We start from the raw sequence: 107,093 nt of genomic DNA on the forward strand, positions 1-107,093 counted from the left end.
CCTGTCCTTAATCCTTCGTGGACTCCAGTTTCCACAGGATCCAGTTATAATTAATAAGTATTGTTGATCTCTTTATAAGCTGGAGGCATATGACTTCTCTCTAAGCCTGGCATTCCCACTCCAGCCAGGTTCATTTGCCATCGTTCCTATTCCCTGGAAGGTCATGCCCTTTCCCCTACCTGTTCACATTCTATGCCGGTCAACATGCAGTCCCAATGAGAGTTGTCCTGTGGCTGGAATAGGCCAACCTCCCTTCTCCTTTCCTGTCCTTTCTTCTCCTCCTTCCCCTCCTCTCTGTGTCTCTGTCTCTGTATCTCTGCCTCTGTCTCTCTCTCCTCAGATTATACTGCATTTGCTTATTTATCTAAAAGTAAGTGGAAGGAAGCTTCATGAAAGCAAGGACTGTTTTTCTTTTTGTGTTTGTGTCTCCCCCAGTGCCCAGCCCAGAGAAGGCCCCCAGTTAGTGGTAGATGAATGGGGGAAGGGAATAAGCAACTACTATGCGCTAGACACTGTGCTTAGTGCTTTACAAATATCATCCCGTTTGATCTTCACAACAGCTCCGCAAGGCAAATACTGTTATTAGCTCCATTTTACAGTTGAGGAAACTGAGGCAGGGAAAAGTTAACTGACCTGCCCAAGGTCACACAGCTAGATAGTGTCTGAGGCTGGATTTGAACTCAAGTCTTCCTCACTCTAGGCCTAATGCTCTATCCACTGTGCCACCTAGCTCTCTGAATTGACATAATTATGCTTTAAGAGGATCTACAGATGCAAAAAGGGATTTTAGAAAAGGCTACTTTTCAAGTAGGTGTGGGTCAAGGGACCCAACCCAGGTGCCTCAGTGCCCAGGAAAGAAGGTTAATTCAAAGAAGTTCTGTGGGCAGACTCCAGGGATGCCACTGAGTTGGACATTCATTTGGTTGAAGAGAGAGCAATTCTGGCCCGGGACAGAGAAACTTGGCACCAGAAGGGAGACAGGGCTCTGTTTTCTCAGTGATCAGAGGAGATAAGAGCAATAGTTCTAGCTTGAATGGAGGTAGAAATCAGGGCAGAGTAGGAAGGGAATTGTAGATGACAATAAAAGCTGGCTTTGTGGGTGAACTGTGCACGCCATGGAGGTTCTCTGAACTCTGACTGGAAACACGAGAGGCTTCATCCACCCGTTGGCTTGTATGAAAACATAAACTGCAGTTTATCGGACTGAAAGGTGTCCTCCCTTCCCCTCTGAATATAGAAGAGATCTGTCTTGGCATCGATCGAGAGGAAGGATGGAGGTTAACTGACTTGCTGAGGGTAACATATCTGCTAAGTGTCTGAGGCTAGATTTGAACTCAGGACTTCCTAACTCCAGGGCTGGTGCTCTATCCACTGTGCCACCTAGTAGCTGTGCGACTCCATGCCTGTGTGACCTCCAGAAATGCCCCTCTTTGAACTTCATTTTCCTCATTTGCAAAATGAGCATGATAAGACTTGTCTACCTGGCTCACAGGGCTCTGAGAGTTTAGAGCTAGAAGAGATTTTAGAGGCTCTCTAGTCCCCCTGGGCAGGATTTGAACACAGGTCTTTGGAACTTTCATGAGCCAGCATGATTTCCCTGTATCCTGCTTTAGGGTTTTGGTTCAGGGTGGCTCACTATGAACAGAGCGACTGAAGAGGAGGCAGGAAAAGATAGAATTAGGGAGGCCTGGAAGAGAGGCCATTGAAGAGGGAGGTGGCAAATTTTGGTTGCTTAGGAGTATTTCAGGGTAGGACGTATTGGAGAGAAATTAGACCCTTTTAGCTCCTGTGGACTTTTCCTTCCACAGTAACTCTTTCCTGGTCTTCTCTACTATCATGGTCACTTCCCCAGTTCAGTTCTCTCAACTGGTCTCCTTTATCCAAGCCCTTTCCATACTTATTTCTCATTCTCCCTTCTCTCACCTCCCTCTAGGCATTCTATGTTCTGGCCAAACTGGACAGTTAACTATTGCCCATTTCATGGGCATGCAGACAATATATATGGAAGCATACTCCTTTTTTTTTTCTTCTTGTTAATGTGCTTCTCTCTGTTTCCAATGCCCAGCTCACATGCTACTCCTTGAAACGTTCCTTGATTTCTGTCTTCCCTCACCCCCAGCAGAAACTGCTCTCTCTTCTTCTCAAATGGCCTTAAACACATTGGCTGGCTCTGTGCTTAGCTCCCATCACATACCAACTCAGCTGTGGTGTTCATAGTTCCCCCTTAAAATGATAATATCCTTGAGGGCAATGGAAAAAGGGAGGGAACAAGCATTTATTAAGTGCCTACTATGTGTCAGGCACTCTGCCAAGTGCTTTATAGATATTATCTCCTTATAATTTTTAACTCTTGTATCTCCAGTGTCTAACTAAGGGCCTGGGATATAGTTAGGTGTTTAATAGATGTTTGATGAATTTGACTGGGGTTAGGAGATTTGGGTTCTAAGACTGGAAGTTCCAGTCAGACTCTCCATCTGACATTGGGTAAATCACTAACTTTTTTAGAGCAGAGTCAAGAAGACTCAAGTTCAAATCCAGTCTCAGAAACTCTGTAGCTGTGTGACCCTGGACACATCGCTTAACTTGTACTTGCCTCAGATTCCTCACCTATAAAATGGAGATGATAACAGGACCTACCTCAAAGAGTTGTTGTGAAGATCAGCTGAGTCAATATTTAAAAGCATTCAGTATGATGACTGGTATGTAGTAGGCACTATATAAAAGCTGATTACTGCTACTATTACTACTACTACAACTATGACTATGACTACTGTCGTCATCGTCATCGTCATCATCATCGTCATCATCTCCATCTCTTCAGGCCTCTTTGATGATATCTTTACCATAACTTCTGGCTGGGCAACGTCAAGGAGCTGTCCAGGGTATAGACTCTGGTATCAGAGCTTAATCAGTGGTTGGGATGAGGTCTGAAATGGACATGATATGGCTCAGACAGTGAGTTGCCCAGCCCTACCTACTACCTCCATAACACCTCTCTGTTCCAGCTCCTGCCCTTCATCTTCTAACCAAGACTTTCATCTTTTCTTGCTTAGACTATCATAATAGCCCCTAGAGGGGGCTATTACCCCGGTGTCTCCCCTTTACAATCCACTTTGTATACATTGTATACATACTTCGTAGACACTGAATACTCTTATTATTGCTTCTCTAAGATCATGTAACTTTTCTACTCAGAAAACTTTAGTGTATCTGCCTTGCCAACTGAACAAAATGTAAGCGGCTTATCTGGTTCCTGGAGCCTGGCAGAAGCTGATTTTCCATTACCTTTTCATCCTTATCTCATATGACTTCTTGCCAAACAAGACCACTCTTCACCCGCTGTTCTCATCCCACCCTGTCCCATCTTCATGTCTTTGCTCATGTGATTTCTCCATACCTGGAATGAACTCCCCCTTTCCCACCTTGCCCTGATAGCTCAACCTGCTGAAGTTCCTTTCTTCCAGTCCAGTTCAAGTGTGATTTCCCTCATGAAGACTTCTCTGGTGACTCTCCAGCTGGTAATCTCTCACTCATTAATATGTTGTCATAGCATGTTGCCCACACCCCTCTTGTGCACTTACTGCTCTATCCCTTCTATTATAGTTATTGTATATGTGCCTTTCCCTGCTTTGAGAACAGAAGTAGCAAGGTGTAGAATATGCATGAGACTTGGAGTTGGGAAAGTGATGGATTCAACCCCCTCCTCTTTTTATTGTCTGTGTGATGTGGGGTAAGGGAGCCCCTCTGAATCTTAATCTCCTTATCTGTAAAATGAAGCTAGGGAAGTCCCACATTACTGTGTAGTTATGAGGTAAAAGCTCTGTAAATGTTAAAATGCTCTCGAAATGTGTACCATTGGTTATTTCTGCATCCCCAGTGCCTTAACGTGTGGTAGGCATTTAATACTCTTTTGTCAAATTGAATTCAATCAGCATAAAATGGATTATGCCACCCCTGAGCTCATGAAAGATGCAAAAATGAGGATATGTTGGATACTGTCTGGGGAATCAATGTTTCCTGTGGATTGGCAATTATTATGAACTTCCCTCTGGAACAAGCTCAGGTCTTCTTCAGGTCTTCTCCCCCAATGTCTCCCAGATCTAATGAGGGACCTGCAGGTTGATATTTTTGGAGACTAGACCTCTCTCTTTAGCTTCTGTCACCAGTGGTCAAGGTGTCACCCCTGAGGATCTCTTCCAGCCCTCCCAGAATAGCTTTCTCCCCCTACTGTGTCCTGACTTGGGTCACATAATGATCCGTCCACAAGATGCCCCTTCCCCCATCACTTAGCTCAAAACAAACACATAGCCACTCCAATCCTTTTTTCTTTTCCTTTCTTTCCTTTTTTTTCTTTTTTTTCTTCTTGGTATTTTTTCTCCCTGACCTCCACAGCTTCCCCTCCCCTCAATGGAGTGTCTGTCCATTCCCCAGGTGGCCCCAGCTCCATTCCTGGTCCTGAGAAGGCAGCCATGGCCCCTTGAGCCTGTGTACTGACCAGGCCTGGGAGTATCTCCTCGACCCCAGGCTCAGTCAGAGGGACTCTGGTTTGGCTTGCACTTGGGAATGTGGGGTCCCCAGGGCCCTTGGGGGGGCCTGGCCTGAGTACAAAGGTGGGGGCAGGCCTCAGAGTTCAGGTTCAAGCCCAGGGTCTCTGCCCCCTGGATAGGTGGGGGGTATAGGTCACATGACTGTTTCCCTCTCCTCCTCCAAAAGTGGAGGGGGCTGTTCCCCAACCATTGGCTCATAGATTCCAGAGCCGTTGAGATACCCGTCATCCTTGGTGCCAGGCTCTGGGCCAGATGAAGGCAATGAGTTCTCAGAAATAGAGCCATGCTTCACATAGCCGGGCAACTGGTGATGGCCATTGGCACTGGCTCCAGCCCCAGGAGCTAGTCGAGGGCTGAGGGACAAGGCCAGCCCCCCTCGGGGTCCCACATTGGTGACACTTGTGTGTGACACCATGGGGCCATAGCTGTAGGTGCTGCTGCCACTCCGGGCCTTCCGCTTGAAGTCCAAGGCCAGGGTCCATCGGCTCCATGACTTCTTGATCTCTGCTTGTACCTTGTGGGGAAGGAAGAGAGACAGCAAGATCAACCTTAGTGACCCTCCATTCTCAGTGTATGGAGAAAAGTTGGCGTGGGGATCAGGAGAGGCCTGAGTCTGAGCTCTGCCTCAGGAATTCACTAGCTAGGTGACCATGGGCAAAAGATTTAACTTCTCATAGGGTTAATAATACCTATACCTCCTACTCCACAGTCTAGTGGCAAGGGTCAAAGGAGGTCACATTCTTTAAGTCACTCTATAAAGTTTAAAATTGGGTGCCTTGCCTGGATCTCTGCTTTGCAACTAGGTGGCTCAGTGTATATGGGGCTGGGACTGGAGTCAGGAAGACCTGAGTTCAAATCTGGCCTAAATCATTTAGTAGCTGTGTGACCCTTAACTGTTGACTGCCTCAGCTTCCTCAACTGTAAAATATGGATAATAATAGCACCTACCTCCTGGATTGCTGAGAGGACCAAATGAGATATGGCACATGGTAGGTGATTAATAAATGTTTGTTTCTTTCCCCCTTCCTTGCCATTCTTCCTCATATCATATTTGGTACACATATTGCATCCCCCTGACCGGTCTCTAAGCTCCCTGAGGGCAAGGGACGTGGTTCCATTATCTGATATCATCTTTATGTCCAGTGGCCAAGCAGAGGGCACATTCCAGGGATGGGGAAGGATTTACACTCACCTCTCCATTGCAGAAACAGTATATTATGGCAACAAAAAATCCCTGGGGAAAGAGATAGACAAGACAGGAAGGTCAAGCAGCGGGAAATTCTCTCCCTGTCTCCAACAGTAGAGCGGGACAGATGTAATTACTAATATTTGTCATATTGAGTTAGATTTATTCCTCAACTACTTACCGCCCCTTTCCCCTCCTCTGAAAATGAAATTACACATCTTGACCACTAGGGGGAATTATATGTAGTTTAATTATCTGCGAAACCAAGATTCTAAAAGCCGGAGGTGGAGTGGTGTGGGGTTGGTTGGATGGACATTTTCATGGGTGCAAATCATTATAAAACGATGGATAATGGCTTGCAAATTTCAAAGATGACAACAACTAGTTTAACTGGCTCTATGAATCTTTGACAGGTTTCTGGCACTTGTGAAAGACTCAGCTTTGCTACTGCAGAATAGAAGGGTATCAGATTCTTTTTCTTTCTGGGGGTAGTGCAGGACTGAGTACCCTGGGGAAAACTCCATCCTTGCAGGGCCTTCCAGCTGGTCTCCCTGCCCCACGTCTCTTCCCACTCCAGTCCACCCTCCCCTCTCCTGTCAGAATGATCATCATAAAGTTCAGGTCTGACCGTGTCACCTCAGCCCCACCCCCCAACTTAATAAACTCCAATGGCTCCTTCCTACCTCTAGGATCAAATATAAAATCCTCTATTTGGTGTTCAAAGCCCTTTGTAAACTGATTCTTTCCTCCTTTCCAGTCTTCTTATGTCTTATTCTCACTGAGGTACTCTGCAATCCAGCGACACTAGCCTCTTTTGCTATTCTGGGCACAAGATATTCCATCTGCTGTCTCTGGGCACTTAACCAACTGTTTCAATGCCTGGAATGCTCTCCCTCCTCATTTATGACTCCTGGCTTCCTTGGCTTCCTTCAAATCCAGCTAAAATGACCTTTTGCAAGAAACCTTTCCCAATTCCCCTTAACTCTAGTGCCTTCCCTCTGTGATTATCTTCAATTAATCCTGAATAGATCTTGTTTGTACATAGTTGCTTTTATGTGGTCACCCTCATTAGACTGTGAGCTCCTTTGAGAGCAGAAACTGGTTTTTGCCTTTCTTTGTATCCCCAGGGCTTAGCACAGGGCATAGCATATAGTAGGTAGTTAATAAATGCTTGTTGACTTGTCCCAACTTTATTCTTGTGCATGAGGATGTGTGTTTCTCATGAGGGCAGCACCTCAGGCACTGGTCCAGTTTCCTACCTATGCAGGTAAGTTTCAGCTTGTGTCACTGCCGAGGGCATCACCATCCTTCCAAGTTACCCAGGTTTGCAATTATTTACAGAATCTTGTTGATTCTATTTCCACAACATCTCCCATGTATCTTTTTTTTGTTCTTTCCACAAAAGTCCCAACCCTTTTTCAGGCCTTCATCACCTGGGCCAATTGTTCTCCCTGCTCTGTTCTCCTCTCCAATCCAGCCTCCACGTAAAATCATCTCCCTAAAGCGGATCTGACCATCTTACCTTCCCTGTTCAAAAAAGACGTTAGTGACTCTTTATTTTCTTAAGGGTAAAATATAAAATTCTCATCATCTTGGCATTGAAAACCTTCACAATCTGATTCTAGCCTACCTTTCCAGACTTAGATGGAGTAATATTCCCCTTGGAGGGTTTGAGCAAACTGGGTTTCCCCCAGGTTCCACTTTGTGCTTTTGCACCGGCTGCCTCCCCACTCTCCCCATTCCTGGAACATTCTCCTTCCTTACCTCCTCTCTTAGAACCCCCAGCCCCCTTAAGCCTCAGCTTGGGTGCCAGCCTTTCCTCAAGGCCTCTGATGACCCTGCCGGTGGAATGTAAACTCCTTGAGGGCAGTTTAATTTAATTTAAAATTTTATGTTCCCAGGGCTTAGCAAGGTGCCTTGCACAAAGTAGGTAATGAGTTATTGAGTGTTTTGTGGCTGAGAATATGATTCTAATACACCTCTCCTCCACCATTTCCCGTCCCCCTCAGCTCCCAATTGCTTCTGTGAGCTTTCGGGGAAGGCTACAGCTAAGCTGGCCTAGGTGTCTTAGGTCTATCGGCTTGCCCCTAGGATCCCCTTTTCTCTAGTTAAAAGAAAAAGCTGTTTACTCCTGTTTATATCTCTGTACCCCCTCTGCCCAAGTTTTCTTATGGAGGTGCTGTGGGAGGTGTGGAGGTTGTGGGCCACCTGTTACCCCCAGATTCCCTTTGGCCCCTCGGTTCGGTAGTGGACCTCAGGCCCTGTCTGATTAACTACATTTCTGCTATAAGGGGAATGAAGGTTTAAGGAAACAGGAATGGCAAATCAAAAGTTCTGGCTGATGTGCTTGCAGGGATGTGCTACAACCCATTGTTAAATTGTGGCTCTATTCACCTCTAGGAGACTGGCAAATGCCACAAATCAGGGCTTGATTTATTGTTTTGCTGATTGGCAGACTTAAGAAAGTGGTGTAGAAAATGTTGCTGCTGAAGATTAAACTTTAAGGGGTCACACATTTTCTAGGAAGACAATCGCTAAACTTTCACCAACTTGTCCCTACCCCGCAATAGGCTAGTGATCTGCCCTTAGGTCAGTGATCTGCGGCGCCCGGAGGGTCTGATGGCCACACCTACCTGGAATGAATTGAAGAGCATTTCATAGTGCATTTGGACGTGCCAAAGAATCCCTGATACGTCTGTGTACGGCATGGCCATGAAGACTATGTAGTGCACCCCAAACAGCGGCATGAGCACTAGTGTGGACTTCAGCAGCTTTCTGCAAGAGAAGGCGACTGGTCAAGGTCAAGGTCAAGATCAATCCTTCCTCCCTCTCCATCTGAAACTTTGCTAGTCTTTCAAGACCCGGTTCAAGTGCATTTTCCTCCAGGAAGTTTGCAGTTTATCAAATGAAGGGCTGGGAGTTGGAAGAGGGTCCTGATTAGGGCCACGAAGGGAGATGAGACATGGGGCAAAGAGAAGGCTCACCTGTACTGTTGCCTTGTGTCACATCTACCTGCATTGGTCTCCCGGAGTTTAGTAGCCAGTACTCTGATTATATTGATAAAAAGAATAAAGTTCACCTGTGGGAGAGAAAAAATGGAATATTATAATTTAAGGAGAAAGGATTTCAGAATTCTCTGTAGCTGGGGGAAGAAGGTGAAAGGACAGCCCTGTGGACCCTTTTCCCGGGGTAGAAAGTAGCAGGAGTCTGATTTCAGTGTAGAATAGAATAGAATAGAAGGAATGCTGGTCTCGATAGTAACAAGTTCAATTTCAAGTTTGACACGTAGGAGCTGTGCGACCTTGGGAAAATCACTTAATTTCTCTGGGTTTCAATTCCTTTATCTATAAAATGGCGAGTTTGGACAAAATGCCTAGATTCCTTTCCAGACATTCCGTGATGCCGTGGGACAAGTGGAATTCCTGGGGAAGAACATTATCTCCTGCCCTTCCTCCTCCTTATTCCACCTCCCAAACATTGTCTTTTTCTGGGTCCAAACAGTCAGATCTCCCATGAAACCTTTCCAGAATATGCCAATATATCAAAGACCTGTGATTTAGTTTATATATGTATAAGCAAAGACCTGTGATTCAGTTTATACACATATATGTCTGTGTGTGTGTGTGTGTGTGTGTGTGTGTGTGTATATATACACACACACACACACACACATACACACATATATACGTATGTATATATTCAGTCATTTTCAGTTGTGTCTGACTCTTTGTGACCCCATTTGGGGTTTTCTTGGCAAACATACTGGAGTGGTTTTGCCATTTCCTTTCCCAGCTCATTTTACAGATGAGGAAACTGAAGCAAATGGGGTTAAGTGACTTGCCCAGGGTCACATAGTTAGTAAGTATCTGAGGTCAGATTTGAACTCAGGAAGATGAGTCTTCCTGACTCCAGGCCCAGTGTTCTATTCACTGTGCCACCTAGTTGCCCATAGTTGGACAGATAGACCTAGATGTCTGGTTGGCATGAGGATGGTCAGGTCCTTTCTAGGCAGCTAGGCTGTTGCAAGAGCTTTCAAACCGAATCTCTTGGACTCAATGGCCTAGCACGTTCAGCACATCCCACCAGGATGCTCTTAAGTGAGATAATGTATATAAATTTCTCTGGAAACTTTAAAGCACTCTATAAACATCAGCTGTTAACAATCACTGTTAACAATTATCTTTAACAAGCAGATGGCGTAAACTAGATGGTCCCTAAGAGCCTACACCATAGCTCTTGCCCTGCTACGATTTCATCTTTTTCTTTTTTTTTTTTTTTTGGAGAGGTGGAGGCAGGGCAATTGGGGTTAAGTGACTTGCCCAAGGTCACACATCTAGGAAGTATGTCAAGTGTCCGAGGCTGCATTTGAACTCAGGTCCTCCTGACTCCAGGGCCAGTGCTCTACTCACTGTGCCACCTAGTTGCCCCTGATTTTATCTTTTTCAAAGATTCCCCTTTGTCCCTCCTGCCATTCCCGCCCCCCCCGCCCCCCCCATCTCTGCCTAGCATTCAAGGCCCTACATCAGGGGTGTGCTGGTAAATGTTTAATAATTCTCAAAAACAATCTGCAGGCCATTCTTTTAAGTTTAATCTGCATCATTAACATCTATTCCGGCACTTTATTAAGTCAGCACAGTCAACAAAGCAATAAATCAAGCCCTGATGTGTAGTTTGCTCATTTCTAAGGTGTAAATAAATGTTCACACTGAAAATTTAACAACTGGCTGGCTCCAGCACACCCCTGGTGACCTCAGGCTTCATCTTCCTTATATCACATGACTCTTCTCTTGGGCTCTTAAATCAGGCCAGACTCCTCATTATCAGTCTCCCCACTGCCAGCCCAGCCCCTATCCTCCAAAGGCCCATTCTTTGCCTCTCTCCTGCCTAAGGCTCAATCTGTCGAAACCTTACTTGTCCTTCAAGGGTCCTCTCAAGAGAGAGTAGCTCCCACAAGACCTACCCTCTACAGTCCTCACTTGGCTTTAGACACAAATGAACTAGAATTGCAATGATTTTTCCCTGAATGTGAGTGTGGTCTCCCCATCTAACACGGAAATACCCTGAAGGAGGGAACATGTGTTTCAAATAATCACAGAATATCAGAGTTAGAAGGCACTCCAGACCTGTATCTGGTCCAATTTGTACCTGAGTAGAAATTTCCTTTGCAACATCCCTGACAAATGGTCCATCCAGACTCTGGGGTCTTTCTTGTGTTTATCACATCCCAGTTATCCTCTATACAGCTTGTTTGTACATAGCTGTTTGTCTGTTGTTCCCCTCACTAGAATTAGCTATTGTCTTTGACCTTTCTTTGCATTCCCAGTGTTTGACACAGCCTGGCATGCAGTAGGTCCTTCATAAAGGTTTACTGATGGACAAATACAGAGAATACAGGGTATTTGTGGGCAAGAATATGTGTGTGTGTGTGTGTGGGGGGGGGTAGAATCGAAGATTTCATTCAGCACTTAGCACTTAGTGCCTGGCACATAGTAGGCACTTAATAAATGTTCATTCATTGATGGATTAGAAGTTTAGGTGAATCAGCTTCCTAATAAGACCTCAGGGCTAGATGGCAGTTTGAAAAAGGATTTGGGGTTCTTAGTGGCAGACAAGCTTGATATGAATCAATAGTGTTATATGGCCACCAGAAAAGGTAACATGACCTGGAGCTTCCACAAACGATGAGGTGCTAGTCCTGTTGTCTTTTACCATAACCAGGTCATATCCCAGAGTACTCTGTTCTCTGGGCACCACATTTTATTTTATTTTTTTTTTTACTGGATATATCTCTATATATTTTCACACAATCAGGGAGCAAGGCACATTATGAAATAAGTGCATACAGTTATGGAAAAGACAAAACAAAAATATTGAATTTAACTACATCCTTATTGAATTATGGATATTCTTTTGTATATTGGGTACTTTATAATGCAGTTCCCTTTGTCCTCTCTCCTATGCTTAAAAAAGTATATTTATCACTAGCCCTGGAGTCAGGAGGACCTGAGTTCAAATGTGACCTCAGACACTTGACACACTTACTAGCTGCGTGACCTTGGCCAAGTCACTTAACCCCAATTGCCCTGCCTTACCGCCTCCAAAAAAAAAGTATATTTTTACATACATATATATTTATATGTGGCCAAGCTCTCCTTAACTGTATATGTCAGAGTTTCTAAGAGCCTCCTCCCCTTCCCTCAAATATGGGTTAAGGGGTTGCAGTGAGGGAAGAGTAGGAAATAGGGGGGGCAATCCCATTCAAAGATAATAGTGGGTGCCACATTTTATAAAGGACATTTATGAGCTGGAGGGCAACTAGATTGGTCAAGGACTTTGAATCCATTTGTAGAGAATGGATTGGAATAGCAGAGATGTTTGCCCCAAGAAGAGAAAACTCAGCGAGGGTGGGACAATATGATATATATTTTGAAAGGCCTCCATGTTGAAAAGGGATTTCATTTGTCTTGTTCAAACCCAGAGTTAGGAGCCATGAGTGAAAGTTGCAAAAATTCAAGTTCAACTCTGTTCTCAGGAAAAACCTGGTGACTATTATTAGAGTTCTCCCGAAGCAGAGTGGACAGCCTCAGAGGTAGCATGCTCCCCCTCTCTGGTGACTTCAAGAAGAGGCTGGATGACTACTTGTTGGGTGGGTTTGTAGAAGGGATGCTTTCCCCACAATGGGCTTGACTAGTTGGCTGCTTCTGTGGTTCAGTTCTCCTGAGGGCATGACCTGTTTTTCCCCATCAGACCAAGGCAGTTTGGTCCCTCCATCCAAAATGGAAGCTCCTTGAGGGAGGGTCCATGAGATTCATACACATCTGAAACTAGCAGAGGTGAAAAGGATCCCATACCCTGTCAGGTCCAACCAATGTCTCCAACAGCCTTGGAAGGCGGGGAGCACATTTCCCACACAGGTTGGGGCTCCTTGAAGGCAGGGGCCGTACGTCCTCCTCAGACCTCCCTCCCCATCCCCCAGGCCTTGCTCACCACAATAGCTGCCAGGATGGGCACCTGTATAATCCATTTCTTATTCCCCGAACTCAGGTCCCAGCACCTAGGGAGACACAGGTTCACCATGATCAATGACCGCCCCCCCCACCCCGTGGCATTCCTGATGGGCTCCCCCAACCCAGGGCACAGCTTTTCCTTAGACCACTGCTCTAGGCTCTCATGCTTAAAGTAGCTTGTGCAGAGTACCTGGAAGCTCCCTAATTTGGGGTCTATAGAAATCCCACACCCTATTAAACCACCCTCTGAAGTGTCTTTCATAAGGGATATAATTGTGTTTCCTGATGCTAGTGTCATAGGTCATAGATGAACCTTGGACATCCTAAGGAAGCCCTGCTTTGAGGCTCCCCCCAAAACTCCAGGGCCCAAAAGGCCCCAGAGGAGGCCCCGGACTTACTCAGTGTTGGCCAGTGTGGCCCTCACGGTCACCCACACAGCGACAAACACGGCAGGGAGGCCTGGGGAGGAGAGTAAAGGAGAAATAAAGAGAAGAGGAAAGAAGGGAGAGGAGGAGGTGAGGAGACATATAGAAGAGATGAGAGATGCAAAAGAAGTAGAGAAGAGGGACAAAGGAAAGAAGAGACAGAGGAGAGGAGAGGAGGCATGAGGCCCCAGCTCTCCTACCCTCCTACCCTTCAACAGTGAGTCAGCATATGGTAAGACCCCACTCCTCCCCTCCCTCCCCACTCCCTCTTTCCCTTTCCCTGGCCTCTGAGCCTTGATTTACCTCTCTGAGTATAGATGGAAGGCACAGGAATGTCTGGAGAGGGAAGAGGGCTGGGAGGAGGAGAGCGTATATATCAGAGAGGAAAGATGATGGTCAAGAGAAGAGATGCTGATGGTGAGATTTGAGGAGAGGTAGAAGAGATGTGAGAAAGGGCCAGATTAGGGAGAGTGAGGTAAAGAAGAGGATGGGAGATGGAAAGGAGTCATTGAATTGTAGAGTCGGGAGGGGACATGGTGACTCTCTAGTCCAAGGTGGCACAGATGAGACAAGGGAGGGAAAAAAAAAATTAGAATGGGTGGTGAAAGTAGGGAAGAACACAGTGTTGGAAGGGAATGAGAGTGAAGATCTGGCATAGGCTGAGACTGATGGTCACTGGTGGGAGCGGGGGGGGGGGGGGTGGGGGGGGGGGCGGGGGGGCGGGGATCCTTCAAGGTGTGAACTCTTTGGGTTGTGGCTGCTTTCCAGTCTTAAAATGTGGGGTTCTAGGAGCTGTGGTCTCCAGGATCAGGACCATTTTGATGACTAATCAGAGAATGTCCAACCTCCTTAAACTAACACTTGGTATTTTGTCTCCAGCCACCATGTCCTTCCATCCTTGGAATGCCCTCCCCCTTACTGCCACCTCCCAGAGTCTCTGGCTTCCTTCAAGGCTAGGTTCATGTGCCATCTCCCCAAGGCAGTCTTTTCTGATTCCCCTACTTGTTACAGTTGTCTCCCTCTTCCTATGAGCATGACTCTATGTATTTTTTTATATGATGCATCCTCTCAGTAGACTGGAAGCTCCCTGGGGGTAGCAGTCATTTTATCTTTGTATCCTGAGGGCCACCTTAAACATAGCAGGTGCTCAGTAAATGCTTGCTGGATTCCATTGGATGGGAGACCTGCCTACTTTCTGGCTCCTTCCCCTCTTCTTTGCTTTCCTTTCTCCTCTGCTTTCCCCTCCCCTCTTCCTCTTCATTCCCACTGTGTCTGATGGTGTATGTGGGCACACATTCCATCAGGTTTAAAGAATCCACCTGTCTCTTCCAGGATTTCCTTGTTTCAGTTCCTCTTCCAATTACTGGCTGTGACCCTTGAGAGTTACTGTCCTTGCTAGCATAACCCTCCTTCACCCGGAGGCCCAGGTTATGCTCTCTTTCCTGATCTCAGCTTCATTGGTCCCTCAAAGAGTTAGGGAGGGGCCTTTTCTGTCTGGCCTTCCAGGTCCCCTCCTTGGCTTCAGATAGAAGCCATATCCATCTGAACTCCAGCTCAATAGGCTCTCTTTTTGATGACCCACTCGGCTGTCCTGTTGTACTTGCCTCTCTGACTCAGGAATGTGGCTCTCTGCTCAGTTCTCCTTATCTTTGGGTCTTTCTTTCTCCCAGACTCTTCATCCTCTTCCCAACTTCTGAACCCCTCAGTTTTTCTAAAAGCTATCATCTCAGCACAAACAACCACATTATTGAACTGCCTCCCTTATCCTACCTCCAGCACCAGCAGCCCAGATGGTTGGCCCAGAGGTCATCTCTGCCAGGTTCATATAAGTAGGGGAAAAAAATCCTAATTTAGCACTTAGGGAGCTAAATTGGCCTGGTGGGAAGAGCCATGAGAAGGAATCAGCCCTACATACTATCTGTATGGCCATGGGCAAGGTATTTCCCCTTCTGGGCCTCAGTTTCCTCATCTGTAAAATGAGAGGTTTGGATCTCGTGGCCTACCTATGGACCCACACAACCTGTCCCAGCGCTTTTGTTTCCCAGCCCCATAGCAGTGTTAATTTCCCTGACAGCCTGATCTCCACCATCAATTCATAATCATCTCATTGGGGAATGTAGCTACTTGAAAATTCACACATAAACTCACACAGCTACATGCATACAAATATAAATGTGCACATAGCTATAAAAATGCATGCTTACATACCACATGATATGAACACACCCATGCACACAGATACACCTAGTCCACATGGGCATGCATGAGACTCCACGTACATACGTATACGGACTCACATGCACACCCAGACACTCTCTTGGCTACAAATGTACACAGAGATACAGACACATGCGTGCGCACATAGATTCAGATCCTTATATACATCCATATGCATCCATACACATCCATAAGCACACACACAATTGCTCCCCTGTGGGCACAGAAAGGGTTCCCTGGGTGGGCACCGATGCTGTCAGTGACTCTTATAGTATCCACATTGTATGCGCTGTGCATAGTAGTGAAAACACACAGTGTGTACAATGCAGGTTCTATAAAGTCAGGTGTGTCCCCGCTCAGGGCTCACCCCTGTGAGCTCATTCAATCAAGTGAGGCCCATACCCGGGTCTAGCTTGGCTCAGTCAATAGTACACATCACAGCCAGCACCCTCCCCAAACAAACACTGGTGGCCTCCTCTCAGATCTCAGCTCGAGAACCTTTCCTGGCTCCCTGTGGCCCATCGGGTCTCAGGCAAACTCCCTGGTCTGAACTGTAAGGCTACTGCTGTTAGCTCCCCAGTATGGTCAAAGGATATACTTCACTGGGCTGGCCACAGTCCTGGCCAGAAGATCACACCTTTATATGTCCTATGATGGGCAAGGGCTAGGCTCTGTCCTAAGATCTAGGTGTGAGTGAAGGTAGTGGGGGATGAGCTTTCTGGAGACATCTGTTTTGGGGGAAATAGAAACATTCAGCCAAAGCCACCACCCTACCATAAGTATCCATCTGCTAGGTGTAGCAATAGTGGTGGGGAGGGAGGAAGAGAGGGAGGGCATCCTTGGCTCAGCCACCTCACCAGATGACAGAATAAAGAATTTTTAAGGCAGGAAATGGCTTTGGAGATAGAGTAGTCTGAATCTCACAGGTGGGGAAACCAAGCCCCAGAGAGAAGAAGCAACATGCCCAATATGTAACAGAGATGAGTTCTGAACCCAGGTCTTGTACCTTCCAATTTAGATTCTGTCTCCACATCCATTGTTGGGGCTGCCTGCTCATAATGAGCTGGTCCAGGGTGTAGTGGGCAAAGTGGGGCACGCATTTTGTAGAGGGGCCACTCAAATCTGTTTATTCCTATGAAGATGGGGGCTATTGGGTCTCCTCTAGGAATTCCAGTGGCCTTGATCACAGGCTGTCAGATGGATGGGTGGGGAGAAAGGTTAACATCCCAAATTCCAGGAATATTTTCTGCCTGAGACAGGACAAGAGAGCTACTAGGCAATCGTGGGCCCAACCCAGGGCTAAACAGGTGTCTCTGGTCACCATCTGCTGACCCCTGTTTTGTGGTTACAGACTGAGTTCTGACCCTAGTCACAGATTAAGCTCCAGAGCTGACCACTGACATTAAATCATTGGAGGTCAGAGCTAGAAGAGACTTGGCAGTCCAACCCTCTCATTTTACAGATGAGAAAATGGGTTCAGAGTAGAAGGGTGCACCTAAGGTTGCACAGAGAGCTAGGGGCAGAGCTGGGCCTGACTCCAGTCTCAGTCCTCAAACCCTGAAACACAGCCTGCCTCTCCCTGAGCTTTGGTCCATTCTGTGGCAGTGACCAGGTCTTAGCCCTTGGTCCCAAACTCATTTTCTGTCACTGATACCATTTCATTTCCATAAGCACCAATGCTGACTAGGAATAGCCAACTGATTCTAGGTCTATGTGGGTGATTGCCTGAGGTTCCTCTTGTATGTGGAGGCCGGACAGACAGTGCATGTGTGTGTAAGGGGAATTTCCCAGTGTAGGAACAGAATTATGAGGCAGCTACAAGACAGGCACACAGGGCAGATATAATGTAATCCATCCATGCACTGAGAGTTCTCATGTTGTGATTATGTAGTCACACACTTGCACAGAGACATACCCAGACACATGCAGACACAATGTATACATTAATCCGTGGAGCTGCAGAATGTATGTATGCTCCCATGCAGATACACATGAATGTACACACAGGTCCACACACACCAAAACAAAAATATACACATGCCTTCCATCACAGACACAGACCACAAATATGCACATACACATACACACACTTGCACACAGCCACAAGCAGGCATAAATTGCACATGGGTAGCTGTATTAGGTCACTCCCAAGGGCAAGATGGGACAAATAGGAAGGTGGGCCTTTAGCATCCCAGTGGACGTACCCCAGCCGAATAATGTGAAACCCCAGAGATACTTTTTCTCAGAGAAAAAAGCCATGAAGATGAGGCTGTGAAGGTATAGGCCTTCCACCAGAATCCAGTAGTAGTTGGTGGTCAGGAAGTAAAGGAAGACGGTTACTGCCACTCTGCAGCCCACCTGGATTGAGAGGAGACAACGGGCAGGGAGTTAGATGGAGTTGGCAATGCTCCCAGGGCTACCCTGTCTTAATCCACGCCCCAGGTGGAGAAGCATTCTGTTAGCACTGGAGTTAGTTCTCCATGGACAATCCAAGATGGGAATAGGCATGGGGTGCTCTTCCATATTTCACTTCCACTCCTAGAAGACTGAGCCACTTGCTTATGTCTGATTATGTTCAGGCTGGTGAATAAATTACTTTGCACTTTCCTGTGGTTTGTGTGTTGGGAGTAAAGTTGGTGCTTGGGCTTCTGAGAAGCCTTCTGGGGTATACTCTTCTGTGGGAGGGACCAGTAATGGGGAGGGACACTGAAAGGAGGAAAACATAGAGAGGGAATGTCCAAAGGGGCAGCGGATGAAGATCTGAGGGGTACAGAGTAGTTGGGCTGGGCAAGAAGGGACAGGACATAGGCTGGGGCCTGGGACACTCACTAAACCCGCCTTATCAGCATGGGGAGGCTCCGTGAAGGCCCTCAGCTCCTCCTCCGTGATGCGCTCTATTTCATCTGGGGAAGCCCCTGAGTAGAGCACGGCATCCTTGATGAAGATGCTTATGGCCCGGAGCATGAAGGACACGAAGAGGTGCATGTGAATGTAGTTTCGGGTGCAATGCAGCCTCCTGGAGGGGGCACAAGGAACAGGGCATCAGGTTAGCGGATGCTCTCAGTGATCTGTAAGTCACAGGTGTAGCCAGAATGGACTTTGTTTTCTTTGAATGACTCAGCTTGCCTCGTTGAGCTTCCCTGGAAGCTCTGGTCCTGCCCCGGAAGAGCAAGCCCCAGCATCCAGGGAAGCTCAACAAGGCAAGCTGAGTCATTCAAAGAAAACAAAGTCCATTCTGGCTACACTAGGAAGCGCTGACCCCTTCCCTGCTCTGCTGTCGTCTCCTCATGCTCCCAGTCCCCAGGTCTTGGATGAGCTTGGGGAGAATAAACTTTAGAGGTCACCTAGTCTACTGCCCTCATTTTATATATGGTGAAACTGAGACCTAAAGAGGTAAAGTGATCAGCATACATTCAAACAGGGAGCAAGTAGCAGAACAGGGAATCAAAGCTATATCCAGATAAGAAGACAGATTAATCTACCACGGGACATGATGGCAAGCATTCCAGAATAAAAAAAAAAACCACACTGGTTCTGGATCATGTGTGCATTGCACAGATAACGGAAAGGAGACTACATAGTCTATCTTATTTGTCTTCCAAAAGTCCCTGCCCTTATTCCTCATCAAGTCCAACATTGTTAAAGTCGTTTGCTTCAAGCTGATGAAGTTGCTCTCAAGTCCTGAGTTGTTGAAGTCTGAGCCAGCAGGGCACAAGCACGGCTAATTCCTACCCATTTGGAAAGGCTTCAAGGACAGGCCTGGGGATAGAGTGTGAGTCTGTCATCTGAGGACCAGACTAGCTAAATTTGGGAAGGGTAATCACCGCAGGGAAAGATTTATTTTGGTCATAGGAAATGAATAATTGTCTAATGAGATGTCCTCTTTGATCCCATGACACTGGCCTCCTGGCCCTGAGAGACCCTCCGTGCCTCAGCTCTGGGCATTTTCTTTGGCTGTCCCCCAGTCTTGGAATGCTCTTCCTCCTCCACCCTGACTACTGAGCTTCTTGGTTTCCTATAAGTCACATCTTTTGCTGGAAGCCTTACTCAATCCCTCTTAATTCCAGTGTCTTCCCTCTGTTAATTATTTCCTATTTATCTTGCACATAGCTCACTCTGTATAGATTTATTTGCTTGTTGTCTCCCCCATTAGATTATAAGCTCCTTGAGGGCAGGGCCTGTCTTTTGCCTCTTTTTGTGTCCCCACCACTTAGCACAGTGCCTGTTATATAAGAGGCACTTAACAGATGTGCATTGGGAGGTACAGTACAGATTCACAGGATTATTAGAGTTGTCAGGGACCTTAGAGTTCCTCTGGACTTAGAGACAAGAAGATCCGGGTTTGACTCCCACCTTGGATTACTAGCTGTGTGCTAATCTCTCTGTGATTCAGTTTCTCCATCTATGAAATGAAGTCAGATTAGATCACCTCTAAGGTCACTTTCAGGACTAACTCAATGATCCAATGAAGCCCCCTCACTTTATAGATGAAGAAATGGAGGTCTAGAAGGTTTGGGTGACTTGCTCAAGGTCATACAAGGAAAGCCTAGGAAATTCTGTGAATTCTGAGAGAGAACTGAGATTCAAACCAAGGTCCTCTGTTTCTCAATCCAAAGCTCTTTTCACCATGCCACACTGTGTTGGCCGAGGAAATGACTCCTGATGAAATCCCAGATCTTTGGAAATACTGTGGTATTGAAGTAATTCTATTAATAACAGTGATAATAATAGTAACAACTGGAAATTATAAAGCACTTCAGTAACAAAGCACTTAACATCCATTATGTAGATGAATTCGTGGGTCTAAATGTACCAATCACATTCACCCACTGAGCACAGAAAACAATGCGCGGGAATCAGAATTCAGTTGAGTTTTACCTTCTTTCCCTTTTCTGAATCTCATCTCATTGTGGTGTCCCACTGGCCTTTTCATCCCCAAATGCCCCAAACCGGGCTTCTTATGGGATCACAGATCAGAGAATGTCACAGCTAGAAGGGACTGAATTAAATTGAGATTGTACTATATGTAAAAGGCATCCACAGCTTTGCCTTACTCATGATTTCTTTCTTTCTTTTTTTTTTTAGAAGGTGGAGACTGACTGCTAGTCTGCGCCTGATTCTGACCAATAAGGGGAAACTTGTTGCCAAAAAAAGAAATTATGGGACCCTCAGGAGGAAGTGACCTCTCCATCTGAGAGTCTGTGATAGATGAGGGGAAAACCAGGCGGTTTCTGATGGGAACTTTACATTTTTGGAGTACAGTTTTCAGAGATCAGAGAATGGGAAGTTAGCATCCCAGGGCCCAAAATTCTACAGGGCAAACCTACCTAGGAGACAAGGGGAGCTCAGAAGAATGCCCATACATGCTTCCAGAGGGACCACTCTCGCCCAGAATATGTACTCTATGATTTGTCTACAACCTGCCTGGCAGCGACGGGGATACTTACTTCCTAAGCATTTTCCTTGATTGTGTTCTCAGGCCATGCCCCATAATACTCCCTGCTCTGGGCTCCTGGCTCCCTGGTTTCCTTGTGTCATTATCCAATTGGGTTTCAAACATTTGGGAGTGGGAAATGGGGACCTCTCAGATCTCAGCAGCCAGGGCTTCGGTGCCTTACCTAAAGTAACCTAGGATCAGCACAGCCACGGTGAGGGAGCCCAGAGACATGGAGTAGCCCACAGTGTAGATCATTCCAAGGCGATCGAAGACTTCCTGAAGGCCAAACAGAAAAGAGTCAGCAGTGGGGGGGATAACCAGGGCCTCTGCCAGTCCATTTTTAGGGTCACTGTGGGGGAACTGTGCTGCCCCATCAGGGTCAGCATCGAGGAAGCAAAGAGATAAGAATTCTATCCTCAGGGAACCTTTTGGCTGAGGAGGGGAAGGCATAAATCTTGCCCTCAAGGGGCCTCTTATCTAAGGGAGGAGGTAGGGGAACTGACACAGAAATTGTAGGCATATAGCAGTATATTTATAACACATATATTTATATGTATATAAATATACGTGTGTATATGTGTGTATATATATTCCTATACATATATATTCTTACACATATGTAGATGTATATATATGTATGTGTATATATGTAGGTGTGTATATATGTATAGACATACACACACACACACACATATATAAGATTATCTTCAGCAAGAAGGAGATGGGGGTATAGGCTGGATGCTGAATGGCGTGGGGAGATGAGAGACAGGAGGGATTAATCAGGAAACCGTTCCTGGAGGAGAATTTTGAACAGAGCTTTTGTTCTATGTTATTTTTCTTATGTTCCCCTCAGACAAGGGGCTCCCTGAAGGCAATACCCTCAATTGCCCTTTCATACTGGGGACTAGTGTTTCCCCAATACCTCCAAGAGCCAAAGACCAACTGCTTACCAAGGTAGGAGCTAGAGCTTGGGGGTTATCCCTATTCCCTAGCCTTGTTGGGTTCAGTTGCCCCCTCAGAGGCTGGCCTGATGCCTAGAGCTGAGGAGGAGGTGGCTGATGTCACTGGGCAGGGATCCCAATGCTTCGTCTTGATCTCAGGTTCTGGACCACATGTGAGCCAGGGCTCTCCCCACCTCCCTGCCCAGTGGTAGCTGAGCAGCCCTTCCTGGAAATCTCGCCACCGGCCAGGCCAGTGCCAACACAAGGGGCTGGGAAAGAGGGAATGGGAGTCTGTCCAGGTAGTACTGGGGCACTGGGGGAAATTTCATCAGGGAAGATGGAGTCTATAAACCAGAAGGCAGAAAGGGCAGATGGGGTAACCCAGCTCAGTAGAGGCTCTCCATAGTAGAGTTTCTTGGTTTAGTGTCCTTGATCTGGGGATGGGGAAGACCTGGTTCCCCTCTAAAGGAGAGGTTTGGAGGGGGAGAGAGAGAGAGAGAGAGAGAGAGAGAGAGAGAGAGAGAGAGAGAGAGAGAGAGAGAGAGAGAGAGAGGGAGAGACAGAGAGACAGAGAGACAGAGAGACAAAGAGACAGAGACAGAGACAGCAACAGAGATAGCCCTCTCTTCTGCCCACCCCTCTGCTGAGATTTGCTCCCATGCTTAGAATGCATGACCCCGCCCTCTCCCACCTCTCTCCCTTCTTTCAACCTAGGTGCTGTCTCTTTCCTGAAACTTTCCTTGACACAGGTCCCCTTGAAGCCTCCTGTCCATCCTGGCCCCCCCTCCCCCTTGCTGGTGGTGATCTGTCCTCATATTTCCCCCTGGGCTTTGCCCAGACCTTTCAGTTTCACTTATTTCTGCTTCCCTCCTTCCCTCTTGTTACCCTTGGAGCAGGATCTCTGTCAAGCTTATGTTTCGTGTCCCTAGCACCAAGCACAGCACAGCCATATGATAAATGTTTACTGAATAGTTAGATTCTAAGATGGAAAGACTGGGAGAGGGACAGGAAGAGAGAAAGGGAGAGACACACAGAGACAGTGGCAGGGACAGAAAGAAGCAGAGAACGACAGAGATGGAACATCGATGAAGAGACAGAGAGAGACTAGGAGAGGCAGAGACAAGGATATACACCCAAAGAAATGGAGATAAAGTAAATAAAAGGGAGAGATATGCAGAGGGAGATAGAGCTCAAGAAATGTAGAGTTTGAGAGGGGGAAAGTGAGGGATGGAGAGGGGGAGGGGAGGGGCCAAAGGGCTGGCAGGGAAAAGCTGGGGAGGTGGGGCAGGCCAGGGCCACGCCAGCGGCTGGTAGCTGTGTGATGCTCATTAAGGACGACGCAGCCCGAATGCTGAGCGGAGGGAAAACCAAGCTGTTGTTGTTGGCCACTTGCCCTGCCCCAAGCCCTCGGAAATAAATCAGAGGCAGGAGGCCCAGCCCCGCCTGCTCGCCTGGCCACCAGGGCCTTCCCGTCAGGGAGAGAAGAGGGGGGCTGAAGCCCAGCCACAGACTGGGAGGAGAGGAACGAATCTGTTGTCCTGGTCCCCAAAGCAGGCTGGGGAGGCCCCATATCCTCCTCTTCCCTTCCTATTTCATTTCAGTCACTTTTCCCTGGCCTCTCCACAAGAGACATGAAAATCCCCACTGTGTGTTCCTTGGCAGGCGATAGGGCCCTGCAGACTGGGGTAGTGAGGGGTGTCAGCGAGGGGTTGGAGTATACATCCCCTAGGCTTCTCCCATGAGTGCAGGTGTTGATTATATTGGCTAGTTATCACCTTGGAAGTACCTTAGAGCAGGTCCCCCCCCCTACATCTGGCACTTAGGGTGGGTTCCAGGCTCAGCTCTGATGTTTACTGGTTCTGTGATCCTGGGTTGGCTGATTAGCCTCTCATCTGGGAGTCGGGGATAATGACACTTCTTATCTCACAAGGACTGTTGTAAGGAAGACACTATAAATCTGAAAGTGCTAAAGGAAATGTGAGTTATTATTAAGGACAGAAAGAGAGGGAAGGAAGAAGAAAAGGGCAAAGGATTAAGTCTTGGGCTGCCCTGTACACATATATTCACACACACATACATATACACGTACACATGTACATACACACATATGTATATGCATGTATCTGTATGTACATATATCCATATATCTTTCACCTTTCCAAAAGATTGAACAAGAGGAAGTGTAGCTCTGGCTAGAGCTGGTGGGATTGAGGTCAGACATCAGGAAGAACACTGGGGAATGCTATGCATCATAGTTATCTGTGTTTCTATCTTATCCCCCTACCAGACTAAGTTCCACGAAGGCAACGATGTTTTCACTTTCTGTCTCCCTCAGTGACTAGAACAGTGCTGGGCCTTAATGTTCAGAGAATGTATGGCTAGGCAGGGAGATACATGATGGGAATTCACCCTTTCTGGGAGAGCTTGAAGAATAGACGAGACCTGACCCTGCTCCCTAGCACTGACCCACCCCAGCTGATTTGTGGCTGTACAAGTCATGATGGGAAAACAGAGAAATGAATGAGATGGCCACTCGTCAGTCCAGGGAAGGAAAAGTGGAGGAATGAGGCAGGACCTTGGGGCCAGCTCTTAGGGTTCAAGGGGGGCAGTGCCAAGCCCAGAAGACAGGGCAGAAACCTTGGCCCAGGAAGTTGGAGCTCTGAGAACTATCTCCCAGGGGCCTTTGGAGAAGATGTCACCTCCTCCCTTAAAAAGTAGATGTGTGGCATCATTATCTTTTTCTGATGCAGAGGGATAGAGTTGACACTTCTGTTCCCCACAATCTTTATGTCATCTCACTTTGGCCTCTATTCTGCTGGCATGAAGAAATAGAGGGACAAAGCAGTCCTTTGGTTTTCTAGGCAAACTTCAATGTCCCTAGGGGTGCCCCTTTACCAAATACTCTGACCCTTTGTAGGGCTGGGAATAGCTTTGAGAGGGATCCTGGGGAGGTAGGGACAGGGGATTAGAACTAGGTGTCTGGGATGCTTTAAGCCTCTAAATAGCCCCTCACCCGACTGTCTCCAACTTTTATTTAGCTCATTCCCTGCCCAAGAACCTTCAATAGCTTCCTCCTGGAGGATTAAAACCCCCATCCTTAAGTCCAGCATTTGAAGCCCTCCATAATCTGGCCCCAGTCCTCCCATCCAAGCTTCTCTCTCTTTCTCTGCTTCCCTTTACTTCTGCTCAGCTGCTGCTCTCTTCACTTGCCCCATGCATAGGTCAAACTCATCTCTCTCTCTGTACTTTTGATTCTTCCTCCTCCCCCTCCCATCCCCCTCCCCATAGGTCCCTCCCAGCCCTGATGTTCAATAAGGCCCCTTCTTACCCTGACATGTTCCGAGGGCCCTCCCAGCTCTGACATTCTGGGATTTGTTTAGCTTTCTTCAATTACTCTGACCCTCACTGAGCTCCCTCCTTCAAATTCCTGTTGCTTTTCTATTTAGAACCACACAATTTCCTAGTTGTTCATACATTGTCTTGTGTGTTTAACATGCATGAGTTCTAGACTGTAAGTTCCTGGAGGACAGTGCTATGTCTCCCCCTTGGGTTAGGGGCTCCATCAGGGCAGGTCCTGTGTCTCTCCTTTAGACTAGAGGCTCCCTGAGGTCAAGAGCTGCACCTTTCTGCTCTGTCCCTGAGTTCAGAGCTGTCCATCCTTGACTCTGGATCTTAAGTGACCTTTGGGAAGCTTAGTTCATAGTTGGTGAGGGACAGAGGAACAAGACATGGTTGTCAGAACCCTGGAGGGGGAAGGGTTGGTGAGGGGTTGGGGGAGTCCCCCAATCAAGAGCTAAGTTCCCCATTGGGCATGGAAGGAAGATATCCTACACTTGGGTCAGAGTTTAGAGCAGGGGATGAAGACATAAACACGTACCCGTTCCCGGGTCTCGTTGGTCAGAAACTTGACACACTCGCTGTAATTCGCCCATGTCCGGTTGTTCCCAGGCACCAGCTCCCAGCTGCCATTGCTGTCACAGCGCCGATAGGCTCGGCCTGGCCAAGGAAGGGAGAAGGGACAGGAGGCCCTGTGGGTGAGGGGTTGGGCCAGCAGGCAGCTGGGACCCTTCCTCCCCATTCCTGGGGAATACTCTTCCACCAGAAAGCCTTCCCCTACTATCATTGCCTCCTCAGCTCCCCACTCTCCCCTCCTTGGTGCGACACGAGAGCGAGCAGAGTATGGCCAGCCCAGTAACTCTGAGGGATTCCAGAAACTGCCTCAGTTATAGGGACAGGTGATCTGGGGAGTACTCCGGAACGACAACAAGGAAAGGCTGAAGGAGAATTCAGGTGCGAGAGGAGACAGGAAAGAGAACAGAGAGGTGGGAGATGAGATGGAAGAGAACAGAGAGAGGAGAGAATCAGGAGGTCTCAGAAAGAATCAAAGTCAAAGAGAAGAGAGGAAAGAGAAGGGAAGAGAGCTGAAAAGAGAGGAAAGGGGATACAAGAGAAGCTGAAGAGGAAGGGACAGAAGGATGAGATAAGGGGAAAGAAGACAGAAGAGAGAGGTGAAGGGACGAGGAGAAAGAGGAAAAGAAGAAAGAGAGGACAGAGGAGAGAGGATAAAGAAGAAAAAGGAGGGAGAGAAGAGAGAACAGAGAAGACAGGAGAGAAAGGGAAAGAACAGAGAGAGGGGAAGAGGGGAGAGAAGGATGAGAAGAGCAGGGAGAAAGAAAGAGGAGAAGGAAGGGAAAGGGAGAAAAGTCACTGAAGAAGCGGGTTCCAGATAAGGTCACTGTGCACTTGTGACAAGGAACAGTTTCACACCTAGACCTCTTAAGCTCCCTTCTGGCAGAGGTGAAAGCTGGTAGCAGGGCTGAGATGGGTGTACCTTTGTGGTTGAAGTCGTAGATGTAGTCAGGGCAGGGCACGGCCACCACCTTGCCTGGCACTCCGGCAGGCCAGCACAGAATGTTGTCCCACTCAGGTAGGCAGAAGCCATCTGTGGGGGGCACAGATCCTGTTGGAGACCCACATGGCCAGACACATTGACTAATGTCCAGAGGCGCCTCAGTGGGGGAGAGAGAACTGGTGGCATGCCTGGCCCAAAGCCAAATGGAGTAGTTTGGTCCTCACCCCTCCCTACCCTCACCCCACCCCTCACCCGTGGCTTGACTCAGAATCTCAGAATGTCAGAGCTGGAAAGGTCCTAAGGACATAGAACGTTGGAGTTGCAATGGATCTTAGAACATAAAATGCCACAGCTGAAAGGGCCCTCAGAACAAAAGACTGTTAGGACAGGGAGGGACCTGAAAACATAGTATATAGATTGTCAGAGCCAGAAAGGACCTCAATAGCCAATGCTTTAAGGTTTGCAAAGCAATTTACAGATATCTCTGGGAGGGAGATGCTTGTACTATCCCCATTTTACAGATGTAGAAACTGTCACACAGAGAGTAACTTGCCCAGGGTTACACAGTGAGTAAGAGGCTGGGTCTGAACTCTGGTCTTTCTGAATTCAAGTCCAGTGCTCTATTCACTATGCCACCTAGCTAAGAGCAGAGACTATCAGGATAATTAGGGACATTAGAATCTAGAACCCAGAGTGCTGCAGCTGAAAGGAGCCTTAAAACCCAGAACATTAGAATAGAAAAGAGCCTCAGGGATTATGAAGTTCAACCCTCCCATTTTGCAGATCAAGAGACTGAGATCACAGAGATATGAAGTGATTGCAAGGTCACATAGCTAGTTTTTTGTAGATCTGGGACTAGAATCCATTTCTCCTGACTTCTAGCCCAGGGCTCATTTCCCCAATATAAACACCCCCCAAGCCGTCTAGGGACCCCAGTGGTAGCCAGCCCCTCAAGACCAGGCCTTCCTCTTCCACCCTGCCTTGGCGGCTCTTCTGTCCCTTGCCAGCCTAGCCCTCAGGGAGCTACCATCCCAGAACTTGACGCGCACTTGTGTTTGCTAGCTGAGAACTGCTTCAAGTGAGTGAGACTTTCCCCCTGTGTAGCTAGAATAACGACTCCTATTTCTAATAGCACATTAAGGACTTACAAAGTACTTCATTCACCACCACTCAGTAAGGTATGGAGGGCAGATACTAGAATTCCCACTTTATAGATGGAGTCGATACCCTGAGGAAGTAACATTCTCAGAGTCCCACTGTCGGTAAGTAAAGCCTCCTTATTCTGGATCATCCGGCTGCTCTGTCTCTACAGGAAGTGACCTGGCTTCGAGTCAGAAGTCTAGGCTCCATGGAGCCTGGGGTTAAGTCCTTTACCTTCTCCGGGACTCCTCAGTTTCTTTCAATTAGTAATGAAGGCCTTCCCAAGGAAGTCGTGATAAACTGAGGCAGTGAATAGGAAAGTACCCAGGACTTGTAATGAGCCAGTGCTCTTTTGTTCATGGAGGACCCTAGAGAGGAGGATGCCTTAACCCAAAAGAAAGAAATGCTAATGGTGGACACTCAGGCAGTAGGCTAGGCTAATAGGGGAGATTTCATTGGACCAGAGGCCTCCCTGGAGAACTTCCCACTCACTATACAGGGTAGAGAGTTGCCTCCCTCCCTACCTGTAGTCAAGGCTGATCAGGTTACAAAACTGTTATGTGACCTCAGGTGGCTCAGGAACACATCATCTTGCTTTCTCCATTTCTTTTGGGGGGAGTCCTCCCAGCCCAGGAAATGCCTCTGACCCCTCTTCTAGCCTTTTCCAACTTTCCCTTCTCCTTCTCACCACAGGATACTAACCACTGGATTGTTCCCCACCCCACCCCCCACCCCCCAACCTGGAAAGAGGCCTTCACAGCCGGCCCCCATGAAAAGGGACTCTGTCCCAGGCCTGGTCCATCCTCTTGGCCACATCCCTTCCCAAGGCTCCCCCCAACTCCTGCTTCTCAAATACCTCACCCCACAATACCCCCTTGTCTCCTTGATACCCCCCCAAACCTTGGCCTTCTCAGGGGAGTGTGTGAGGGATCCTGTGGCCTGGGGAGGGGGCCAGGAGGATGGGAAGCCACCCCAGGTAACCACTGCTCCACAGATGTGGCTGCAGCTGGAATCTAGCTGTAGAAGGCCACTGGGCACCAAACGATCTTGAGTTTGCTTTCTCTATGTGTCATCTCTCCCTCACCTGTCTGTCTTGCTCTTTGCCTTTCTTCTATTTTCTCTCTTTTTCACTCTTTTTTCCTTCCTTCCTCCCTTCCTCCCTTCCTTCTTTCCTTCCTTCCTTCCTTTTTAGCTTGATTCTTTCTTTTTTCTCTCCCCCATTTCTTGCTCTCTTACCTGTTTTTTCTCATTTTCTCATTCTCCCCCTTATACTTCTCTTTTCCTTAGCCTCTCTCTCCTCATTTCTTTGTATCAACTTCTTTCTCCCTCTTCTCTCTGCCTTTTTCTCCCACATCTCTTGCTTTCTTCAATTTTTCTTCAATTTCAGATCTGCATTTTTTTAGGGTTCCTGGCTAAGATCTCCCCCTTCTCCCAGCCTGTTTTCTTTGGATTGTGGATAGGAGGGAGGGAACTGCCTCGGCTAGGAACAGGGCTTCCTCAGCCCTTTCCCACTCTCCTCCCCCTGGAACTATGTCCCCGTTCTGGGCCTTTTCTCTTTTCTAACCTAGGCCAAAATTTTCCCAGCTGTCCTTCTAGGTTCCAATGCTGTTCTTTCTAACTTGAGATCTCTTCTAGGGAGGCTTTCAGGATTAATCCCAATTGGGAGTGGCCTCTTCTAGCTTCTGAAGGTTGGCTCTCTCTTCCTCCTCCCCACTCCCAAATGTCCAGATCCTTGAAATGTATTTAAAACCAATGCTTCCACTGAATATTTGTGTTTCTATATTATCCAGACAAACCTGTTTATCTGGTCTATAACTGCTCCCCTTCTCCCCCTCCCCCAAATAGTGTGGGGACTAAATCTGGGCCCCCTACTTGCCCAGTTACTTAGACCGAGGCCTGGCTCTAACACTGTGTGACCTTGAACAAGGTATTTTCCATCTTTGGGACTCAGTTTCCCCATCTATAAAATGACGGGGTTGTAGTCAATGAGCTCCACGGTCCCTTACATCTCTAACAATCTGCAGATCTATGAAGCTTTCCCACCCTTTGCCCTCTCTGCTTCCTTAACTCTTCTCCATCCTTCCTATTCCAGCCCAGGGATCATCTCTTCCAGGAAGCCTTCCCTGCAGACTTCTGGGAGTCCCCATTCTGATCCCTTCTTATCCCATGGAGCCTGATTGCTTCCACCAATGCCTTAAGCCTCCTTTACTTTGCACATGCTTATTCACCTATTTTAAGCAAACTCAGGAAAATACTAAGTTATCCATCTTGGGATTTTGGATTTGTGAGGGACCTTAAAAGGTCATGTATTCCCAATCCCTCATTTTACAAAAGGAGACATGAAGGTCCAAAGGAGGGAAGTGACCTGTCCAAGGTCACAAAACAATGCCATAGCTGAACCATTACTAAAAGCCAGCTGCTCTGACTCAGTCCAGAGCTCTCTCTATTACTCCATATTGTCTCCATTATTTTATGTCTTTGCTTCCTCCCGTCACGGATCAGGTTACAATTAGATACACAGAGGTCAATAAAGAGGCAAGGTGGCAGGATGGGAAGAGTCAGGACCTGGGTGCCCCTATGTGAAGCCTTCCTGAGGCCTCCCTGACCACCTGCCCCCCGGGAGACAGTGACCTGTGGAGTTGGTACCTACCCTGGAGCCGGCTCCCTTCAGAAACTTCCCCAGCCTCCTCTGCCTGGGAATAAAGTTTTTCTGCAGGTTTCTCCTTCTTTGCCTTTCCGGACCTTGACATCCAGTCTTTGGCTGATTCAGCAAGTTCTGGCAGATAAACAGGGGGTTGGGGTGCATGTGTGATTATTCTGCACAAAGGTTCTAACTGGCCTCCTTGCCTCCCCTCACCCCAAACTCTACCACCCCCTCATCTGATCCATATGGGACTATCTTCCCAGAGGCAGGAGGTTGAACAAAATGGCCCCAAAGCGCCCGCTGGGTGTGGGTCTACCGATGCCCTCCCAGGAGTGGGGTGGGGGTCACTAAGCATTAGAGTTGTAGAAGGCCTTCTGATTAGTCGCAAGGGGGTAGGGAAGGATTGAGAAAGCAAAAGTAAACAGAGGCAATGGTGAGGTCAGCCAAACTCCTGTGTCAATTACAGCGTTGAAGTTCTGTGTCGTTAAAAGAAAATGTTTAAGATCGATCATTGAATTAAACCGAATTCCTACACCAAGGAAGTAAAGGGAGGGAGGGCAAGGTGAAGGAGAAAAGTGAAGTCAGAGGTTGTGTGCCTGTCGTCAAGGACTGAGGGGGCTTGAGTGGAGATGAGGAGGACAAAGAGGATGCCAGGGATGGGCTCTAGGCACAGAATTGAAGAGTGGAGGTGCTCTGTAAGCTCCTTTCTCTACTCCAGCTGCCAGACCCTCAGTTGGGAGGGCCTGGGGATGCGAGGCAGTCTGTTTCAGGCCTCACCCTAACCCCAGCTCTAATCTCAGCTAAGCATTGCTCTTAGGTGCTTGGCCTTGTACCTACTGGGGAAGGGGCTCCTTATCTGAGACTTCTCCTGCTCCTGGGGGAGGCGGTCTGTACACGGGGATGCCCGAAGTTCTCCTTCCCCACCCCTCTGCATGGAAGATTCCCAGCTTCTCTCCTAGTTGGAAAGGACTTCCTCACATCTGACTCAAATCCTTCTCACTGCAGCGTCAAGTCTGGTTCTTCTTGCTGGGCCTCCAATATCTGGAAACCATTGGGATGGCTGGGATGCTGTTGGATTGGCTGAGGCCTGGCCACAAAGGGGAGGGGGAGAGAGAGAGGGAGCAAAAGAGGAAGAGAGAAGGGAGAAGGGGAGAAAGAGAAGGGGGGAAAGGGAGGAAAGGAGGGAGGGGGAGAGAGACTGAAAGAGGAGGAGGGAGGGGGAAGAGAGATGGGGGGGAGAGAGAGAGAGAGAGAGAGAGAGAGAGAGAGAGAGAGAGAGAGAGAGAGAGAGAGAGAGAGGCACATAGGGAGAGTCTGTCTAGACTGGCCTGTAGTATTTTTAAGCTGCTATTCTTGTTCCTTCCCTTTTGCCTTGGGCCAGGTGGGGAACACATTAAAAGGAGGGGGGTGTTTCAGGGAATCCCTGAGTAGTTTATGTTGGGGGAGGGACAAAAGAAAGTTGAGGAGGGCATTCGGGAGGGGAAGGAGATGGGTGAAAAGTTTGGCAGTGGGCAGGCTGGCTGGGGCAGGAATGAGAGGGGGAGGGTCTTTGGATGGAAATTGTGTTTGTAGAAGAGCTGAGGAAACTGGAGTGGGTGGGGGAGGAGGAAAATGGGGGAGGAGTGTGTGAGGTAAGAAAGAGACAGAAACAGAGAGACAAAAACAAATAGCAAGGAAGAGACGCAAAGAGACACTCAGAGACAGAGAGAAAGAGAGAAAGGGACCAAAAGGGAGATCTGTCCGTGTGTAGGGCTTGTGTGTGTAGGGATGCATAGAGCTGTGGGTTTGTATGTTCAGTCCAGATGGTGGCCCACTGCTGAGGAGTCAGAGTAAAAGAGGGGAAAGTCAAGGCTCCATCCCTTACTGACAAGTTACCCCGCCCCAGGCTGAGCCCTGGCCCTGGTCACAAACAGAGCCCAGGCTGAGCCCTGGCCCTGGTCACAGACATAGCCCCGACTCCAGCCTCAGGCTGAGCCCTGGCCCTGGTCACAGACATAGCCCCGACTCCAGCCTCAGGCTGAGCCCTGGCCCTGGTCACAGACAGAGCCCCGACTCCAGCCTCAGGCTGAGCCCTGGCCCTGGTCACAGACAGAGCCCAGGCTGAGCCCTGGCCCTGGTCACAGACAGAGCCCCGACTCCAGCCCCAGGCTGAGCCCTGGCCCTGGTCACAGACAGAGCCCCAACTCCAGCCCCAGGCTGAGCCCTGGCCCTGGTTACAGACAGAGCCCCGACTCCAGCCTCAGGCTGAGTCCTGACCTCTGTCAAAGACCGCACTGACTGACAGCTCCCTGAGCCCCCAGACCTCTCTCCTTGTAGATTCTTGGAGCTGGATCTCTTTCTCAGAGAACTCTCCTTTTCTCACAACTCAACTTACACATCCCTCCCACACCTATAGGATACTTAGTGGAGATGGGGACCGAGGGGAAGGAGCAGGAGAGGTAGGTAGGGAACGAATCTAGGTCTGCTGGAGCCTAGCCCAGCCATGTGATCATGTGATGCGAGCTTCATCTCAGGACTACCTTTAATCTACCTAAGCCATGTACAGAACAGGTCATAGGCTGTACTCTAGGAAAGGAGAATCCTTGAACTTGCCCTATTCTCTCAGGTTAGGGGGTGCCCTGAAGGCAGAGGCTGGGGCTGTCTCCTCCCATACCATGGAGCTCCCTTAGGGCAAAGACTGCATTCCCTTCAGACCCAGGATTCACTGCCCGCAGAGGTTGTCTTCCCCTCAGACGAGAGGCTCCCAGAGGACAATGGGTGCGCCTCCCCCTCTGCCTAGGGGCTCCCTGTGCATTCCAAAAACGTGAAGGAGTGATTAACACTTGATTTGGCGGCCAAGACTCGAAAGAGAAAAACCCTGGGGCTTGAGTGACCCACAAGCCCTCCTGATAACGGAAAGTGGATTCTTGCTGTGGAAGTCCCTCACCTTCAGGTTACAGGGACATTGGCCTTTCTCCCCTCTCCTCATATTGGGCACTATGGATTTCCTTACTGCCCCCATCACCTTCTAATACCCCCTCCCCAATCAGTCCCTGGGGGGCTGGGAACGGAAGGGAGGAAATAGCTGTGTCTGTCTTCTGTTTGGCGGCCTGGCCACCACTAATAATATTAGACAGACAAGAATTGGTGGTTTTAATGGTGTCTAATTAGCTCCAATCACTGCTTCCTGGAATTGTAGTCTGGGCCCCTTAGAGAGCCGAGAAAGGGGAGGGGAGCAGGAGATAAATGGGCTGGAGGGAGTGAGGGGAGCAGCCACTCAGGGAGTCCTCAGTCTGAGGGGAGAGACAAAGTCCTTTCTCCAGCGGAGCCGCTGCACTGAAGGGCTTCTGCCCTCAGGGAGCCCTTACTGAGCTACGGAGATAAGGACCCTGGCCTCAGGAAGTCATTGGTATGAGTCGAGCAAAGTTATGGGCCCATCTAGGGTAGGGGATGTTTGTACTAAAGTTAATGAAGAAGGAGGCTTCCAAATCTCAGAAGGAGTTCGCTGAGTGTGAAAACAGTAGAACAATCTTATTACGCTCATTTGGAGGCTCTCCAGAGGACAAACCTAGGGCTAAGTAGGTAGAAGTTACAAGGGGGGCCAATTTCGGCTGGGTGTACACCCAGCTGCCTAAAGATGTGACAAGAGTCTACTGAGCTTCTTTGGGGGGTGGTAAGTTCCCTGTCAGGGGAAGGGTCCAAGTTAAAGATGAAGGAGCCTTCCGTCAGGGAAGTTACAAAGGTGATTCCCACACAGGGTTGGCTTAAACCTCTAAGATTCGTTCCAGTTCAGAGATTTGGTGATTCTGTTATTCCAAGATTAGAATCTTTTCAGACGCCAAGTTTATGATTCTAAGAACCCACTGTCCAGGGATAGGCTTAATTGGCCGCAGGAAAGGGTCCCGGCAGCAGTACCAAGTACAAACAGCTTTGCCGGGTGTTTGGGGATCTTTTCGTGGGACTGGATTCCAGTGCCATCCTCCCCCAGCCTTGTATAGTAGAAAGACCCCTGGGCTTGCTGCCAGAAGAACTAAATGTGAGCTCCTCTCTGATATCCATGAGTTGTGCAACTCTGGGCAAAGTACTTGGCATTCCTGTACCTCAGTTTTCCCAACTGTAATATGGGGAAAATAATATTCTGTGCCTTCTCCATCAACCATTGAAAGTATGGGAAAAATAATATTCTATGCCTCCTCCATCAACCATTGATAGTATGTAGTGGCGTCTTGGGGAAACTGATGCTCTGTTAGTGAGAGACATTTTGTGAGCAGCAGGGGTCTGAGCCCCTTGGACATGCATGCCCTTTGCACAGCCTACTTGGGGACACCACGCGCGCGCACACACACACACTGGCCTTTCTCCTCTTTCCTCACATCAAACACAATAGATTCTTTTACTGGTCTCCTCCTTATTCCCCTCCCTTCTAGGAGGTTATATTCACATATACCTACCCAACAACAGACGAAACAATCACATCCACATACAAACACTCACACATAACCACGTGCACACACGGACATACATACAACCAGACACAATACGGCAAATGTATGCACACACTTACATGCAACTCTCCCCACCTATCACTAATATGCATCCACACTGAAGAAGACTGAGGGGGAGATGCCCTGGACAGGACTTCAAGTGCCGTCCCATCCCAGTAAAGGCAGGTGTCTGGAGACCGACTGAAGACAGAAAGCCTGGTCTGGGAAGGGGTTTCTCAGCTGCTCCTCCTTCCCCCTCGGGGAGCCTCGGAAGTGTGGCATACAAGGAAAGAGCTAATCTTGTAGCGAGTGTACATAAATGAAGTCTGTTGTCATGCTGCATGCTGGGAAACTCCTAACTCACCAGAGACTCTGAGGACCTCCTTGACCCGCTGCTCACACTGGGCATGGGCATTGCGCAGAAGGATGATCTGCTCCTCCTTGGTTATGACATCATCGGCATCCACCTGCGGCGAGGAAGGAGGAAGAAGGGTGGGTAGGTTAGATCGCAGGCAGGACCTCCCGAGTAGACAAGGAGCTGGACCCTTCCTCTGGTGTTCAGTGATGACTTCCCGCTCCCTCCCTTCCTCTCTGTCTTCAGCAGACAGCTCCTGCTGGGAATTCATAGCCTCTATGGTCTGGAAGGTTTGTTATAATGGAATTGGTTTTGGGCTGGGAGTCAGGAAACCAGGCTTCAGGTCCTAGCTTTGATGCGTCACTGTATGAACTTGGCAATCCCTGTTACCTCTCAGAGGCTCAGTTACCTTGTCTGTAAAATAAGGAGGAGAGTGGGTGATCCCCAAGATCCCTTCCGGTTCTGTTCATCATGTTTCGTTTTCTTAATTCTTTCTCTATCTATCATTCGGTGTTGTCACAGAAAGAATATTAAATTTGGAATAAGAAGGGAATGCACATTGATATAATACTTACTATGTACCAGATGCTGTGCTAAATGCTTTACAAATATTATTTCACTCGATTGTCACAATAACTCTGGGAGGTAGGTAATGGTGCTACTCTCATTTTACAGCTGAGAGAATGGAAGCAAACTGAAGTTAAATGACTTACCTAGGGTCATAGAGCTAGTACATGTCTGAGGCTAGACTTGATTTCAGGTCTTCCTGACTGCAGGCCCGACCCTTTACCCACTGGTCCACCTAGGTTTAAATTCTGACTTTGCCACCTATTACCTGTGGGGCCTTAAGCCAATAATTTTTCCTTTCTGAGCTTCAATTTCCTTCTCTGCAAAATGAAGGGGGGTTGGATTTAGGGGTTCTTGACCTGAGGTCCATGCAATTGTTCTTTTTAATTGAAAATTATTTTGACAGTTTTCAATTTCAATAATATATCAATCTGATGTATTATTTTATGCATTTAACAACATTATTCAGAGAAGCGTTCCCTAACTGTCACCAGACTGCCTAAGGGTTCCAGGATACAAAAGAGGTTAAGAACCTCTGGTTTAGATTGTCTCTAGAGTCCTTTTATTTTCAATAACTAGGTGACATTGACACTCTAAGGTTTACTGGGTAAGGTGGCTAGTGCAAAGACGATTATCCTCATTTTCTAGGGGAACCTGAGGCTTAGAAAAAGATAATGTGAACCAGATTGCCTCTAAACTCCTTTGCTATCCAATGATTCTAAGACTTGTCCAAGGTCATACACAGCTGCCATCTTGGTCTTCAGACTCCTAAGCTGGCATTTCCCCACTACCTCATGACACCCCTACTGTCTGTTAAATGTGCCATAGGGAGTGGGGGAGGGAGGAAGAGGAGGAAAGGTCCTTCTGGTCCGTTACTGCCAATCAATCCTGAAGGACTCTTCTCTGGATATCCTTCATATTCTTCCAGCCCACTTCCCCAGGAGGCATCAAGGTGGTGCAATGGACAGAGTTTTAGATTTGGAGTCAGAAAGACTTGAGTTTGGAATCCTGCTTCAGACACTTACTAGCTGTGTGACTTTGGTCAAGTCACTAGCCAGTTTCAGTTTCTCCACTTTTGGGGATAAAAATAGCACCTTAAAGGGCTATCTAGATGCCAGCTATTATTATTAGGACAGACCTGGCCATACTGCCTTGAACCTCAGCAGCTTCCAATGACTGGCCTTTCTACCTTAAACAAACAAAATAAAAAAATCTTAATTGATGCCTTTAAAAAATACCACAGTCATTTCCTGATATCCACCCTCCCTCCACCCCACTATGCTATTAAACTCTTCCTGGAAAAAAGAAAAGAAAAGAAAAACATTTCAGGAAAATTGAGCCACAAACCAACCTTGGCTGATAGCGTATGTAACATTCAGAGCCATAGACCCCCACCTCTCTGCATTTTGCAATTTCCCTCTCATTTCTAGGGCTTTCTAGTGGAGAGGCCAATTCCCCTCCTTTGCCCTAATCCATAAGGTTTGATTCTTAGAAATTGTTCCTCATTGGATTAAATGTTTAGATTGGGAAGAAACCTTAAACAATAATATTAATGCCAACAGAACAAATGGCTGGGTCTAACAGATTCGTTTGCAGAAAGAGAGGGGTTCATGAGGGGGATATGAGATCAGATCATTGCTACGGGAAACTACAGAAAGCTCATTGGCGATGCAGACTTTGCAAGGAAATAGCAGAAACTTTTCAACCTATCATGGCTGGTTTCAAAAGTGCAGTGCCTACCCACTAGCTAGCAAGACTCTCAAGGTCCCAGAATTTATATAATTCACCAGGGGCTCTACTTTCTTTTCTTCCTGAAAACTCTACTACAAGGGCCAATCTCAAAGTAGCCTTGAGAATTCTACAAATAAACTACTGAGATTGGAGACCAAATGATCTCTCCCATCCCTCCCAAATATGACGCTGACCCACAGAAATTTCAGAGCTAGCCGAAATCTTTTATTAGATGCTGTTATACAGAAAACGGGTAACCTCCAGACTACGTGAAATGAAGAGTTCTCAAAATACAGAGACCTAGTGAAAGTCTTCAGGTCCACGAGGGACTGGGATGAGATGGATATCAAAAATGCACATGGTCCTGTCTGCTGCTGGAGTGATCCCAAGGATGCTTCCAGCTTCCCTAGTACTCCATTCTAGTATTTTTATTCAGTTATTAAAAAATCAATCATTTTATCCACCTGTGCAATAGTACTATAATGCTAAATGATGATAGGTAATATTTATATAGCATGCTAAGGTTTGTAAAGCACCTTGCAAACATTTCATTTGATCCCCCCAACAACCCTGGAAGGTAGCTGGTATTATTATTTCCATTTTACAGATGGGGAAATGGAGGCAGGCCGAGGTTAAGTAACTTGCCCAGGGTCACACACTTATTGAGTGTCCGAGGTCACATTTGAGCTTAGGTCTTCCTGGGGTCCTCCAGCACTCTATCCACTTCACCGTAGCAACAAAAGAATGGCGGCTCATCCCAGGATCATTTCTATCTGAGCTTCGTTGTACACAAAGATGAGACTGAAACCGTAGCGTTAGCTGCCGTTTGTGAACTTTAAAGTTTACAAAGCACTTTGTATAGCCACCTCACCGAATCCTCACAACAACTCTGTAAGATGGGTTTTCTAGGTATTGTTTGGTCTCGTCTGACTCTTCCTGACCCCATTTCAGGTTTTCTTGGCAGAGATGCTGGAGCGGATTGCCATTTTTTTCTCCTCATTTTACACTGAGGCAGACAGGTTAAGTGACTTGCCCAGGGTCACACAGCCCATAAGTGTCTGAGGCTGGGTTTGAACTTGGGAAGACGAGTCTTCCTGACTCCAGGCCCAGCGCTCTATGCACAACGGTGCCACTTCACTGTCCTACTCTAGGTATTATCCTATTATTACAAATGAAGAAACTGACTCAGAGAGGACCATAGGTTATGGTCCATAAAGGTGATCCAGCCCAACCCTCTCATTTTTATGAATGAGAAACCTGGGCACCAGGGAGGTTAATCGATGTGCTTGAAGCCCTATATCCCTTGTCCATGTTCATTCACAACGCTACTAATTCTCATAAAACACTTTAATAGACAGAACCTTAGAACACAGAATAGAATTTCAGAGCTAGAAGGAGACTCCAAGATCACCTACCTCAAACTCTTCATTTTACAGGCAGGGAAACTGAGGCCCAAGTCATGAGGTGATTTAGCTAAGTTCAAACAGCAGAGCTGGGATTAGAACCCAGGCTACCTGATTCTAAGACTATATTTTAAAGTCTTTCCAAGTTTCATGTTCTAAGGTGTCTAAAGAATACTGATTTAGAGTCAGGGGACCTGGGCTTGAATCCTAGCTTTGCTACTTCTCTGGGTAAATGGGAACCTGGGTAAGTAACTTCTTCTCTCTATACCTCCCCTTATACAGGGTGTCCCTAAAGTCTGGACACATAGGAAATCTCATTAGCATCTCATTAACTGTTTCACCGAAGACTCTGTGTTGTTCAGCGACTTCTTTTTCTGGGGTATGCTAAAGGAGAAGGTATACTCAATGAAAATCACAGATGCTCATAAAGAGTGAATGTACTAAAATTGATGGCAATGTGGAGTTATTGCATCAAGTTCACCGGAATCTTGCAAAGCGCATCAACCTTTGCATCACAAATGATGGGACTCATATTGAAGATGTTATTTGTTAATATTCCAATTAAATAAAATATTGTTGACAATTTCATTCATTTCATTTCTTGAAAACATGAATTTTTGCCTATGTGTCCAGACTTTAGGAACGCCCTGTAGAATAAGGATGTGAGACCAGAGGAGCTCTAAACTCTTTTTTAGGCTTAAGTCCTATGACCTCCAGCTCTGGCTTTCTATGAATCTATGAGGAAGCCCAAGGTCCTGCCAGGTTTTGCCTCTGGCCTCAAGGCTCAGTGTCTCCTCCCACATTCTCCCTGCCATCATTCCCTGGAGGAATCCAGTTCCTGCTCAGTCCCACCAGGCATCCAATGAGCAGGGAAAACTCTTTCAGCCCAAGGGGATCTGATCCCTGAAGCCTGGGGACATTCCATTTCTCCAGCCTTCTCCTGAGAAACTGGGGACAGTCACTATGGTTCCAGAAGAACCCGGGAGACCAGGGACAAAGTGCTACGCATATGTCTTTGTTGTTGGTTAGTTGTTTCGGCTGTGTCCAACTCTTAGTGACCCCATTTGGGGTTTTCTTGGCAGAGATAATGGAACGGTTTGCCATTTCCTTCTCCGGCTCATTTTACAGATTAGGAAAGTGAGGTAAATAGGGTTAAGTGACTTGCCCCGGGTCACACAGCTAGTAAGGTCTGAGGACCAGATTTGAACTCAGTCTTCCTGACTCCAGGCCTGGTGCTCCATCCACTGCACCACCTAGCCTTCAGTAAAGGGTCATGGGGGACTCAAAGCTGTCCTGAGGAGTGAATGAATAGGGATAGTCTGAGGTTCAGCTGTTTTTGTCTGTCTTTGTATCTTCCTTGTCCTGCTTCCCCCCAGTAATTTATTGGTCTTGAAGACAGAAGACTGACACTTTTAGGTGTATGATCCTGAAACCCTCCCTTTTTTCTTCTCTGGGACTCAGGTTTCCTATCTATAAAATGAGGAGACTAATAATGGTACCTCAGAGAGTTATGGTGAGGAAAGTACTTTGTAAACTACTCTGAGGTGAAGGGGTGGCCGAGGTTAGATATTTCAACACCAGTTGGGTTGGATATTTAAATATATTTAATTTAACTTAAATAGTGGATATTTAAAAACCAGCTGGGTTGAATATTTAAATTTAAACCCAGGGGTTGGATATTTAAAGACCAGTTGGAATAGATGGTTTCTTGTCAGCTTTAACAATCTACGTTCTATGTCTGTTGTAAGGCTCCTTCTGCATTCTAAAGGTCGTCCCAAGTTAACACTCTATGTTCTATTAAGCACTTCCTATCTGTGAAGCACAAAGTACCTGGGGTACAAATACAAGCCAAAAGAAAGTTCCTGCCCTCAAAGAACTTCTGTTCTAATGGACAAAGACTACAGCTCTAACGTTCTGTGAATCTGAGAAGGCTGTCATTTCAGAGAGCATGAGAAACCAGTGAAGGAGATATTTGTGGGGAGCATTTCTGGTGCCTCCACATTTTACCCGCCTCTCTGCTTGTGTCTTTCCATATAAAAAAAAAGGAAGCCATCTGGCTGTGGGAACAGGCGCTAGTGATAACGTTCAGTGCATCTTCTCTGGTTTAGAATCTCAAATGTAAATATGTGCCAATAATCATGCAAATAAAACGATATAATTTCTCTTTCCCGCCCCTCTTCCTGGGCAAATCAGTGTCCCCCTCCTGAGTGGGGACAGTGTATCATCCCATATGAGATTCGGAGAACCACATCATCTAAAAAGTTGGAAGGAAAGCCACGTCGTCGGACCTGAGTAATCCTCCCCTGGGAGAGGGTTGTGTTTAGGTTACGGCTGGGGCTCTGGAAACCTCCCTTCATTCATTTCTGACTCACAACCTTGGGGCCCAAAGGGTTAACACTGCTGCCTTTTAAGAGTATCCCAGAGCTTCCTCACACCAAGGCTCCAGATCTCACACCTACCCAGAAACCTCTTTCTCTGGGCCTCCAGATGACCTGGGGGCATGGGAAAGGGAGGCCTAGAATGTGAGGGAGAGGGCTAGCCAGAAGTCTGGACTCAAAATCTCCAGGGTGGCCACTGATAATGACACAATTAATAGTAGCTCCCATTTCTAGAGCCGTTTCAGTGCTACAATTGATATATGAATTAAATTATGAATACTATTATTAATAAACCACTAACATTTCAATCGCAATTGATGGCTAACAAGAGACTGTCCCAGAACCACAGCATCTCAGAATTAGAAGAAGCTTCAAAGACCATTTGGCTTAACCCCAACCTGAACAAAAATGATCCCTGATGGCTCACCAGCTTTTGCCTGAAAAGTCTCAAAAGAGGTCTTGCCTCACTCATTCTTCCTTGTTAGGCAGCCGAGGTGGTTCGAATTGTTAGGAAATGTTTCCCCACAGCAAGCCTAACTTTACTTCTTTGCCATGTCTACCCTTTCCTCCTAATTCTGCCCTCTGGGGCCATCCATCAATAGATCCCTCTTTCACAAGATTGTCCTTCAATTAGTTAAAGAGCGGCATCAATGAGTCTTCCTCAGTTTACTTCTCTAGACCTCAGGTTCTTCATTTCTAAAATGAGGGAGTTGAGCAACATAGCCTGTGAAAGGTTCCTTCCAGTTCCAAATCTGTGATCATATGATTCCCAAGCACAGGGGTCTGTCAGTCCCTCACGAGTGCTGGACATTGAGTCAGAAGAGCTGGTTTCTCATACTAGCTGTGTGTCCCTGGGCAAGTCATTTAATCTGCCTAAGCCTGTTTTCTTATCTATAAAATGGAGAATATGATAACCTCTACTTTACAGGATTGCAAGGATCCAATGTGATAATGTATGACGAGGGCTTTGCAAACCTCAAAGCATTAAATGTGAATCGTTGCTGTTATTAGGCAGCTAGGTGGCCCAGTGGATGGAGTGCCCGGCCTGGAGTTAGGAAGATCTGAATTTTAAATTTGATCTCAGATACTTACTGTGTGACCCTGGGCAAATCACTTAACCCTGTCTACCTCAGTTTCCTAATCTGTAAAATGAGCTGGAGAAGGAAATGGCAAACCACTCCAGTATCTTCGCTAAGAAAACCCCAAATGAGGTCACGAAGAGTCAGACATCACTGAAATGATTGAATACCAATGACAACCACATTATGATTACTAAGGCATAGAGGAGCCTTGATCTGGATGGTCAGAAGGGGCAACGACACTGACGAACTGGGATATCCCTGAGGTATTGGAGATGTGGCCACTGTCTTCTTCTCCTTCCTCTTCTTCATATAAAATCATTCTTCTCATCTTGTTTGATGAAGTTCAGGTAGAAGCTTCTATCCTGCTATTATTCATTCCTTTTCACTCAGCGTTTTGAAGACTATTGCATAGGTGAATAAAATAACTGCTTTTTGTAGCCGAATAAGAATATTTGGGTGTCAGATCATCCTTGCTGAAAATATCCTTAGTAAAACTCCAGTAGCAGACAGTATGATGAGAATGATATGTACCTCATCCTGTTCCCACAAGATTTTGATTTCTTACACCTTGTCTCTATATTTTGAAAACATTTTATTCCATGCTGTTAGAAGATTACGTGTATTTGGGATGGAGACGTCTATCAAAAATATTCTTAAAATTTATTAGTCTAGGCAACAATGCTGTCAGTGATAACGGGTTGGTTTCAATACAGTTTGTTGGTTAATTTGGATAATTTTGGTTAGAATTTGGATAATTGGTTAAATTGGATAATTTGAGATCTGTATTTCTAGAATGGAGATTAGTCATCCCAGTCAATGATTCTGTAATTCCAGCTACCAGGTCATTTTGCTAGGTACATGGCAGGCCCTCATTTTTTTTTTTTACAATCTGCAATGAGGTTGCAGAGATTCTGCTATTTCTTGGAATCATCTTCATTGATCACTAAGTGTATACTCCTTAAGCATAATCCTTCTGCAGTTGCTGATGGCAATGACCCGGTCCTGAATTACCAGCCTAAACCCCTGTTTCCATAAACAAATTTGCAGGACTCAGCCACTGGTTATACACTTCACGTCAACCTGTTGTTGGCTTAGTTCATGTGAATATTACCCTTTTGATTCCACTCTTGGATCTCAGCCATTTCATAGGCTTCCTCCTGAGGCAAACCACTTCTGGTTACAAATCTCGTGGTGTGCACCTGTTATTGGCATTTATTGCCTGGTGAATTGATAACTGCTTGTTCCAAAAGTATTTCTGTAAGTTTTTAACCTGTTTGCAATGTGCTCTAAGAATGGCTCTCAATCTTCTTCCTTTTCACAAGGAAGTGTTAAGAAAATCATAGCTATGCAGTTTTGGATTGCAAATTCAATTCAGTCCAATCCAAGTTAATTCAAACATTTTACTGAGCACCTACTGGGTGCAGAGGATTGAAGAGTAATGGGCATCAGCTTACATAGGACTCTGAATGCCAGGAAAAGGAGGCTGACATTTACTCAGAAGGCAGTTGGGAGCCACTGAACATTTTTGAGCAGAGTGCGACACCCAGCTAGATATATAGATAAAGAAGATGTCTGGTAGCACGTGAAAGATGGATAGGAAGAGATGAAGGGTGGAGGCAAGAGACCTCTTAAGAGATGGCCTGTTGTATTGAAATAAAAACCCATTGATCTTAAAGTCACCTGCATATGAATATTGGTTTTTCCTCTCACTAATTATATAATCTTGGGCAAATCTCTTCCATGCCTTGGGCTTCTCTTTCCTCTCTCTAATATGAGGGGACTGGATAAGATGATCTTTATAGCCTCTTCCAGGTCTGATACTCTATAATTTAGGGAGGCTATTGCGGTAGTCCAGGCAGATAGTAACGCCCTCACCCAAGGTGGTCTAAGTGGGTCTTACTTGACCCTATATCTGAGAATTCCCAGACTTGATAAAAAGGTGATCAAGAAGCAGAGACTCAGCAAACAGTATAAAGTTTGGAAGTTTTCCTCAACTACCCTTTCTCCCTCTTTTGCTCTCTTCCCTTCTCCCCGGATCATCCAGGGTACAGACAGCATCTCTTCTCAGAGAGCTGTGGAACCCTGAATGGAGAAGAGCCACCTAAAGTTGCTTACACATTCTCTGTATTTGAAGAAGAAATGGGATGTTTGGATTCTAAGGCCTTCTACCGGACTGCACAGCTGATGGGAGACAACAAGAGATGGAGAAACAGCATCAAGAAAGGCTACCCAACCAAGGGATCCTTTGAGAGGGAGGAGGACAAGTGAAGTAGGAGTGAGAGACAAGAGCTGTGAGGGAGGGTTGAGGAGGAGAAGGGGGAGTCAGAGGCTGGAGGGAGAAGTGAATTGACCACATCTCTCTGGCACTAAAGGCTTCCAGGGCCAATGATGATTTAATCAGCTCTGAAGAGAGCTGATTTCTCCTGGTTTCAGTTAGCAGTGAGTGTGTATGTATGAGTTCTCTATGTGTGTCTCTGCATATCTGTTCACATCATCGATATGGGTTCATGTGTCTTTGTATGTATATACCTGTGCAGGTGAATGTATTTGTGGGCAAATGCCTATGAGAGCATGCTTATATGGATATACATTTGTGGCTAGGGTGCCAGTACAGGTATATTTATCATATCTGTGAAATTTCCTGTGTGTCTTTTATGTGGCCATTGTGGTACTTAAACATCTGGGTATATAGGAGCTTGTGTGTATATGTCTGCTTTGTTCTGGATGTAAATACATAGATTTGTCTAAATGTGTTTGTTTCTCTGTTTCTGAGTTCATAACTATCGCTGTGTGTGCCTGTCTATATGCATCTTTATATGTGCCCAAGTGTTTGTCTATGACTCTGTGTGTGTGTGTGTGTGTGTGTGTGTGTGTGTTCATATGCTGCGAGAGGAAGAGAGGGCCTGGGTGGGGGGGCTCCCTCACAGCAGGCTTGGCTCCAGACTTCCCTCAATTGGAACCAAATGCCTGTTCCCCGCCTTCTCCTCCCGGCTTTCCCGAGGGCTTAGGGCCCAACCACAAGCTCCCCGAGCCCCGCCACTCGCCTTGGCTCTTGCCCAGCCAACATGGCGTGACACATCTACCCACAGCATTCCTTAGCACCCCTAGGGATTGAATCTACTCTTATTTCTTTTCAATTCCCCCTTCCCAAGCTACCAGCAGGGACTAAGGGTCGGGAGAGATAGGGAGAAGGTGGCAGAAAAAGGCAGCTAGTTGGTGAGCCAGGAGACGTGGAACTGGGGAGGTGATGAAGGCTGAGCATTGAGGACCATGGGGAGGGGCAGTGGCTGGCTGGGAGAAGCTGCTGAAAATATGTTTATGGGAAAAGGAGAGGGAAAGAGGACATGATCTCTGGACTCACTCACTGGCTATTTGGGGTTTCCAGTTCTAGAATGTTTTTTTTCCAGTCTTCTCCATGAAGCCTTTTCTGTTTAACTCCATTCTGATCATTTCTTTAGTTGGCATCTACACACCATGAAGGTCTCCATTTGCACCATAATTATTTGCATTTGCTGAGATATTTGTTGTTGTTGTGTTTTGTGTCTGTTTTCAGTGTATTTTCTCCACTGAGCCCGGACCTCTTTGAGGGTAAGGGCCGTATCTCCTAAAATCACCACCATCATTACTACAATCACCATATGTACATTTACCATTACCACTACCACCATCATCACCATCACCACTGACATTATCACCACCACCATCATCACCATCACCATCACCATAATCCAAGTGCTATCTGGCCTTTCGGATTGATGTGAACAGAACACGAATATGAATCATCCTTTACATGTTGTCTTTCCCAATTAGAATGGGAACTCCATGAGAAATTTTCTATTTGCATCCCCAAGACTTAGTGGAGTGCTTGACACATAGTAAGCACTTAATAAAGACATGCTTTTCCATTCCACCTCCATCATTGCCATTTTCACCGTTCTCATCTCTGACCTGATCACCATCACCATTACCATCTTCGATGCCATCACCCCCATCATCACCACCATCATTAGATCTTCATCACTACTACCACCACTACCATCGCCATTTCCACCATCATTATCATCCCCATCCTCATGCCTGTCACCCCTCATCACCACCTCATTCAATCTTCATCATTACTACCACCATTACCATCACCATATCCACCATCATTATCAACACTACCATTATTATCCCCATCCTCAATGCCATCACCCCCATCATCACCACCTCATTCAATCTGCGTCACTACTACTACCATCACCATCACCATATCCACCATCATTATCAACACTATCATTATTATCCCCATCCTCATGCCTGTCGCCCCTCATCACCATCATAATTCTTATCATCTTTATCCTCTTTCACTCCATCACCAAGGTGGGATGTTTGCACCTTGCTGTGCACTTATAATATTCAAGATTGGCTTGGAGAGACCTTACCCCTATGCCCTCTGGACTCCAATTTCCTTGGAAAAATTTAATAGCAGAGTTGGGGATGGGGCTCTGCTCCTTGTCATTTATGTAGTACAAAGGTGAAGGAGTGGGTCTTCCCTCCCTGGAGTTCCCCACTCAAAACCTAGGGTACATATCCTTTTGATGTGACTGGGCAGCTGAACGATCACTTTAGCAATGGATAAGCTGATTGATGAACAGAATGACTGATTGATTGAATAGCTATATAGATGGCCGATCAGGTGACTGATGGCTTGAATGACGGATTGATAGGCCAACCAATGATTGAATGACTCACTGCTTGTATAATCGAATGACAAATCCATAATTGGACATTCTAGCTGACTTGATGGCTTCCATGCCGATCAATTAACCAAAAATCTGGTTGACCAAGTGACAAACTCAATAATATTTGGGGGTTTCCAGTCTCTTTTTTGCCACCCTGCCAGAGAGCTGGGACCAGAGCCAAGGCTGAGCATTCTGAGAGGAGACATATCCTAGCTCAGACTGTAGCTATCTGTCCCCAGAGCACCCTGCCTTTTCCATGTGCTCTGCACGCATATGATGATAATGCTTAGTTATACAATTGTATTTTGTTGTGAAATTTGAGATTAAGAGTTAAACTATTTCTGTATTGCTTATTTGGCCAACACGTAGGGGGATTCTTGTTCAGGTTGGACTAGATGGTCTCTGGGGCCCCTTCCAGCTCTGAGATTTGGTGATTCTGAGTAACAACACATGTTTAAGGAGCATGTTAGATCATCCACATAGCAGTCTTTCTATTCCGAACATATGCAAAACCTGCATTCACAAGCATCTGATTAGACCTAAATGTGTCTGTATGTCTCTGAATGCTTACTATCTGCCTGGGTGACCTTGGACAAGTCACTTAATCTCAACTAGATCTCAGTTTTCTCATCTGTATTATGAGGAGATTGGACTATATGACCTCTGAAGTTTCTTCCCAAGGGAGATCTGTGTGTTTGGGGTGAATTTGTACAGGGCGTTTGTGAGTGTGTCGTCATCAGTCTTTACTGTTAATGAGGTCAGGATGTCCAAACTGAGCCCTAACTCTGGTCACAGATGAGCCCCGAATCTTGACTGTATTTGTATGTCTGTGCGTTTTGTCTCTGTGTTGTGTATTTCTCCGTATTGTCTAAATCTCTGTGTGTCACGTGTTTGTACTGGGTGCATCTTTATGGATTTGCATGTGTGGTAGGTTTCTCTGTGTGTGTCTTCCTGGCCTTATGTTCTCTCCCTGAGTCAGGCCTTTTGCTTTTCTCATTCCCTAGCCTGGATGGCTCCAGATGTCTCCAGCCAGCTGTTGTCCCTTCCCCCTTCACTTGGCTCCCAGCCTAGCCTGCCCCCCTTGTTCAGAGGATTTCATGTCACCCACCTTTCCTTTTGGAGTCACATTTCTGAGGTCAGAGTGGGGGAGCAGGGGTGGGAGAGTCTGTTCGAGAATCTGTTACTGCTCTGCAGTAAGGGCCTGTTTAAACCCCATTCTCTGCTGCCTCAACCTGCTGTTCAAGGAAGAGGGATTCAGGCTAGACCCAAAGAGACACTGTTCTTTGGAAGGAACAGCAGCATGGCACCAGGGTCTGGGAGACCCTCCGTAAGACCTAACAGCTGGACAACTGACCCTACTCTCTAGCCCTCCAATTCCCACTGTAGCTCCTTTGGTTCCACGTACTCAGGCAACAGATGCATCTGAAACCCACCAAGGATCGGGACCCTGCCCACTGAGGTTGGAATGAAAAAGCGACTGTAGAACTATAGCCAGAGGAATAGGGGTTAGACCAGAAGCAGATACAACTCCAGCATTCCTTCACGGGCCACTGTCTTTCCTGCCTCTGCATTTGCCCAGGCAACCCCCCTTGGCTGGAGAGCTCAACCTCTTTCTTTCAACCTCTTCAGATTCTCCCTAGTTCTTCAAAGACCAACTCAAGTCTTGTCTCCTCCAACAAGTCTTCCTTGACCATGCATAGTGATCTCTTGCTCTTCTGCGTTTCCACAACCCTATCTGCAGCATCCTAGCATTTAGTATGGCCTACTTTGTATTGTCTCTAATTAATTCCTGTTTTTAAGTATATTACCCTGGATCAAACTAGTGACCGACTGAGGGCAGATTATGCGACTTCTACTCCTTTCTTCCCCTAATAATCTCTAGCACTGGATTGAATACAGAGGAGCTTAATAAGAATTTACTGGGTAAATGGTTGTGCATGAGTGAATGGATGAGTGAATGAATAGGTGAATTGTGGTGAATGAATGAATGAACCAGTGAATAGTGAGTAAATGAATAAGTAGTGAATGAATGAATGAACCAATGAGTAAATGAATGAATGATTAGTGAGTTAGTAAATGCATTTTTCCCTCCAGGTCTTTAATAGGACTATTGGTCCTCTTCTGACTGTATGGTATTAAGAGGGCTGGAGGAGATGACCTCTGGAAATATCTTGAAATACCTTGGGAGGTAGGCTAGCATCCTATAGGAGAAGAGGTATCCAGAAACTGTGCTACCGCCAACTGGTCCCTGGCTTAGGAGATCATAGATAAAGCCAGAATCAACATAAGGGCAAAATCTTAGGCAGGGAGAACATGTGCCTGCCCTCAGGAGGCTCTCTGCCTGGGGAGCTCTCTCCTTACCCTGGGTGGCCATCATGGCCCTGGGAGTATAGATGTAGGTTTCAACAACTGAGTATGACCATCACCCTTCTTCCTACATGCAGCATTATGCCTCTGTTGTCTGGCTGGGAGCAGTATTGAGGGGTCACCATCACCCACAATATATGGCTCTTTGGCCTTCTTAGTGAGTGATCTTTATAATACAAAAGAACAAAATAGCAAGATACCAGCCAATTGGTGAAGATGCCTAAACAGCTAGTGATCCCAGGTGGTAGAATTATCCTAGACCAGAGGTTCTTAACTGCTTGTATTATGGGCCCCTTTCAATAATCTGTCGAAACCTATGAGCCCCTTCTCAGAATAATGGCTTAAGATGCATAAAATTAAAGACATAGTATTGTAAAGGAAATGATTTATATTGAAATATAGTTATCAAAATCTATTTTAAAACAATTGAGTTCACGTACTCCAAGTTAAGAACCCCCTGGGTCAGAGAGAGGGTTATGAATTCCTTGATTTTAGAGTCCTTCCCTCCTTCCTTCTCTCTATCCTTCCCCCTTCCCCATCCCCCTGGCTTATTTCTGGTTCAGACTGGCCCAGGGCCAAGGGTTTGTTGTCCATTCCTCTGGTGGTCGATCCTGCTTATTGGACTCTTTCTGGTCTTTCCCTCTACACTTTCCACAAGGAAGAGTCTTATTTTCTGGGAAGGAAGCAGAAAAAATGCTGACAGATTCAGAAAGGACAGATATCAACATCCTTCCCTCACTGCCTTACTCCCATGGCCTGGCTCAACACTCCCCTTCACAAATCCCCCTCCTGCCTGAAACTAGTAGAGAAGAGGGTCCTGGGGGTCCAAGGCCTCTTAGTGGTGAGAGTCCTGGATTTGGAGGACCTAGGCTTGAATCCCAGCTCTGCTATGGGAAGGTTGCTGGGCATGGAGTCAGGAGAGATAGCGGCTTTGACGTTTATTAACTACATGACCCTGGGCAAGTCCCCTTGACTTTCTAATCTTAAGTTTCCTCCTCTATAAAATGGAAATAATATTTGTTGATAACAGGACTGTTTTTCAAGAAGGGCGTCGTAGAGCTTAAAGTTTGCATTTTAAGTAATATGGGTTATTTTAGTTGTTACCTGTGTGTCTTAGGAGAAGTAATTTCCCTTCTCTGGGCCTGTTTCCTCTTCTATAAAAAGAAGGGGTTGGACTATGTAATGTCTAAGGTCTACTAGCTATGATTTTATCTCCCGTCCACCCTTTGGGATAAGATTTGGGGAGAGAGAAGAAGGGCAAGGTTTCTCTGGGTCATCTGCCTGAAGGTCACGGCATCCAATCCCTACCTTTGTGCACAGTGGTCACTGCTCTCCTCTCCTGATTGGAAGGAGAAGATACAGAATTGAGTGATACGAAGGTGAAAATATTGCAGCCCCTGTGGGCTGGCAGGACTTCTGGGGTTCATCTCTTTAGAGCCCCTTGTCTTAGTGGGGTGACGTGGCTTCCACCCTCTTGGAACTGCACAGAGGGACCTAACGAAAGGGATAGCCATTTACAAGTTTGTAAAGTATCTTCTTTACAATCAAATAGCCCTGGAGGGTAGGTAGCACAGATGCTATTATCCCAATTTGGAAATAAAGAAACAAGTCCACAAGAAATAGAGACTTGTTTAAGGTCACACAGCTAATGAGCATCAGAGGTTAAGTTTTAAGCTCAGATGTCTCCTGACTCCAGACCCAAAGATCTTTCCATCCTACTGGATAATCTCCAGCTATGGAGGATAGAAGGGTGGAGGTAGCAGTGTGATGATGGCGGTAGAAAGGGTGGTGGGTGTGAGTGAGGGGAAATGGCTCTGATCTCTCCTTCCCAGCAAGATGATCTAAGCCCTCAGCTGCCCACCACACTCTCCCCCCTTGCCGGAGGCCAAGCTCTTTGTTCCAGCTCCGTCCCCCCCCCTCTGAGGAGTGGGAAGGTTGGTGTTTGGGAAAGGTCCTGCCACCCAAGACAAACAAACAACCCTCTCTAACTACTTGCTCTGCAGACTCATCTGCTTTGCCCGACTTCTCTTTTCTTCCTGCCTGAGGCCCTCGAGAGTTGAAGGAGGTGAGGGTGAGGAGGGAAGAGGGAAAGAGAAAAGGAGGAGGGAAGGAGGGGGTAGGAAGTGGAACCAGCTATTCACCATGTCAGGAGAGGCCTGTCCAAGGGAGATGCAGATCTGCAGCTAGGAGGCCCAGGGCCAGTGCCAGCACCAGGCCTCCTGAATACTGGAGAGAGGAAAGGATGAACAAAACACCAGCTCATTTGCCTCTGCTCCCAGAGCTTGGAGAGGTAAGCCGCTGCTGAGGACGGAGTGGGATGACAGCAGTAACGGTCTTGATGGTAGAAGAGAATGCTAAGCGGGGGCTGCAGGTTGATAGTGAGTGGTGATAACAGCTACCACAGCCCTTTCAGGTTTGTAAAGTGCTTTATACACATCTTCACTTAGTCCTCACGACAACCCTGGGAGGTAGGTGCTTTTAGTATTTTCATTTAAAAGAGAAGGAAACTGAGGCTGACACTTACTCTGGGTCACATGGCAGATAAGTGACTGAGGCAGGATTTGAACTCTGGTCTATACTGAACCACCGTGATTCAGGGGAGTACTTATTCCTCTAGCTTTGGAGGAGGAGAACTCGGTCTTGGGGTGTATGCTGGAGCCAGTTCATTGAGAATCCAATTGTTAAATTTTTTAGTGTTAGCATTTATACCTGGGAAATCAGTAAACACCATAGATCGGGGCTTGATTTATTGTTTCATTGATTGTCTAGACTCTAGACTTAGGAAAGTGATGGAGAAAAACATGAATCATGCAGCTTCAACATTCAAGTGTGTACATCATTCCCCCTGGAGAGCCAGTTGTTAAACGTTTGTTAGCACACCCCTTGGCTAGGTTCAAATCTTGCCCTCCTAGACAGCCAGCTTCTCAGCATCAGGCTGCTCATTGGTAAAACGAGCTTAATAAATCATTATTGAGCAATTGACTTGTGCTACTACTTTTCATAATGGTTGTGAGGAAGCAGCTTTGTAAACCTTTAAGTAGTGTAGAAATAGAAACTATTTGGGGGCACGGTGGCAGGGGACAATGGTGAGAATGACAGTAGCTGACATCTCAGGAGGGCTTTGATGTTCATCTGAGCCTCCTAACAATGCCGTGACCTAGGACCTACTGGTATTATTTACTTAGCAGGTAAGGAAACTGAGGCATGAGTAGGAGAAGTAGCTATCTCATGACCTTACCACTGGGAAATGTTGAAAGAAAAGTTTTGAACCAGGTGTCCTCTGGCATCCCCGGTACTGATGATTGCAGGTGACGATGGTGATGAGGGAAGGAAACAGGCGATGGTGGTGGTGGTATTGTCATGGTAGGTGGTATTGGTGTTAAACGATAAGGAGGGATGGTGTTGTGGGTAAAGGATGATGGCAGAAGGGAATGCTGGCAGCTGGGGTGTTGGAAAAGCACTGGGATCTTGGAGAAGGAAGGCTGGCTTTCCCTAACCTCCCTTTCTCTTGAGCCCCACTGCCAAATTCCACATTGTGCCTGTTTCAGCTCTCAGGAAGGCACTAAATTCTCATCCTCTAGAGAAAACCTCAGAGGTAATGAAAGGGCTCCCTTTCTCAGCTTCCTCACACTTCCTACTTGCCCCCCACTCTGGGGATCTGGGCCCTGGGAATTCATTTCTTGAAGTTATCACACCTACCCCCTCCCTTGCCTCCAGGGAGATCAGCCTCCTCTGGGGAATATAGTAATTGATGCTCAATTCTAGGTCTGGGGGAGGGGGAGAAAGGAACTCAGTGACTTTCCTCATACAGGAGTATGGGCCCTGGACAGTTCTTCCTGAGGTCTATCCTAAATCCTCGCTGAAAGCTCTTGAGTTATTTCTCTCTCTAATCTGCCCCTAGGGGGAGTGCCATGCACATCCAGTAAAGGACTGACAGATGGATAGCCCTATTTCTAAACAGATTGGAATTTCACAGGATGGAAGGATTGGGAGCTGGAAAGGACTCCAGAGACAACTGAGTCCAACCCCTCATTTTTGCAGAGGAAGAAACTGAGGCTGAGGGAGATAGAGACAGCACAGTGCAATAAAACTGGAGTTAAATCTCACCCCTGTCACTATCTTTGTGACCTTGGGTAAGTTGTTGAACCTCCATGGTCCACAATCTCTTTGAAAAAAAAAGAAAGGGGATTAGATGACCTCTAAGCTCCCTTCTGGCTCTAAACCTATATAATCTTGAGGAAGTAACTTGCTCATGGTCACATGGCTATTAAGAGATAGTTCCATGATTTGAACCCAAGCCCTCTGACTAATTTCAGTGGGTATTTTTTCACCCTTTTCTCTGAGTTGTGACAGTGATGAGGAAACACAGACACCAAGAGAGACAAGTTTCACTTTTCTGATCTTCCCTTTCTTTCTTCCCCCCTCTGCCTAGATCCTTTCCATATGGAAAGACTTTCTGAAAACAACAGAGTTTGATGAAAAGAGCATTGGAACTAGCATTGGGAAACCTTCCTGGGTATGAGTCCTGGCTCTCTGACTTACTTTCTATGTAATGTTGGTATGCCTCCTTCTCTGAGTCTCAGTTTTCTCATCTGTAAAATGGGGAAAATACACTGTCCAACTTATAGGTCTGGAAGAAAAGTCCTTCGTAAGCTTCAAATTTTTATAGAAATGAAAGTTATTACTATGATTATTGAAGGAGAAAGAAAGAAAACATGGAATCTGGCAGATGGAGATTCTGCTCCCAAACTTCGCAGAGGCCATCTGCTTTCTTTCGTGCCTCCTACACAAAGTTCTTGAACTTCAAACTCTTTTCCTCCAATCTCCCCTCCTGTGTTGGGTAATTTACTCCTGCTCTCTCTGTCACAGCAGCCTAAGCCTGGATACCTTTCCTTACCTGCCAATAAGCCAAACTCCAAAATGGTCCTCATCACTTGACCCTGCTTCCATAGAAAACTATCCCAGGTCAAAAGACTGTCCATCCCTGGGAATAGTCTTATTCCCTCAACCAAGTGAGAGACTCAGACTATAAAGTCATCTTGGCACAATGGGTAAAGAGGATCTTAATAAAGGTTTAGTGATGGTGACAGAGATGGTTGATGGTGATAGAGAGTGGTGAAAGGGATAAAGAAGGTGAGGATGGGCATGATGGTTGATAGTTTTAGGGTAATGATAGTGATAGTGATGATGAAAGCAAGCGTGCTACATGATAGTGACAGTGATAGAGAAGGTGGTCATGGTGATGGCTATGATAGTGGATAGTGTTAGAGAGGGTAATGAGGGTGATGGTGATGGTGGTGATGACGCTATAGAAGGTGAGGGTGGTGATGGTGAGGGTGGTGATGATGCTATAGAAGGTGAGGGTGGTGATAGTGATGGTAATGACAGGATGGTGATTGTGATATATGTGATAACATCTTAGTGGAACTCCACTTTCCCTGATATCATTTCCCAAGCAAGAGCCTAGGGGCCACATCCAGAGTAGCAGTAGCTTCACTGCCACGATTATTGCTTCGCAATGTGTTCTGTAGCTGTTGAAGGAAGAGAGACGTTGCTTGCTTGGGCTCAGAGCCTGGCCCGGATTCAGGGAGTAAGGAGATCAATAGTTATTGAAAAGGCAGACAGCAAGAAATACACACTTGTGGATCATCAGCATGGAGGCAGGCGCCTTCATATATCTCAGTGTGAAAGCTGAGCCCCGTGGCCAAGTCACGGGACAAAGTGGGGTGGGTGGGGAATCTGATGCAAACATCTCTCATGCTTTCCTTCTTCTTTGACCTCCTTTTCTGCCTGCACCCTTCCTGCCTTTTCATTCTGGACAGCGGTTAACTATGAGGAGCTAAGTCCCTTGGGGAATGGGCCCAGTCAGTCTGAGAGACCCTACCCCATACACTACATTAGTGCTTCTGCCCCTATATCAGCTGATCCTTCTTCCCCAGCCTTAGGAAAGGTGCAGGTATTCACCGAGAAACCAACAGCCCAAGGATCCTGCTGGTGGTGAGAGCTCTGAGCTAGGAGTTGGCTTCATCTCACAAGCAGTATGACCTTCACAAATCACTTAACCTCTCGTGGCTCCAAGCTCCCCATTTGTAAAATGACCCAGGTAGAGTGGATGATCTCTCATATCTTTTTAGCTCTAACAGTTTATAAAGCTGTGGGGCAGGAGACAGAGGTGCCCCATTCCCATTCCCTATGCTGACCCACTGAAGTGGATAAATACGGAGTTGTTTTCTTCCCTCGTGGGACCTTCCTAATAGGTAGTCTAGCTTTTATACTGTGGAGAAGGCTTGAACATAACAGCTCATTGTCTTATGTATGTGGTTTTGGGCCCTACATCCTAATTTTCCCAGAATGGGATAGGATCTCCCAACACCCTTAGGACCACCTCTACCCTTAATCTAAGCCGCTCCTTCTCAGAGCTTTTGACTGGGACCAGGAGCTGTCTTTAAACAGGCAACCAATCAATCAATAAACATTTATTAAGCACCTACTATGTGCCAGACATAATACTAGAAACTGAGGATACAAATACAAAGAATGACCCTGAGAAAATACTTAACCTAGGGGAAGGGGAGGGAAATACAACAAGTCCTGAGAATTCATTCACAGCTTCATTAAAAAAAAATCCTAATGAAATTACATTCTCCCCTACAGCTCTGTCCCCCATCAATCCCCGAATTCCAGAGAAAGAGATATTTAAAGGGATGACCTTCTTTTCCACCAATGTCTACCACCCAAACCTGTTGCTGTCCCTTTAAGGGAGAGTAAAAAGTTGAGCTCTCCACAAATAGTATTATTAGTAATATTGGCAGAGTTATCTCGTTACAGTGGGAAAAATTATAATCTTAGAGAAAGAAGAGCTGGATTCAAGTTCCGGTTTTGCCACCCATCAGCTATATGACCTTGGCCAAGTCAGTTCTGATTTTCTCTGAGAATCAGTTTCCACATCTGTAAAATGAGGATAATATTTACATGATGTACCCCATAGGGCTGAAAGAGCTTTGTAAGCCTCCTGTCTAACTGGGACTGCTTCCCCATAAATTCTCTCTTCTATTCTTTAAAATTGCCCACTATGGTCATTCCTGCATTAAACAGAACTCCTGCCCAAAATAACTTCTGTCTTCCTCTTCTCCTCACCCTTAAGGTCCAGCTTTAGCCTCACCTTCTCCAGGAAGCCTTCCTGGACCCCCCCCTCCACCCTCATCACCAGTTTACACTAACCCATCTCTTCTCTGAACTTCTGCAGCTCTGGTGCTGAGTAGACGCTCTGAGCACTGAACACATGGGAACCTGGGATTAGGAGCTATTTTGGCATCTGTGTGAATCTGGTATTTCTAGCCAGACTGGGAGCTCCCCAAGGGCAGGCTTTTCTTTTCACTGTCTGCTCCCCCACCTCTCCCCACCCAAATAACAACAACAACAAACATAAACAAACCTGTGTGTGAGGCTGGGTATATAATAAGGATTCACTGAATAAATATATATCGATTGAACAGAGGTTTTTTTAAAAAAATACCATAAATTATTCAGCTGTCTATGAAGATATGCCCTTTGTGCATTGAGTTGCTTGGGACAGAGTATGAGAGGCTGTTTGGTGTAGGGCAGGGACACCAAACTCAAATAGAATGGGGGAAGGGCACTGAACCTTACATCCTGTGGGCAGCATATTGACTTAGTTTTAAAATGTAATATTATCTATGTTTTATTGTATTTTTATTATGTTAAATTTTCCCAATTACATTTTAATCTGGTTCTGGCACACTAGGGAGAGTTGCGGACTGAGTCTTAACACTATGGCTAAAGAGGAGAAAGCCTTGGACTTGGCATCAGGAGACCTGGGTTTCATTCCCAGATGTGGTACAAGTTGTGTGACAATACTGGGACTGGCGTCCAGGGTTGTTGGGAGGAAAGGACTTTGAAACCTTTCAAACTCTATAGAAATGGGACTTTTAAAAAAAGTGAACTACAGAAAGATATCATTCTGTCTAGCTTCTCCAGGCCAGAAAATCATACAGCAAGTTAGGAGCAGGGTTAAGACTAGAACCCAGGTCTCCTGACTCCCAGATCAGTACTATTTCTACTATGATGCCCCATATTAACTAGGGAAGCATCAAGTGGCTTCCCTGAGAAATAAATAGGATGGGAAGAACTCCATCCCCTCACTTCTCAACCTCCCTCACTCCATATTGATTCTCTGACCTAGGAGAGAAAACGTGACCCTTCAATCTTCCCTCCGATCTCACCACAAGTTGCTACTCTTACACTATCTAATATGACCTTTTCATCCTTTGAGAGCTCGAAGTCATCTCACAGAACACTCCCCCCAGGAAGACTTTGTTAATGGAAGCCACCAAACTCTGCCCCCTCTTAGCACAGGGATACCCTGGGTGGCAAACAACTCCTTTACACCAGATGGGAGGTTGGATTGAAAATAGTTTTATTTTTGTGTCCAAGATGCCTGGCTTGCTCTCCTAGTCAGATCGGGAACTTCCTGAGAGTAGGAGCTGTTTTTCACAATTGCCCTCTCTCCCTGACCTACTCAGAATGAGCTCTAACCCAGGCACAAACCAAGCCTTCATCCCAGTCATGGATTGTGTCCTAACCTCACCAGTTATCTCCAAAAACTCAGGGAGTGAGCGAACTGCAAGGGAGACCAGAGTGAAAGTATGGATGACTCTGTGACCCGCCCTTATTCCTAGAGCCAAGTCCCACTGATGGGAAGGGGAGACAAGGCAGAGTGGCGTCTAGCGGCAAGTTTTTGTATCTTCTCTGTCTCCACTCTGCCCCTGCTGATGTTCAGCCCTAGTCTTGGCTGGAGGGCTAAATAATCCATCAGTGTTTGGGACTTGTACAAAGCTGATGGGTCCATTGTAGAGAAAATATCTTGATTGATCCCTGACATGGGAAGGATGGTACAGACTGAGCTCAGCAAGAGGAAAGTTGGACATTGGCCAGACTCTCACTCAGGGCTCAGACCCCTGGTAGAGGGCCAGAAATGGATGAGGTGATAGCTGGTGAAGTAGGAGAAAGAAGGAGGAAAGGATATCTCTGTGCACAGAAAACCAACAACAGTGTGACAGACAGTATCTCCTAATCCTTACACTGAATTCTTCATTGATGGAGCCCCTGTTCCTTTACTGAGCCCCTCATCCTTTCATGGAATTGCATTCTTCTCACTAAGCACTCATCTCTTCATCCCCATCACTGAGCCCCTTATAGAAATTCAAGCTCTTTTCACAGACTCTCCAACCAAATCCTTGAGCCTCTTCCTCTCATTAAGCTTTCATCTCCCTCACTGAACCTTCAACCCACTCACTGAGTCTCATCACAAAGCCCTGAGCCCCCAAATTAAGCCCTTGTCACTTAGAATTGGAGAATCTCGTCTCCTTCCCTCATTTGTAAAATGGTGACAATAAATGTAGTATGGATCTCAGATGAGATAATGTATGGAAAGCATTGCATAAAAGTCAGTTATTATTATTGGTGATTTGGAAGGGCTCATAGAACACGAACCTTAAAGTGGTACTCTAAGGCCAGAGGGAACTTAGAATCCCTTCCTTAGACTGGAAGGGACCTTAGAGAAAACATAGCCCAAACCCTTCCTTCTATAAATGAGGAAACTGAGACCAAATAGGTTAAGTGACTTGCGTGAAGTAACAGATACTAAGTGGGAAAGTTTTCATTTGAACCCAGGTCAGACAGCTCCAAACCCAGGGTCCGGTTCCTATTTCCTATGAATCTTTCCTGCATCCCAACTCTCTGAACACACTATATTTGATGCCTCTTAGACTCTCACCTATGCAACTGGGGATATTTTAAAACTGTTCTCTTGAATCATTTTCGTCTAAATACAAGTTCTCATTGACATTAAAACCCACTGACCCCAGGATTCATATTTTTTTCCTCCATTTATTCCTAAATACCATACTATGTGCTCCTGTAACTTTGTCCAGACACTGCATATTGATCCTTCCAAATTTCTTTCTCTCTCTGTCTCTCTCCATTCTCTCTTCACCCCACTTCCATCTCTCTCTCTCATAGACTCACACATAGGAGCACATATTCTCATACTTGGACACACATATACATGCACGCTCACACATACATATGAATTTTGACATACCATATTCTCTAACAGACAACTGAAGACACATATGCCAACACAGTCATTCATACTCATGTATAGAGACAGATACATTTCCATTGTCGGTGATATATACATATACAAACATAGGCATACAATACCTACTCATACTTACATACATGCACATGGCACATATATGTATGTGTGTATATGTAATATACACATACATTTATACACCCTCATACCGACACATCTGACACATTCTCAGGATCCTCACTTCAGACAGACTCAACAATGCTCTTCTTCCCACTGGCCCCAGTGAACCTAGCTTCCCTCTGAAGGTGTGAAATCCAGTGTACTTTAGACGTCAGTCTCTTGGGACTGAGGGGAAAACCAGGTAGGATACGGCTCGAACTCTAGGGCCAGATGAGATGGTCTGGAACCCAGAAATGGCTCGACTATTCTCTTATCTCAACCTGGCACTGGGCTTATTTGTCAGGGGGACAGACAGACTGGGGCTAGGGCCCTATCCTTCCCGATGAGAATCTGACTTCCACCTCCTCTAGCCAGCCCAAGGAGCACTAGAAGACCACACCCCAGGCTTTAAGTCCAGATGCTCTCCGGGGGCTAGCTGTGCTTCTGGCTCACAAGCAGAGTAAGGGAGAGCAATTTAAATGTAGGCTATTATTACAGATAAATCACAGAGCTGGAAGTATTTTGATATATGCATAATTGCACATTTAATATGAAATTATATCTGTATCCTTTGAAACAGAAGAGGGAAAAAAGGTCACTGTCATTGAAATTATATAATGATAGAACCTCCTAACTGGGGTGTACCTGCAGAATTATCTTATCATTCAACCTCATTTTTTCAGATGAAGAAGGAGGTAACTTTCCTATGATGAGACTAGTTATTGGCAGAGTTGGCATCTGAGGCCCTCGAACCCAGGTCTTTTGGCTCAAATCTAGCAATCCTCCTATTACAGGAAATGTTTTCTCAGAAGCCCCATTCACAGATGATGATTAAAGTTCCCAAATTCTAACAGTCTATGAATTATTACAATTATGATTATTATTAGCAAAAGGCTAATCAGAAATTAGCTGGGTCAGAGAACAGCATCCTGAGAGGGTGGAATGCAGGACAGTACATTGTTGATGCGGTGGGGTGGGGAGCATGGAGGGAAACTGAGGTAGGAGGAAGAAGAGGAAGAATTACTTGGGTGGAGTGTAGTCCTGAAGTAGGAAGAAGGTGGACCACTAGGAACCCTTGATGGAGGAGGTATTGGGTGAGGCAGTCCCTGCTCTGAGACTTCCTGTGTGGTCTTCGGACACTGATTTCCCTTCTCTTGGCCTCAGCTTCCTCATATGTGAAATGATGGGGTTCAGCTAGGCGCCGAGGTTTCTCCCAGCTCTAAATCCTGTAATATCTGTGATCCCATGAAATGGGAAGTGTATGGTATAAAAAACTAGCCATATGGTTCTCGTGGCATCTCACCATGCGGACTAAGCATTGGGATCGTTGGCTCACAGAATTTTAGAATCTCTAAGCTGGAAAGGGACCTTCCATAGGATTATAGGATTTAACGCTGGAAGGGTCCTATCTCTTCTCTTCTAGATCATACGCTACCTCAGCAGGGATCCTTTTTACAAATTTCCTCCCAGCTTTTCTTCTAGGAAGACTTAGAGGTAGGTCTGTGATCTAGTTTAAAAAAAAAGGTGCTCTCTCTCTCTCTCTCTCTCTCTCTCTCTCTCTCTCTCTCCCTTTCTATTTTCTCCCTTTTTCTCTCTGCCACTCTCCCTCTGTCTCTCCCCCACTGTATTGATCTCCTCTGTCTCTTTCTCTTTCTTCTTCAATCTTTCTCCTTCTCCCTTTTTTTCACTCTACCCCAGGCTTTCTCTGTTTAGTTCTATCTCCATTTCTTTCTTCTCCATTCCTCTACCTCCTTCTATTTCAATCTATCTCTTTTTCTCTCTCGAATTATTTTCTCTGCCCATAGACTAGGCACTAATCCTCCCCTTGAGATTTGTTGCCTCATTTAGAGCAAGCAGCCCCTGTGAACCAGAAGATATATCCTTAAGGGAGCTTGGAGATGGGATCCTGCTCCTTCTGAGGGATACCCTCTCCCAAGTCATTTACGGACCTATTGATACCAAGCATAGCCAACCTTTCTGAGTACTAGGAGGGTTGACATGTGCCATGAAGGAGAAGCAATCTCCCTAGCCTGAGATACCCCAACATTCTTGCCGGCTGCTTGGTCGGAGAGCCTAAAGCTGACCTCCTGGAGATTTCAAGGAACCCCTATATAACAAAGCTGCCAAGAATCCTCAAAAGTGCTAGTAAGTACAGAACAATCAGAGAACTGGGATGGGGGGGATGCTTAAATACAATGTGACCAGGGACCAGTTAAAGAGAACCTCCAACACAGGACTCCTAGGAGGGGGAGCCTTTGACATAGATCTGCCAACTGTCTTTAGGGAGAAGATCTAGACACATTGATGCCAAGAAGCCCTGGGGAGGACCCTTTAGACACTGGAGACCCCAAAGGACTTCTGGAAGGGGGGTTTCTAAACAGCAACCAAGGATTCCTGAGGGAACTGCTAAACACAGCATACCTAAGGACTACTATGGTCCACCTCCAAATACAGAACTGCCAAAAACTCCTGGAGAGATTTAGACAGTTACCCAGGAATGCTAGAAGGGGGACCCTTAAATGCAGAGAGCACAAACTCCTTTGGGGAGGGAAACCTGAACACAGATCTACCAAAGAACTTTAGGGAAGAGGTCTTAATGCAGAACTTCCTAGAACCCTTGAGGAGACCCCTTAGACATGGAGCTAACAAGAATGCCTGGGAATGGGAACCCTAAACATAGAATGACCAAGGGTTCCTGGGACAATTCATCAAGGATTCCTGGGGTGGGTCCCTAAACACTGTTATACTAAGGATACCTAGGAGAATGTCTAAAAACAAGGCCACCAAGAACCCCTGGGAGGGACCCCTTAGGCACAGACCCGTCAAGGACTCCCTGGGGAAGCCCTAAAAAGAGACTAACAGCTTCTGAGAGGAACCCACAAATGCATAGTCAGCAATATCCATGGAGCTTAAATAGGACCTTTTGGGGACCCTTAAATATTTAGCTGCCAAGGGAGACGGGGGTCTTAAAAGCAAAGCCATCAAATTCCCCTGAAGGAACCCTTCGACTTTGACCTCGCCAACTCTAAAGAACTCTAGCTCTCCTCCATCTCCCTATCTAGTCCAGCTCCTTTTCCTAGGAGTTGACCTCTTCACCCTAGAATACCCCCCTCCCACCCCCTCCAGGTTTGCCTCAGGCTCTTCGTTCCAGCCTCGAAGTCTGCCTTTGGGTAAGGATGAAGGTATCTGCAAATCCCAGGACAGTGGAGAAACCGGAGACCCCTTCTCTAGAAGAGTCTGCTCCCCTCCTGCACCCCGCAACCCCCGCCCACGGAAGGAGAAAACGGTCGGAAGGTCTGAGGGAGCTTCAGAGGGACTTACCAGTGCGTAGACGGAGCTGAGCACCGAGCAGCAGAGGAGCAAGGCAAGGCTGTGCGAGATCCGGGGCGCTCCCATCGCCGCCGTTCCCTAGGGCCGAGTCCAGCGGGGCTGCGGACAGAATGGGTCGGGCCGGGACAGGCGGGCCGGGCCGGGAGGGAGGGGTGGTGGTGATGGCGAGGAGAGAAGGGAAGGGCTGCGGGTTAGCTGAGGGGGCGCAGGAGGCGTCTTCGACCCCCTCGCCCCCCTCTCTCCCTTTGCCCTCCTTCTGGCTCTCCGGGGGTTCGTTCCCCGACCTAGGCTGCAAGAAAGAGGCGGAGGCAGAGGCTACCGCCCCGGGGCTCTGGACGTCCCCTCCCGAGGCTCTGGGCAGCCCTAGAGCCCGGCACTGGCTCCATGTGCTGGGCGAGCGCGACCGAGTCAGAGAGCAAGAGGAGAGGGCGAGAAGAGCGCAGTGCGCTCGGTTAGCTCGCTGGGTATCTGCCTCGGAGCAGGGAAATCACATCCATATGTCAGAGCCGCTCTTCTCTCCCTCCCAGCCCCGCCCCCAACTCCCCCCTCCTCTTAATGGGAAGTTCGAGTCGTGGTTTTGTCCGACGCTCTGGGGGTGGGGTGGGGGGTAGCAAAGACGGGGGTGTGGCCTGGGGGGGGGTGCAGAGGCTGCAGGGGGTTGGAATCCTGGGGGGCTACGTGGGAGAGAGGCCTGGGGCGATGTGGGCTAAGGAGGCTGGGGGGGTGGTGTGGATGCCGGTCTCCTTGTGTGTGGAGGGGAGGAAGCTAGGAGGTGTGGGAGCCGGCACGTGGGGGTGTAGAGGGGGTGAAAAGGGAGCTGGGGTAGCAGTGGGATGGAGAGTGGTAATGAGGTGGGGATGAGAATGGAGAGGAGAGATGGGGGTGGGTGGGATGGGATTAAGGAGTGGATTGGAAAAGGGGCTAGTAGGAGGATGAGATGGGATGGGGAAGGGGAGTGGTCAGGCGGGGGTTGGGGAGGAGGAGTGGTTTGGACTGGGGGAAAAGGAGGGGGGGGTGGGCTGGGGAAGGGGAGTGGTCCGGGCCCAGAGGGGGAGTGGGCGGGGCTGGGTGAGGGGTGGTCGCCGAAGTCCGGGTATATTTTTAGATCTGGTAATTTTATCTTTTCCAGGTTTCTAGGGAAGGGGGGAAGGAAAGCGCCGAAGGAGACAGTGAAGGGGAGGGGAAGGATGGGGGTTGTGGGGACGCGTCTTTCTGCAACTTAAACAGCGCCTAGCCGTGGGGGGAGAAAGTCTTGTTTAACTTTGCAAAAACATTCAAACCTACAGTAGTCGGAGGCTGGCCGCAGCCAGCTCCCGTCCCCAGCCCCGGCCCCTTCTCCTCCCATCCCTTCCCTCCTTTCCCTCCCTTCCCTCCCCTCCCAGGCCTGGCCCGCCGGGCCGGCGGCTTCCCTCTCATTCCCTCATTTTCAGTCTTTGGGCCCAGGATCTGCTTCCTCTCCTTCCCCCAGCCCCCTCGCACTGTCTGCTTGTCCAGCTTAGTCTCTGTCTCTCCCTCTTTCTTTTTCCTTCCGTCTCAGTCTGCCGGTCTTTCGGATTCCCTTTCAGTCTGTTTCCCTCTAGGTCTTTTTTTCCTCAGGCTTTTTCTGCCTTCCTCCAGGGGTTCCCCCCCCCCCCCCCCCCACCTTTGGGTCTCTCTCAGTGTCTCTCTCCTTACCTCCCCTCTCCCTTTCCCTTTCTGTAGCTGTCTCTCTCCATCTGTCTCTTCTCAGTCTCTGCCTCCACTTCTGCTCTTTCAATCTCTGGCTCTGATGTCTGTCTCCCTCTTCTCTCTGTCCCTCCCCCACCCCCATCCCCCGAAAATATTTCCAAGTTTCCAAAAAAGCCCCGAAGCGGAGCGGGAGAAGGGCGGGTTCTGGGCCCTGGGGCTGCTACACTAGCAGGCTGCCCCAAGACGGCGTCATAGGAAGGGAAAGGTACAGGACCCCCGGCCTGCTCGGCTCCCCATCTGTCCTAACTCCAAGCTCCCAGCACATTCACTCCACCCTCACATAACATGCACACTACACACAAGCACACACACTAACACTTACTCTGAGCCGGTAGCCTCGGGCCCCGCTTTGCCATGGATGTCGGGGACCCCCCGACGGCCCCCCGAGGACAGCGCCCCGTCCGCGATCCCGGGGGGACTTCATCGGGCGCCGGGGCCCCTTCCTACCCCCCCTCCCTGCCTCCGCCCTCCTCCTGCTCCTCCCCACCTCGTCTACCCCACTCCCCGGGTCCTCGGCCTCCTTTCTCTCTTTCCAGGCTGTCTCTCTCCCTAATTCTGTATCCACGTCTGTTTTTGCTGCCTGCCTCTTTCCCTGTCCCTTTCTCGTTGTCTTTCCCTCTGGTTCCCTCCTTCGCTACCCAGCCACTCCGGCCCGGAACACTACACTGACAGTGTTTACAGGGAGGGGAGGGGGAAGAGGAGGAGGAGGGTGGGGAGGAGGAGGAGGAGGAGGAGGAGGGATGAATTGGGGGAGGAGTCCTGAAGTCCCAGGTTATAGGGCAGAGAGGGGGATACCGTGAGCCCCCCACCCCCACCCCAATAAACTCCGAACCCAGACCGAGAGTCCTTTCCAAAGTTTGTGTGTCCTGGATGCTGGTGGGGTACAGGGTATTTGCCCCACCACCCCTGCTGGACCGGTTCATTCATATCCCGTGGCGGCGCAGGGATTGGCTTTGGGGAGAGGGAGCTGATTTTTTTCTTTTCTTTTCCCCACCCCCAAGCTCCCCACTTCAGGTTTTGGGTCCTTGAGAAGAAGAGAATGACTGGGAAGGGGAAAGTTAGGCAGAACACAAAGGGATGACGCCCCGATTCCAGGTACTACGTGGCCCTAGAGAATGGGGCTGCCCATCTGCAGTCCTTAGTGTGTCCATCAGTCCGTTCCTCAGTCTTTCCTTTAGTCCTTCCCCAGTTCACCCCTTCGGGGCTCCCGACGACCCACTTTATTATTTTTTTCTCGTGAAATTGCTATTGGGTTAATTTTTTTTTCCCTTCTAATTGCAACAGCCCCTCAGCGTCTGAATAGGTGCCTTCAGTTCCTTCATGAAAAGGCCCCTCTTTCCAGGGCCGAGCAAGGTTTCCTGGTAAAGCCAGAAACCTCCCTCTCTCTGGATTCTCTCTCTCTCTCTCTCTCTCTCTCTCTCTCTCTCTCTCTCTCTCTCTCTCTCTCTCTCTCTCTCTCACTGGTCTGCCCTTTCTGTATCCCTTTCCCTTTTTTCTCTCTTCACCCTCTGAAACCTTTTTCTCCCTCTTCTTTGTCTCTTCCTCTTGCTTTTCTTTATCTGCTTCTCTCCCTCATTTCACTGTCTTCTTCCCACCCACCCTCTTCTTCTCTTTCCCTGTCTCTCACTGTCTTCTCTCCCTATATCCTTCTCTTTTTTCCTTTGTCTACAAGCCCAGCTTGGGTAGCTTATTTGGGTAGAGGGGCTGTGGGATCTGAGAGGCAGGTATATAGCAGGACAAAGTCACCCTGGCTCCTCTCTCTCCTTTTTCAGTTCCAGGTCCTCAGACACAGACCATTGAAAAGGTAGGAAACTGGAGGGCCGTGTCCTTGAGTGGAGGGAGCTCAGTTGTATTATTTGAAGGCCCTCTTTCCTCATTTCCATCCACTGAGATACTTCTGGTAGTTAGAAAAAGAGGAAAGATCCAGAGGAGGGGAGGCCTCCTGTGGATTTTTTGGGTAAAGACAGGGATGATAAGGTTCTAGTCTTGGGTTACAAGGTGAGAAAGGAGAGGAGAGTATTTGAGACCTTCAGAGCTGGCTTAGAGGTGAGCTGGAGCAATCTCCTGACACTCCTCCCTCCCTCCCCATTCATTTAAGAATTAGGACATATCAGGACATAGCTGCTCAAGAGCATAGTAAACACCCCATTCCCCAGGGATGATAGAATTTCCATTTTCCTCTCTGAGGGATTTGGTCATCACATACTCGAAAGTGAAATGAACTCTTTTCCCCACTACTTTCATTGTTTTCATTTAAGCGACCAGTGAAAGTATCAGGGGGAAAGAGTCCATTTCACTTTCGAGTATGTGATGGTCAAATCCCTCGTAGCCATTTTTATTCTCTCTTTTTTAGTCTGAAGATTATTCTCCTTGATAGAGATAAGAGAAGCAAGATAGGTGTTGAGTGGTGTTGTGTATAATGGAAAGTGCACTGAACTGGAAGTCAGAAGACCTGGATTTGAGGCTTAATTTGTTTGGGAGACAGGGGCCAATTGGGAGTCAACTAGCACTCCTGGGAGATAAATAGGGGTTACAGTCATTTTGTAATGAATGTCAAAAGGGTTTAATAGCTGATTTAATTTCTTATTTCTTTATATTGTTTCATAAGCTACCTTTTTTTTTTTTTGAATTCCTGTGTTGTCTGGCTTGGTTTGATAACAAAGAAGTAAATTTATGTGTACACCAAGCTATGAATTTGAATAGATGACTACTCCAATAATACCATATAGCTGAGTGCAACTAAGAGGGAAGCCACAATGGGGGCGGGCAGCACACATTTGGAAAAGATCTGAATTTGGGGGAAGGATTGTAAGTTCATTATAAGTATGACATGGTAGCAAAAAGGCTATTGCTGTTACAAGCTGCATTGAGAAGACTAGTATCTAAGACGATAGTTCTCCCATCCTAGACCACACCTAAGAAGGGCATTGAAAAACTGGAGGTTGCCAGTTAGAACTTTTTAAAAGTAAAATGGCTGTCTTAAGAGTTAGGGAATCCCTAGATGTTTTTAATTGGAGGCTGGATGATCATTTATTGATGATGTTGTAGAAGTGTTTTGTGTTCAGTGACCAGTTGGGCAAGATAGCCTCTGGGGTCCCTAACTCTCAAATTCTGTAATCCTGTGAGTTCTGGCCCGGGCCCAGAAGAATTATACCCCATGGATGGTGCTGAAAAAATGTAAAAATGTGATTCTGAAACTGTTGTTAATAATACCTGAGAAATCATGGAGAGGTATCAGAAGACTATAGGTAGGTAAATGTTAGCTTGATTTTCTTATAGAAGAGGAATGGGGATGAGGAGAGAGAGATTCTGGAAACTATAGGGTTGTGATTTAACCTTGATCGCCAATAAAATTCTAGAAGGAATTATTAAGTAAATTATTTTGAACACTTAGAAAAGAAACAGGTGATCACTAGAAGCCAGCCAAGGTTCAGTAAGAGCAAGTCATGCCAGACTAATTTTTTTTTTTCACATAAAGTTACTAGAGTAGTAGATTGGAGGAATGCACTGAGAAATCATATTGATTTTAACAAAGAATTTTACCAAGTCTCTCATGATATATTTGTGGATAAGGTAAAGAAATACTGGATTAGTTGCAGTACAATTAAGTAGATATATGGCTGGTAGAACATTTATATCTCCAAGCTGTTGATCTTTTTCAATCAATGTCCACCTGGAGAGAGGTATGCCACAGTCCACTCCAAGGCTGTCATTGGTTTTGCTTTGTTAAGTGTTTTGGTCAATATCTTAGATGAAACTCATTCACTTGAGTCCTTTTCTGATGTCTAATCATGGCGCAGAGGTGACCCTGAATCCTGGAAAGATATGTTGGAAAGGTTCCAACTCTGTCATGTTCTACCAAGCTGGAAAGACTTTAAGGACAGCTTGAAGACTGGCTGTGTATCTGTCATTCAAGGACCAGCCTGACTAAGTTCAGAGAGATTCATTGACAGAAGGTTGCCCAAAAGAGGATGATTTTTTTTCCAACCATGGCCATTTATTGGGGTGAGGAAGGGTGGTGATCTGTGTCAATGGAGGGAATACCTACACAAAGTAAATAAGAAGCATTGGATAAGGACCTGTTTGGCAAGTTTATTACAATGTGCAGATGACAAGAGGCTAGGAAGGATAACTTGGAAAACAAGAGTAGGATGGAGTGAGACAGGCTGAAATGAATCCTTGGGTGGGTGACTGGGATGGCAAAGGGCCTGGAAGCCATTCCATATGAGAAGCAGTTGAAGGAATTGGGATTTTTTAACTTGGAAAAAAAAGACTTCAGGGGCAGGGAGAGACCACAAATTTAAAATATCTGAAGACTTGTCATATAAAGAGACTTAGTCTGCTTGGTCCCAGAAGTAAGAACTAGGAGTAATGGTAGAAGTGACAGAGAAGTAGATTTTGGCTCAATAAAGTTCAATTGCACAAACATTTATTAAGTGTCTACTTTGTTCAAGGCACTGTGGTAGGAGTGTCAGGTCAAATTTCCTAAAAATTATAGCTGTCCCGAAAAGGAGCAGTAGTGAGCCCCACATCACTGGAATCCTTCCAACAGAACCTGGATGGCTATTGGTCAAAGATGTTGTGGAAGGGTTCCTGTTTTAGCAGGTGTTAATCTTGCTGATCCCTTGAGGTCCCTTCCAACTCTGAGAGTCTATGATTTTATGAAACAATTAGAGAACAGTGTAACAGTGAGGAATTAAAAGCTCAGACATATTACTGATAATAATTGCTACGGAAATTCTGAGAAGAATTGCAGAATGATTAGAGGAAAAAAAAATTGCATGGCTTGAAGTGGTCGAGGAAGGCTTCCTGGAGGAGGACTTTGCTTTGGTACGTTCAGATGATAGGGTATGCAGGATGGATTCTCAGGGGAAAGATTAGACAATGGGTCTTGAGCTGCATCAGGAAGAATGAGTAAGATTTGGATAAATGGAAATGAGCAGATAAGACATGGTACATGGAGGGATGATGGAGAGTAGACTATTCTGGTTTGACAAGAGAAGGCTAAAAAGGTGGGCGGGGCTGAAAAGTGGGTCTGTGACCAGAGTTAGGGTTTAGCCAGTGACTAAGTTAGGGATCAGCCAGTTACCAGGGCCAAGGGTCAGTCAATGACCAGGGTTAGGGTTCAGCCTGTGACTGGTATTAGGTTTTTGTCTGTGACCAAAATTAGGAGCCAATTGCTGACTTGGGCTGGGGCTCATGCTGGAGCAAGGGAACAAGTTTTCTCTTCTTGAGACACGGTAGAGGCACGGTCAATTTATGAATTTGACTTATGACTTCTTTGTTGTTTCTCTTTGGTTCTCTATTTCTATCCTGGTGCCCTGACCACATCCTCACATCCTGTGACCTGGGAGGAAGGCTAGTTCCCACCCTGAGTTAGGATCTGGTTTGGGGGCTCTGAGCAACTTGGACCTTGGGATAGGGACACTGGGATGTTTGAGACGGAGAGGATGGGGATGGGGGAGGGTCATGGTTAGTGGACTACAAAGAGAACTCCATTTATTAGGTAGGATCTTTGAATTGGAAGGAACCTCAGTGGGCATCTAGTTCAACTTGTACCTAGCCAGGAATCCCCTTTATAACACTCCTGGCAAATTCTCATTTAGCCTTTATTTGAAGAACTTCAGTGATGGGGAACTCATTACCTATGAAGGCACTTCATTTTTTTTTTTCCCTTTTCTCGTCTTCCGTCTCCTCATCTGCAAAGTAAAGGTTTTGGACTCAGGACTTCTGAGGTCCCATCCAGTATTCATATTCTGTCTTATGATTCTCTTGCAGTGACTATGCATGGGGGTGGGGTGGGGGTGGGAAGGGATAATATACAGGGCCTTGTTAGTCCTTTTTTCGTGGGGAGGAGAAAACTTGGAGAACGGAGGAGTCAGCAAGTGGAGTAAAATATGACCTATAGTCAGTCTGTTTCTTAGCCCTAAAACCTGGAAGCCCTGGCTGGATTTGGAAACAGGCAGGCTTCTGTCTACGAATATATAAATACTTGAGGGTTAAGCAAATATATCCAGACATTCAACGGGACCCCAGAGAAGAAGGTCCCTGCCAAGGCTTGTCCCAGTTCCAAATAACTCTCTAGAGCTGAGGACTTGCATAGTTAGGCTCTGGTTGGAGTGAGTCAGTTAGTCAACATTTATTAAGTGCCTACTACGTACCAGGTACTGTACTAAACCCTGGGGATACAAAGAAAGGCAAAATATGGTCAGAGGGGGACGTGGGCTTATCCAGGCAGACTCTGTGCGAGCCTTGGTGGATGAAGTCCCTAGAGGAATGGAGTCTGAATTCAAGATGTCTCTAGTTGGCTAGAGTCAGCACAGTTAGTGGAAAGAGCCAGGATCCTTTCCAATTATAGGATTTCAAGCGATTCATTCCCCTTCTCTCTCAATTTCCTCTTCTGTTAAATGGGGATGATGGCATGGATTTCTTCCCTCCCAGAGGTACTGTGAGGAAAGTGGGTTGTAGAAATGTGGGTTACCATTATGATAATGAATGATTATGAATACGATTAGCTACATATGTCCTGTTTGAAAATCTTGGTTACATCACTTTGCTGGGAGAATGGAATGAGTGCTGCTGGGTTTGGACTCCAAGGACCTGGGTTTGAATCCTAACTGTTACTACTTGTGTGACGTTGGACAAGTAAGTTTCTTGGCCTCCTTTGCTGTGAAACAAGAGAGCTTAAGCGCAATGACCTCTAAGCCTTTTCAGCTGTCCATCCACAATCCTAGTGAACTTTCGCCTGAGTATTCTTTGACACAATCCCCCATTAGACAAAGAATATTCTCCCCTCCTGTCGCTGACTCTCAAGACTCAGCTGAGGGGTGAGAAGGCGCTTCCTCCGATTGCACCCGGGGCCGATTCCCTTCCCGATTTACCTCACCTTCTTTTAAATGAGTCTCATCCCAGAGTAGAATGTCAGCACCTTGAGGACAGGCACTGTAACCTTTCTGTTTCTGTCTAGGCTTTGTACGCATGGGGGATGGAGTGACTCGACCTTTAGAAGGGCCTAATCAATGTTGGACGAACTGAATTCCCTCTCCGGGCCTCAGTTATTTTCCTTGTAAAACAAGGATCTGGCTGACAGGATGATCCACGGTCCCTTCCTGTTCAAAAGTTCTAACGTGGGTTCTAAAATTCTATTTTTGTCGTGAGGGTCCGTCCGCTGGAAAATAAACCAACACACCTCTCCACCCCCCCACCTTCCGTTTCCATCCTGAAATTCCATCATTAGATGTTTATTGCTTTTGCTTGAGGCAGACTCTTCTCTCCCACCCCCTAGCCCCAGGGTTCCTGTAAAGATGCAATTACGTTACCTTGAGAGTGATACATTAACCTGTTAGCACCCGCTGATCCATTAGCAGGAATTAGTTAACCAAATTAGGTGAGTACAGAGCCCGGAGGCGATGAAATGCAAGGCAGGCCAGCTTCAGAGAAAGGGGGGGGGATGTGTTAATAATAATAATTGCAGTTCACGCGTCTGTAAGCTTCTAAGGAACACACTTTCCTCACCACAACCCTGTAAAGGATACAATTATCCCCATCTTACAGATAGAGAAACTGAGGTTGAGGGCAATGACTTGCTTAAGGTCACGCAGCTGGTAACTGCTAGAATCAGGATTGGAGCCCAGGTACCCTGACAGGTTTTTTAGGCAGGGAACTCCTAAAAGAAATGGTAAACTGAGGTAAGGCAGGTATTCGATAGATAGAAGCTTATGTCCATTAATGGGCCTGATGATCCTAAAAGATCTGTCTTTGGGTAACCATTACAAGCATGACCATGTGTCCCTGGGCTGGGGCCCTTGAGTTGAAATGAACTGAATGGAATTGCATTTTTAATGGAATGGGGTTGAATTGCTCTGTCTACCTCTGACAGTAAACTATCCACTCCCCTCCCCCACTTCTCCCACTACCCTCCTCCTTCTAGGGCTCATAGCCAGGGCTTTGGGGATTAGAGAATGGAGGCCGAGGGAGGCCGGGGCCGCCGGCTTGGAGCCAGTATGGGAGAATGGAGCGGAGGTAGTTTGGCTCTGTCCCCTTGCTGGCTCCACCGCCCTCAGCCCCTGTGTGTAAGGCACCAGCCAAGGTACACAGGGCTGCCCTGAGCCAGGACCCAGCGTGAGTAGCAAACAGGAAAACCACTGGCTTTGCTCGCTGGACTCTGCAGTTGTGTGCCCACCGACCCAAGCTGCTCACCTGCCCTTCTCCTTTTCTCCAGGGATTTTGCTTCTCCACCCCTTCCTGGAGGGAGAAAGCAATTCCCTCATTCTGGAAGGGACCCATTGTGTACTGAGCTCTGACTCTGGTCACAGACTGGTCCCTAATTCCAGTCCCAGACTGAACCCTAACCCTGGTTACAGACTGAGCTTTAATCTTGGACACAGACTGAGCACTGACCCCAGTTATAGAATGAGCCCTAAACCCTAATCACATGCTTCATATTCCCTGGAAGGATGGTATTTGCTGAGTGAGGAGTGAGCAGGGGATTGGGGGTGGGAGAGGGCTAGAAGCTCCCACTCCTCCTTCTCTCTCTACTGCCGCCTCTGAAGCTCCTTCAGTGTAGCTGAGACAGAGGCGAGCCTTCCCTGTGACACACACAGACCATATCCTGAATCTCACTTCAACGAAGGGAGGTGAAAACAGAAGTAGAGGAAGAGACAGAGAGGCAGAGATGAGCTAGAGCTAGAAACATCTTTGAGGATTATCTAGTCAACCCTCTCCTTTTACAGATCAGGAAACTGAGGCCTGGAGAGATATGACTTTACACAGGGAGTCAGTGGCAGAGCCAAGACTTGAACCCAGAGCTCTTCCCACTATTCAGTTTTCTAAATTCCCATCATTTCTGCCCCATCTCTAGCTCAAGGTCAAATGCACCTTCCCTGAAACATGACAGTCAATTTTCTATTACCAGTATCAGCACAAGGGAAATGAGACCCCGGATCATTTAAAACTGGGTGTAATCACCCCCAGAGTGAAGAATCCAAAGCACCAAATTTACTCTCACCCACCCAACAAACATTAGACAGTCCCCACACAACATTTAATAAGTAGAATGTTCTCATTGGTTTTGAAATGTAGAGTTACCCCCCTAGCTCCACATGCTCACAGATAAACTGAGACATTTCCATAGGATGACCCCTGTCCATCCCCTTTGTCTTGTTCTAGCCATGCCAGAAGGAAGGTGAAACAATCTCCCTTGGGACATCGGGCTCTGGCCCCAGAAAGCCTGGTCAGAGGCCCTTTGCCTATGACTTTCTCAACAACATTCAAGGCTTAAATAGATCCCGGCTCCCCAGACTCACCCACAAGCTGATGTGCCAGCTCAGTGAGCTGGCCCCTGGACTACCAACAGAATGGCTGTGCCCAGATTGGGGGGCACCAGGAGTTAACGATAAGCAGCAGCCTCTGAGGCACCCGGTCCTGCCTAGGAGGAGAGGAGGAGGAAAAAGGGGGAGGGGACAGGAGGGCATAGAAGAGAAGAAAGTCTGAGTCAGAGCTTTAAAAAAACACACACACACAATTTTAATTAATTTTTTGTGAAGCACCATATCTGCTGGGGAACTTTGCTCCCCTGATCACTGGTGTAGCACTAGGGCAAAGGTCAGGCTGGCACAGTGCCTAATGCATTCTTTTCCTCCCTTCAAGACCTAGCTATGGGATTTTCTATTAGGCTCTGTCATTTTGGCCCTGTCTCTCTCTGTCTTGTCTTTCTGTGTTCTTCCTGTTTCTGTCTCCTTATCTCGATTTCTTTTTTCCTTTGTCTCTCTTTCTCTGTGTCCCCAATTCTCCTGCCCTCCCTCTGTTCCTATGTTTCTTTTTCCTCCTCATCCTCCTTGTTCTTCTTCTTCTTTTTCTCTCTGTCTTTCTGTCTATCTGTCTCTCTCTGTCTCTGTCTCTGTCTGTCTCTGTCTCTCTGTCTCTCTCTCTCCTTTTCCTCTCCCCACTCCTCTTCCTTTGTCTATTCCTTCTGTTCTTGTATCACCTTGTGTTTCTGTTCCCCTCGCTGTCCCTGTCCCTCTCTCTCTCTGCCTTTTTCTCTCTTAACGTTTTCAGGTTTAACAGACATGGAGCCTCTGTTTCTCTCTCTGTGTGTCTCCAATTCTCTTTGTCTCTCTGTGTTTCTCTATCTTGTGCTGCCCTTCTCGCACTCTATATTTGTCTGTTTTTCTGCCTGTGTGTCTGTCTCTTTCCCCCTACCTCTGTCTCTGTACTATCACATACTTTATATTCTTATTTTGTGTTCTGTTTAACATTGTTATCAATGACTGGGATAAAGACAGACATGTCAGGCTTATCGAATGGCAAAGATTTGGGAACGATAGCAAATATGTTGGACAACAGAACCAGGATCCAAAGAGATCTGAAAGAATAAAATGGATAAATAAATAATGGATAAAAATTTAATGGGATAAATGTAAATTCTTACGCTTTGGGATTAACAAATTAATCACACGAGTAGAGGATGCAGGAGGAGTGCCCAAGGGAGGTGATGGTCCCACTATCCAATACCCCAGTCAAATCCTATTTAGAATATTGTGTTCAGTTCTGAAGGCCACATTTTTGGAAGGACATTGACAAACTGGAGAGGTTTCTGGGGCAGCTCAGCCCAGATTGGATCTTCTCCAAGAAACTTTCCTGGAACTCACCAGGGCCTGAGAGCCACCAAAGAGAAGGAGCCAAGTTGTGTGCGCTTCTTTTGGGGGTAGCCTCAGTCAGGTCCCTGGAAAGTCCATCAGCAGGTATTTGGTGACTAGGATGCGCTACTGGTTTTCCTCTTTCCCTTGTGTCTTCTTGTTTTATCTCTGAGTGTGAGAGCTTGGTGAATTGGTATTTGTAGGCCTATAGCTAGCAAATTCCATCCTTTTCCTCCCCTCATCACTGTGATTCCTAGTCACCAGCTGCCTAAATAAAAACCTTCCTTCCCCTACCACTCCCTGTTGAGCTCAGCTCAACCCTCCTGAACCTTGCCTTCTCCCCCATTGCCTCTCCTACTTTTCCAGTCTTTTTACACCTTACTCCCCAAATTCTGTTCCTCTTTAGTCCTTTGACACTGGCTTCCTAGACACTCCATCTTCTGGCATTTTCCTAGCTATCCCCCATGCTTGAAATGCTCTCCCTCCTCCTCTCTTACTCCTGACCTCCCTGGCTTCCTTTAAGCACCAACTAAAATTCCACCTTCTACAGGAAGCCTTCCCCAACCCTAATTCCAGGGCTTTCCTTTGAAAAATTATTTCCTATTCTTCCTGTATATAGCTTGCTTTGTTTGTGTGTTATCTCCTCCATTAGATCGTAAACTCCTTGAGGGCAGGGACCTTTTGTATCCCAAGTGCTTAGCACAGTTCTTGGTACATAGCAGGTACTTAATAAATGTTGATTGATTGACTGTGTCCTCTTGAGCTCCATTCCATCATAAACAAATTTTCTGTGACTTTAGGACACTTCCTTGTACATCTTTATGTACTCATGGAATCCTGATGGTCCAGAAGACACTATTCCTGGCCACCCTTGGCAATATCGGTGTGCCTTTTTTCATAATCCCTAACACATTGACACAGGAAGGCGAGTAGACATACTCCTTGCTTTTTTTTTTTTTTTTACTGCTACTTCTGTACTTTCCTAAAGCTCCCTTCACTCCTTCCTCTCCTTTGAATTTACTCTATTAATCTTTGCCAGTCCATCCAGAGCCTTGTTATCATTACCTATGGCTCTCTTTCTTTCTTTTCTTTCTCAAGGAGTTGAGGACTTGTTTCATATCCTTAACCTTTGCCCTCATAAGAAGGGACTTCAATGTGCATGTTGATGTCCCCCTCTCCAGGTTCACTAAATTCTGCCTCCTCTCTTATGACCTGTACCTTCATTCCACCTCAGCCACAGACAGAGATGCTTGATCTCACCGTCACCATGATGATGTCACTGTTGTGATATAGAACTCAGATCCCTCTCTGATCACGACTTCCTACCCTTCCATCTAGCTTTCTGCCTCAATTCCTCCTAAACCTCTCCTTTGTTCTCACCACAACCTCCAGTCATTCTATCTTTTCCTTCTCTATTGGTCTATCACCCCTGCCCTGGCTTACCTTGCCTCCTTTCACAGTCTTGACCCTATGGTTAACTGGTTCAACTATATAATGTCTTATACCCTCATGGAAGGGCCCCTTTACTACCAGTTCTGCCTACTTGTCCTGCCATGGCTCGTGACTTGCCGAACCCCAGCCATGAGCTACTCCTACCACCTGCCTTTTTCTCTCCTATTTTAGGCACCTAGCAATAGTAAGCTCTTATTAAATGTTTTTTGAATTAAATTAAACTCAAGTTGACCAGGATGGAGAGGGGCCTGGAGACTATGGCATATGAAGAGCTATTGAAGGAATTTGGGGTGTTTAGCTTGGAGACGTGAAGAATTAGAAACATGTAAAAACTCCAACTATTTAAAAGCAGCTGGATGGCACAGTGGATATTGTGCTAAACTTGAAGTCATTAAGACCTGAATTCAACTTTGACCTCAGACACTTCCTAGGTGTGTGACCCTGGGCAAGTCACTTAACTTCTATCTCAGTTTCCTTATCTGTAAATTGGAGAGAACAATACCTCCCAGGGTTGTTGTGAGGAATTATATGTCATTATACAAATTATGTATAAATACTAGTTATGATTTTTTGAAGGGGTTGCCATGTGCACAAGAGATTAGTTTTGTTTTGTTTGTCCCCAAAGATAGGAATATGAGCACTGGCTGAAAGTTGCAGAGAGAAAGATTTAGGCTTTATGTAAGAAATAACTTCTTAATAATCAGAGCTGTCCAAGAGGGGCATGGGATGCCTTTGGGAAGTAGTGAGCTTCAACCCACTGCAGGCCTTCTAGTGGGGGCTGGATCACCACTTGTTGGGGGAATATTGTAGGTGAGATTCCTGTTCTGGTATGGGCTAGGCTAGATGACCTGCCAGCCCCTTCTAGCTCTAAATCTAGCTACCTAGAATATTGTGCCCGGTTCTGAGAGCCATATTTTAGGAAACTCTGAGATGCTGGGACCATTTTTAGAGCAAGTACAGCCTTTCTCTACCTTTGGCAGAGGCTGGCTGTGGGTGAACGTCTGATGGCCTCACATCAAGGGATACAGAAAAGAATCAGAGAAGGGGATTTTAAATGACTTGGGGAATGGTGGTCATTGGTGAGGTAGATAAGACCCCCTTGGGCCAGAATGAGAATGTCTACAGATAATTATTTTTATAGAGGAAATGAAATGGAAGCACTTGTTCTGCTCCTCAAGTATTATACACTGGGTGGTGGGCTTCCCCTGGTGCTAGAAAGAGAAAGTTTGGGGATCTAAGCCAGGACTTGACTCGCCTCATTGTTGGGAGTTTTGGCATATATAGGGACAGGGAACATAAGGTTTTAGAGTTGAACCTCTAATTTAATCCTCTTACTTTTCAGATAAGAAAAAGGAGGGCCAAAAGAGGATGAGTACTCTGACCCAGGTCATCCATCTAAGAGGGGGACGAGCAAAGGTTCAAAGGCCCAGAGACATTGCAGAATTTCAGAGCTGGAAGGTATGTGGGAGGCCAACCTATATTGGAACAAAGATCTCCTCTATGACACACCTGACAGGTGGGTTTCCAACCTCTGTTTGAGATTTTCATCTCCATTGAGATATTCTAGTTAACTCTAGCTCTGATTGCTAGAAATTTTTTTTCTTGCACCAAACTTAAATCTGCTTCTTTGCAACTGTCACTATTAGCTCTCAATTCTACCCTCTAGGGCCATGTCTAACCAATCTTCTGCATGCACCATTAGAAAGTTGACTAAAACTGTAATGGCCCTTCTAAGTCTTCTTTTCCCCAGGCTAAACATCCTCGCTTCTTTCAACCAATCCTCATATGGCATGATCTTTGAGTTTTTCCCTGTTTTGGTTGCCCTCCTCTTAATGAGGGAGCTGGGTACTCCCCAGCTTATCAACAACCTTCTGTAAATACTGTGACCCAACACTGAGTATCATGTTCCAGATGTGGTCTGACCAGAGCAGAGTACAGTGGGAATCTTCCTTCCTTAGCCCTGGACGCTATGACTCTCAATAGAAGCTAAGATTCCATTATAGACGCTGCCTCTCAATGTAGGCTCCATTTGTGTTTTTATTTATCTTTTCACACTGTCAACTCATCCTTTTCAGATAAACTACTAGTCAGTTAAACCTCCTCCATCTTAAACCTTTGGTTGTGCTTTTATTAACTGAATGCAAAAACCTACATTTGTCCTTATTAAGATTTATTTTCTTAAACTCTGCCTGGTGTTGTAGCATGTTGAGATTTATTTTTTGTTTCCATATTCTGTTCATCAAATGTACTAACTATCTCTCCTAGCTTTCTGCATTATTATTAACACATAACACATATTAACACATAACACATTAACAATAATAGAGTATTGGGCCTATAGTCAGGAAAACTCATTTTCCTGACGTCAAATCCAGCCTCAGACACTAGCTAGCTGTGTGGCCCTGGGAAAGTCACTTAACCCTGTTTGCTTCGGTCCTCATCACAATATGAGCTAGAGAAGGAAATAGCAAATCACTTCAGTATCTTTGTCAAGACAACCCCAAATGAGGTCACGAAGAGTTGGACACAACTGAAAAGACTCACCAGCATCAATGACAAACACAATTAATTGTGTGAATTATTAAGCATGCCATCTATGCCTTTATCTAAGTCACTGATAAAGCTGTGAAACAGTACAGGGTCTAGGACAGACATGTGCTCACTCTGTTACAAACTTATTTTCAAGTTGATATCAAGATATTAAAGGTGACTCTGGGTCTGGCCATTTAACAAGCTTTGAACCTATTTAGCCATACTATTGTACTATTTCACTGTCTTTTTCACAAGAGTAGCATGAGAGACTTTGCTCGATGGTTTTAAAAAATCTGGGAAGGCTATTTTGACCACATTCTCTTGATCTACCAGCCTAGTACTTTGACCCTTCAGTATTTCAATGCATCTCTGATACTGATGTGAGTACTCTCTCCCATGACACCATTTGCAATCAAGTCCTATAAATCCACAATACAGGACAGGGACATCCTTCTAAACCTCTTGGTATTATGTCAAAATATCTCATAAGCAACTAACACTCAGCCTAAGAGGTAACTCATTATCTTCTGCCCAAAACTCATCCCTTTTCCTAACTTTTTTATTTCTGCCACCTATGTTCAAAAAAGAGAGTCATTATCAACTTTTCATTCTCGCTCACACCCCACATCCAATCAGTTATTGTTTTGTCAATTTTACTTCCGCAACACCTCTCACATTGGTGCCTTTTGGCACCTCCACCAGTTCAAGCCCTCACTTCCTCTCACCTGGATGATTGCTATTTCTACCTAATTGCTCTCCCTGACTTAAGACCTTTCCCCCTCTTATCCATTCTCCAGCCAGCTGTCAAAATGATACTCCTCAAGCACTAGCTTGACCATGTTGCTTCCTTGCTCCAAAAAGTTCCAGGGGCTTCCTATCACCTCCAAGATAGACTTCAAACTCCTCTCTCTGACATGTAGAGACCCTCGTAGTCTAGTTCCATCTTATCTTTCCAGGCAGATTTCACATGACTCCCCCTCACATACTCTACATTACAGTCAAATAGGCCTATTTGCTGTTCCCTGCACATAGAATTACATGTTTTACTTCTACAGCTTTGTATGGGCTATTCCCTGGATCTGGAATGCTCTCTCTTCTCACCGCTGCTTCTAAAAATTTCTAGCCTCTTTTAGGACTCAGCTCAATGGCTATAACCTACACGGGGCAAACCCCCTCCTCCAGGGAGTGCTCCCCTTCCTCCTGAAATTGCTTTGCCTTTGTTTTCTGTATATTTTGTATCAGCTTTTCTCTGTACATGCTATTTCCCTCCAGTAGCATGTGAAATCCTTGAAAACAGAGACTATTTTGGCTTTACTTCTCTATCCTTAGTGTATGACGTATAGTACACACTTAATAAATGCTTGTTGAATTGAATTACGTAGCTCATCAGTACATATATTTTGGAAAGATATTGTAGATGAACAATGAACTGAGCCAAGAACTGAATAGGAAGCAGAGAGCAGACTGATTTGCATCTGGGAAACTGAAGACTGCTTTTAATTTTCTAAAACTTCTCCCTAAAACGAAGGACCATTTTTTAAAACATCAATATTCTTCCAGGAGCCTCCCCAATAATATCAGAAATGAAGCAAGGATGCCCATTTTCATCACTATTATTCAATATAGTACTAGAAATGTTAGCTTTAGCAATAAGAGAAGAAAAAGAAATCAAAGGAATCAGAATAGGCAATGAGGAAACAAAACTATCACTCTTTGCAGATGGTATACTTAGAGAACCCTAGAGAATCACCTAAAAAACTACTTGAAATAATTAAAAACTTTACCACAGTTGAAGATATGTGATAAAGCCATATAAATCATCAGCATTTCTTTATATGACTGACAAAGCCCAGCAGCAAGAGATAGAGAAATTCCATTTAAAATAACTGTAAAAAATATAAAATACTTGGGAGTTTCCCTGCCAAGACAAATCCAGGAACTATATGAACACAATTATAAAATACTTTTCACACAAATAAAGTCAGATTTAAACAATCGGAAAAAAGTTGATTGCTCATGGGTTGCCTGAGCCAGTATAATAAAAATAATATAAATATATAATATACAATATATAATAATTATAATAGATAATAAAATAAATATAAATAATAATATAAAAATAAAAATTCTACCTAAGTTAATTTATTTATTTGGTGCCATACCAATCAAACTACCTAAAATTGTTTTATAGAGTTAGAAAAAATAACAATATTTATCTGGAAGAACAAAAGGTCAAGAATACCAAGAGAATTAATGAACAAAAATACAAAGGAAGATGGCCTAGCAATACCAGATCTCAAACTATATTATAAAGCAGTAATCATCAAAACTATTTGGTACTTGCTAAGAAATAGAGTGGTGGATCAGGAGAATAGATTAGGCATGCAAGACTCAGTGGTAAATGACTATAGTAACCTAGTATTCGATAAACTTAAAGACCCCCGTGTTTGGGTTAAGAACTCACTATTTGACAAAACTTGCTGGCAAAACTGGAAAACAACAGGGCACAAATTAGGTGTAGACCAACATCTTATACCATATACCAAGATAAAATCAAAATGATTTAGACAGAAAGGGTAACAACATAAACAAATTAGAAGAGCACCTGTCAGATCTTTGGAGAAGAGAAGAATTCATGACTAGACAAGAGATAGAGAGCATTATGAAATGTAAAATAGATAATTTTGATTATATTAAATTAAAAAGTTTTTGCACAAACAAAACCAATGCAACAAAGATTAGAAGAAAAGCAGAAGGCTGAGAAACAATCTTTACAGCAAGTGTTTCTAATAAGAGTCTCATTTCTCAAATATATAGAGAACTGAGTCAAATTTATAAGAATACAAGCCATTCCCCAATTGATAAATGGTTAAAGGACATGAACAGGCAGTTTTCAGATGAAGAAATCAAATCTAACTATAGGTATATAAAGAAGTGCTCTAAATCGCTTTTGATTGGAGAAAAGCAAATTAAAACAACTCTGAGGTAACCTCACACTTATCATATTGGCTAATATGACAAAAAAGGAAAATGATAAATGTTGGAGAAGATGTGGGAAAGTTGGGACACTAATACACTGTTGATGGAGCTGTGAACTGATCCAACCATTCTGGAGAGAAGTTTGGAACTATGCCCAAAGGGCAACCAAATTGTGCATACCTTTTGAGTCAACAATACCACTACTAGGTCTGTATCCCAAAAACATCATAAAAAAGGGAAAAGGACCTATGTGTGCAAAAATATTTATGGCAGTCCTTTTCATGGTGGCAAAATATTGGAAATTGAGGGGATGCTCGACAATTGGGGAATGGCCGAACAAGCTGTGGTATATCAATGTAATGGAATACTATTGTGCAATAAGAAATGATGAACAAGCAAATTTCAGAAAAACCTGAAAAGAAAAGACTTGTACAAACTGATGCAAAGTGAAATGAGTGGAATCAGGAAAACATTGTACACAGTATTAGCAACATTTTGTGATGATTAACTATGAATGACTCAGCTCTTCTTAGCAACACAATGATCCAAGATGTGTGCAAAGGACTCATGAAGGAAAATGTTATCTACATCCAGATAAAGAATGATGGACTCTGAATGTAGATCGAAGCATACTTTTTCACTTACTTTATTCTTTCTTATGTTTTTATTTCTCTTGATCTGTTTCTTCTTTCACAACTGTGACTAATACGGAAATGTTTTACATGATAGCACATGTATAACCTATATCAAATTGCCTATCATTTTTGGAAGAGGGGAGGGGAGGAGAGGGAGGGAGAAAAATTCGGAACTCAAAATCTTATAAAAACGAATGCTAAAAATTTTCTTGACATGTAATTAGAAAAATAAATAAAACTATTAAAAATATTCTTCCAGGGATGTCGCATGGCTACAAATTCTGTAACACAACAGTCTCTGAAAAGTTAAAGTTATGAGTCTCCCAAAGGACAGTGGTCAGACATAGTGGGCAAAAATAGTTTGCCTCATACTACTAACAAAGAATGGTATCTTTGAAGTGACATAAGAGATACGATCAAAGAGATTAGGGTCATATTAAAGATCATACTATAAAACTGTTAGAAGAGAAACCGATCATATACCTCTCACAGCTGTGGGTAGGAGATGTATTCTTCACCAAAGAGATAAAGGCAATTTCAAAAAAATAGAAGCACTTTGATTACTTGAAACTGAAAAAGATTCTGTATAGACAACACTAAAGTAGCTAGGGTAAGCAGGAAAGTGGTTGAACGGGAAAAAATTCTTTGTATCAAATTTCCTTGACAAAGGTTTGGTATTCAAGATATATAAACAATGACTAAATATGTATAAGACTAATAGCCAATGCCCAACAGATAAATGGTCGAAGGATGTGAAAAAACAGTTCTCGAAAGAACTTCAAGGTATTCACAATTACATGAAAGAATGCTCCAAATTACTATTAATAAGAGAAATACAAATCAAAACAATTCAGAGGTTTTACTTCATATCCTGAAAATTAACAAAAATGATAAAAAAATGGCAATGGTCAGTGTTGGAGTATTGTAGAAGGAAAGGCACACTAATACATTGTTGATGGTCCTATGAAATGGTAAAACCTGTTTGGAAAGCAATTTGGAATTATGCAAATAAAGTGACTAAAGTGTCCATACCCTTTGAATTAGAGACCCCAAGGAAGCCATCAAGAAATCAAAAGTCCCTATATACTTCAAAATATTTAGAGCTGCACTTTTTGTGACAGCTAAGACCTGGAAACAAAGTAGATGTCTATCAAATAAGGAATAATTAAACAAATTGTAGTACATGAAGGTAATGGAATATTACTGTGCTGTAAGAAATGATGATGTGTGATGTATACAGAGAAGCATGGAAAGATTTATATGAACTGATGCGGGGTGAAGTAAGCAGAAGCAAGAAAACGGTGTATATATATTATATATAAACAACAATGTAAATGGAAAGAATGACACTCCCCCCCCAAATCAAAAGTAAATATAACAAAATTATAAAGATCAAGCAGGACTTAAATGAAGAGAGATGAGAAGGCATTTACCCTTACATAGAAGTGAGAGGTCTATAGGTGTTACACATTGTATATGTTTTCAGACTTTTTCAATATTTTGATCAGTTGTGCTGATTTTTTTCCTCTCCAAAAATACCATTTGTCATATGAGAGGGCTTTCTGGGAGGGAGAAGGAGTATTTGGGTAAATGGCACTTGGGATAACTATGATGATGTAAGAAAAAGAAAATATCAATAAAAACTTAAAAATTAAAAAGAAAAGAGATTGGGGAAATATGGTGGTACAGTGAGTAGAAAGTTGGACTTTGAGTTTGAAAGACCTGAGTTCAAATCCTGCCTAAAACACGTACTAGCTATGTGAAGCTAGGTAAGTCACTTAACTATAGATATGTCTGTATCTACATCCTGTAGAAGAAAGCTATTTTTCTCTTGTTCAATTCTAGGCTCAACTCTTTATCTACTTTAAAAAATTATTATTTATTTATTTTTCACATTCATTTAAAAAAATTTCAGCTCCAAATTCTCTCTCTACTATTCACCTCTCCCCCATCCATTGTGAAGGTAAGAAATGTGATACCAAATATACATGTGAAACCATGCAAAACATATTTCCATGTTAGCCATGTTGTAAAACAAAACCAAGAAAAATAAAGAAAGTGAAAAAAATTATGTTTCAATTTGCATCCAGGCTCCAGTTTTTTCTCTGGAGTTGGATACCATTTTTCATCATAACTCCTTTAGAGTTATCTTGGATCATTGTATTGATCAGAATAGCTAAGCCATTCATAGCTGATCATTGTACAATGTTCTCCTGGTTCACTTCACTTTGTATCAGTTAGTATAAGTCTTCCCAGGTTTTTCTGAGAGCATCTTGCTCGTCATTTCTCATAACACAATAGTATTCCATCATATTCATATATTACAACTTATTCAGCCATTTTCTAATTGATGGACATCCCCTGAATGTCGAATTTTTGCCACTACGAAAAGAGCTACTATAAATATATACAAAATATTTTATTTTTTCCAATTACATGCAAAAACAATTTTAAACACTTTAAAAAAATGTGAGTTCCAAATCTCTTCCTTTCCCCCCTCATTGAGAAGGCAAGCAATTTGATACAAGTTATACATATACAGCCATGCAAACTATATTTACATATTAGTCATGTTGTGAAAGAAAACACACACAAAAAAGAACCCAAGTATAATAGTGAGAGTTTAAAAAAGTATGCTTTGATCTGCATTCAGACTCCATCAGTTCTTTCTCTGAAGGCAGATAGCATTTTCTATCATAAGTCCTTCAGAATCGTCTTAGATCATTGTATTGCTGAGAGCAGTTAAGTCATTCACAATTCATTATTGTACTGTATTGCTGTTACTGTGTACAATGTTCTCCTGGTTCTCCTCACTTCACTTTCTATCAGTTTATATTTCCAGGTTTTTCTGAAGTCCTCTTGCTCATTATTTCTTACGGAACAATAGTATTCTATTACGTATATCACAACTTGTTCAGCCATTTCCCAGTTGATGGGCATTTCCTCTATTTCCAATTCTTTGCCATCAGAAAAAGAGCTCCTATAAATATGTTTGTACATAGAGATCCTCATCCATTTTCTTTGATGTCTTTGGGATAGAGAACTAGTAGTGATATTGCTAAGTCAAAGGGTATCCACAGTTTCATAGCTCTTTGGGCATAGTTCCAAATTGTTCTTCAGAATGCTTGGATCAGTTCACAACTCCACCAACAGTACATTAGTGTCCCAATTTTTCCTCATCCCCTCCAACATTTATCATTTCCTTTTCTATCATATTAGCCAATCTGATAGGTGTGAAGTGGTACCTCAGAGTTGTTTTAATTTGCATTTCTCCAATCAAAAGTGATTTAGGATACTTCTTCATATGACCATGGATAGCTTTGATTTCTTCATCTGAAAACTGCCTATTCATATCCTTTGACCACCAATTGGGAAATGGCTTGTATTCTTATAAATTTGACTCAGTTCTCTATATATTTGAGAAATAAGGACTTTATCAGAGAAATTTGCTGAAATTTTTTTTCCAGTTTCCCATTTTCCTTCTAATTTCGGCTTCTTTGGTTTTGTTTGTGCAAAAACTTTTAAATAACCAAAACTATCCATTTTATATTTTGTGATCCTCTCTACCTCGTTTGGTCACAAATTCTTCCCTTATCCATAAATCTAACAGGTAAAACTTTCCATTCTCCTTTAATTTGCTTATTATGTTACCCTTTATATCTAAATCATAAACCCATTTAGATCTTGCCTTTGCATATTGTGCGAGATGTTGGTCTATATCTAGTTTTTGCCAAACTGCTTTCCAGTTTTGTCAAATAGTGAGTTTTTGTTCCCAAAGTTTGGATCTTTATGTTTATCAAACACTAGATGACTATGGTCATTTACCACAGTGTTTTGTGTACCTAATCTATTCCACTGATCCACCACTATATTTCTTAGTCAATACCAGATAGCTTTGATGATTGCCATTTTGTAACATAGTTTGAGATCTGGTATGGCTAGGCTGCCTTCCTTCACATATTTTTCCATGAATTTTCTTGATATTCTTGACCTTTTATTCTTCTAGATGAAGTTTCTTATTACTTTTTTCCTACATCTATAAAATAATTTTTTGGTAGTTTGATTGGTATGGCACTGAATAAGTAAATTAATTTAGGTAGAATTGTCATTTTTATTATATTGGCTCTATCTACTCATGAACAATTAATATTTCTCCAATTATTTAGATCTGTCTTTATTCGTATGAAAAATGTTTTGTAATTGTGTTCATATAGTTTGTGGGTTTGTCTTGGCAGATAGACTCACAAGTATTTTATGTTATCTGCAGCTGTTTTAAATGGAATTTCTCTTTCTATCTCTTGCTGCTCAACTTTGTTGGTAAGGCATAGAAATGCTGATGATTTATGTGAGTTTATTTTATATATCCTGGAACTTTGCTGAAGCTGTTAGTTGCTTCAACTAGTTTGTGGTTGATTCTCTAGGATTTCTTTTTTTCCTAGGATTTATTTATCTACTTTTACTCTCTATCCCAGAATATACATACTAATGAACAAATTTTATATTTTCCATATAAATGTATGCTATAATCTGATCAGCCAACATAATTCATTCACTTAGTCTTTCCTGTGTGGATGGTCAGGCAAGATTCTTTTGAGTGGTTGCATATTATCTTCCAGGAACCTCTGCAGTAGCACAGGACTTGCTGTAAACCAACACAACGTTATCCACAAATAGGAGCACTTGGTGGACTACCATCTTCATAGTGGTGAGCACTTTTAATGAGTATATGCCTTCCTATTTTATACATTACCCTATAATGAATGATTATAGAGTTGTGGAACAGGACTATTTTTATTATGTATGTATATGTATATGTGTATACATATGTACACACATATACATATACATTTAAGAATCTCGACTTATGCATGGGAGAGAATTGTATTGGAAAAGAGCTTCTAAGTAAACATTTTGCTCTATTGACTCAAATGCTTTTTCATAGTCAACTAACAATAAGCAAATTGGAATCCTACATCTTCTACGTCTTTCAGTCAATTATAAAATAAAGATCTGGTCCATTTAAAAATATAGATTGTAGACACCTGCTTGTTCTTTATTAATACACTTATTAAGGATGCTCTCTATTTGCATATACAAGGTGTTCCTAAAGTCTGGACACATAGGAAATGTGGAGTTAGTGTATTGAGTTCATGTGAATCTGGCAAAGCACATCAACCTTTGCATCACAAATGATAGAAGTCATATTGAAGATGTTATTTGTTAATATTCCAATTAAATAAAATGTTGTTGAAAATTTCATTAATTTCATTTCTTGAAAATATGCATTTTGCCTATGTGTCCAGACTTTAGGAACACCCTGTACATGACTCTCATAAAATTTTTGTATAGATGGGGTAGTAGGAATATAGGTCAGTAATTCTTAATTTCCTGTTGGTCGCCTTTTTAAAAAAATATTAATAAGGTCCTAGATTTTTCCTACAACTTTGGTGTCTTCCCATCCTTCAGATACTGTGTATACCAACCGATCCATACTCTCATAAATGTTGTTGGGCAGCTAGGTGGCACAGTGGATAGAGCATTAGCTTTAGAGTCAGGAAGACCTGAGTTCAAATCCATCCTCAGACACTTATAAGCTGTGTGACCCTGGCCAAGTCACTTAACCTTGTTTGCCTCAGTTTCCTCATCTGTAAAATGAGCTGGAGAAGGAAGTGGCAAACCATTCCAGTATCTTTGCCAAGAAAACCCCAAATAAGGTCACGAAGGATCAGACACAACTCAAAAACAAAAAACGTTTTTTTTCCATGCCTTTAGTCTCTTACTATCCTTCAGATACCTTGTATACCAGCCCTTCCATACCCTCACAACTGTGTCACCCCCAGCATGGATATTGGTTTAACATGGTTGCTTTTCCCATTTTTGTTTTCTTTAATACCAAGCACATCTAGAACTGTGATGTTAGAGTACAAGTGTCAGAGTCCCATTTCCTTTGTGGTGAGAAAAGTTTGTCCCAGTAATCTTCATAGCTCTTTTCCCTATTTGGTTTGGTTGTTGTCCTTCTTCCATTTTTATCCTTGAATGCCTTTGGGATGACTTTGCTTAGCTGCATCTCTTGTTACACTTTCTTAAACTTGTTTTACCCTTCATTGTTTCTATCCTGCCTTACAAGATGTTACTGTTCATAATCATTCATTACCTTTCTTCTAAGATTAAAAAAAAAGAATTTGCAAATGGTGTTGGATTCCAACCATTTGTCAAGATTTTTTGATTTCACCTTTGCAATATCTCTCAAATACGTGCCCTTCTCTCTTGGGTTCACTGCCACCACTCTGGTGTAGGCTCATCACCTCACACCTGGATTATTGCAATAGCCTGTTTATTGGTGGGTCTGCCTGCCTCAAGTCTCTCCCCACTCCAATTCACCCTCCATTCAGTCACTAATGTGACTCTCCTAAAGCACAGGGCTGACCATGTCACCCACCCTATTCAAAAAACTCCAGTGGATTCCTGTTGCCTCCAGAATCAAATACAAAATGTTCTTCTTGGCATTCGAATTACTTCCTAATCTAGCACCCCCCTTTCAGTCCTCTCACACCTTACTCCCCACTAGGTACTCTTTGATCCAGTGACACTAGCCTCCTTGCTATTCTACTAACAAGACACTCCATCTCTTGGCTCTAGGCATTTTCCCTGGCTGTCCTCCATACTTTGAACACTCTCCCTCTTCATCTTTCCCTACTGGCTTCCATTAATTCCCAATTAAAATCCCATCTTCTACAGGAAGCCTCTCTCTTGATTCTAGTGGCTTTCCTCTCTTAATTATTTCCTATTTATCACATACATATCATTTTGTATATATTTGTTTGCTCTCTTCCTCATTAAATTGTGAACTCCTTAAGGGCTTGGGCTATCTTTTGCCTTTTATTTGTATCTCTAGTACCTAACACAGTGTTTGGCATCTAGTAGGCAGTTAACAAATATTTATTAATTGATTGGATTTGGCTGCCATGTTTCTCTGCCTAAAAAGTAAGACAATTTTTAATATATTGGTTCATCTTACCCATGAGCAATTTATACTTTCTCAATTATTTAGGTCTGTCTTTGTTTATGTAAATAGTGATTTATAGTTGTATTTAGAAAGCTCTTGTATATATTTTGGGAGATAGACTCCCACAAGCATTTTACGCATTCTGTAGCAATTTTAAATGGAATTTCTCTTTCTATCTCTTCCTGCTAGATTTTATTAGTATTATATGGAAATGCTAATAATTTGTATAGATTTATACTATGTCCTGTAAGTTTCTTGATGTCATTGTTTCAATTAATTTTTTATTTAGCCAAATCATAACAAATTGAAGAAACATGGGAGAAAAGTTCATGACCAAACAAGAGATAGTGAGGATCATAAAAGACAAAGTGAATAATTTTGAATAAATAAAATTTAAAAGTTTTTGCACAAATCTAATAATGCTGAGGTTAAAAGGGAAACAATTGGGGAAAATGTTTTTCTCAAGTTTCTCTGATAAAGGTCTCATTTCTAAAGCATATAAGGAACTGATTCAAATTTATAATAAAAAGAGCCATTTCCCAAATGATAAATAGTCTAAGCATATAAACAGACAATTCTCACAAGAAGCAAGTCAGTCAATCTATGGTCATATGAGAAAAATGCTACAATTCACTACCAAGTAGAGAAATGCAAATTAAAGCAATTCTGAGATTCCACCTCACATCCAGCAGAGTGGCAAAGAGGCCAAAAAGGAAACTGATAAATATTGGAGGGGCTATGTGAAAGTAGGTACACCAATGTACTGTTGGTGAAGCCATGAATGGGTCCAACTCTTCTGATGAATATTTTGGAGTTATACACGAAATGTTACTAAACAGTTTATTGTGCCCTTTGACCCAGCTGCACCACTGCTATACCCCAAAGAGATCAAAGAAATAGGAAAGGTTCTATATGTACAAATATATTTTTAGCAGATCTTTTTTGTGGTGACAAAAAGCTAGAAACTAATGGGATGCCCATCAATTGAGGAATGGCTACATAACTTATATGTATGACTGGGATGTAGAAGTATTGTACTCTAAGAAATGAGGATGTAGATGATTTTAAAAAGACATAGAAAGATGTGAATGAATTGATACAGAATGAAATAAGCAGGACTAGAAGAACAATCTATACTAAGACAAACATTATAAACATGAACATTTTGAGGTCTTTTATAAACCAATGAAGAAAGAAAATGAGCAGAACCAGGAGAACAATTTATACAATAACAACACTGTAAAAACAAACAACTTTGAAAAATCAAGGATTAGGATGAACACGATGACCATCGTGATTCTGGAGGACCACTGGTGAAACATGTTTTTCATTACAGAGATGTAACAGATTTAGGGAGCAGAATGAGACATATATTTTTGTATACAGCCATGAGGGAATTTGTTTTACTTGACTATATATATTTATTATAATGAATTTCTTTATCTTTCTCAGTGGGGCAGGGATGGGAGGGAGAAAAAATAGGTTTCTGTTAATTAAGAAAAAATAGAGAGATAGAGGGCACTACAGATATGAAGTGCTGTGAGGTCACTTTATTATTAGTTTTACTTGGTTATAACAGACCTTTCATGAAGTAGGAGTAATCTGTAAATCTGTAAAAAAAATGTAAAAACAAACCACACCAACAAAATAAAGAGAAATTAAAAAGAGAAAAGAGAAAAGAAAGTGTTTGCTGACTCTGTTTTTTTCTGGACTCTTGATATTTTTTGTTGTGGCAATTAATTGGCATTAGTTAAATTTCTGCATAAAATTGTTATAATTGGTGTGGATGCCATTTTTGTCATCCATTTCCCATTTTTCATGATTTGTTACTTGTTTAAATAGTTCTCCGTGGTTGGCATTTCCAGGTCTTTCAACCCACCCCATTGCTTTAATTGTATATCATATCTTTTTCTTCTTCTTCTTTCTTTTCTCTGATAAGTCAGTGGTCTGACTGTACACAGATGTCCAATTCTGGTGTAATGCTCATATCAGAAGAACTTTCCTGCCTGGTAAAATTTGATTAGTTTTATTTTTTTTGGGGGGGAGTGATATTTGCTGTTGGTCCTACCTAAAAGCTACACTTCTTCTTCTTCTTCTTCTTCTTCTTCTTCTTCTTCTTCTTCTTCTTCTTCTTCTTCTTCTTCTTCTTTCTTCTTCTTCTTCTTCTTCTTCTTCTTCTTCTTCTTCTTCTTCTTCTTCTTCTTCTTCTTCTTCTTCTCTTATTTTCTCCTCCTCTCTCCTTCTCCTTTTCCTTCCTCTTTTTCTTCTTTTCTTTTCCTTCTTGTCTTGTTTCATTCTCCTTTCTTCTCTTTCTTCTTCTATCTTCTCCTTGTCTTCTTTTTATTTTTCTTCCCCTTCTTGTTCTGATTGTCCTTGTTCTCTCCTCTCCTTCTTCATCTCCATCTTCTTGTTTTTGTTTTCTTGTTCTCATTCTCATTCCTTGTTCTTGTTCTTCTCCTCTTCCTTCTTCTTCTTCTCCTCTTTCTCCTCCTCCTTCTTTTTCTTCCCCTCCTCTTTCTCCTTTTTCTTCTTGTCCTTCTTGTTGTAGTTCTTCTTCTCCCCCCCTTCTTACTCTTGTTCTTGTTCTCCTCCTCTCCTCTCCTCCCCTTCCTCCTCCTTCCCCCCTCCTCTTTCTTTTCCTTCTCTTCTTTCTTTCCTGAACTGCTTTCCAATTTATTTCTCACCACCCTTAACTTTTCCCACTCTTGTGCTGATGTTATTGAATAGCAGAGTGTTTATTGATTCAATTTGGAGAGTCTCACTGAGTACACTATAGAGTTTCTTTACTTTGTCACCCCTTGAAATGAATGCTGCAGCATATGAGCTGCAATTGTTGTCATGGATTTTTTGTTGTTGTTGTTGTTGCAAATTTGAATCATGAGTACAAGAATATGAGATGATCACATATCCCGTGAAATAATGTTTCTTGTTTCCTTTGGGAATATTAAAGACCAACTCTGTCAACTCCTTTCTTTGCCCTAGCTAAGAGTATTTGTGAGCCATCCCTCCATTTAGCTAACATTTCCCTCATTTATAAGATGATACTGTTCATTATCATTCATGACTCATTTTCACCAGATTTTATAAATGGATTTGTAATGGTGTTGGATTTGGCCGCCATTTCTCTCTCCCTGGAAAGTAAGTCAAGTATTGGCTCACTCAGGGTTTTCATTTGTTTATGGCAAGAATGTCAACATTGATGATAACATGATTTTGTTTTTCCAGCAGTATGTCTACTAATCATTGGTTATTGGCTTCACATTTAGAGGATTAAATTAAGTTAAGGTTTAGAGAGAATCTAAAAGCTATGTGATTCATGGCATCCTCTGCCCCCTTTTCTGCTCCTTGGCCACCATTGCTGCTGAAATAGAAGGGGCAGAGGACTGAGGGCCATTTTGTATTGTTCATTGTTTCATAGGCTGCCAAGGCCAAAGAATTTAGCACTTGCTGGGAGCCTGGGGTTCATGTTACAGATCTGATGCTTACTGGCTGTGTGACACTGACATTCCCTCTTTTACACCTTGATTTCCTCATCTGAAAAATAAAGATAACACTATTCATAATGCTGTTGTGAGGAAAGTGCCTTACACACTTTGAGGTATAATGGAGTGATAGATTACTTTTAAAATGATCTTTGTAGCTCCAAACACAGTGCTTTATAAGTTGTTTTTCAGTCATTTGTGTCCAACCCTTCATGATCCCATTTGAAGCTGATGTTGATGCCATCTTTGTCACCTATTTCCCATTTCCTTCTCCAATGGATCCATTTTGTCAGATAATCAGAGACTAAGTGACTTGCCCAGGACCACATAGCTAGGAAGTATCTAAGGCTGGATCTGAATTCAGGTCTTCCTGACTCCAGCCCCAGTTCTCTATCCACTGAGCCACCAGCTGCCTCACTTTACATGTAGTAGGTGCTTAATACATATTTGTTGAATTTGAATTTGTACTTATTCACATGCAGCTTGACTCTTCATAAAATCGGTCCCTATGAAATATGAGAGAGGCATTTTCCAGCATGAAATAGACGTCTGGTTATAAAGAAATCATATTTAAAGATGCTCCTTAATCGTGAAAGGGAAAGGTTCTAGAATGCCATGCTATCTGCTGATTAATCATTTCCTAAGGATCATAGATTTAGAGTTAGAATAGATATTAAGCGTTGAATCCGGCCCCTTCACTTTTCAGATGAAGAAACCAAGACCCAGAGAGATTAAGTGATTAGCCCAGGGTCACACAGCTAGTAAGAATTTGAGGCTGGATTTCAGCCCAAGTCTTCTTGCCTTCAAGTCAAATTTTCTATTGACTACCCTATTCTGCATCTCAAGGAAATGAGGATATTTAATCTAGAAAAGTGGCATGACTGCTGTATTCAAGTATTCGATGGGGTTGTTATATAGGAAAGTCTTATCCCGGAGGTCCCAGAGGGCAGAATCAGGAGCAAAGAGGAGAATCATAAGGGCAGCTAGGTGGCGCAGTGAATAGAGCACCAACCCTGGAGTCAGGAGGACCTGAGTTCGAATTCGGCATCAGACACTTGACACACTTACTAGCTGTGTGACCTTGGGCAAGTCACTTAACCCCAATTACCCTGCCTTCCCCCTCCAAAAAAAAGAGGAGATTCATAGAATTCAGCAACTGGAAGACCATCTAGTCCAACCCATACCTTAAAGGAATCTCAATTATAACACATTTGACAGGTGGTCATTTCAGCCTCTTGAAGACTTCCAGTGAGAGGGAGCTCACCACCTCCTGAAGCAGCCTGAACAGGGATTTTGAAGGATACTCCCCTGTTTCCTCCTGCCTGTAGCTTAGCACAGCTCTGAGCACTTTAACCATTTTCTGAGCTTTTGTTCCATACATATAAACAGCTCAAATTGTTAGGATTTTTTAAAATCCAAAACCTAAATTTGCTTCTTTGCAACTTCTACACATTGCTCCTGATTCTGTTCTCTGGGGCCAAGCAGAAGAGGCCTAATTACTTCTCTGCCTGACAGCTGGGTCTTCCCTTTACCATTCCTCTTTCTTTCAACCCATCCTACTATGACATGGACTCAAAGCCATCCACCATTCTGGTCGATGTCCTCTGGACCTTCTTCATCTTACAAAAAACCTTGAACTGTGGCATCCAAAGCTGAAGACATGTATGTAGGGAAAACTTGCTAACCAATACAGCTGTCTGAACAGCACAATTAGCCATTTGTGTATAGATCACTGACTTATCAGAGCAAAGAAGTAAGAAAAAGAAGAAAAAACCTTGCCCAGAGTCACTCAACTAATAAGCAACAAAGGTGACATTTGAAGCTAAGTCTTCCTAACTCCAAATCCAGCACTCTCCTGCTTTGTCACACTGCTTCAGTGAGTGGTCTCAGTAGGAATCTAGTCTGCAACATCCCCAGTAAAGGGTCACCCAGTCTCCTCTTGAGGCTCTCCATCCCACTGGCAAAAATCATAAACTGTCAGAGCTGGAAGATCCCTTAGGATGCAGGAAATATCATTCAGAAGTGGAAAGAGCCTTAGAAATGATCTAGTCCAATATCCTCATTTTATAGATTCCTACTGAAGTCTGGGTTGAATGAAATGGCCTCTGGGATCTGGTCTAGTTCTGGGATGGTATATATTCTACACCTTTCAGTTCATGGAGCCTTAGGCAAAGCTGTCTACCTTGACTATGCCTGGCTTAGGTCAGCTGAGAATCCTTCCATCAAGCTCTCATGAAATAAGACAACTCATTGAAGCAGGGGGATAAAGGGGGAGAGTCCTTTTCACCTCTAAATCCATGATCCCATGATCCTATGATTATCTGCCCCCCAAGGTGAGAGAGTCTCCTCGGGACCAGGTCTGATACTTCCCACACTTAACTATTCAATTTCCCAGAGAATCTATTGGTGGAAGCGCTATCCCCTTCCCCTCCACCTCAGCCAGACCTATTTTCTTGGTTTTCCCCTCCTCCCTCTCTACCATATCTCAACTTACACACCAAGTTCATTCCTGATTCACTGATTTTGCTCACTGTTAGTCTTACATAAGGAGATCTCAAGACCTGAATAGGATTTGCTGGTGCATCTCTGTATAAGAGGCCAGGAATGTGGTTAGGTAGGAGACTATAACCTTTGTCCCCACCCCTACTCCCCCAGCTTAGCTTTTGAACTTGCTTAGATTTTTCTGAATAGCAGAGGTGACATGTTGGGCCCCCAAAGATGGTAAGAGATCAGACCATCCTTTGTTTCTTTGACAGGGTTCACCTCCAGGTGGGTTGCTGGCTCAGGATTCTATAAGAGGAATTAACAGGAAGCTACAGAGATTTTCTAATCCTAAACTAGAGAACAACCTTTGGCAGAAACTCAAGCCTTAGTGACCAGGAAACATAATTTAAAAAGTAGAATTAAGCCTGAGGGGCTAGCTGGCTAGTAGTCTTGCTTTGCTCTATAGAGATCTGGGCCTGGTGGTGGGTGGGGGTAAAGACTCTTCTGGAGAGAAAAGTCCCTTTTGGAGAGAAAAGGCTTTGAGAAGCAGATCTCTGGTTGAAAGGAAAAAAAAAGCTGAGAAGGGTATTTTCCTGCTAATTCAATGACTGGGCATGTTAGGGTTTTTGCTTTTCTAGTAGGGCTAAAATAGAGAAACCAGCTAGGCTTTACCTACAAGGACCATGTAGAGCTTTCTCATGCTTTGAGGAAGAACTAGCAGCTAAGGGCTCTGGCTGAAGTTGAGAACAGAGATAAGTTCCAGGCTGGCTCTCCACTTCTACCTTCAGGGCCGGGACTGAGACTCCTCTTTCTTCTGTCTTCATAGCATCACAGCCCAGCACAAGACTACGCACAGAAGAGGCACTCAGTAGGGACTTGTTGAAATGAATCTTATAATATCTTTGGTAGATCTTGCACTTCAACTTCTAATTGAATTAGGTAGGCCACTAATTCTGGAAGAACCAGTTGAAAATTGGGATACCTGGACTAGATGATGTTGGGTAAAACTCTTCTGGCTGGGCCTCAGTTACCTCACCTATAAAATGGGGAGATGGGACTGGATCATTTCTAAGGTCCTTTCCACATCTCAATGATATTTTCTGTGTTCTAAGGAACCTTCCAGCTCTGACAGTCTTTGATAAAATGAAATGAAAGTCAGGCAATCCCTCTTTCTAATCTGACAGCTACCCTTTCTCCCTTGACCCAAGGCCCAAACTGGCTCCTGAGAGCGAATTGTTAAATTACATTAAATTAATTAAATTAAATTTACATCTTGGACATTAGCAAAAGCTACAGATCAGAACTTGATTTATGTTTTGTTGATGACTAAGAAAGAGCCTTAGATTTCAGTAGGAATCTATAAAATGGGGAGATTGGACTAGATCATTTCTAAGGCTCTTAAGAAAATGCTAATAATGTAAATTAAACTTAAAAATGTATGATCTGTATTTTCTTTTCTTTTCCAGGGAGATGGTTGTTAAAACAGTTACCAGTACACCCTTGTCCTGAAGCTACCCCTCCAGTGTCATTTCTGATTCTTTCCTCATTATGAATACAGAGATTGATTAACTTCTATTCTGAGAATAGAAACAAAATAGAAAAAAATAGGACATTGGGGAAGGTTAGGAGGGCACCCTGGTCTCTCCTGCCAAAGACTGGTTTGGAGCTGAATTTTATAGGTAGAAAAGTCCCCATGGGACTAGAGATTGGGGGAGGGCAAGTGGTAATGATTCTTGGAGACATTCAGTCAAAGGAGGCATGTGAGACCAATGGCCCGGAACTAACCAGTGCCCTTGGCCAAAAGGCAGGTCAGTTGGAGAGGTAGCAGGACCTCAGTCCTCTAATAGGTGGGACCTAAGTCCTCTAATAGGTGAACAAGAGGGATAGTACCCTGTAGCCTGCCTTTTACTCTGATGTAGCCCCATTTTCCCATGGTGAGGAAACTGCTTTAAGCCATACATCACAGGTCTAAAGCTGAAAAGAGCCTCAGAGGCCACCAAGTGCAGCTCTCTCCTTTTACAGAGGGTGAAATGATAACTCAAAGATTTACAATTAACTTGCCCAAAGGCACTTGGATTGTAAGTACCTGAGAACTTGCCATGAAGCCTGAGTCCTCCCTTCTTTATAGGAAAAGATCCACCTTAGTGTACCACTTAGCCTTGCCCCCCAAGACAAAGGGCACAGTCCCCACTGAACTTGGAGAAGACCCCTTTCTCATGCTAATTTTCTTCCCTCCACATCACACTCCCTGTCTGCTCCCCTTTGCTGAGTAGTTGCCATGTTAGTTTATTCTTCTCCATTGGATTGGCTGCCACATTGGTTGTCAGTCACTGCTTGAGTGTTTGTCATGTTGAGATGCAGGAAGCACGTAAGTAACCTGTCTGAGGAAGGAAGGTAAGACTGAGAACTTATACGACAGGATCTGTGGCTGCTAAGATTCCTGTTCCAACAACTGTCAATGTCTTTCCTAAAACATGGACCCACAAATGTTACCTGACCAGAATTTGAGTGCAGTGAGATTTTCACTACCCTTCTTCTAGACTCTATGCTTTTCAATGGAGCCTAAGATTCTATTTAAATTTTTGTTCCCATATTATATCCTGCCTTATATTGAGCCTTTAGTCCTTTTTACATGAATTATTATCTAACCTTGCTTCCCCCTTCTTGTATCTAGTTGATTTTAAAAACAAATTAGAGGGCTTTGTAATTATTTCTAAAAGATTTCATTATCTTAGTTTACCGGATCATAGATCTGGAACTATCGTATCGGATCATCTAGGCCAATCTCTCACTATCAGTCAGGAAACTGAGACCTAGGTGTTTTAGGTGATGTGCCCAAGCTCACAAAGGTATAAGTGTTAGAGGTCAGATTTAAGGCCAGGTCCTTCAACTCTAGAACCAGACCATTTTGGATTCTGACTTTGTTTTCCGGTGCATTATTGGTCCTCCACATCTTTGTGTTGTCTCCAAATTGGATAAACCTGCACATCTATGTTTTTCTCCAAGTCACTGATAAATTTGTTGAACAATTATGCTGATATATAATTACATTGATGTCTTCCAGAGGGCTAGTAAATGAGGCACTCCACTAATTGCTAATGGATAATTGAGGGATGCTTTCCGGCTTCTCCAGAACAGACTAGATGGCTTTAGGCCATGGTAAACAATAACTCAAAGATAAAAACAGGCATGGGGGTGGTGAGTGTATAGCAGTTAACAGATTACAGTTAGGGAAAGAGAACATGGAGCTACGGGGAGCTAGGCACTAGGATAGACCGGCTGCTTCCAGAGCTGGGAGAGCATGGCAGGCGTTGGAGAGAAGATCTGGGGGACCAGATAGGGCTGTTGCTTCCCTGGACTCAGGAGACAGAGTAGGAGGGGCTCTAGGAAAGTTCAGCCTGGAGGGGGAAAGGGGCAAGAGGGGCATGGCAGAAAGCAAATGACCACTCAGGAGTCAAGAAGAATCATAATAGAGAAATAGAATCCCAGAACTGAGAGGAACCTTAGAATGTAGAACAAAGAGTGTCGGAGCTAAAGCTCGCTGGAGAACACAGAACATCAGAACTGGAAGGAACACAGAATATCAGAGCTGGAAGGGATAAGAAACCATGGAGATAAACCATTCAGAAAATGGTTGAGAAACTTGGCATTTGCCTCCTGTGGACCCTGGCCCCCTCTGTCCATTCTCTCTAGCTTTTGAAAGTGTTCCTGATGTGCAATTTCAGTGTTCCCTGCCGTCAGGCTTTACACAAACAGAAAAATGGACCTTTTGATGCTTTTCTGTATCATATCTATTTTGTTCTCTTGGGGGCCCATGCTTGCCAGTACTGTGGTCATTTAGTTGTGTAACTAACCAGAATCTACTGATTCAGAGCATGTGGGTCGTTTCCTGAGAAGGTTTCTAGGTTGGACCCTTGATCTCCCTGTGACACTCCGGGTAGCATCATTTCCCAGTTTATGCAACATGGTGCAGTGAATAGGTTGCTGGGCTCAGAGTCAGGAAGAGCTGGCTTCAAATCTCCCCTTGACACAGGCTAGGCGAGTTACTTAACCTATTAACCTCTTTTGCCTTAACCTCTTTGCTTAACCTATTAACCTCTGTTTTCTTATCAGTAAAATGAAGGTGATTGGATGACCTCAGTATCCCTTCCAGCTATAAATCTATTTCCTTTGGAGGCAGTCCCAGTGACTGAGAGTGCTGCGGACCGTGAACCACAGTCCTCGGTTGTGGGGACTGCCTCCAATGAGGCAGAATGGGTTCCCTGCATCCTCTTAGAGAGGTGCTGGGGTACACCTCTGTGGAGATGGTTTTACCAGATAAAATTTCAGGCCATGTAGTGGAAAACTGGGGCAGCTAATGGTGCAGGGGATAGAGTGCCAGCCCCGGAGTCAGGAAGACTCATCTTCATGAGTTCAAATCTGGCCTCAAGTCACTTACTATCTGTGTGACCCTGGGCAAGTCACTTAACCCCACTTGACTCAGTTCCTCATCTGTAAAATGAGCTATAGAAGGAAATGGAAAACCACTTCAGTATCTTTGTCAAGAAAACCCCAAATGCAGTCAAAAAGAGTTGGACATAACTGAACAACAACAGTAATTGAAAACTGACCATCATGATCTCAAGTTGAGATCATCCAGCCCATGGCCAGGAAGGTGCTGATGTGAACACCTCCCCAGACCAACACCCTTTACATATACAGGGTCTCATTAGAACCTCACAACCTGATGGGAGGGGAACTTGAGATTTTGTCATCTACATTTTGCTGGTGAGAAGCCAGAGGTTGTCTATTGCAGTTTCTTTCTTCCTTCAAGGTCCATTCTTCAGAGCCATCTCCTTCACCTTGAATGTGATCCCGCCCTAGGATTTTTTATTCATTTCACTTTATGGTCTTTTCTTTTCATTTTGAGCTTAATAATCATTAGCAAATGTAAACATTTCAATTTATAAAGGAGAACAAAAATGAATTGTATTCAAAACTGTAAACTTGTATTACACAATATGTATACATATTATGTATATGGGGTAATTTTGTTACCACTTCATGTATACGAAATTTAACACAATAGTAACAAAATTGCCCTGTGTCCCCCTGTATATTTAAAATGTTTTATTGGTGTTCTTTTCTTTTTTTCTTCTTCTTTTTTTGGGGCATCTTTATCACTATCCACTATCCCTGCCCAGTTCTTTCCACTGAGACACATTGGCCATGCCTGAAAATATCGGTCATTCTATACCTCTAATCTATCTCATTAATTCTTCTACCTTGGAAGCAAGGCTTATGTCTTCTTTTTTTAATCTGTATCCCCAAAGGGCCTCAAATATATTAGCTCCTTAAGCAATTTTGGTGGAGCTGAATTAAATGTTTCCTCCTCCCTACCACAACTCCAATACCCAATCCAGAACTCTACCCACCAAAGCATCTGACCATTCATGCCTTGCCCCAAAAGGGCGCAGTGTTAAGAGTGTCAAGATAGGCTAAGGTGGTGGGGGGTAGAAAGAGTAAACAGATAAACATGCAGACAGATGGACAGGGCAGAGACATGAGCAAACATGGGCTGGAGCCAGGAAATTGTATGTCAGGTCCCTTGGTCCCATTGAGGTGGGAGAGAGAAATGTGGCTCAGATTTACTCCTGTTTATAGCTGCTCTAGCCTTCTCCCAAGCTGAAGGATCTATTCATCTGGGCAGCCCCTATAAACCCCTCCCCAAGCTCAGGAAAGATTCCTGAAATGCTGGTTTGCCCAGGGATAGCCGTCTCCTTCCCTCTATACTCTCCCCCCTACCCCAACACACACACAACACATCTTTGGTTTAAGTTGGAGGGGACAGGAAGGACCCATACGAACCCCTGTCTGGACTGTCCTGAAGCGGAAAGGGGGAGGCATGGCCCCAGGAAGGAGGTGGAGGGGCAGTGCCAGATTTATAGCCTTATAGCCTATAGCTTGTGGATTCCAAGTAGAAAATCATAGCTAATTTCATGTTTTTAAAATTGATTTGCAGGGAAAACAGGCTTGAAAATGGACTTTATCACCATCCTCATCATTGGAGTTCCCATTTCTATAGAGCCTTAAATTTATAAAGGAATTTTCTTAACAACCATCCCAGGTTTTTTGTCCCTGCTTTGCAGATGAGGAAACTCTGGCCCAGAGAAGAAAGTAAGTTGTCCAGATCACACAGCTAGGAAATGGGAGAGCCAGTCTTCTCAGCATACAAGGTTCTAAGACACTCCAAAGACTCATGATGGAAAAAGCGATTCACATCCAGAGAAAGAATTATGGAGTCTGAGTGCAGATGGAGGCAAAACTATTTATCTCTTTTGCTTTTTTCTGTTGTTTTTGTTTCTGTTTTGTTTCTTCTCTCTCGTGATTCATTCCATTGGTTATAGTTCTTCTTTACACTTGACTATTGTGAATGTTTAGTGGGAAAGTATATGTAGAACCTGTATCAGATGCATGCCATCTTGGGTGGGGAGGGGAAGGAAATGGAGGGAGAGAAAATTAGAAACTCAAAAACTTGAGGAACTGAATGTTGTAAACTAAAACTAAAACTAAATAAATTAATTAATATAAAATAAAGAAATGGGAGAGCCAGGACTGAACCTCCAAATCCATCAATACGCCATATTCCTTGTTATTATCATCCTGATAGGACAGATATACTTAATGACTATGTCATATTTGTCATACTGTGTTTTCAAATAATTATAATTATTATTAATGTCTAGTGTTGTGACAAGAGCCACTGGGTTTGGTATCAGGGGGCCCGAGGTTTTTTTTTTCTTTAAATTGTATTTATCTTTTTCCCAAATTACATATAAAGAAAATTTTTAGCATTCATTACAAGATTTTGAGTTTTAAATTTTCCTTCCTCCCTCCTTTCCACTTTTCTGAAAATGGTAAGCAGTTTGATATAGTTTATATATGTGCTATCATGTAAAACATATTTCTGTATTCGTCATAGTTGTGGAAGATGAAACAGATCAAAAGGAAAAAACAAAACACAAGAAAGAATAAAGTAAGCAAAAAAATGCTTCCATCTGCATTTAGAGCTCATCAGTTCTTTATCTGGTTATGAATAGCATTTTCCTTTATGAATCCTTTGTACTCGTCTTAGATTATCATGTAACTGAGAAGATCTGAGTCATTCATAGCTGATCATCCCATGATATTGTTGATACTATGTACAATGTTTTCCTGGTTCTGTTCCTTTCACTTTGCATCAGTTCACACAAGTCTTTTCTTTCCAGGTTTTTCTGAAAGCTGCCTGTTCATCATGTCTTATTGCACAATAGTATTCCATTACATTCCTATACCATAACTTGTTCAGCCATTCCCCAATTGATGGGTATCTGCTCAATTTCCAAAATTTTGCTACCATGAAAAGGGCTACTATAAATATTTTTGAACATGTAGGTCCTTTTCCCTTTTTCATAATCTTTGGAATACAGACCTAGTAGTGGTATTGTTGGCTCACAGGTTATGCACAATTGGTTGCTCTTTGGTCATAGTTCCAAATTTCTCTCCAGAATGGTTGGATCAGTTCACATCTCCACCAACAATGCATAAGTGTCCCAATTTTCCCCATCCTCTCCAACATTTATCATTTTTATTTTTTGTCATAGTAGCCAATCTTATTGGTGTTAAAGTGATATTTCAGAGTTGTTTTACTTTGCATTTCTCCAACCAAAAGTGATTTAGAGCACTTCTTTGTATGCCAACTATAGCTTTGATTTTTTTTATCTGAAAACTACCTGTTTATATCCTTTGACCATTTATCAATTGCATAATGGCTTGTATTTCTCACAAATTTGACTCAGTTCTCTATATATTTGAGAAATGAGGCCTTTATCAGAGACACTTGCTGTAAGATTGTTTCCTAGCTTCTTGCTTTCCTTCTAATCTGGGTGCATTGGTTTTATTTGCATGAAGTTTTTCAATTTAATATGATCAAAATTATCTATTCTACATTTCATAATCCTTGCTCTCTCTTGTTGGTCATGAATTCTTCCCCTCCCCACAGATCTGACAGGTGACTATTCCTTGCTCTACTAATTAGATTGCTTCATTGTCTATGATACCTTTTAACAAGATGTAGTTTCCTTCCTTATCTCTTTTAATTAGGTCTATTTTTGCTTTTACTTTGTCTAAGATCAGGATTGCTACCCTTGCTTTTTTTTTTTTTTACTTTGGCTGAAGCATAATAGATTCTGCTCCAGTCCCTTACCTTTATTCTATGTGTGTCTTTGCTTTAAATGTGTTTCTTGTAAGCAGCCATATTTGTAGGATTCTGGTTTTTGATCCACTCTGCATCTGGTTCTGTTTCATAGGGGAGTTCATTCCATTTGTATTCATAGCTATGATTACTACCTGCGTCTTTCTGACAACGTTAGTCAAACAAACTGGAAGTAACTATGAGGTCTTACTTCAGGGGCCAGTTCATTTGATGAAGGGATGGTAGCAGCAATTACAAAGATCACAGTCCAACAGCAGGGGCAGTTGTGAATGGGGAGTGGATGGTCTGTCCCACAGAAAGTCTGATCTTTGCCTCCATAGTGTTTGGGGAGAAAGGCATCCCCAGGAGATGGGCTCCAGGGTAATGGGATTCTGGAGACAGTGGCTAGTGTGTGTGTGTGTGTGTGTGTGTGTGTGTGTGTGTGTGTGTGTATGGATCATGCATTTGGTAACAAGTCCTGGCTTTGTCAAAAATTCAACTCCAATTCAGTTCAGTTTAGTTTATAGTTTATAGATAGTCCTTACATTTTAAGAATTTGAAAGGACTTTAGAAATCACCTAGTCCAACTCCTTAATTTTATAGGTGAGGAAACTGATGCCCAGAGATGGGAAAGTAACCCTCAGGTTACACAGCCATCCGGTGGCATAGCTAAGGTTCAAGCCCAGTTCTCCTGTCTCCCAAGCCAGTGTCATTTCCAGTTAAATTCAATACAACAATATTATTAAGTCCTTACTATGTGCCAGATCCTTTGTGGACTGTCAATAATACAAAAAGGAAAAGAAAAATCAATAGAAGCTTTCTGCCTTCAGAAACTTAAGGGCCAATGGGGAGGAGAATAGGGCACACACACACATTCTTATTATATAAGGTAGAGAATGATGATCAAAGGAAAGATACAGGCAAAGTGTCCTAGGGTCGTTTGTGGAGGATGAGATCATTTTTAGCTGGGGCAGGGGGAAATCAGAGTACTTTATCCATGATAAGGGTTCAGTCAATTTTTCCTCAAGGTAACAGAGTAGATTTCATTCTGGGGGGAGGGAAAAGGTCATTTCTGCTCAGTTCCCTCATGCCCACCTGGGAGGGAGAAAGCTTAAGTTGCCCTAGAAGGGAGTTCTTGGACCTTCAAATTCTTGGTTTCCTTCTGACTTCTTTTTTTCTGAGAATTGTGGGTCAGACTAAAGGTACTGAGAATGGACTTGCACTGCCCAAATTAAGGAGGAATCTGGGACATTTTTGCAGCTCCTCCAGAAGTACATGGCAGTGGTGGCCATGTATTTTTTCTTGGCCCTAGAGGGGACATCCTGAGAGTGGGTCTTCCCAGGCATGGGTGTTATTTCAAAGCCTACTTTCCCGAGTTTGAGGATTGGACACTCGCCTCCTAGAGGATGGTATGGAATGCTTCTGATAAGAGGAAGAGGATAGCTAAGCCGACCCTCTCAGCCATACAGGAGGCACATCACTTGGGGCCGAAAGATCAAGGGCTTTTCCACCCCAGTAGCTGTTTCCATGAGTTACTAAGGTGGTATAAGTCCTATATGAATGAATGAATAGAAAAAACATTTAATAGATGCTTGGACGATGGTAAGTTCTAGGGATACAAATAGAAAAGTAAGATAATCCGTGCTCTTGGAGAGCTCACATTTAAAGTGGAGGAGACGACGTATATAGAGGGTTCAGTGGGATGGAAGGTCCCAGTGGTCCTAAGATGACAAGGCCAAGGTGTCCTTAAGGAGATCAGATGGTCATGTCTAGGGGTCTGGATAGTGTAGTGACAGGACAGAAAGTAAAGGTCCTTTTGCCTTTCTGACATCCCCTTCTCCCCTTCGCTATGGGAGTGACCTCTTAACCCCTTCATTAGCAGGAAGGTTGGGAGAGCAACTCAAAGTGCCCACTTCTCTTGGGTCTGCCAGGTGAGAAAGGGGAGTGTTTGTTCAGCAGCCTCCAAAGTGTTTACCTTGGGGGGTAAGTGGGCTCTTGGCCAAGTCTTTCCTTGCTATTCCCCTCTGATACTTCATCATGGTATAAAAATAATCCTCGGATCTTCCGGCAGATTGAAAACCACAGCAAAATCTTCCAGGGTTGGAAAGGCTTTGAATATGGGTCAGTGATGGGACTTTTCATCTGTCTGTCATCAGCGACCAGCCTAGCTAAGTGTAAAGAAGTCATCCCAAGAAGACTGACCACAAAGGAATGGAAATTTTCTCAGCCTAGGCAATGCATTAAAACCATTTCCTAAACAAGGGAGGGCATCAATCTGCATGGAACCAGGGGTCAAACTTTCCAAAAATACTGAGCACCCAGGTTCCATTGTGCGTGGAAAAAAGTCTGTCATCTTTATTGCTCATCATTAGGTTTGTATGTTAGTTTGAAGGTTTAGTTAATTGTATCCTCACTTTATTAAACAACTCCATTTCCTTTAACTGTCTGTATATTCTTCTGTCCTCCCGCCATCTTGGTTGGCTTGGTTGTCAAGCTTACCAGTAAGTTCCCAAAGGGTTCTAGATGGAGTCAAAAGACCCAGGTTCAGGCTCAGACTTTGATACTTACTATGTGATCATAGGGAAGTCTTTCCCCTCTCTCTGGTCTTCTGGTTCTTCACTTCTAAAATGAAGCCATTGCACCGATGATTAGGCCCTTCCAGGTCTAACAGTCTATGAGAACTAGGAACAATACTCCCTATGGGGTCTCATCAGAGCAGAGGAGAGTGGGGCTATGCTTTTCACATTGTGGGCACAATGCCACTCTTAAATCATGTTAGGAGAGCTTAAGCTTTTTTGTGGCTGCTGGGTCTTACGGCTGACTCTACTGACCTTGTAGTCTTTCTCATTGATATAGCTTAGACGCTCGAGT

The 107,093-nt window shown here is 44.5% G+C and overlaps 1 protein-coding gene across 3 annotated transcripts; it reads right to left on the minus strand.

Annotated features, from left to right (window-relative positions):
- Positions 1–4,367: 4,367 nt before the first annotated feature.
- Positions 4,368–65,215, minus strand: PTH1R (parathyroid hormone 1 receptor). Of its 3 annotated transcripts, XM_036739753.1 has the most exons (15): positions 65,126–65,215; positions 63,067–63,174; positions 35,224–35,326; positions 30,403–30,528; positions 26,592–26,720; positions 25,638–25,756; positions 21,001–21,095; positions 18,212–18,398; positions 17,587–17,740; positions 13,139–13,199; positions 12,721–12,787; positions 8,718–8,812; positions 8,367–8,508; positions 5,740–5,781; positions 4,368–5,061 (listed from the first exon to the last, which is right to left on the minus strand). In XM_036739753.1, the coding sequence occupies exons 2-15, from the start codon at positions 63,139–63,141 to the stop codon at positions 4,681–4,683; spliced, it is 1,776 nt and encodes a 591-aa protein (XP_036595648.1). In that variant the 5' UTR covers positions 63,142–63,174; positions 65,126–65,215; the 3' UTR covers positions 4,368–4,680. The 3 variants fall into 3 exon arrangements, with proteins under 3 accessions (XP_036595648.1, XP_036595651.1, XP_036595649.1); XM_036739756.1 differs by lacking the exon at positions 65,126–65,215 and having other exon boundaries at positions 26,592–26,702; positions 63,067–63,527; XM_036739754.1 differs by lacking the exon at positions 65,126–65,215 and having other exon boundaries at positions 18,221–18,398; positions 63,067–63,527.
- Positions 65,216–107,093: the final 41,878 nt, after the last annotated feature.

This window comes from Trichosurus vulpecula, chromosome 9, assembly GCF_011100635.1.
Source record: "Trichosurus vulpecula isolate mTriVul1 chromosome 9, mTriVul1.pri, whole genome shotgun sequence".
Lineage (NCBI taxonomy): Eukaryota > Metazoa > Chordata > Mammalia > Diprotodontia > Phalangeridae > Trichosurus > Trichosurus vulpecula.

Excerpts from the sequence above, each read along its gene's own strand:
- PTH1R (XM_036739753.1), bottom strand. The coding sequence starts at position 63,141 with ATGGGAGCGCCCCGGATCTCGCACAGCCTTGCCTTGCTCCTCTGCTGC. Across the intron at positions 35,327-63,066 it reads TCAGCTCCGTCTACGCACTG|GTGGATGCCGATGATGTCAT; the intron begins GTAAGTCCCTCT and ends TCCTCGCCGCAG. Across the intron at positions 17,741-18,211 it reads ATGCTGATAAGGCGGGTTTA|GTGGGCTGCAGAGTGGCAGT; the intron begins GTGAGTGTCCCA and ends CTCTCAATCCAG.